This window comes from Colias croceus, chromosome 7 (genome assembly GCF_905220415.1).
Source record: "Colias croceus chromosome 7, ilColCroc2.1".
In the NCBI taxonomy this organism is placed as follows: domain Eukaryota; kingdom Metazoa; phylum Arthropoda; class Insecta; order Lepidoptera; family Pieridae; genus Colias; species Colias croceus.
In genome coordinates, this window is record NC_059543.1 from 910484 (window position 1) to 1028101 (window position 117618).

The 117618-nt window shown below is 33.5% G+C and overlaps 7 protein-coding genes across 10 annotated transcripts; 4 read left to right on the plus strand and 3 right to left on the minus strand.

Annotated features, from left to right (window-relative positions):
• Window positions 1–1652: 1652 nt before the first annotated feature.
• On the minus strand, window positions 1653–35504 carry LOC123693122 (phospholipase B1, membrane-associated-like). The gene is made up of 7 exons (XM_045638085.1): window positions 35113–35504; window positions 10890–11145; window positions 8910–9079; window positions 4513–4729; window positions 3430–3575; window positions 2465–2633; window positions 1653–1833 (listed from the first exon to the last, which is right to left on the minus strand). The coding sequence occupies exons 1-7, from the start codon at window positions 35191–35193 to the stop codon at window positions 1667–1669; spliced, it is 1206 nt and encodes a 401-aa protein (XP_045494041.1). The 5' UTR covers window positions 35194–35504; the 3' UTR covers window positions 1653–1666.
• Window positions 35505–49297: 13793 nt separating this feature from the next.
• On the plus strand, window positions 49298–54763 carry LOC123693436 (dynactin subunit 4). The gene is made up of 8 exons (XM_045638532.1): window positions 49298–49519; window positions 50087–50351; window positions 50797–50951; window positions 51306–51468; window positions 52129–52312; window positions 53023–53224; window positions 53991–54133; window positions 54540–54763. The coding sequence occupies exons 1-8, from the start codon at window positions 49391–49393 to the stop codon at window positions 54748–54750; spliced, it is 1452 nt and encodes a 483-aa protein (XP_045494488.1). The 5' UTR covers window positions 49298–49390; the 3' UTR covers window positions 54751–54763.
• A 177-nt stretch (window positions 54764–54940) lies between these two features.
• On the plus strand, window positions 54941–66217 carry LOC123693438. The gene is made up of 6 exons (XM_045638534.1): window positions 54941–55228; window positions 63337–63651; window positions 63919–64110; window positions 64459–64764; window positions 65532–65661; window positions 66027–66217. Exons 2-6 carry the CDS (start codon window positions 63403–63405, stop codon window positions 66110–66112), a joined length of 963 nt encoding a protein of 320 aa, XP_045494490.1. The 5' UTR covers window positions 54941–55228; window positions 63337–63402; the 3' UTR covers window positions 66113–66217.
• On the minus strand, window positions 56115–57906 carry LOC123693437 (protoporphyrinogen oxidase). Its single transcript, XM_045638533.1, has one exon. The coding sequence runs from the start codon at window positions 57820–57822 to the stop codon at window positions 56380–56382; it is 1443 nt and encodes a 480-aa protein (XP_045494489.1). The 5' UTR covers window positions 57823–57906; the 3' UTR covers window positions 56115–56379.
• Window positions 66218–66539: 322 nt separating the features above from the next.
• Window positions 66540–95415, minus strand: LOC123693435 (V-type proton ATPase 116 kDa subunit a1). 4 transcript variants are annotated; one of them, XM_045638528.1, is made up of 19 exons: window positions 95098–95415; window positions 92390–92569; window positions 91405–91533; window positions 89753–89841; window positions 89180–89218; window positions 80406–80532; window positions 79354–79530; window positions 77846–78058; window positions 76737–76887; window positions 76015–76154; window positions 74375–74611; window positions 73774–73886; window positions 73167–73315; window positions 71965–72101; window positions 71536–71622; window positions 70595–70705; window positions 70109–70234; window positions 67850–67983; window positions 66540–67398 (listed from the first exon to the last, which is right to left on the minus strand). In XM_045638528.1, exons 1-19 carry the CDS (start codon window positions 95212–95214, stop codon window positions 67299–67301), a joined length of 2556 nt encoding a protein of 851 aa, XP_045494484.1. In that variant the 5' UTR covers window positions 95215–95415; the 3' UTR covers window positions 66540–67298. The 4 variants fall into 4 exon arrangements, with proteins under 4 accessions (XP_045494484.1, XP_045494485.1, XP_045494486.1 ...); XM_045638529.1 differs by lacking the exon at window positions 89180–89218; XM_045638530.1 differs by lacking the exons at window positions 89180–89218; window positions 89753–89841 and adding an exon at window positions 90500–90585.
• A 599-nt stretch (window positions 95416–96014) lies between these two features.
• LOC123693318 (transmembrane protein 161B) lies at window positions 96015–101937 on the plus strand. The gene is made up of 9 exons (XM_045638359.1): window positions 96015–96115; window positions 96190–96552; window positions 96845–96924; window positions 97388–97603; window positions 98272–98388; window positions 98804–98944; window positions 99418–99592; window positions 100043–100276; window positions 101080–101937. Exons 1-9 carry the CDS (start codon window positions 96113–96115, stop codon window positions 101200–101202), a joined length of 1452 nt encoding a protein of 483 aa, XP_045494315.1. The 5' UTR covers window positions 96015–96112; the 3' UTR covers window positions 101203–101937.
• A 2903-nt stretch (window positions 101938–104840) lies between these two features.
• On the plus strand, window positions 104841–108631 carry LOC123692968 (heat shock 70 kDa protein cognate 4). Its single transcript, XM_045637820.1, has 3 exons — window positions 104841–104994; window positions 105471–105678; window positions 106788–108631. Exons 2-3 carry the CDS (start codon window positions 105471–105473, stop codon window positions 108551–108553), a joined length of 1974 nt encoding a protein of 657 aa, XP_045493776.1. The 5' UTR covers window positions 104841–104994; the 3' UTR covers window positions 108554–108631.
• Window positions 108632–117618: the final 8987 nt, after the last annotated feature.

Here is a 117618-nt window from a genome sequence, read left to right on the forward strand (position 1 = left end):
TTAGACTAGGCCTTCGAATTGAGCTAGAATTATTTAGTCTATCTATAGCTTAACTTTGGTAAATATTAAACGTACTGACAATAAATTATTTACATAGATTATAAATAACTTACATGGAAAGTCAGGGGAAGATATTCGAAGATTCATATTATGGAAAATTAAAGATATGATTTTACTATGTCAACTTCGAAATAGGTATTTAATACTTAAAAATATAAATTTATTATAAGGAATTAAAATACGGTAAAAAAAACTTCTATACCCAGCGGAATTCTATAACTCTACCATACATTTCCTTATTTCAAATATTATTATATGACCACAGAATTAGGTTTTTATACAAATATGGTATCGGTAGATAATTTTTTTTCAGATAAATCTATATACATATATAATAAATCTGTAGAAGGGTCAATTCTGTACATTGAAAATATTGAAAAAATAAATAGCAGGTGTTACTGGATCGATACCAAACCCAAATATGTGATTAAAAAATTTTTTGTCTGTCTGTATGTCTGTCTGCCTGTATGTGAAGGCATCACGTGAAAACTAACGGTTCGATTTCGATGAAACTTGGTATAATTATACCTTATTATCCTGGGCATAAAATAGGATACTTTTTATCCCGGAAAAATACGCAGAAAAAGAATAAATCTTAATTTTTCTTAATTTTTCCGCGCGGACGGAGTCGCGGGCGGAAGCTAGTTTAAAATATAATTACCATTTTTAAAAATTCGAATGGTTCTGTAACATATTTTTAATTAAAGTAAATATATAATAATATGTACATTATATGTTTTATTAAGTCCAATCTAATAGAAAGAAAGCTTAATAGTACCTAACAATGTTATACAATTAATTAGAAGTAATGCAAATGATAAAATTGATTTCTTAAGGAAGTAATGAGGTATTTGCACTTAATAGGTATATTATTAGAAAAATTTATTTACAAAATTCAATATTTTTTACTCATAAATAATTTTAAAATATATTTTTTTTCTATTTTTGTACTTTTTTTGTTGTAATAAATATGTATATAGAATATTATGTACCTATCATAAAAATATCAATATTTTTCAAGTACGTGGCCTTTATTTGTAACTGTATTTTGCATAAACCCATCTATATATATATACAATTTTAACGGTACTAACTAAACACATTTTATGTTTTTATTATAAAAACAATTGGCGGCCAATTAGGTACTGGCCATCAATAATCTATACAATATAATATTTGACACATTCTCCCGCCATAACATCATTGATAAAAAAATTAAGGCCATAGACAATGATTCTTTTTTCTTGGCGACCATCATCGAAAAAAAAAAACAAAATGTCATCGAATGTCAAGACAAATTTCTTAGCGGCCAGTTGTCATGTAAATTAAACACTTTTTTTATTCTTCTTAGCGGCCAGTATATATTTATTAAATAATGTTTTTGACGTGACAACGTCTTATAAATTGGTTTGCCGGGTGACACTTCAAGAAACTGCGTTACGCTCCGCTCACGTTATGCGCTCACAATGAGAGCGAGTGAGAGGCACGCGTCCCTTCCACTCGGGCATGGTTAGCCCGCCTAAGAGCGAGAGAGACAGACATAAAAAGTCGTTGTCACGTAAAACGTTCGCCCGTATACCGACTTTACAGGCAACCAATTTTTTTTTTATTCTTCTTGGCGGCCAGTTGCCATGTATATTTGCGAGTTCTTATGAGTAAAGATGTATGGAGCGTTCTTGGAGGGGCATTTGAAGGAATGCATGAGTACGGGAGGCACGTTGTCCGACTTGTTGCCGACTGGCTCTAGAAGGTTGTTCCAGAGGAGATTCGCAGCTGGAATCAAAATTGTATAGGTATAAATTTATACAGTTAAATATTAAAAATATGCTACATTACAAAGGATTTTATGGTGTTACAATTTTTACAACTACATAATATCTATACATAGATATAATAAATCTGTAGAAGGGTAAATTCTGTACATTGAAAATATTGAAAAAATAAATAGCCCCTGCTATTTTGTTACTGGATCGATACCAAACCCAAATATGTGATTAAAAAAATTTTTGTCTGTCTGTATGTGAAGACATCACGTGAAAACTAACGGTTCGATTTCGATGAAACTTGGTATAATTATTCCTTATTATCCTGGGCTTAAAATAGGATACTTTTTATTCTGGAAAAATACGTAGAAAAAAAATAAACTTAATTTTTCAGTTTTATCCATAGACGTTGTTCTGTAGAACCGCGAACACACGTTGCGTATTATTATAGGCCTAGCCGTATTTGATTTGGGTCCAATAGATATTTATAAGATGTCATTGTCAGAGTTACTCAAAATGGAGAAATAAACCATCCACGCGAAAGACCGACATCAGCGCGTAGTTTAACAATAACACGAGATAGATTATATTACCAGCAATAAAAATTTTCAACAACACACACAATATATGAAAACACATACCCAGCGCATGTCCCTTCTGCGAGAAATGGAAGCAATCATGTGTAATATATGACTGGTGTATCACCAATGGGAGCGGTTCCCGAGGTGGTAGTGGCGCGTTGAACAAACGCATGAACGGTTGGACCACTACGGTGAAGTCGTCACGCGTGTCGTAGCGACCGCTGTCCACCTGCAACACGGTTAGAAAAGAAATTTAAAATAAAATAAATAAATTGCGTTTGATATGCGTCCAAAGGTCTTTACTTTCTTATGTACAAACACAATACAATTTTCCATAAAATACGAAACATTATAAGTAGCACAATCTTTCGTATTTTATTGAACACCATTTATAAAACGTAGTGGACTGTTAGGTATGGCCCACGAGTTCGTTTGTGTGGTAAAAGGAATCTCCTCGAACGTAGAGCCTCGTGAAGCAATTTCCATGTGAAGCAGTTCGGTCAGTGTAGCTTGGCCGGAGAAGAAGCATTTCTGCTAATTCCTCCACCGAACAGTTTTGATTTTATGGACGTTCATCATAGACAAAGGCTAAACCAGCAGCAATTACGAGGCTTCTCGCTCTGTTTGAACCCTTCTATTGGTAAAAAAGACGTGTGGCACTCGGGGACTGCCGCGGTAAAGCTATTGCATAGCATGTCTTCAAGCAAGCCACACCTTCGTGCCCGTCGGAGTGGGGAGCGTGAGGTTTTTTCGTTACGGAATTTCTCGATTCGGTCCCCGCGCTCAAGGCCCGCGATAGAAGCTATGCAATAGCTTAAAAATCAAGGACAATGAAAATAGTTTTATAGTCGAATTAGACTTTTCGTTCAAAAATAATGATTAAAATTTAAATGTTTACTTCATAAAATGCGCACAAATTTGAAATAATTTGTATAACGACTTATATAATGGCCCGCGATAGAAGCTATGCAATAGCTTAATAATAATCGGTAAGTGTTGCGGTGTCGGAGCAGGCGGCTACTCACGAGCGCCATCTCTGCGGCCTGGTAGCGGCGCGCCTGGCGCACGAGCGCGGGCAGCTCGCCGCCGCCGCGGTGGAAGCACGCGCAGAACAGCGGGTGCATCAGCCGGCACATCAGCGGCCGCTGCACGCGCACCGACACCGACACGTCTGCAAGTATACGTAAAAGCAGTGTTATACTAGCTTTCCGCCAGCATTTTCAAAGAAAAACCCGCACAGTTCCCGTTCCCGTGTGTTAATCCAAGTTACTCTATATGTGTGCTAAATTTTTGGCGTATTACCCGTGGTCCCCCGGCTATGACCCACTGGTGGGTCTACGGGTAAAAATTTTTCCCCATGGACCCACTGCTATAGAATGGTATAATAGTAGGTCTACGGGCACTTGAATTAAAAATATTTTTTTCCCGAGGTCCCCCACTGCCATGCTTTGACCATTATAGAGACAGGATCGTTACACTATCTGCACTTCCCGGTTTATGTCCTGTGTAATATAGCAGTGGGTCGACGGGAAAAAATTTTTCCCGTAGACCCACCAGTGGGTTATAGCGGGGGGACCACGGGTAATATTTTTTTGTAATCGGTTCAGTAGTATTTGGGTGAAAGAGTAACAGACACACACATACACATCCTCACAAACTTTCACATTTATAATATTAGTAGGATATAGCAAGAACTAGCCAAGGATTAGAGGTAAAGTGTGATATGTGTAGTATAATTCTCATCAATTGCCCGGCCAAAAATTTTTTTTTTTGATGATGTGAGATGCGAATCGATGCGTAAATTATAGGTAGGCATCATTTAGTGAACACAAAATATGGATTAAACTATGCACTAGGTGATTTGTGTGTGAATGCTAACAAGCAGTGATTAGAGATATGGTGTACCGTAAAGTACTTGCTCCTCTCGCACATTTATATCTAAGACCAAGGACAAAATAGGAATGGTGTAATATGACTAAGGGCGGTACAAGTGGTTACAGGAAGCACAGGAACGTTTGAGAGCTGGCAAAATAAATTCAAGGAACAGAATTTCTTCCAAATAGTACAGAAAATCAATTAGGCTGTAATATTTCCGCTAGGAAACATACCCAAAACCGGAATCAAGTTCACAATCGTCCGTGGCAAGTGCTCGTGGAAGTAATCCAGTGCTCTGGCGAGTTTCCTGGCGTGTGCCGTGGGCGACCAGGACACGGGCGAGAGGCAGGACGCGGAGCACAGGTCGTTGGCGCCGATGAACACCGTGATCATCTTCCAGTCGCGCAACAGGTCGATGTCGGGCGAGGAGCGGATGCGGGCCACCAGGATCTGAAAAAAAGGGACTTTTTATGTTGGATATGGCACATAAAATATTTACATGGAAGGTTAAGGTTTTTTGTGTTGTATTAAGTATATAATATGAGTTCTTTATATCTAGTATATGAATAATCTTCTTCTTCTCTTTCTAAAATGGCAATTGCCGATCCCAGCGAGGATGGATTCTGGCGGTATATGAATAATGACCTTTTTATTTTTTACATGGACAGAAAAACAATAATCTACAAAACAACCTCTAAAGCCTGTAACACTACAGAAAAAACAAAGCTTAGCATGATTTGTGAAGATTTTCAAAAATAAAAGCATTCAAAAAATATTATCCAAACATTTTATTATTAACGAACTTTTAAATTAAATTAACAAAAATAGAAAAAATGTATACGTAGTTAAAACAATTAGTCATGCGTATATTCGCATAGAATTGGCGAATCTAGGCTTAACTTTTACCTACAAAATTAAATTCTCACGCCATTTAATTAATATTCCCACGTAAATTTTTAATTATTTCAATCATTAATATTTCCCACATTATCAACAGCTACTAATGAACCAAGCCATAAGCAAAAAAGTGTATTTCTACGCAAATTTTTAATTTAAGAATATTTTTATTTACACGATATAAATTATGAGATTGAAAAATTATTTACAACAAAAAATATAAAAATACATCATCGTAAAAAATTTACCTATTTCTTAACCACAAAATGCCTATAATCTCCTTATTATCAAGACTCATAATATATTTCCAAATCCGAATGATGAATAAATATTAACAAATACTAAAGCTCCATAATAAAATACATAATATGCAATAGTTAAAAACCCAAGATTCATACGACACAATGTCGTGTCGGTCCCGTCACGTACCCATATCTCCGGTTCAACAAGTTGCGCAAACCATTTGTAAACGACTGTGTAAGCTTGAACAATTCCCAAAACCATTGACTCAGAGCTTTAAAGCATTTAACTATTTTCCTGTTATAGCATTTTAGTTTGGTTTAACATTTTAAGTGGGTTTGTAGTTTGTACCATTCTTCCTTTAGTTTCTGTGATCTGTGATTTGTACCATATGGCAGTATAACTCTATAAATAATAAAAATTGTTATAGCTACTAAAAATGCAGTACGAATAATAATATGAAACAGACAGTTTATTGCCGAGATAAAATAATAATATATGTACATACATTCGTAAAAATGGATACAACAATAAACTATTTTTATCGATTTGTATCGATATCTACAATGTTGATGAGTTCTGATTTCGTAGTTGACCAACTAAGTTAAGTACTATTAAAGGCTGCTGCTCTTATTTTCCCCTTTAGCCAGATTCTTTAAATTTTAGCCGAATACTGCATCAGTATAGTTTTATATATCAGAAATTACGCTAATGAATTTGTGAATAATATAATGAAGAAATATGTGTGGTATAAAACTACTGGAATCTAGTTATATATCACCCCTCTAAAGATTTTATTATATTTATTATTAAGAGAAATTTAATATAGATATTATAATAAATGAATACATAAAATTGAAAAGTGTACAATAGGCGGCCTTATTCCTTCAAAGCAATCTCTTCCAGGCAACCATATATTATCTATGTATATAGACCACATATATTTTAAAAAGATCGACTAAAATTGATGGTCTTAATGCCGCATGTTATGAAAATAGATTGCTACCGATATTGATAATTACACTTGATGTTATAATGAGCGAATGATACTGATTTATATGCAACATAAAAGCTATAAGAAATGATGACTGAGTAATTACTATAATCGCTCATAATTGCATAGTGCACCGGCGAAAGTCGTTATACAAATTTATTTCAAATTTGTGCGCATTTTGTGAAGTAAACATTTAAATTTTACTCATTATTTTTGGTCAGGAAGTCTATTTAGGTAGGATTAGACTACAAAAATATTTTCATTGTCCTTGATTTTTTTTAACAATTGAGTGAATTTTCTTTAAATAAATTGAGTCGGATCTCTTTTCAATTTTCAACCGACGTCACTAAAACCATGCACCCTTCATGCACCTATGTTTAAAATTTGTAGTGTATCTTTTTAACACGCTTATATTGCTTCACCTGTTTGTATGTACCCGACTCCTTTAGACTCAATTTTGACCCATTTTTAAAATAGATTTAATCCAAGCTTTGTACACTTATCAAGGATCGGAGACAATACAATCATTTTATCTTATTAGAGCGTGTTTTTATCATAACCAGTATTATTTACCAATCCTCCTCAGAGGGTTAAATTGTAAAATCTAGGCCTATAGACCTACATTTACATAGTAACCACAGGTCATAGGTTCAAACCTGGCATGTTTATTCATTTAGTTATTTACGACATAACTATCATGCATATCAACACATGTAACTAAATTAGTAATTATGCAGGAATCCGCGAGAGAAAATGGATGTTTAAAATGTTGTGATTGTGACATCAACCGCCATGCGGGTACATTATAATATTGTCACAGATAATATAATAGTGTATTGTTCATATGTTCATCTAATATAGTTATTAAAACAGTTATATATTATGCTTTATTTATACCTGAGGGTTAAAAGGACCAATAATTTTAGCAATTTTTGTAATATAACTCTCGGATCAATTTAATTAAGTTTGATAAGTCCAGTAATAATATGAAACTATTAACTTAATTGCTCTACATACTGTGAACTATTCCAGTATTTCACGCACACGATTAAATCTCAAAATTTTTCACATAATCAAGAAAATCGTTTCGTATTACGTGTCGCATTTTTTCATATTTTTATGTTCATCTTGGGCTGTGCTTAATGTCAATGATACAAATCTACACACATTAAAATCACTTTTACGTATTGCATAACCGCTATTTTCTCGTTAATTCAAATAAAATGTACAAAACGGTTATATTATACGCATAACCTGTCATTATGTGGTTATTAGTTATTCAAGAATTTATTTCCTGCATTTTTAACATCAAAGAAGGTTTATGAGACTGTATTTTTATGATAATAAATAAATAATTCAAGAAGATGTCACACTTATCTATACTATAATATTACAAAGTTGAAGAGTTAGTTTGCTTGTTTGTTTGAACGCGCTAATCTTCAGGAACAACTGGTCCGATTTCTTTCGGTGTTAGAAAGCCCAATTATCGAGGAAGGCTATATTATGTTATCATCACGGTAAGACCAACAGGAGCGGAGCATTACGGCCCGTATTATACGGGTGAAACCGCGGGGAACAGCTAGTACTAAATAAGTAATTGCCTTTTACAGTATACAAAATAATATATTTTGAGTAATAACGCAAAATACATTATAAATCGCAAAATAAAAATTCCCTTGTCGGATAGGAAATGAAATAGACCGTACATCGAAAAAAAAATGTAGCGAAACGAAGATGTCGCTCACTTGAATATCAATTCATTACTATGTAGCCTCCTGTCATACCGTTAAAATTGTGAAAAATTAAATTGATTTATAGTTAGGAAATAACATTCTTATTAGGTAAAGTAAAGTACGAAACGAGTCAGGATATTTCTGACGCAAACCGAAATTTTTAATCTACATCTACAGAACAATATCTGCATAATATTATCTGCGTAATTACTGGAAAGTCGCTGGCCTTCAGTCGTTTCAGAATCAGAGCAAAATATTCGGCGGAAATGAGTTCACGTTCATTTTGCGAACATTAATTTTTAATTGATGTGATAATGCAATTCTAATTATTAACTTAATTATTATTAGTAAACAGTTGCAATACAATTTCAGTATGAATGTAGTTTGCTTCGTTGCGTTATTATGATCAAAATGCAATCTTAGATTGGCAGAAAAACTGCAAAAATCTTACAAAGAAAATAATATAATAATGTTAAGAGAACTTTCTTCGGTGCTCTAATTTTTTATCAAAAAGACCATCATAAATATTGTTATGCAAATCCCTTAAAAGTTGTAAAATAAGCTACCTGTCAAGATTTTCAAGCATGAAAAACGGGTGAAAATACGCGACCACAGAAATTTGCTATAGTTTTATACGATATAAATATTATACGAATATTTTCATAAAACCGCCGCGTCTGGCATTTTATACTTTTCTTTATAAATCCACAATAGCAAAAAAGCCACGACATAATAAATAATGAAACTTTAATATCTTAATTCTTACCTTAGCCTGTTTATACGCATCTTGATCAGACGCAACGGGAAAAGCGACATTTAGTTTAGAATTCTTGGCCAACCATTCCCCGGTGCCTGTCGAATAGCCGCGTAAATTCGGGTTGTACTCTTTGAGAATGTTCGGTAATGTTAGGTATTCCCGCCATGTGCTATCTCCACCTGGAATTGTAAATATCTGTTATTAACAAATATTTTTTGCCTATGAGGTTGTTTTTCTTTTTAAAACGCTTGCATGGCTTGGTGATTCCACTTATTTGTGTGTGGCATTGTCTATCTGAGAACAATTAAAAAACAGTGGTAGTTTTTGGCGCCAAATGACATCGCTAATTTTTATTATTACTTTTACTTTAAACGGCCAGATTTCGTTCAAACTTTGTAGATTTATTGAGGACCGATGACAATACACTAATTTGATTTTCTAGTTTTTAGTTCGGTTTTCTATAAAAAGCGTGTTTTTTAGATTTTTCCATAGACAAGTTACAGAGGGATTGATGAAAAATTGATTTCTCCGTAATATTTCAAATCGCCTTTTTAGTAGGACATTCATAATATTATCTCCTGAACATTGGGTTAAATCTGTAATATCTGGGTTCGGTCAGAAAAATTATTAATGATACCTACTCATTTTGTGGTACAAGCACACTTACAAGAGAATTGAACAAAAACATCAATTAATGATAAATGCCATGTTATTGGTTAACCAGTAAACGTTCAATGATCTTTGGATTTACTAACGGGTTTCAAATGTAGGTATGTGTGGTGAAATATTGATTGGCGATGAACATTATTATTGCAATATTACTGTTTTTTGCCGTGACTTTGCTGCTGCATTTTATTGAAACATCTTTAGTTTATTAAACAAACTTTCATACCAATTTTCAAGGCCTATTTTTCTAAATAAAAAACATCTCATTAAAAAATAAATATTCAGACAAAATATGTTGTCTAGGTAATTGATGAAATGATGTTTAAAGAATGCATGTAGACCACGGATTATGATGAATGAAAATAATCGCACAACGGATGATTATGACAAAAATATAAATTTGCCAAATAAATAACTCAACTACTAAAAATTTTATTAATAGATAATACTTTCCCTCAAGAATCAAAAATTAAAAATATAACAGATGGACAGACTTAATCAGTTAACAACGATAATTAGTACGGATATTAATTAAATCAAGACATTCATAATTTCTTACGATTGCACGCAAACACGCGGTCAAGCAATGATATTTGACTTTTATCGTCTCGTTACTACAAACATGGTGAAATATGGAATTGAGGTCAAAAAACCACTTGTAATTTTTTAAATCAGTTTTTTGATATGGATTGTAAAATATTTTGGAATTAAAGCTATTTATATTTCAGACGTACTTATCTACCTACTTATTAAATAATGTTGAGCCATGAACGTATCAATTTTATGTTTTATTTGTTTTTCTTTATTATTAGGTAAGAACTTATCATAGATACTATAGTAGTATAGTCTATACTATATGTAACATGTATAATTCATTAACATAGTATATAGAATACATTGTTTATTTTAATTAACCCTATGTGGGTTCAGTACTTTAAGTACTGAATCCGCAAAAAAACCTTAACAACAAAAAATAATAAATTTGAATGCCATTAAACCAAAAATATCAAATTCAACAAAAAAGGTCGTGTTCCATCGTTACAATATTATATTCACTGAAAAGTGTTTCATAATATTGCTTGAGATGGATGTTAATCATCTCAATAGATGGCGCGCGGTGTGTCCGACACTTAAAAAAAACTGAAAGAATAGAATAAATTCGATTGCTCTGGCGATGGCGGGTGGCTGAATTAGTCAGGCATCCGCCCCAGTTTGGCGCGAAAGGATGTGGGTTCGAGTCCCGCCTCGTGATCGATTTTTTTCTATTATAAATTTCGACTATCTTTCTTTATATATTTATAACAATAAATAAAATAAACTAACCAGCACACCAGGATACGCCTCTATACTCCACAATAGCTCCCAGCGCGAATTCCTCTAGCGCTCCACTCCCTGCCACGAGGGAATCTCCAATAGCCGCCACCACATCTATATCCCCTGGACGCAGCTTGTGCACGGATGTGGGGACCTGCTTACTCCTCCCCCAGGCAAGGGAGTCCTGGCAGGGAAAGGGAGTGGAGGAGGGGAACGCGCGCTGTCGGCGGACTTGTGACTTGCGGCCGGGGTAGTGCAGGGACCACTGAAAGAGAAACAATTGTTAATATTGATGTGCTGTGATAGTACGTAAATTATTATAAAACTTATAATTATAGCACCTATTCAATTTTTGAGATTATCATTATCTATTTATCTACCTTCTATCTTAAATATAACAATACAATCAATTCTTAATTATAAACTACTCGTGCTACACTCTGGTTAGCTTTTGCTACACAAGCTGTTTTTGGTTTTTATTATAAGATAAATATTTTTAACGAATTTAAAATAGGTACGGTAATAACTAATAATATCTATTTATTCCCGACTGCACAAAAAGTTTCATAAGTAAGATAAGAAGTCATCAGTATTATAAGAAGTGTCTGTAGGGGTCTGTAGTTTCGTCTTATTCATGACATTGAGAAAGAAGAAAAAATAACACAAGAAAATATATGAGTAAACATAATATTTAAGATAGACTAGTTACTCCAAACTACACATAAGTGTAGAGCAGAACTAAGCAAGATTCAGTTTTTTCGTACACGGAAACAAGACCAGTCGCAGCAAAGAATAAACATTTATTTAAATCTATTTGATATCTCGTTATGTACAAGTGTTTGAGCCGTTCATGTTATACAACACTCATTTATATTCAAGTGGTGTATGAGAGCAATGCAAACTGGCAGGAAGAGAAGATCTGTCGTTTGGCCCAGAACACTTGATATCATTTAGGCGCACATAAGAGGCAAAGATGAAATGGACAATGTCGTATAGCGGGCAGAGGAAATGGTTGTTTATGTCAAATCATTAAAGAATCATGAAGAATAGTGAAGAATAAAGAATAATGATGATGATGTTTATCAATAAAGGTTGCGACGTTAATATTGATTCATACATTCTGTTTTTATAACAGAATTTTATAACGAAACTAGCTTACCGATTATATACTAAAACCTTCCTCTTGAATCACTCTATCTATTAAAAAAACCGCATCAAAATCCGTTGCGTAGTTTGAAAGATTTAGCATACAAAGGGGCATAGGGACAGAGAAAATGACTTTGTTTTATACTATGTAGTGAAGAAACAAAAGTTATCAGAATTCATAACCCAATGCTTACGCGTTGCGGTCTGATAACACAAATACCTAGGAGAAGTGCATATAAATGTGTTTTAATTTTATAAATTAATTAGTACTAACTGTTATACAGGATTTACACTTGGCATGTTAAAAACCGTTGATAACAACTTTCTCTTTATTACCGTTTTAAAAGCGATCAGGCTTTATTTCGTTTAACCTTATAAGGGTACATTCGTTACTTAATAATTGGTCTTCATTGCAACTTTTACAACACATTTAACGTACTTGATGTTCTATGACTTTATTTTTCTTAGGAAGTTTTTTTTTAAATTCATTTTAACCATTTAACGAGCTTTCAAGATTAGCTTCAGAAAAGTTAATAATCAGGTAGGTTAGGCCCATATATGTATCTTCCTACTCAATTTCCGAATGACCGTATGGTCTAAGTATTTATATTAGGGGCAGAATTCTAGATTTTTAAACATTACGAACGAAAGCTAAGGAAACTTGTGCTCAAACTATTAATATAATTAGATGCGGAGATGTTATCTCAATGGGAGCACGATTAAAGCAAATAAAGATGTCTTCATTAATTAATTTACTCTCTTATGACTCGTATATCGAAGATATCTCATAGTTACATATTACGATAAAAACATTTTGTCGTTTCGTATGCCGGTTTTTCCCATTGAATCTGGGACAGTCGTGCTTTGTATATATTTATAATTGTAGTGTTTTGCAAAAAGTTGAATTATCGCCCAATTACCTAACTGATATGGGAATTATAAGTATGTATCTCATCAATTAAGTATTGTATGAGGTTTATCCACACTGTCTTGTGATTCTGGTTGTTTGCTTATAACTACTATGTTTTTGAACTTGATTCAGGAAAAGCCCCTTTTACTCGTCTGTTTGTTGCTCTTAATAAAAAGCTTTTCTGATTTTATATTTAATGGTTTCCCTATAATTATTTATTTCAATGTTTATGCTCAGAGAACAGACATACATAGGTATATCAGCTTCTATACTCGCGATAAATCTACAAAAACCAAAAAAAAAATTGACATTGAGTCTTAATTTAAAAAAGAGTATCCAAACACCAATTTACCCACATACACGCTAGAACACAGTCTGACAGGAACTATTGACTACAATAAATGACTATTACTATAACAAATACACCTCATTACTGACAAATACGAGCGTAACGTAATTGCGTGAATCATTAGTGCGTAGGCGGGACCGCGGCACAAAACAAAAGTTTAAGTAACCATCAAAGCGACAGTAACAAGTGAATACGCGAATCCATAGCGACTTTGACCCACTTGGGGGCTATTAGATCACGATGCGCAAGCACCGAACGCCTGTCGCATACAAACGTATCGAGAAAGCGCGTGCGCACCAGAATTGCGCGCAACCGCTGTTCGTAACCTCGTTCGCCTTTTAGGTTAAGTTAATTATAATTTTTAATTTCATCTTCACTCTTTACGTGGGTCCGGTTTTGTAATGTCCGCTGTATAATTTAGATAACGTGAGCAATGTATCGTGGATAATATTCGGGCGAACGCTTTTATGGCTTATCTACTCATAGATTGGTCTATACTCTGTAGTAATTTTCTGGTCACGCGCATTCCACAATCGAACATTTACAGCACGTTTATTTATTTAATGTCTTTTTTTATTTTTAAATATCGTTGGAACTTAAACTTTGATATATACATATTCACCTCTGAACTTTATGTGGTGTGGTGTATCCGGTTGGAAGCTCCATTAACATCACAGAATACGACTTGAAAGCTTTCTTTTTGGATTGTAAATCTCTACAATTATATGACACCAAATATATCTGAAAACAAGATCACCTATAGAGAAGTTACTCCACAAACTCATGACTTTTCCTTAAAAGGGCGAATCCAATCAAATTATATAGATATCAAAGATGATATATCTTTCATACCATCATCTACTTTTAATTATATCAAAATGGCTCCGCCCAAGCGTCTTGTTATAATATAACGACTTGTTAAAGCTATGAATGAGAGTCATCAATCAACTTGCGGTCAAATTCCACGACGGGTTCCGTAGAATAATAATAAAATAATTTAAAATGCTTCTGTGAATTGAAATTTTTATTTTTTGACCTATTTTCCTATGTGTTTACATACAGTCCTGTCTAGTGGGCTTCTTGGGAGGATTTGATGCAGTTATGTTTGGCATCCTTTTTACTCATTATATATTTATGGACAAGTAGGTCAGGTGGGTCAGTTTCTTATGAAGTTTTATAATCACACTACATCAATTATCTCATTGGTAGCTCATAACAGACTTTCCGTTTAGATCTAAGGAAGCAGAACATTCACATCCTTTGACACTCTTTTCCTGCTACATAATCTCAATTCTCAATCCTACCTGAGTTTGGAACATTATACAGACCTAAGAGCAATTAACCTATAGAGTTCTTATATTAAGACAGAACAAAATACATATTTTCTAATCTACTTACTCTTAGTCAATAACAGCATAAGCCAGATTGAGATAGCGATAGAGTATCTGCACTGTCTTCAAACGTAGCGCGCCGGCAGTCAGTTTGTTTTCCAACCAGCTGGTGGGCTCAGTGCGTCAAGTGTTTTTAACGAAATATTTAGAAAATATAAAGTGTACAGTGTTTCTTTTTATTTGTCAGTGTGCTAAAATAACTATTGTATGTTTAGCAACCGGCTATCACTAGTCGAATGGGAGTTTTGGATAAAAACAATGTAAAAATATCTTTCCATCGGTAAGTGATTTTCAGCAAATTGATAAATATTTATGTTTTAAACCTATTTGAAGGTTTTATCAAGCGCTTTTTTGTAATTTTATGTTGTAACTGTAACATTTACCCACTTTATGGGGTTGTGGAATATAAAATAATGAAATAATTTTTAAAAAACGTCACAATAATATCACGTTTGGCATTTTGTTTACCACCGTAGTGTTGTAACACATCTAGCGTATATTATCGATTTATGACAAAAAAATATCTATTTCATATTAACGTTGATTTATTTATTTTGTTTCATAAATCAGATTTATATGTAGTTGTTGTTGCAAATAATAGATGTAAATTTTTTACCGCAGGAAAATAAAACATACCACGTGGTTGTTTTATTTGCCCTATGTGTTTTAGTTTTCGTTTGTTGTTTATTAATTTCTCTTTCAGATTATTAATAAATTCATTTTGTTTTAGATTTCCAGAGCTAAATAAAAAATGGGTATAAAACGTGAGACATGAGTTGATTGGACGCCGCCACAATTTGCAATATTGTGTTCACTGCATTTCGAGCCTACGTGTTATCAAGATGGATACTCTAGAAGAATTGTGCAATCTTACGCTTACGTTTTTTTTTTGTTCCTGTAGATAATAAATACATTTGATTAAAGAGAGTGAATTTTTATTTTGAAATTTTTTACACATAAGTTACCTACTTTAAATGTGTAACTATGTGAAAATTAAACGGTTGATTAAATGATAGTTCTCATAGATGAGAAACTACTATTGAAATACATACTTAATATACATGCGTTTTCAAAGAAAAACCCGCATAGTTCCCATTCCTGTTGGATTTACGGGATCAAAAGTAATTTTTCCAAATTTCATTGTAATCGGTTTAGTAGTATTCGCGTGAAAGAGTAACAAACATCCATCCTCACAAACTTTCGATTTATTAGTAGGATGTTAGGAAAATGTTTTCATTAAGACTGTCCTTTTATTAACTTGTTAAAATGCTGCATGATTCCTTCATGCTGACTGTGCCTTTCTCCTCACTCCTTTAACTTTATCATTATTTCCTTCTTTATTTTAAATTACATTTCTAGTTTTAAAATTTCTTTTATAATGTACTAACTTTCCGCCCGCGTTTTTAAAGAAAATCCTGCACAGTTCCCGTTCACGTGGGATTTCCGGGATAAAACCTAACCTATGTGTGTATGTACAAAATTTCATTGTAATCGCTTCCGCAGTGAAAGAGTAACATCCCTTCTCACATAATTTCGCATTTATTATATACGTAGGATTAAACAAATAATGTATTCAACTGAAATTAATTATAAGTTTTGTTTTTTTATTATTTATTATTTCACGAAACCGTAAATGCAAAATACATTCACGATTTTATCGATTGAAGCACATCCCATCACTATCACCTTCTATCTATCTAAATACGTACCTATAGTAAAAATGGTGCCATGACTATGTTGAAACGTAGCTTGTTGTCTATAGCTGTCTCATTCTTTCATACGACGTTTTCTTTAGATAGAGAGAAACAAATATATGTAAATTGTATACGCTCGATACAAGTACTCTATAGGTTAATTGCTCTTAGATACAGACACTAAAAAATGGTTTCCCTGTCGTCCTGTATAACTTCTTCTTTTGTATCAATTACCAGAAGATTTTTACTTATAGATATATCTTACGAAGAGAACATTGATCTAAAGACTTCCAAAATATGTAGATATATCTGAAAATTACGGAAATTCTTATGAGTAATATTAATCCATGGATTGTTGAACGAAACAATCGATGTTACCTATATTTTGTAAATCTTCCGAAGAACCCAAAAAGCAAAGTTTGGTAAATGTAACCCGGTTCCCATCGGTAAAAACGGAAGTTTACCAGCACCTTCGTTAGATAAGCTTTCTAAATATTTATTTTTGGACACACCATTACGGATTAACGATATTGGTCAATATGTCGATATTTACGGTTAACCTATGGTTATATGTATCTTCTTAAGCATTGGAATTCGGAATGTCTACCTATGTCTTATGTTTTTTTCTTTTTAGTAATTATTTAGTATTGACTAAGCCATTTTTTTACTCTATAATATCCGTCGTTTCTTCCGATATTAGCACTTGGTCTGTTATTTTATATTCGTGAAGATTATTTGCCAACTTTCATATTTTTAGACGTAACTACAGCACTAATAAAGTTTATATAAACGCAATATAAATGATATAACATAAATTACAATGCTATCAATATTTCAATAATCAAGAGACTACTTAGGTAAGTACTATCCAATAATAAATCCGGTAATATACAATGAGTTATAACAAAAATACATAAATTCATGGAAAATATTGAAATCGTTTACCTACCCTTATTAGGTACTATTTCCAATAAAAAAAAATACAAGTCCTACTATTAGAGAAAAGAGGGGGGTAAACTGTTCATCCGGTTCCTGGTCAATTTTCAACAATACTTCTAGAAATTAATAAAGTGACAAAAGAGCATTTTTATTATGATCTTCAAAATAATATCGAAGAAATCAAATCCGAATAAATAAAATAGGTACTAAAGAAGTGAAACAGAGTAAAGTTTAACTAGCCCAAAAACAACTTTATCATAAAAAATTCTTTATAATTTCCATCAAAAATCTTTAAGATCACCTAGGTAAACTTTTTAAAAAATTTGGTTTTAAAACGAGTACGATAATAAATATCTATACTAAACCTTAATAAATTGATCAATAGACCCTTCAGCCCATATTTATTGCCAGTACCTACTCCATGTTTTGTAAGGTTAATTTCTTAAGGATCTCCATACAATCAAAAACGGGAATACTGCCAAATAAGAAGACCACCTGCTTGAACATCGCACAGCACAGAAGACATGTCAAACGGGACATAATTGACGGGGTCACACGACACTGGTTAAAAGTTAAAACAACATTACGAATCGAATTGCGTAATAACAACCGGTCGGAAAAATGTACAGCATAATTCGTACCCGGTTACCTACATACCTTGTGTTGTTTGTTGGATTTGAGGTAGAATGCTTATCTGTGACTCGAATACTTTAGATTCATACTTAGTAATTAAAGTAATATTGGGAGTCGTTTACAGAGGATTTCAAACGCTCAAATAAACGCCTTATGTTTGTACACTAATATCAGTTCCACAACTAAAATACTCAAAACTAGGAAGAAATAAGAATCTAGTTCATCTTTTAGATGATAATGAATGCAGGAACTATGCTAGTCTTACACAAAGACATTCCAAATATCCGAATTTACGCATATTTCCATAAAAAACAATACACACATAATAAATTATAGTTGCAGCATCCGAATTTAAAGTCTCCGGCGACGGAATGTCTGTTGAGACTGATGACATAGATAGAATAATGACCATACAATTTGCATAACGCGTTTTTTTATGGTTTAATATGATATGTTAATTGAATAATACGATGGCTTATGAAACTCGGATGTAGCGGTAATATTCATACGAGTTACAGAGAAAATCTTGGTGTATGTAATCTTTATCTAGGTGTTAGTTCGGTCGTTCGTATTTCATTAAAAATCATGATATAGGTATTATATTATATTAGTTTTAGATGTCTTACTGGAATTATTTTATTATTTCAGACGCAAACTGTGTTCCTTCATGTAATTTTTCTTCGAAAATGATAAGTAGGTACCAAAATTATAAGTACCAAACTAAGAGTTAGTTGCGAATCTATACTACTTAATATTATAAAGCTGAAGAGTTTGTTTGTTTGTTTGAACGCGTTAATCTCGGGAACTACAGATCCGATTTGAAAAATTATTTCGGTGTTAGAAAGTTCGTTTATCGAGGAAGGCTATAGGCTATAGGTATATGACCAACAGGAACTGTGTAGTAATAAATAAAGAACACAGGAAATGTACATTTGAATACCTACTTATTAATTTTAAGTAGATATATAAAATACACGTTGCAAATTACATAATATCTATTATTTGTGATAACCAACATAAATAAAAGAAACGATAGTTCAAATGGACAATCTAATTAAATAATATGATTGATTATAAAAATATTATGCTTTTACATGTAAAAGTATCAAAGTTACTCGGTCGTATTATTATTGCATGACTATTATTATTAGATATGATTAGCACACAACATGAAATATTGGTATATAAAGAAACCATCCAAGCAACAAATAATTTAATTTATCATAATATTATAAATTATTAAACATTTCATTAATTTTTTAGACGTAATTTCGCTCGAAATTAAATTATTCTAAAAATTCAAAAATTCAAAATTATTTATTTTTCCTTTTACAATACACAAAGGTTTTATGTCCCTCTATTTCTAATTTAGGATTGTTTAAATTAATGTGTTTGGTTATTTCTTATATCTTTACTCATAGAAGACTTTATTATGGGTATGTTTTATCCTATGAAATCAACACGGTGCGGTATAGTGACGGCTAGGGCTGCCCAAATTAAATTTTATACCTATGCATCACATTGTAATCAGATGGCCAGCATGATTTGCTGTCATATCATAATGAGCCCCTTGTCACGATGTTGCTAATGACAGCAAAAGACAGATTATATGGACATACCCATTTGATTGATTGACTTTTTAGTTATTAAGAATTGTCTTGAATCAAATTCGAGTTTCGTTCCGCGTTTTGCTTACCTATGAAGAGTCTGAGTCAAATATGTATTCTCAATCATTACTCTCTACTTCTAATCACTATATAAAGTGGGTTTTACGTAAAATTAATCAATAGCCTTAATAGAGAGAGGAAATTTACATATAACAGCAGTTATATTCGTCATAATGTGCAATACAACCTTCGAATCGTTAATATTAAATTTCATTGCTTCGCGTGCATCTTTTTCAACATTACTACTAATGTCTCGAATGTCGAAAAAATATTTCTCAGTCGCATGCTAGTTACCTCATCTTGACATTAACAGAAACTGCTAATACTTGGCTAATAGGTACTTAGTAACTTAACGTTTTTATGCAATTGTTTTTTTGCTCATTCTATATTATTAGAAAATAATTAATTATTAGAAAAAACAATTACACAAAAATTTTATACCTTTTATTTCCTGAGTGTATTTTTGAAATATTTATAAAATTCCCTGAAAAAATTTAATGTCGTAATATGGGGCAATATTGGGTTTCCTTTTAATATGTAGATATTCATTCTTTAAGAAGTCTCAACTTCTTGCTAGTGCCGCGCGATTTTTCCAATATTTTCCAGGTTTTTACTAAACTTTATTAGTTTTTTGAACCAAAGCCGAGTTACGCCATATTTTAAGAGCAATTTCGACACAGTTTCTGAATAAGAGGCAATAAAACTAAACTGTAAGAGATTTACGACGCCACACACTTCCCATTCAATACAAAGGCGGTGAAAACACATAAAACATGGCTTTAAGTTGACAATGAGTGAACCAGAATAACAATAATAATGCTCTCGGTAGTAGAATTGCTTGTATGAACGTAACCGGCGGATGCGTTTGTGCGTTTTATTTAAACTGTGTTTTGCGTATATTGTATTGTTTGTTACATTTTTCATAAACAATTAAATATAAATATAATATAAAATCAATAGATGGCGCGCGGTGTGTCCCTTAAGACACATAAAACTGAAAGGATAGAATAAATTCGATTGCTCAGGCGGGTCACGAGTGGCTGAGTTGGTTAGGCATCCGCCCCGGAATGGCGCGAAGGATGCGGGTTCAAGTCCCGCCTCGTGATCGAATTTTTTCTATTCTTTATAAATTTATATTTATAAAGCATTTGAATGCCATAAAAACCAAAAAAATATAAATTCAACAATTAAATAAATAAAAAGATTGGATTTGGAGTAATTTATACTACTTGTAGAGTCATCGCTTTGCTTTGCTGTTCTTGACCAAAATTTGTCACATTTTAAGTCATTCTTGGTACCTATGTAATCAAATCCAATAATCCGATTTTATTTTGTTTTGTAACAGATAAAGTTTTATATTTACATTCTCATTCATTCATAGCTATTCTTAAACACTTCATTTTATCTGCACAAGTACTTTATCATATATTATTTGCAAGTATCATAAAGCTTTATTTACACACGCGCTCAAAAGCTCAGGACAAACGCGTGGCTAGATCGAGGTAAAAGGTAAAAGATTTCATAACGGTGAAGTTATCGGTATAATAAATCATTATTCGACCATACTTGTGAAATGTACTGCAATCCTAAAAGTTAAGATCTCCATAAACTTGAGTGAATTAAGTTTACTTTAGTGTTTTGTATTTTATTCACTAACCTACTAAAGTTAAAAATTAAAAGTATAGTGGTTAAATCATTTTTAAAATCGATCGTCAAATTTTTGAGATCGTAACAAATATACAATAGTAGGTTGCCTGGAAGAGATCACTCTTAAGTGATAAGGCCGCCTTCTGTGCTGGACTAGTTATAAGTTTTAATTTTAAGGATTTATTTGTATATGAGCACAATAAAGTGTAAATAAATATATACAATAAAATATTTTCTTATTTTTATTAATATTTATGTATAGATAACTAATTTATTCCGAGCTATAAGGATGAAGTTATCTTATCTTAATTAATAATTATGATCTTTAAAATCCAATCTAATGTTGATTGATGGACACATAGACACAATTTTACGAAAAAAACTTTGAATTTAAATGTAAGTAGAATAGATTTTAAATATTGAAACCGAGGCCTTGGGGTTTTGTTAACATTTGCCTTATCGAATTTCAATCTTGGCATTTTACCTATATATTTAGTAACTTTAGTATTTATTTAATATTGCGTTCTTACTTACGTTGTAATTAATTAATCGTTTAAACTTAGGTGCCCATTAATTATTCACTAACTTAAGATAATTCTATAAGAGCCGGAGTAAATATCATAAAATATCTGTTTAATTTAAAAATACTGGACCGTGGAAGTTTTCGTTCGGTTCCGAAAAAAAGCATTTTTATTATTTTACTGATTGCTGTATGCCATACTAGCTTTCCGCCCGCGGCTTTGCCCGCCTTGTCTTAAACCTAATAAATTATATTCTTAAACCTTCCTCGAGCATAAAAAAACCGCATCAAAACCCTTTGCGTAGTTTTAAAGATTTAAGCATACATAGGATAAAGAGACAGAGTAAGAGACTTTGTTTCATAGTAGGTGGAGTGATGATGTTAACTGGGATAAATAACTACCTATTTATATTAAATTAAGACATAAAATGTAAATTTATTACATTTTTCCTAAGTATATAAAGGTATGTAGTTTGCATATTAGTTTGCCTTACGGTGTTAATGCAATGCCTTATGTGTATGCCTTCGAAGTGTCGAAAGGTTTAAGACAAAATTGTCCAAAATAAGAAGTTTTTAAACCGAATCACCATTTAGTACACTTCGAAGCCCTAGCCGGTTGGTAAACAGGTTTGAGCTGGTGGTAGGTCCGTGATGTAATTCTCGTAAGTGGAGCAGAAGCTTTTTGTATTCACTTGCTTTTTGAATTATTTATATAAACTTTATACAGCTTGACATTTTCTTTAATTTTATCGTTATGGCATTATTGTATTGAAATATCAATGTTCGTGCCAATGAATGGTTCATAAATCTCGATTGTTTATTCTGTATATTGTAATGCACTGTACTTTCTGAGTTAAAAAGTATGAAAATATTTGTATTGTGGGTACATAATATAGCACAGATAATAAATAGCTATAACTGCTACGTAACCTATAGCGTATTATTTAAAGGATATTCGCAAGAGTAATTGAATATCATGATACCCGAAAAACTGAAAGGACATGATGGCTGGTATAGCTTTGCTCTTCAAGGTAACGTTTATGAAACACTGAAATTCTTGATTTACTTTTAAATGTGGCAATTTTGTATTTTAAATAAAATAGGCTCGTTTGTCCCACTTTTGATATACCTATGAGATTTTATGTTAATTGATACATATGTAAATACCTCACGAGTAAGATTGCGAAAAACCTGCAATAAACGAACACTTAAAAATATAGTGAAATAATTTCGTAAACTTCAAACTGTTATAACAATATTCAGTTACTAAGTTACGAGTTTCGGCACGTTTTCATTCAAAAATAATTTCGTAAATTTCAAGGATCGACGATAGCTCTATATCTTTTTGTTTTTACACAACTCTATAATTCTGTTAACGGCTAAAATTATACAGATACAGCCTGAACCTTGAACGAATTGAATTAAATTATATCCTAATCTACATTGGTATTAAAAATTCGAAAGTGAATAGGCTCCTTGTTCTGAGTTACGATGTCATGGTTATATTAACAAACCTGTGTTGTACCTAATCAAGCTTAAAAACCAAATAAAAATAATCGTAAAATATCTCGTCAACATAGGTGTAGGTGTAACTTCCAAATATGAATAATATTTTGTTTCACTTTACTGCTGTGGAAGAAGATCGGAAGTCAAATGGGTAAACGAAAATCTAATTTGAAGGATTGTTTACAACCTAAACTCTAAAGAATAATGCCGCCTAAGGAAAATCCAGCCCTACAGAGCTTTAGCCTACAATTAGTGTTCTTTTCCTTTCCGAACTATTTACTTTATCAATTATTATTTAATAATAAGATGAACATATTAATAAAAAGAAATCGATAGTTTTTTTCTTCCACTAATGCATATAATGAGAGAAGCCATGTCTCTACATAGACTGAAACATCTTTCACATTGTACAGGGTGTCTCAAAAGAAAGTGAACGCAATGGACTGCATTTGGACGATATTATTTTTAAGAAATAAATTCCCATATTATGCACTTTAATAATTAATAAACATTTTTTCAATACACCGCTTACTTTTTGCACGCCTCATAAGCGAAGCGTTGAGGTGGGTACTACTGTCACTTCGCGCAAAACATCTGATTTTTCAAACTTAAAATGTCTTTATGTATCATACATTGCACTTGTAAGATAATACATACACACACATATTAAGAAAAAACACTATTTTTAACGTTCATGATATTTTTGATGTCATTTTTGTTATTTAAACTAGTTAAAAAACAGTTTAAAAAAGTTCTGTCTTGGACGTCCGTGTGTCTGTATGTGCGGATCCTTTTTCTTGTTAACACGATAGCGACCGAAATACTTTACTAATCGAGTCTTTTTTTTTCTCTTACGCTTGAGTATGCTCAGGAATAGAACCCTTTCATTTTTCAGGGTCTGATTCGATGTGGTTTAATTGTTATTAAATAAACAAAAAAAATATCGCCTTTTTTTTTTTTTATAGTGTACTCAAAATTCACCATTATAAACTCGATTCTTTATACTATAAGCCAAGGTTTAAAAAAATAAGTTGGTAGTCAGTCCCTTAAACCTGCGCAGTTTCACATCTAGGTGGGGCCACAAGAAAAATAGCTCAATTATTACGGTACCGCTTTCTTTACTTTTCCAAATGTTTTATTTTATTTCATTTTTATATTTATAGTCACGTACTCTTTATAAATAATCAATTTTATTGTAAAGGATGAGATTATGAGGCGTGCACTTTTGGATTTTCCAAACTATTTTTTTATTCATCCACAAAATATAAACTTTCTTTTGAGACACCCTGTATATAAAATGGAAGAATAAGCTGCATCTTACGTACATGTCTTTATACTATGATACGTGCATACAAATTACATGACACTTCTACATTACTTCTATGACGGTGCATTTACATCAAACGAGCTCATCAACCCCACTAAGTATAATTTTTGTAGTGTAAACAGGCGTAGAGCATTCTTTCGTTGATCTTAGTGCGTTAGAAAAGATTCTATGCAATGAACAAAACTGAATACGAGTTTTAGTTTACACTAAAAATCACGAAAGAATGCTCTTGCTCTAGCTCTGTCTTCGTTTGATTAAAATTCACCGCAAGATATTACTCATCTCTTTACAAAAATTACAAGTGTTGCGATAACGAATCTTATTTTAAGCAGCACATAGGTACATAATTACATAATATTTGTTATTTGTTAATTGTCCCCAACAAATCTATACGTATATTATCGACATACTTTCTAAATGCCGATTTTTGCGTTCATACTTCAATATTACAAAAGTTCACAGAGATTTTGAAGAAATAATTATACGCTTAACCTTATTGTTTTGTTATTGGTCAATAAAAGAAGTTAAGTCAATTACATTCAAATCCAAGCAGGAAGTAGAGAACTTCATATATACGATTTTTCCTTATAACATGTTGTAACAAAAAATAATTTACGTCAAATGTGAACATTTTTCAGTTACATATATTTTAGAAAAAAAAGTAAAAGAACAAAGACTTTTTAGTTCTATATCATAATTTTATAATCTGATTGAGGATAGTTTTTATAAATAGTAACACAAGAGACTTATGCGGATGAAATAAAAGATAGTATTTAACAAAATAAAATTAATAAAATGATAATTACATATAAGTACGCCATAAATGTAGAGTAGGTAACACAGCAGCGCATAAATTTGATTCAAACTAAGATAACGTAATTTTAACTGCATATAAATGGTTTAATTCGTTAAAATCACAAATAAAGCGTTGTTCTTGATTAAATTCAAATTTTATTTCACGTAATTTTTATGTAAGAGATGCAACAAGCAGTCGTCACTCAAATGTCATTATTAACAAAGTTTATTATCTGTTATGTTATATACTTATTATATTAATATGTATCTGTACATTTTAGATTTTTACAATTAAGTAATATTTACCAATAATTAAGCCAAGTAATTTTTCAGCAAGTTAGTTATTATATTAACTGCAACACTCATTTTTATGGAATGTAACCTATAAAGCTTGGGAAGCTTTGTTCAGTAAAAAGTGCATGCCTAATAAAGCTATATACTACTATATTATTATCTACTACATAATATGTATAAGTACGTACCGAACTATCGTAGAATAGTAAATGTTTTAATAAAGTATTATGAAGAATAGAAATTAAATTATTCTAAAAATTCAAAAATTCAAAATTATTTATTTTTCCTTTTACAATACACAAAGGTTTTATGTCCCTCTATTTCTAATTTAGGATTGTTTAAATTAATGTGTTTGGTTATTTCTTATATCTTTACTCATAGAAGACTTTATTATGGGTATGTTTTATCCTATGAAATCAACACGGTGCGGTATAGTGACGGCTAGGGCTGCCCAAATTAAATTTTATACCTATGCATCACATTGTAATCAGATGGCCAGCATGATTTGCTGTCATATCATAATGAGCCCCTTGTCACGATGTTGCTAATGACAGCAAAAGACAGATTATATGGACATACCCATTTGATTGATTGACTTTTTAGTTATTAAGAATTGTCTTGAATCAAATTCGAGTTTCGTTCCGCGTTTTGCTTACCTATGAAGAGTCTGAGTCAAATATGTATTCTCAATCATTACTCTCTACTTCTAATCACTATATAAAGTGGGTTTTACGTAAAATTAATCAATAGCCTTAATAGAGAGAGGAAATTTACATATAACAGCAGTTATATTCGTCATAATGTGCAATACAACCTTCGAATCGTTAATATTAAATTTCATTGCTTCGCGTGCATCTTTTTCAACATTACTACTAATGTCTCGAATGTCGAAAAAATATTTCTCAGTCGCATGCTAGTTACCTCATCTTGACATTAACAGAAACTGCTAATACTTGGCTAATAGGTACTTAGTAACTTAACGTTTTTATGCAATTGTTTTTTTGCTCATTCTATATTATTAGAAAATAATTAATTATTAGAAAAAACAATTACACAAAAATTTTATACCTTTTATTTCCTGAGTGTATTTTTGAAATATTTATAAAATTCCCTGAAAAAATTTAATGTCGTAATATGGGGCAATATTGGGTTTCCTTTTAATATGTAGATATTCATTCTTTAAGAAGTCTCAACTTCTTGCTAGTGCCGCGCGATTTTTCCAATATTTTCCAGGTTTTTACTAAACTTTATTAGTTTTTTGAACCAAAGCCGAGTTACGCCATATTTTAAGAGCAATTTCGACACAGTTTCTGAATAAGAGGCAATAAAACTAAACTGTAAGAGATTTACGACGCCACACACTTCCCATTCAATACAAAGGCGGTGAAAACACATAAAACATGGCTTTAAGTTGACAATGAGTGAACCAGAATAACAATAATAATGCTCTCGGTAGTAGAATTGCTTGTATGAACGTAACCGGCGGATGCGTTTGTGCGTTTTATTTAAACTGTGTTTTGCGTATATTGTATTGTTTGTTACATTTTTCATAAACAATTAAATATAAATATAATATAAAATCAATAGATGGCGCGCGGTGTGTCCCTTAAGACACATAAAACTGAAAGGATAGAATAAATTCGATTGCTCAGGCGGGTCACGAGTGGCTGAGTTGGTTAGGCATCCGCCCCGGAATGGCGCGAAGGATGCGGGTTCAAGTCCCGCCTCGTGATCGAATTTTTTCTATTCTTTATAAATTTATATTTATAAAGCATTTGAATGCCATAAAAACCAAAAAAATATAAATTCAACAATTAAATAAATAAAAAGATTGGATTTGGAGTAATTTATACTACTTGTAGAGTCATCGCTTTGCTTTGCTGTTCTTGACCAAAATTTGTCACATTTTAAGTCATTCTTGGTACCTATGTAATCAAATCCAATAATCCGATTTTATTTTGTTTTGTAACAGATAAAGTTTTATATTTACATTCTCATTCATTCATAGCTATTCTTAAACACTTCATTTTATCTGCACAAGTACTTTATCATATATTATTTGCAAGTATCATAAAGCTTTATTTACACACGCGCTCAAAAGCTCAGGACAAACGCGTGGCTAGATCGAGGTAAAAGGTAAAAGATTTCATAACGGTGAAGTTATCGGTATAATAAATCATTATTCGACCATACTTGTGAAATGTACTGCAATCCTAAAAGTTAAGATCTCCATAAACTTGAGTGAATTAAGTTTACTTTAGTGTTTTGTATTTTATTCACTAACCTACTAAAGTTAAAAATTAAAAGTATAGTGGTTAAATCATTTTTAAAATCGATCGTCAAATTTTTGAGATCGTAACAAATATACAATAGTAGGTTGCCTGGAAGAGATCACTCTTAAGTGATAAGGCCGCCTTCTGTGCTGGACTAGTTATAAGTTTTAATTTTAAGGATTTATTTGTATATGAGCACAATAAAGTGTAAATAAATATATACAATAAAATATTTTCTTATTTTTATTAATATTTATGTATAGATAACTAATTTATTCCGAGCTATAAGGATGAAGTTATCTTATCTTAATTAATAATTATGATCTTTAAAATCCAATCTAATGTTGATTGATGGACACATAGACACAATTTTACGAAAAAAACTTTGAATTTAAATGTAAGTAGAATAGATTTTAAATATTGAAACCGAGGCCTTGGGGTTTTGTTAACATTTGCCTTATCGAATTTCAATCTTGGCATTTTACCTATATATTTAGTAACTTTAGTATTTATTTAATATTGCGTTCTTACTTACGTTGTAATTAATTAATCGTTTAAACTTAGGTGCCCATTAATTATTCACTAACTTAAGATAATTCTATAAGAGCCGGAGTAAATATCATAAAATATCTGTTTAATTTAAAAATACTGGACCGTGGAAGTTTTCGTTCGGTTCCGAAAAAAAGCATTTTTATTATTTTACTGATTGCTGTATGCCATACTAGCTTTCCGCCCGCGGCTTTGCCCGCCTTGTCTTAAACCTAATAAATTATATTCTTAAACCTTCCTCGAGCATAAAAAAACCGCATCAAAACCCTTTGCGTAGTTTTAAAGATTTAAGCATACATAGGATAAAGAGACAGAGTAAGAGACTTTGTTTCATAGTAGGTGGAGTGATGATGTTAACTGGGATAAATAACTACCTATTTATATTAAATTAAGACATAAAATGTAAATTTATTACATTTTTCCTAAGTATATAAAGGTATGTAGTTTGCATATTAGTTTGCCTTACGGTGTTAATGCAATGCCTTATGTGTATGCCTTCGAAGTGTCGAAAGGTTTAAGACAAAATTGTCCAAAATAAGAAGTTTTTAAACCGAATCACCATTTAGTACACTTCGAAGCCCTAGCCGGTTGGTAAACAGGTTTGAGCTGGTGGTAGGTCCGTGATGTAATTCTCGTAAGTGGAGCAGAAGCTTTTTGTATTCACTTGCTTTTTGAATTATTTATATAAACTTTATACAGCTTGACATTTTCTTTAATTTTATCGTTATGGCATTATTGTATTGAAATATCAATGTTCGTGCCAATGAATGGTTCATAAATCTCGATTGTTTATTCTGTATATTGTAATGCACTGTACTTTCTGAGTTAAAAAGTATGAAAATATTTGTATTGTGGGTACATAATATAGCACAGATAATAAATAGCTATAACTGCTACGTAACCTATAGCGTATTATTTAAAGGATATTCGCAAGAGTAATTGAATATCATGATACCCGAAAAACTGAAAGGACATGATGGCTGGTATAGCTTTGCTCTTCAAGGTAACGTTTATGAAACACTGAAATTCTTGATTTACTTTTAAATGTGGCAATTTTGTATTTTAAATAAAATAGGCTCGTTTGTCCCACTTTTGATATACCTATGAGATTTTATGTTAATTGATACATATGTAAATACCTCACGAGTAAGATTGCGAAAAACCTGCAATAAACGAACACTTAAAAATATAGTGAAATAATTTCGTAAACTTCAAACTGTTATAACAATATTCAGTTACTAAGTTACGAGTTTCGGCACGTTTTCATTCAAAAATAATTTCGTAAATTTCAAGGATCGACGATAGCTCTATATCTTTTTGTTTTTACACAACTCTATAATTCTGTTAACGGCTAAAATTATACAGATACAGCCTGAACCTTGAACGAATTGAATTAAATTATATCCTAATCTACATTGGTATTAAAAATTCGAAAGTGAATAGGCTCCTTGTTCTGAGTTACGATGTCATGGTTATATTAACAAACCTGTGTTGTACCTAATCAAGCTTAAAAACCAAATAAAAATAATCGTAAAATATCTCGTCAACATAGGTGTAGGTGTAACTTCCAAATATGAATAATATTTTGTTTCACTTTACTGCTGTGGAAGAAGATCGGAAGTCAAATGGGTAAACGAAAATCTAATTTGAAGGATTGTTTACAACCTAAACTCTAAAGAATAATGCCGCCTAAGGAAAATCCAGCCCTACAGAGCTTTAGCCTACAATTAGTGTTCTTTTCCTTTCCGAACTATTTACTTTATCAATTATTATTTAATAATAAGATGAACATATTAATAAAAAGAAATCGATAGTTTTTTTCTTCCACTAATGCATATAATGAGAGAAGCCATGTCTCTACATAGACTGAAACATCTTTCACATTGTACAGGGTGTCTCAAAAGAAAGTGAACGCAATGGACTGCATTTGGACGATATTATTTTTAAGAAATAAATTCCCATATTATGCACTTTAATAATTAATAAACATTTTTTCAATACACCGCTTACTTTTTGCACGCCTCATAAGCGAAGCGTTGAGGTGGGTACTACTGTCACTTCGCGCAAAACATCTGATTTTTCAAACTTAAAATGTCTTTATGTATCATACATTGCACTTGTAAGATAATACATACACACACATATTAAGAAAAAACACTATTTTTAACGTTCATGATATTTTTGATGTCATTTTTGTTATTTAAACTAGTTAAAAAACAGTTTAAAAAAGTTCTGTCTTGGACGTCCGTGTGTCTGTATGTGCGGATCCTTTTTCTTGTTAACACGATAGCGACCGAAATACTTTACTAATCGAGTCTTTTTTTTTCTCTTACGCTTGAGTATGCTCAGGAATAGAACCCTTTCATTTTTCAGGGTCTGATTCGATGTGGTTTAATTGTTATTAAATAAACAAAAAAAATATCGCCTTTTTTTTTTTTTATAGTGTACTCAAAATTCACCATTATAAACTCGATTCTTTATACTATAAGCCAAGGTTTAAAAAAATAAGTTGGTAGTCAGTCCCTTAAACCTGCGCAGTTTCACATCTAGGTGGGGCCACAAGAAAAATAGCTCAATTATTACGGTACCGCTTTCTTTACTTTTCCAAATGTTTTATTTTATTTCATTTTTATATTTATAGTCACGTACTCTTTATAAATAATCAATTTTATTGTAAAGGATGAGATTATGAGGCGTGCACTTTTGGATTTTCCAAACTATTTTTTTATTCATCCACAAAATATAAACTTTCTTTTGAGACACCCTGTATATAAAATGGAAGAATAAGCTGCATCTTACGTACATGTCTTTATACTATGATACGTGCATACAAATTACATGACACTTCTACATTACTTCTATGACGGTGCATTTACATCAAACGAGCTCATCAACCCCACTAAGTATAATTTTTGTAGTGTAAACAGGCGTAGAGCATTCTTTCGTTGATCTTAGTGCGTTAGAAAAGATTCTATGCAATGAACAAAACTGAATACGAGTTTTAGTTTACACTAAAAATCACGAAAGAATGCTCTTGCTCTAGCTCTGTCTTCGTTTGATTAAAATTCACCGCAAGATATTACTCATCTCTTTACAAAAATTACAAGTGTTGCGATAACGAATCTTATTTTAAGCAGCACATAGGTACATAATTACATAATATTTGTTATTTGTTAATTGTCCCCAACAAATCTATACGTATATTATCGACATACTTTCTAAATGCCGATTTTTGCGTTCATACTTCAATATTACAAAAGTTCACAGAGATTTTGAAGAAATAATTATACGCTTAACCTTATTGTTTTGTTATTGGTCAATAAAAGAAGTTAAGTCAATTACATTCAAATCCAAGCAGGAAGTAGAGAACTTCATATATACGATTTTTCCTTATAACATGTTGTAACAAAAAATAATTTACGTCAAATGTGAACATTTTTCAGTTACATATATTTTAGAAAAAAAAGTAAAAGAACAAAGACTTTTTAGTTCTATATCATAATTTTATAATCTGATTGAGGATAGTTTTTATAAATAGTAACACAAGAGACTTATGCGGATGAAATAAAAGATAGTATTTAACAAAATAAAATTAATAAAATGATAATTACATATAAGTACGCCATAAATGTAGAGTAGGTAACACAGCAGCGCATAAATTTGATTCAAACTAAGATAACGTAATTTTAACTGCATATAAATGGTTTAATTCGTTAAAATCACAAATAAAGCGTTGTTCTTGATTAAATTCAAATTTTATTTCACGTAATTTTTATGTAAGAGATGCAACAAGCAGTCGTCACTCAAATGTCATTATTAACAAAGTTTATTATCTGTTATGTTATATACTTATTATATTAATATGTATCTGTACATTTTAGATTTTTACAATTAAGTAATATTTACCAATAATTAAGCCAAGTAATTTTTCAGCAAGTTAGTTATTATATTAACTGCAACACTCATTTTTATGGAATGTAACCTATAAAGCTTGGGAAGCTTTGTTCAGTAAAAAGTGCATGCCTAATAAAGCTATATACTACTATATTATTATCTACTACATAATATGTATAAGTACGTACCGAACTATCGTAGAATAGTAAATGTTTTAATAAAGTATTTTCCCGAGTTATAATATCACTACATAGTATAAAACAAAGTCGCTTTCTCTGTCTCTATGTCCCTTTGTATGCTTAAATCTTTAAAACTACGCAACGGATTTTGATGCGTTTTTTTTTAAAGATAGAGTGATTCAAGAGGAAGGTTTTAGTATATAATTTATTAGGTTTTAGACAAAGCGGGCGAAGCCGCGGGCGGTAAGCTAGTTTAAAATAAAGTACAGCCTCCGAATACTTTAAGTTGTTTCAATGAAAACTTTTCCTTCATATAAGCACCAAGTATTTGGAACGACGCGACGGCCCTACCCCGCGATGGCACGATGACGAATCTTCTAAAAATGATGTTTCTGGGTTCCTAATAGTAGTTTTTTCTTAAATTAAACGAAAATAATAACAAATGTAAAAATTGCAATATCATACATGCTAAATTATAATAAAAAATATATATTATTTATACATTTAGCAATGCCACTTTTGTAAAATTTAACACCATGTTTTAATCACAAAATAAATGTAAATTCAAAACGTGTCTAGAAACAAAACAAGTGTCCAAATTAAGCAATTATTTGTACCCACAATTAGCCTTTTATAATCACGAATATGTTTCAACATTTTTCGTAAAAGGCTAAAGACTACACATGATATATTATCTCCATTTGCATCACACGTATAAAACTTTCTGTAACCTTGAGCAGGTGATTTCAAAATCGTTTCGCAGTCAGGACCATAAGCGGCCAAAAAGCTTTTAAAGATTGCCAATTCCCTATAATCGAACCATGGAAAATTTCCGAATTGTGAAGGTTAATAAAGCAATGCATAACCAGAAACATAAGAGGCAAAAAATAACAGTACTCAAATAATATGCCATAGGAGGTGGCTGCAGTGGGAGCATATAATATTTGAAATTATGATGATGATGCTGATGATGATCTTACACAAACAATATATCGCATTCATTCCCGGTAAAAAATGTTTATCATAATATTTATATGTATAGATACTGTATGTGTGTTTGTCACTGAAATCCTCGTAATCGGCTGGACCGATTTTAATTAGTATGCAGAAGCTAAAGTTAGTACATAATATGTAAAATTATAAACAAAGATACATATCTTAAACTTCGTCCTTTTTTTAAATAACGTACTTACTAAAAGCCTCCTCGAGAACCGATTATAGCTATTAAAAATAAACGCATCAAAATTCGTTACGTTATTTCAAAGATCAAAGCACAGACAGCGGGAAGCAACTTTATTACTTTTAAATAATGTTAAAACTTAAAGTTTATATGTAAGCTGTCGTTCATCGTCGATTGTTTTTTGTAGCACACAGCTATAAACAGAAACTAGGCATTAGCGAAATAAGAATCGCTATTATTGATTGTTTTTATTCTGCATGATTTGTAATAAATACCAGTTAGATAATCCATTTTCTAAGAACCTTTCGATTGATTTATTTCTAATGACTCAGTTTACAAAACTTATCCGGAAAGCGTTCTTCTGAAAAGTCTCATCGAAAACTCGACATAATTTTAAAATTTCCGTATTCACTAAAATCGGGTTTCAATACCTACAGATAGTTGATTTACCAAAAATTATATGATTAATAGTCATATTATGTGTGTTTGTATGTGTGTATAAATACGTTTATTATGTGAAATAAAATTATTACAATTTCTTACCGGCATTTTATGTAAGTTCATAGATTTATTTCTCCGCCAACTGTCGACTGATTTTCAAATTTTCTTGGCTCGTATTCTAAACAATAAAACATCGCGAATCTACGATCACACCCCGGACACTCCATACAAAATCATTGTTTTGACAGTCACACTGTAGAGACTGCAAATGTGTGTGTTAACGCTTTATGGTTGGCACATTTGTGACTAGCGTAAAAAAAAATTCGCGTTTTTCTGATGAAATACATCCGTAAACAGCACAATATTTAACCATTTTCTACGAAAAACGATAATCACAAATCCAAAATAATAAAATTACTTTAAGTCAATTTGATTAATGTTGTCAATCTTCGTTGCGTTTCGTCTAAGACGTCGTTGGTATCGTCCTTGCGGGGAAATGGGTACCATAACATGTCTGATCGTGCGGGGTGAGGTAAGTGTTTAATTTTGGCGGGAGGCGGAGAGTGTCCGTTCTGTAGCGTTTAGCTACTATTATGTATTCTGTGCTACGATCTACCCTTTTCAGGTTCCGTAAATACATATGTTTATTTTATTGTTATTTGACCCTCAATTTCGGAGATAAATCAAAAAACTTTTATAAATGATGTCGACATAAATATTTGGTGACCGAACAAAAACTTTAAAAATGGAAAACCCATTTTTTTTCTTTTTTTTCTCTCTTCGTGTGAAGTGTCAAGCACATGCCTATGTATATTTGGTGTACTTTATAAATAATATGGTATGCCTTATTTTTTTTGTTAAAAATAATTTTAACCTATTTATTTAAAAAATATCTTACCGCATCTTCAAGCCTAGTGGTAAGGGTGGAGTTGTATGCAACAGCCTCGTTCATCAACAACAACAGCCCGATGAGCCACATTTTAAGAACATCACGTAAAGCACACACCACAATTAACACTCGATAAATTTCGTCATAACATACAATTAGTTAAGTGGCAATTAAAAAATCCCTGCACATATTATTAAATCGTCTGTAAATCAATCTATTTTTTTTTTTTAATTCATAAAACATAGACATGCATGTTATTTAATCTGTGCGTTTATCCTGGACGCGCGTGTATCTGTGCCGTTTGGCGGGAAATGGCAGCGCATGCGCGCGACTGCGCCGCACGCGGCTCGTTGCTCAACAGTATCGGTTTATCGCGACCTTAGCGTATGTGCGATGCGTATCCCCGCCGTTTAATTAGTGACGGTTAATCAATCAGCAAATCAAACAGTCGAGTCGACCCTTCAACAGCCGGATTTAATAGTTGATTTAGAAAGTGTCAACTTAGCAAACCAGCTCGAAGCTCTAGAATATGCATTAGTTTTGTTTCAGGGTTACACGCGGCGTATAATTTTGAAGACATCATTTCAGGTACCTAGAAGTTCTTTCTTTTATGTTCAGGAAAACCTGAAATTTTATGACGCAGCCCGATAAAGTTTTTCGAAATCATATGGTTCAGCTTCAGCCTCTATGTTCTAAGCGCATTTTTATTAGCAAACCTCCGTCAGTCTTTCACGATATTTTACAAAAAATCTATACATATAATAAATCTGTAGAAGGGTCAATTCTGTACATTGAAAATATTGAAAAAATAAATACCAGGGGGTGTTACTGGATCGATACCAAACCCAAATATGTGATTAAAAAAATTTTTGTCTGTCTGTCTGTCTGTCTGTATGTGAAGGCATCACGTGAAAACTAGCGGTTCGATTTCGATGAAACTTGGTATAATTATACCTTATTATCCTGGGCGTAAAATAGGATACTTTTTATCCTGGAAAAATACGTAGAAAAAAATTAATCCTAATTTTTCATTTTTATCCATAGACGTTGTTCCGTAGAACCGCGAACACACGTTGCGTATTATTATAGGCCTAGCCGTATTTGGGAATTGGGTCCAATAGATATTTATAAGATGTTATTGTCAGAGGTAGGTACCTACTCTAAATGGAGACATAAACCATCCACGCGAAGACCGACATCCGCGCGGACGGAGTCGCGGGCGGAAGCTAGTAACTAATAAGTACCTATTTTCTGAACAGAGCACTTCTCAAACCTAGCTATATTCGATATAAAAAAATTATACATATAATAATACCGGAATATAGGTAGGTAGTTACACACTTTTTTTTTTTAAATATTCGTAACGTAATTCATTTATCTTTACCGCTTAATGCGTAATGCCGTTAAATAAATAATAGGCAATAAACTTGACTTTTGTCCACACTTTCATTTTTTCGGACGAACCTATTGCATGATTAAATGACACCTTTCCCCATTCAACAAGTTTAAAATTAAAATAATTATCAAATTATGTAAAAAATTGTGCTAATGACATGTAGGCAGTAGGCACCTAGGTATTTCAGAAGATTTTTGCACGAAAATACTCATAAACCAAGGATATACTCTAGTATCTGTGTAGGCGGTAGGCATTTTTCAGACCAGCATTTGAAAAGTTTAATGACATCTCATGCTTTTTTTTATAACTCCACCAGATATCAATTGATTACGAACATCGTTTGTTTGTTATTGTTTAGGTAGTTCAACTTCAGACTGATTAAAAAAATAATGAAATATCAGATAATCACGAGCTTTTAGAAATAAAAACGTGTGTCGTTTTTTTTGGATAACATATAAGAATATGCTAAAATATGTACCTAGGTATAATCTTGATCAGAACTTGTTATTTTCTAAGAAAACAACATTATAAAATTATGCCTACTTTATGTACAATACATCGTCGACCTCATATAATTTTATAAACATTACATCATCTTGAGATACTTTCACAGACACTGAAACTGATGTAATGTGAAAGAAAAATGTCTAGTTAAGGTTGTACAATGTTTGGACACTAACATTATATAAAATAATAAGATTTAAACAAAAATAACTGCTAGGTACCTACTTCCTGTCGTCGATGTGTCCGTCATGTAATCTATTCTTTTCACTGGTCATCAACCTGATGGCTGACTACTACACTAACTAGTTTTAATTCTCGTATTTTCTTGGTATTAGTGGTATTAATATTTAATGTGCTTATCTAGCCTTGATATTATTTAGCTGTATTTTGCCGAAATGAGTAAAAAAACAAAGGTAGTTTGTATTGAGATAATCTTTGTCTGTTTATAGTCCTTGGTAGGTATCTTATGATGCCACAATCTTCGTTGTTGGCCTTTACGCCTTTTACAGACAATTTATGGTGTGCCGTCTGAGTAATGTTTTGAGGTCAAAACAATACAAGAAGGGAGTGGCAAATTCATCCGCAGGTTGGAGAAAGAAAGCATGTTCAGAGTCACCTAGATTAAATTTTATCCTGTCTAAAAGTATTCTAAACCAGGAATCGTCGAAAGATCTGCAAATATCGGATTTGGGAATCTTGACATTCCGTGTCCGCTACTACGGACTACCTGTGAGTTCAATTAAATTCAATATTTAATAAATACCTAGTTTATAATTTATTTGGTAGGTAATTTATTCGTCAGTGAATCAGCTTTTAATAAAAACAATAATCTCTACTATGAATAATTTCTAAATACAATGGCACATGACCGCTAACCGCTATAGTCTTAATTATTGTACCACTTATTATCACAGTATAAAAAGCGAAATTATAATAAAAATAATAAATTTATTTTCGTTCTAAAAATGTCTACATTATGATAATATAATTCGTGTGTCTCTTGTGCGCATCCGACACAGATTATTTCCTAATTTATGTAATAAGTAATGTAATCGTTGAATAATTATGAAAAGCCTCAAAATACATAACATTACCTATATAATATTAACAAGTAGGCTTTCATTAATAGCGACAATTTTGCAACACCATTAGTTTTAATTTTTACATAGGGCTGCCACTTGTAAGTTTATACAATGTTATTGTTTATTACCCATGTGCATTGGGCAATTTTTGTAATTGTTATAAATTTTATGAAACATAATAATTTTTGTTGCACATTTATTGCCCACAATAAATTATATCCAAAACAAAGTATACTCCTACGATGCAAAACGCATGGTTAATTATAATGCTCTTAAAAAGAGAATAAGTTCGTTTGTCGATAGCGCAGTTTAGTATAAACAGTAACTACGTACCTACTATGATTATGATCATAGTCGGAATCGCATCATAATATGATAAGAATGTAAAGTGAACCATGTCCTGGGGGGCTCGACATATGGGAAAGGGAAATCAGGAAGTAGTCTGTAGTTGCGGTTATTAATTATTATTATTAGTTAATCAACAGTTTATTGTAGAACATAATATGTATTATAATGCTACAGTAAATAACATATTTTAATCAATAAGTATATAATTGACTAAATATTTAAAGTGGTAACCCTTGCAAAAAATAATGATAAATCAGATTATTTTGCACTTTGGCAAAATTCGCTCCTTAATTTATGGTACCTGAAGCAATTAAATTGACCCCAAGCATTTCCGATCATTTTAAGTGAACATCACTAATCACTTTTTTATGGAAATTATTTTTATGTCATCATTTATTTGCGACTATTTAGCTAGAGCGCGCAGCATCGCTTGTGGGTTTGGTTGTACACGGAAAAAAAGATCATAATTATTTAGGTACTAATCGAGGCTAGATTATTAATAATTAATATATCTATCTATACTCTATAGGTAACAATTTCATACAGATCTGACCTTTTTTGCGTGAAAGAGAAACATTCATAAATCCAACTTAAACAAAAAATAGTACGATATTGTAAAGTTTATTTATAGGTATTACCTATTTAGGTATTATAAAGGTTTTTAAAAGTTATAGAATTTAATAGAAGATCTGTATGAAAGTAGTGTTAATCCATAAAGCTCTACCATACGAGCGATGCGGCACTCATCAGATAGTTTATATTATGAGCAACATCCAGGTGATAATCCACTTCAAAACCGGGTCAATGTTAAATGTCAGATATTTTAGCAAATATATATGCAAAGGTTGTATTTTTATTACTAGCACGTGACGTCATTAAATACTTAATAGTTTAATAGAAGAAAGATATTTTTTATTTCTTTGTGGTGTGACCTATTGCTGGCTTAGATATTATGCCATAACTTTCATCTCTCTTGAAAAAAACCATCCCCATATCAATCCCATGTTTTATTTTCATTAGTCATCCATCTAAACAGCAAAATTCATCCTTATTCATTCAGCTGTTTATATGTGACCTGAATTAACATTCTATTATTATTTTAAATAACGACATATTCTACGTTTAGTATACTTTTGGAGATCTGTTTTGATAGTCAGTTGATATGTAAATAGCATAGGTATTTACCTATACCAGACTCTTATGCGCATAGACAATAACTATCGTTAGTATTATATAATCTGTGGCTATTCGTTACTTTTTAAACGAATACTGCAAGAGAAGTAAGCTGAAAATATAGTTACGACTGAAAGCCTATAATATGACCTAATAGATTTTTTACAACATTCCTTTGGATATAATGTAGATTTACAAAACTATAGACACGCTGGCTAAAGAATTTATTTAATAAATACTAGATTTCCGTCCGCGGCTTTACCTTGCCCGCTTTGTCTAAAACCTAATAAATTTTATACAAAAAAAACCTCCCTCTTGGATCACTCTATCTGTTTAGAAAAACCGCATCAATCCGTTGCGTAGTTTTAAAACACGAATAGGGATATAGGGATAGAGAAAGCTACTGTTTTATACTATGTATTGACTCTTCAATAATCTCATAACAATTAATTGTCAATTCTTAATACCTAACTCAGCCCCCGGAATCACAGACACAATAGAAAATCTATTGTGTCGTGGTCCGATTGGGCCGCTCGGTGCTCAATGGGTTAATAGATGGGAACATTGCAACACTGCAACACATTACAATACTAAGAAGTGAAAGCGTATACTTAATATAAATTAATTTAAATATTTAATACAAGGTTACGCGACTTCAAGCGTGTTTAATTTTTTCCCATCAGATTTTTTTAAATAATTGTAGACATAGCCAGTGAAAGTGTAAAACAATAATTTAGGCTTTAAATAAACTAGCCGAAAAACGAAGACACACATACCTAGTCGTTGTGTTTTGTTTTCAGCGTCTTGTTTAATTATTTTAGTGGGTGACTGTGACTGGACTGAATTTTTTAAAGAAATTAACATACGAAATCGAGTACCCTTAAATTTTCTTTTTTTATTGCAATGTATAGGTAACAAAAATGTTGTACTGAAAAAGTGAGTTTGCAACCAGCTAGCGCCATTTAGTTTTTTCCTATTTTAGTTTAAGTGCATTATTTTAATTCATTTCGTAAATTATTATGTTTTAACCTTGATAAGATGAGGTATAAATGAATGAATAATTATTTATTGCGTACTAAACACACAATTACAAAATTGGAAAATCCAAAAGTGCACGCCTCATAATCTCATCCTTTACAATAAAATTGATTATTTATAAAGAGTACGTGACTATAAATATAAAAATGAAATAAAATAAAACATTTGGAAAAGTAAAGAAAGCGGTACCGTAATAATTGAGCTATTTTTCTTGTGGCCCCACCTAGATGTGAAACTGCGCAGGTTTAAGGGACTGACTACCAACTTATTTTTTTAAACCTTGGCTTATAGTATAAAGAATCGAGTTTATAATGGTGAATTTTGAGTACACTATAAAAAAAAAAAAAAGTCGATATTTTTTTTTGTTTATTTAATAACAATTAAACCACATCGAATCAGACCCTGAAAAATGAAAGGGTTCTATTCCTGAGCATACTCAAGCGTAAGAGAAAAAAAAAGACTCGATTAGTAAAGTATTTCGGTCGCTATCGTGTTAACAAGAAAAAGGATCCGCACATACAGACACACGGACGTCCAAGACAGAACTTTTTTAAACTGTTTTTTAACTAGTTTAAATAACAAAAATGACATCAAAAATATCATGAACGTTAAAAATAGTGTTTTTTCTTAATATGTGTGTGTATGTATTATCTTACAAGTGCAATGTATGATACATAAAGACATTTTAAGTTTGAAAAATCAGATGTTTTGCGCGAAGTGACAGTAGTACCCACCTCAACGCTTCGCTTATGAGGCGTGCAATAAGAGATTTATAAAATTCTAGCTGTGCCGCGCGGTTTCACCCGCATTGCTATTGGTCTTAGGGTGATGATATAATATAATCCATAACCTTCCTCGATAAATGGGCTATCTAACACTGAAATAATTTTTCAAATCAGACCAGTAGTTCCTGAGATTGGCGCGTACAAACAAACAAACTCTTCATCTTTATAATATTAGTATAGATTGATTCCAGGTATATACGGTATGTTGGCCTGGAGACAGGCAGCTGCTGATGGGGTTTCTAATTTTACCTATACCCGTGGCCCCGTCGTTGATGCGACTTGACGGAACACAGTGGGGTTTTGGTCGGTAGGAATCCGACATAACCCACGGCCCTTTCCCCGGAGGCCGTGGGTATCTATGCAAGATTTCCCCACTATAAAAAAAGGCATATACGGTATACCACACGATCTGTGGTATCGTGTTTCAAAGGTTATAGAATGAAGCATGGAATGAAATGTAGTTACTGTTTTAACAGACGGTAGTTAGACATCAAGGCCTCAGGCTATAACCAAATAATTAACAAAACTTTTTATTATGCAGCAAATTTAACTGAACTTTAAATAGGTAGAATTGAGCTATGCAGATATTTTTGCGAGTAAACCATTTTCGGATGCTCTACCGCAGTGTTCCTAAAAATGATTGGTGTATTTCCAGGCATCAATCAGTCAATCAAATAAATAATACAAATACAAATACAAAAAGATTTATTTCAACCAAAACAGAACATACACAATATTAAATCAAATAATACAATAAAGAAAATAACAATAATAGAACATGATATACAACAAGTTTTTTAAACGACAAGAACAACAAGTGTGTGTATGCGTATTGGCTGCAAAAAGGCCCTGGCTCAGCATATTGTTGTAGCAGCATGCTGCACAACGCTGATAATTCTGCCAGATACCTAGAAGACTAGTTTGCGCCTCCAATCAAGTATAAACAAATATAATAAAATAGATAGAATAATTAATTATGAATAGATACATTAGTAGGGATAAATTACTGTATAATAATAATAAGAAACAAACAAAAAAATATCAATAATATGTATTTGGTCAACTGTAAGTCTGTATGAATATTGAATATGTATGTAAGTATGTGTTATATATAATAATTGGTGTAAGATTAATGATTTAGGATACGTATATTGAATAAAATTAAATTATTTGTAATTTAAGTAGGAACGATTTGTAAGTGCGACGAAAGTTGGATTTACACTTGAGATTTTTTATTGGCGGTGGTATATTATTCCAACATTTCGTCGCGTTATATTTAAATGACCCACGAAAGGCGGTGGTTTTATGCGGGGGAATGGATAGCTCATGAGTTCCACTTCTTATCTCGCCCCTATTAGCATCCTTACGCCACGACAATTTAGTGTAAAGATACCCAGGTTGCTTTATATGTATAGTATCAAATAAAAGGCAGGCCAATAATAGTTCTTGCCGACCTTTCATCTTCAACAAGTTAATACTATTTAGGAAGGGGGTGACATGTGACCTGGGTGGGATTGTCACGCAAAATCTAGCGCAGGAGTTTTGGACTCTCTGGATAAGGCGTTGTACTTTTGCCGTTAAGCATGGTCCATAAACTGGGAGAGCGTAGTTTAATTTTGAAAGCACAATGCTTTCACACAGCCTTATTCTTAGATCGACACTCAGAAAAGGTCGGATGTTGTAAAGGACTTTGAGTCTGTAGAAGCAGTTACTAACTAAATTAGTCACATAGTCTTCGAACCTTAACTGGCTGTCGAAGTCGACGCCCAAGTTTCGAGCAACAGGAACCCGTTCTATAGGAGTTGAGTTTACATAAATACTGGGATCTGCTTTGACTAAATCAGAGATTTGCTTCTTAGATCCAAGTACAAGATATTTCGACTTGGATGGGTTTAAAACAAGCGAGTTCCTACGAGACCAGTCAAAAATGCGTTCCAGATCCTCATTCATTTTCTTAGTGTCCTCATCTATTTGTTTTCTATCAACAGATATGTAAATTTGCAAATCATCGGCATATAAATGATATTGGGAGTTTTTTATGCAAGAGGTGATATCTGCCGAGTATATAATAAATAACAGGGGACCGAGAATGGAGCCCTGTGGAACACCTCTGTTGACAGCTACAAGCGTAGAGAAGTCTCTGTTTCCGTCGCTCTTTACCAGCATTACTCTTTGGTGACGTTGACGAAGATAGCTGTTAAACCAAGATGAAGTAATACGATTGAATCCATAGAAATTTAATTTTGAAATAAGAAGAGAGATGTTTATACAGTCAAAGGCCCTGGAGAAATCGAGCAGGGTTAGAATCGATGGCTGTCCATTGTCACGTGCAGAGAGCAAGTTGTCCACAACATCGATCAAGGCAGTACAGGTACTTCGAAGTTTTCTAAAACCTGACTGGTACTCCGGCAAGATATTGTTTAATTCACAATACTTGATAACTTGGTTGTAGACAACTCGTTCTAGGATCTTGGAGAGGTAAGGAAGAATACTGATGGGCCTAAGATCTTTGAAGTCAGAAGGATTGCCATTTTTTGGTATGGGCCGCACCAGGGCTGTCTTCCACTGCGATGGGAAAAGTGAAGAAGAAAGAGATTTATTAACGATAGCAGTGATAGCATGAAGAGTATGTGGAAGAGTTAAAAGAAACATGTCCCTGGTTATTCCATCGACTCCTTCTGCATTACTCTTGATGTCTAGAATAATTTTACCGACGTAGCATTCAGTAACGGGCTCGAATGTTAAAGTACTGTCACAATAACGATTTTCTTCAAAGTAAGCGAGATCAGCAGGGTCAGCAATGTTTTGACCAGGGACATTCAGGAAATGTTTATTTATTTCGTCGGCGTCACACAAATGTTGCGGAATCTCACCAGTGCGTTTAAAATCAGGAATAATATTTTTTTTCAAATTTTTCCATAGAAGTTTTGTATTATTTTGATTTTGGTTAATGTTATGATCAAAGAAAGCTTTCTTTTCATAGAATAAGCTAGTGTTCACTAATCTTTTCAAATCTTTATATTCCCATTATCAAAGCGTTTAATTTACTAAACGAGGTTCTTTTCTATTTCATGTGATCCACAAAAAGTATTTTTTTGTTTTAACCTAGTTATACTTTTCTACTACGTTCGTTACACTACGTTCCTAATTAATGCAAAACCTTATGATTATCAGAAATAAACTTAAAATTTTTTATTCTTGAATTGTATAATTGACTGCCATTACTGATAAAATAACAAATCAATTTTATTAACCGACTTTTTACTTTTTATACCTCTAGATACAAATGAAAAAATAAAATAAAATAAATAACATTAAATTTCAAATGATCACTAGATATTTTTTCAGTTCCTTGTTACATAAACATCACACTTTTTGCTGCACATATTGCTCTATTTACTTAAAAATATTTTGAAATTTGGTTTCGTTGCGTATATTCATCTTTATTTTATCTTAGATAACTAGCTTACCGCCCACGGCTTCGCCCGCTTTGTCTACATTCTACAACCTAATAAAATATATACTAAAACCTTCCTCTTGAATCGCTCTATCTATTAAAAAAAAGACGGGTTGCACTCTGGGAGTGCCGGCAGAAGTGAAAACTTGATTATTATTAACGTTCAGCATGTTTGATATTTTGGAATGGTATCCGTCTTACGCATGGAATTTAAGGGCTAAAAAAAAATCCGTCTTACGCTTTTTCGATCAGGCCACGTGTCCTGACGCGAGTTTAAGATTTTATACCCAACGCCGCTAAATTAGTTTTCACTTCAAAAACCGCATCAAAATCCGTTGCGTAGTTTTAAAGATTTAAGCATACAAAGGGACATAGGGACAGAAAAGGCGACTTTGTTTTATACTATCTAATGATTATTGTTAATACTGATAACGTGTTCGTTAACTCAATTAAATACGATTTTTAATTTAGAAATTATAAAATACGTAACTTCAAACAATAGCTGTTTAAAAAGTTTGTGAAAACACTAATACTTACTTAATTTAAATTAATTAGGTGTAAAAATTATAATTATTTTAACATGTTCATGCACATGAAAGCATTCTAATGTTCTTTTTTATAATTAAATTTTAATATAATATGTGAATCTTGGTTCGTATGATGGAAGAATAGTGCCAACTACCTACCATTGACACAAGTGCACAATAAGAATTTAAAACAAAATGGTTATGTAATTTCAGACACGTCTGAAGCTTGGGCTAATATATATAATTAATTATAGTGTGTGCATATATTTTCTTAATAATGCACAAAACATAGATAATATAATATGTATAATACTATACTAATACCTCGACCGCCTCCTTGGTACAGTGGTTGACGCGTGAGCGTAGAACCGAGGGGTCCTGGGTTCGATTCCCGGTGGAGACTAAGAAAAAAAAATGTCTCGGTCTGGTAGGACACAGAAGGCTGATCACCTACTTGTCCCTTAAGAAAATCGATCAGTGAAACAGATGTATGCATAATGCATCTGCCCCTTACCCCACTACGGGGACACGGGACTTCACTTTTTTATACTAATACCTATATACTTTATGCTAGTTACAAAATGCTCTTTTTTATTTGTTTATAAATTTTCATGTTTGTTTCAGCCAAAGATCGAATCGAGGACCTCTTTTCTCTACATTCATGCAGTGATCACTTTACAATGGCGGTCAAATGGCCTGCACCCTTTAGTTTCTGTGATCTGTGGCCTGCACCGACTTAAATATACAGCTCCTATTGATTAAATCGTCTCTTCTTCAAACAGTAAAATAAATTACTGACACGCAATAAAATTAACATATTTTTTATCTTTCAGGCTCAAGATCTCATTTAAATGGATGACGTATCAAACAAAACCAATTAATTAAATCATTGAGTAACACAGGATTACGTGACATCTATAAAAACTTGATAAAAACGCATTTGACTCGTCAATGTATCCACATATCTTAATCTATAGCGAATAGCGGGTAATTAATACAGGTGACATAAGTATATCCCTTTCGCAACACATTACGGCATTAGAAAGCAGTGACCATGGTTCCTGTTAACATGCCATAAAAGAAATAAAGCTGGAGTGTTGCCAGATCCGTTGAGAAAATTCCAATTTAGTATGAAAACAAATGTCAGTTTCGACTGCAGAAGAGAGCTAGAGCGACAGACGAACACGTTATATTGGCTAAACAACCAAAATATTCTGTAATTATAAATGATCTAGTAGGCACTATTCATAATATTTAGCGTGAAAGAGTTCATGTACCTTTGACTTAAATAGAGATGTAGGTACCAATTCTTATTGGTATTTGAAACAATACTTATCATGAGAACAAACCTTATCAAATTAAATGCACTATTCGGGAAAAATATAAGCCTGGCAACCCCAAATTAAGACTTTTTAATATTCCTACCAGAATCTAACGTGCGAAGAATAAAGGTGTTAATTTTGCGCAGAAATCACTTGACAGGATTGGGTCAAGCGTGGTTTGCATGGAATATTTAGTTCAACGCTACTCGGTTTGATTTATGATGTATACCTACTTATTTATTAAAAGCCTCACCGTTTTGCATCCTATTTGCACAACAAAGATAACCTACAGACGATGACCGATGTATATTTCAAACTTATCATCATTATGGTAATCCCTGGTCAGCGATCATAACCGCTCATTACCATTTGCAGATATAGGAATTAGGAACTCTGCAAAAGCGTTCCTTTTTCAATGAATAGATACCTATAGGATAAAAGATTGTTACGAGAATAAAGTAGGTAAGTTATATATGTATTGTTAAATTGGTTTTGTTACCAGTTACTGTGTTTTTGCTTAAAATAAATAAATTTTCATTTTTCAAGGGACTTTGATTGGAGAAGAAATAGATACAGGTCTCCGACTCTCCCATTCGAGTTATATAACTCAGTAGTAGGTACATAATATGCTACTACTCCATGCTCATCTTCTGTGGGAATGTAGTACCTTCCCCGGTGCGAGCTAGCTCAATTGACAACATTTCATTTTTCATAAGGCCATGAAAGAAAAATACCGTTTCTTTATTTTGTTCTTGCGATTACAGAAAAAAATTTATTTCATTTTTTAATCGCATATTTTAAGAGAAATAAAATAAAAACGATAAATGTGATGATGACGTCATACATACGGAGGAATAAAAATGCGCCTTAGCCTAATTTAAAAAAAAAAAAACTATCACTGACATTTACAGGGTATGGCATGTGTCAAATTTCATAATATTGTCATTTTTGTGAATTATTCATGTCAACAAACTTTTAAATCGTGTTATTGTGTTTTGGCTTTCTAATTTAATCTCATTAGCGTGATGTTTGTTTGATTGGAGTTGGACCAATTCATTTATATTATACAAATAGTGCCTATAGTGTTCATAATTTTCTTGAAATAAAAGACTTACAATAATTACAATACATATTTACAAAACTTGACGAATCAAAATGACAAATGTGCCAAAATGTCAACTGTCAAGATTTTTTTTTTTTAATTTAAACTAGGTAATGTGGCAAAGGAAAAAATGTATTCCTCCGTATGTATGACGTCATTTGGCGCTTACGACATTTTAGAATGAGATGATTTTAAAACTCAAAAAGATGAATGAAAACTTCGATATTTAGAAAAAGCAAAAAATACATGTATCATAATTTTTGATCTAGTTTTCATTAAAATAAAAAAATAAGTAGCTTAAAATTTTGAAATGTTGTCAATTCCTGCCGAAGCGTGCTCGACTCTTGTACTATAGATAAGGAGGGAAGGGGTACCTATATACTTTGTGTAAAATTTTAGATCCTGAGCTTTACCTAACTTAACCTTTTCATTGGACCATAATTAAAAAATCTCATTAGCAACAAAAATAAGAATCAAAATCGATGCATTATAACGAAAAACTTATTCGCAAGATCATCGTATACCGTGATCGTATTGAGAAATCTTATTATTAGAAGACGGTTAAGAATATATTCACCATAAACGGCATTAGGTATGTGCATAATTCATTATTCAAATTGGTGGAATACCTTCTACTAAATTATATTACTGGTATTATAAACTAGCTGTGCCGTGCAGTTTCACCTACGGACGAACCCGCGTTAAAAATCAAGTACCTATTAATCCTATGGCTATAAATTATCCTGTAACCTTTTATCCAAATCGGTCCAGTAGTTTTTACGTGAAAGATTAACAAAGTCCAAGTTAAATTTGTAGGTTACAAAGTGGCTACAAACTTTCGCGTCTATACAAATAGTATTATGATTATGAACGACTTATTATGTTATGTAATTTTAAGGATAGGGTACCTACATGCGTAGGTACATAATAATATATCAATTTTAAGATACCTAATTTTTTTCTCATCGAATTCGAATCATATCAGAAAAGATTCTAAGTGCATCCCTCATACTCAATTAAAATATGTGGAATGTGGATCCATATTATACCCGTAATAAATAAAACACCGCCTTGTTAAATATTAATTACGCAAATTTGTATATATTTGAGAATTGAGATAGTAAAATGCAAGAAATACAATTAAGTCAAGTACTGTTAACAAGCAGCGTGGCCGTGGGTAAAAATCTTCCTCGAGAACCACGTTATCCACGCAAGAGCCAATAATGCATGCAATGCAATACAATCATAATAATATTATCTATATTATATCCATTAACCATATTATAACGTTTCAAACTGTTGACTTTGGAATTTACACATATATCTCAATATAAATCATACCTTCAAAAAATCTATACTTTTAATATAATTATTGGGAACTTATTTTATGTTTTTATGCTGGTATTTGGGAAATTGGAACGCAGCCATTCTTATTGACATTTCTGATTTCTATCACAGAACGTCATTATTGTTGTGTTGAGTCAGCTGTCAAATCCTAATTTGTATTCAAATTGCTAATTTTTTTCAATTAAATTCTCTAAATCTCTTTAAATATGGCTTATTTAACTCAACCCGATTATGTAAAATATGTCTGTACGTGTGGTCAGCTAAAGCCTATAACGAATTTATATTTTTGTCGACATTGCTTGAAAATAAGATGCGGTTTTTGCATCTGTCATGAGGTAAGTTCTATTTTTTCGAAATATTATTAGGTTTATAAGAATAAATAAATAAACGTTTTATTAAGGCACATAACTATCTATTCGTAACAGTTCTTTCCAATTGTATCGATGGTCTGTTTCTATGACCCACTCTTGCCCCTCCTACTGCCTACTTAAATTGTATTCTTTACCCATTGTTATTCAACTCAATACTCTGAATAATATGAGAGGTATCATCATTGTAGAGTAGCACTTCTTTGTCCAAGGTTTTCAAATAAAAAGCCTTATTTAATTATACTTTTAATGCTTTTCCCAAACATATGACTTAGGCTAACGGTTAAGTGCTACTGAATAAAATATGATTTATTATAAAGTATACTTTGGACATACATTTACAAATAGGTCTGATCAGCATATTGCATATGCGTGTCCCTGCACTACAATCCTCTTACAATTTGTATACTTAATGTAATTAAATATATGTTTGCATCTATACAATATAACTTTTAGACTTTTGCATTGAAATCATAAAATTGTGACAAATAGTTATTACAGCTTTGTACATTAATATAATTTCTTTCATTTAAGGTGGATTCACACTATTGTGCGAACTGCCTGGAAAATATGCCATCATCAGAAGCTCGGTTGAAGAAGAACCGATGTAGTAGTTGTTTCGACTGTCCCAGCTGCTTCCATACCCTGTCCACTCGGGCGACAATCGCCCAGCCTCGCCAAGATCCAGCTGGTGGTGATGCTAAGGTTGAGAATAAACAACCAAAGAAGATGTACTATTTGTCGTGTTTTAATTGCCGTTGGACATCTCGTGATGTAGGCATTCCAGATCAACCTGTTGGTAAGGGAAAAGTATATTCTAACTTAATTAACATAATTCTGTACTACAAAAATCAACTTCTGTACAATTACTAATTATGCATTTTTGTAATTTATACTTGTTTGTATGTCAGTAAGTATATTCATTCATTTTTTTATAATTTAATATTGATTTACCATATGGCTGTAAAAATTAAAGTAAATATTAAAAAAAAACGATGTGTGGCACTCGGGGACTGCCGCGGTAAAGCTATTGCATGCTATGCCTTCAAGCCACACCTCCACCCGTCGGAGTGGGGAGCGTGAGGTTTTTTCGTTACGCAATTTCTCGATTTGGTCCCCGCGCTCAAGGCCCGCAATAAAAGCTATGCAATAGCTTAAAAACTAAGTAATGTTTCTAGATAAAAAGCTTATGGTGAGAGAAGTTTGTAATGTTTGTAATGGCATTTAAATTGTTTATGTTTTAGCTTCAGGCGGATGGCCAGAAAGGACAAATCCTTTTGCGCACCGCTTCAGCCAATTACTTGAGTATTACAAAGCAATCGCCCAGCAAGAGAAGCAGGAGAAACTTGATAGGGAACGCAAGAAGTTTGCTATTCGTGGCAAATATATTACTCTTACGGTATGTCCTTTTACGCTTATCAAATGTTATTACCATATACATTAATATTCTAAGGTGACCTTTATTTAATAAAATTATGTCTTTACATTTTTACTGTATAGAATAAAACCTCAGTCAATTTTTAAAATTAATATACCATAAGGCAGGTATATAATTTTTACACAACTGGTAAGTGAAATACTAAACCAATTTGTAAGAAGTAGTTAACCATTTTTATAAATCATAAATTCCTTATAAATAAGGTGAAACATGTTTGTAAACAGTTCTCAGTGTTTAAATTTTTCCCTATCTGACTAACACTTAACAAATCAGACTCTATTATTAATATCAGTAATATAATATTGTATATTTCAGGATAAAACCGGTCTAACGGGTGCCATGGCGCGCAACATCGCCGGTCTCCCGTCCAGTGAGAGTTCATCGTCAGCGATAGCCAACTTCGTTCCGAGTGAAGCTACGGAGGATGTGGAGGAGCTTCCGGAAGATTACCACACTAGGGAGGTGAATTTGAAGCAGAGTAAGTGTTTTTTGCTAATGTTATATTTGTTAATACATAATTTAATAAAATAATAACTAAAAACATATTTTGCAATTTATCCCATATAGAATTATATTAATTTATAGAATTAAAGTAATAAAGAATTAAAATATGTATTCGAATTATTGTGAACGGCTTATACATCTGAATCAATGCAGATAATTTATTATTATTTTCTATATGGCAAAAGTATGCTTTATCACCTATTATAATTTCTATCACTTAAAAAGTATCTGATGAAATGCCAAAAATATCTAACTTCTGCCTCCAGATTAATCAAACATTCATTTTACACTAAAAATATAAAACATTATGCCGCAGCCACACACTCGACGAGTGGTATGGGATGTAACGAGGAAAGTAGGCAGAGGCACACTACCACGTTACTCGTCATGCCACTCGTCGTGCTCATCGTCCTGCTCACTGCTCCCTATTTTGTCGGCTTTTGCGCGCGAGTCACAGGACCTGCAATACGAGTGCGAAATGAAGAGCGTTGCGATCAATCGCGCGAGTAGAGCAGTGTGTGGCCAGAGTGCAATGTCGCGGCGAATAACGGCAGCGCGATGAGCAGGACGAGGAGCATAGTGTGGCTGCGGTATTATAGCCAAACTGCAGTATATTTATATAAACTCTTTGCAGTAACAACAATGCCGCAACGTCTGGCCGCACCGGAATGGCAAGCGCAACTGGTCTCCCGCTTGCAGCCGCTGGCCCGCCCGCTGAGCGTGAAGCGCAGTCAGCGCTGCCGCCGCTGCGACCACAACCTCACCAAGCCCGAGTACAACCCCGGATCCATCAAGTTCAAGATCGAGCTGCTGGCCTAGTGAGTGTGAAACGCTGTTAGTGCTGTGTGAGAAGAAAGAAAGAAAAAAATACTTATTGCCACAAGTTACACACACACACAACTACTTACATTACTGAAAAAAAATAGAGCATTTACATGGCAATCGGGTCAGACTCAGCCATGCTGTCGGGCTTTAAAACCTGAACAGCGCTGATTTTCCGTCTGCCCGTAAGTTTTTATTTCCGAGGCTCACTAAGTCTACATTAAAATACAAATACCAACCAAAAAACATTCTTTACAGTTCTAAAATAATTTGCATGGTTATTATTAATAACAATTACATTTAATAGAAGCGTTAAAGTGATATACGTGTGACACAGTTTGCGGACGCTGAGCGTGCAGAGCAATCAGCGTTTTAAACGCTTTATGTGTATTCAGGTTGCAGCCGCTGAATTTGAAAAATTCTGCTGAATGTCGATAGCAGTCGGTATTCCGGCTCCACCTTATCTGACCCAGGATTAAAACTAAATAAAATATGTTACTTTCTAATAATGCAGCTAGCTAGTGAAAAATTCATTAAAATTGGTCTCAACTGCTCAAACCACATCAATGTGGCCAATAGACATTCAACCATTTCATGAAATGTGACCATTTCGTGAAGTGATCAATCATTTCATGAAATAAGCAAATCTACGATATGGCCACGACATATATACGCAAAATAAAACTCAACAAACCTATATTTCCAGTTACCACGTTCCGGAAGTGAAAATCATATCCTACGAGACAATAAAACCCGGCGGTACATCCGCATTGCTGCTAAAGCTGACGAACCCCACGGCCCACGAGATGCAACTGCGGCTGATCCGAGCTGATGATGTACCGGAGACGCAGGAGGAGGAGCCCAAGAGCATCGAGAAGAGTCTGGAGAAGTCGCTCAGTATGGAGAAGGTAAAATGAATGGTGGAACATAGGAGCCCCGCGAAGTGGGGCTCCGTCGACGCGCAAAAAAAAAATTCACTTTGGATCAAAAATTTTCTAAGTCCTTACTTTGCGCCCCCTTTGCTTAAGGCGGACCGAAAAAAAGTGTACACACGTAAGAAGTGAAACTTCTAGACCTTATTTTTTCAAAAAATAATTTACTATATGCAACTTTACAGAAATACGTCGAATCACGCCTGTTAGGGATAAGAAAAAGATGGCGCGTAACGGAAAAATGTCACGCGTAAAGAAAAAATGTTACACGAAATTTTTATCCATCCCCGATAAAGAAGTTTCACTTCAAAAATATTTTACTTGTGAAAATTGTTATTTACGTATAGGTATGTGAGGAAATTAAAGTTTCTATGTCGCTTTGAAGCCTCATAATAGACTACTATTATGATAAATAAAAACAACAACAAGATATTCTAAGTAATTATCGTCATAGCTGTATAAATTTATCATATAATCTATACATACTAAATACGTAAAACATGTTTGAACGCGCTAATCTCAGGAACTACTGGTCCGATTTGAAAAATTATTTCGGTGTTAGATAGCCCATTTATAGAGGAAGGTTTATAGGCTATATATCATCACGCTAAGACCAACAGGAGCGGAGCAATGCGGGTGAAACCGCGCGGCACAGCTAGTAATCAATAATGGTAACAAATCAGTTTCAATCATTCATGCTGCACTGTGTAAAAAAAAAACAAAATTAAATTTTTTTTCACAGGACACATCATGGCGCCAAGTGGTAGAACGCAAGCCGGTGTTGCCAGCGCTGATAAAGGTGAACAATCCAGAGCAGACGCTTACTTTGGCTCAGAGGGATGACGCGGCGGAGTACGATGATGACTCCCATCATGATACTAATGAGTGAGTTTGATAATTTATATGAATAGATAAGGTTTTTTTTATGTGAAATGTGTAGAAGGAAGGTAGGCAAGTATTTTTTGAGTTTGTGTGCCTTGTAGGTTTTATTTAGCTGGTTTATCGAATTTGATAAGATATTTAAGTATAAAAGAAAAAATAATCGTTTTGTTTTGTTTGTCATAAAAATAACATCATTTGGAAAGCAATGCGCTTTTTATTTCCAAAGATATTATTAATTAATGATGGCAACATTGTTGTTGGTAACATTTGCAAATATGGAGTTATTACTCATAAAATTATTGGAGCATGCATCATAATTCAATATTCCGCATTGTACGAAATATAGCTGAATTTCTTACAGTTCATTAGAACACACATACATAGATTACTTCAAAACAAAACCTTTCAGCGTAATCCTCTGGCGGAAATCGAACAAACTCGCGCTCCGCTTACAACTGGAAACAGATGAAAACGCAAAAGTCGGGGAACCGGCGCAAGCCGTGATCGCGATCGAATACTCGTACCGAAACACCGTGCCGCCCTCTGCTACGTCCACACAACATCGCGACCATACGCTATATACAACTGTGTTAATCGATCTTGGCCTTGTTTCTGAATAAATGATCTCGAATATTCGTTTTTAATTTACACTTAAGAAGCATAAAGCCTTTTCAGCTTTTTATAGTTTTATTTCCATTGGAATTCTGCTCATTCATCATCTGTGGATGCGTGTTTAGGAATTTATTTATTTTGTATAGCAGCATGGTTTAGTCTGTGGTTGTATTTATAAACGCGGTAAATTTTAAATTTTTAACCTAAGTGAAATTAAGACTGTAAAGTGTGCTTTTCGCTTGATATATTTTTAGTTTTATATAATTCTTAGAAAATAAATTTTTAATTTAGAGAAACATGGTAAAAATGTACTTATCCAGATTTAATCCGAAGTTATGTGTCTTAAATGAAATAATATAAATATAACACACTAATCAAATAAAGTTGTGTATCAAGGTTCATGATTGTTTATATTATCAGAAAAATGAAACGTAACATGAATTTTTCAACACTGTTAGCGGATAAGAAATGTATTAAAACACTCAGATGAGAATTTATTCTAGGTGTAATTTTATTTTTTGTAGAAAACGTCTTATTTATTATAAACATAATACCTATGCTTTTTATGTGCTTTTTATCATAGCAACAAATACCATAAAAAGCGGTTTTACTGGACCTAATTTGCAAATTTTTATCGAGCTAGAACCAGTTTCAATTGTAACCTTGGCATAAAAATATATACATTTTATAAGTATTGGAATTCTATCATACAATCCATTCACATGATGAATTATTTATAATATGTAGTCGAAGAATTCTTATATAAACCATACATGTTATGTATTATCGTTAATTAAGAATGTATGAATACTCCATACTTATGTTTATATTAAACTTTTTTTTAAAATAGCTTCTAAGTTAAAACATTATAGGTAAAATGTATTAAAAACACTTAGGTCAATTATTTGACCCAAGATATCGTTATCACTCTTATTACTGTTCAGTTATTACCTAAGTATTATTTATTAGGGAAATTTAAAGAGATTTATTTATTACTGCATTGTACTGCTTATGTAACACATAACACTTGAAAATTAAACAATATGATAAAAATTTTGTTGTTTTATTCAACACTAGGTTTCCGCTCGCGGCTTCGCCCGCGCAGTTAAAGAAAAACCCGCATAGTTCCCGTTCCGGTGGGATTTACGGGATTGCGTCATTTTCCCGGGATAAATACTTTCGCATTTATAATATTAAAAAAATAATAGTATAGATTATATCCACACATTTAAATTAGGATGTACCTTCGTAGGGAATTGTTACATAACATTGGTGAAATAAATAAGAAATAATAATTTGTTGTTCTTTCTGATAAGAATCACATGTATTTTTTGTAAAATTCACCTGTTGTTTTAAATAAATAATGCAGAGATATTTTTTATGTTTTATTAAAAATTCAATATAACATTTACATACTGATATGTAATAGAATCTATTTAAACATTACAAAAAGACAGTCAGTTGATATACTATTTATTATACATTGCACAAGGTATCACAGTATGCATTTGAATATGTCAAACATAAAAACTCAATGGCACCAAAATAAACAGCATTGTTTCCGTATAAAATCATTATAAATAACTTATATTATTTGTACCATTTCCCATTCGCGATAATAAAACTATACTATTTTGTTAAGGCAAATTATATAACTTAGAATTAACACAGTCTTCTTCAACTTGAGTTTTAGCAGAAAATATAACATCATTGACCCCTACACCATCGTAACTGCTGCCTACTAATGATATTGGTAAATTATTTTTCTGAATGTATTGCCTAATTTTATCTACCCTTTCATAGTGACCGATCACATATTGCGGTATACATTTATCTAATATGCTAACATGAGATGCAGCTGGGACATCATCTATCTTAAGAATTGTCTTAATTTCTTTCAATGCAATATTTAAAAGCCTTTCATTTTTAACTCCTTCTCCAAATTTTTCTTTGAACCATCTTCCTCCAAGCATGACAGTTAAAACGGTTCCTTTTTGATCAGGTATGCAACAGGAGTCAAACACTACTCCTAAAATTGGAGAATTCTCTATTGGTGGTATGAGGAAACCAAAAGCTGGGGTAATAAGAGGTTTGTCAGTAGCAAAATATAGATTTACAATTCCAACAGTCACAAATGGTATCTGTTTTAGATTCTGGGACAACTCAGGATGTTGTTTGTCGATAAGTTTTGCCAACACATGAGCTGGGATTGTTGAATATACATGGTTTGCTGTAAGCACTTCTCCATCAGTCTTCCTTAACTTTACTAGACTGGAATCAACAAACTCTATTTCTTCTACTTTAGTATTTAATTGCATATTTACATCATTGTCTTTAAGGTAGGTTTTAAGTATTGTGGGGAATGTTTCCAAGCCACCTTTTATAGTGTACACACTCCATTTTTCATCTTTAGCTGCTTTTGCTAAGTCAGTCAATTCAATATCATTCGAGGCTTTGGCACTAAACATTGACTTCATCCAACCTTTCATGACTCCTCCATGGTTCTGTTCATACTCAAATAATGTTTTCATCAGGAATTTAACAGATATTTCTTTAGCATCTCCAGCACAAATACCACATATCATAGGTGATATTGCATAGTCTGCTATTTCCTTACCAAATCTACGCTCTACGAAATTGTAAATAGAATCGTCTTTTAGTTCCTTATGTGGCTGTTTCAAATCATTAAATAATGCATAAATAAGTGGTTTTGAAAATGGCCCATTGGTTTGAAAGACACCTTTTAAACTAGATGGAAGAAGATGTAATGAATTATTTACATAAATCATTCTATTTCTCGCGGCAGGGTGGTCGGGTTTTATTGGCGATATGTGCTCACTGAGACCCAAATCCTGCATCATGTTTAGTGTATTCAAACCAATTACACCCTTGGGCCTGATAGTTCTCGGACCTTGTTCAAATATATAGTCATTCGTTCGAATGGTCTTTATCCATCCTCCACACTGATTTGTAGCTTCTAGCAGAAATATCTTCAAATTATTATTATGAATTACGTTATTCTTTAGTAAATAATATCCTGTTGATAATCCTCCTAGACCGCCTCCTAATATTGCCGCCATGACGTGTCACTTATTATAAATACTAATACTGAATTTAATAAATTGTTTTTTTACTTTCACCGCCGTGCCGTCTCAGGTGTTTGAGATTGAGTCTGTGATTGAGTTTTGTAATTTTGTTTTGAAAATTTGAAATGTGACAGGCTGACAGCAAATGTCATACACCATTCCTCTCTCCTCTTCATTTTAACTTTTTAACTATAATCATGGGAACACCTACATTGATATTCGCCACATAAGTACGGTCTATTAAATGAAAAGTAAAATATTTGATTTGATTATAATATTAAATAATTTCGAATTTTACAATTATTATAAACAATACATGACATGAATATAATTTCGTATGTAGTTCTTACAAATGCTTGACGAATGGTTCTGTGTTATCACTTTTAAATTGGTAAAATGTTACCGCCAACTTCCATCTACAACACAGACTACAAGCTTTGCAAGCTACAACTTTGTACCCTACATATACTAGTTTTGTCATTGAACAAGATGCATTTCATTAGAACTTTCGTCTCTACCTAGAACATAGAATTGTTAGTACTGGACCAAATTACGTTAGTCTACAGTTCCAAAACATTACAACGTCGAACATCCACAGAATATTCTCTATAAGCACTTAGCTTAAATGGAGCCAGTTTTTTTGTTTGTTAATGTTATTAATAGGTACCTACTCAACTACCTAAATAAAAACAAATATGTATTTAAATTTAAAAAAAAAACATAATTCCGTCGTGGTCTCCAGATACACAATATGTATTAGGTATGGCTGTTACTTCGAAATTGTGTTTATTGTAAATGTTGTAAAAAAATGTAACAATAAGTAGCTACATACATAATACATATATTCTGTAACTAGCTGTGCCCGCGACTTCGTCCGCGTGGAATAGTGACTGCATAGTAGTTACTACTTATCTTAAATTATTGAGTAAACACAGACTACCATAAATAATTAAAAGAACTGTAAGTAAAATTTATTACTAAACTGAGCTAAACAATACAAAAAAAATGCCTTATTAATTTTCTACGTAAAATTTCTTTTAAATTATGTCATACTATTTTTAGGCACCAGGGGGGAGGGGAGCAATTTTCTTTTCCTTCCTTCCTTGTATGGATGTTTTTAACTATGTATCGTGCAGCAACTGATCAGCTTAATCGATACTCAGTTTTTATCAAATCCAGCACAAAATCCAAATCAGATCTTTCCTGAATCCTGTCTCACGCCTGTAGGTAGTAACTAAACCGTTTAGACCGTGCAATAAAAATTAAATAAAAAAAAAACAGCGCTACGAAGAAAAGTGCATACATAGAAAAAGGAATAAATAATTTCACAAACTTCCCGAAGATTTTTAAAAATAAATACCATTTTAAATATTTATAAAAAAAAAACAAAGTCATCGGGGCTGCCATGCCAACATCATCATAATATCCTATCTATAACATACCTCATTATCAAAATACATATATGGTACTTAATATTAAAGATCGTTGGGAAGTTTGTAAAATAATTATTTATTCCTTTCGGTTTCTTATTTTCATGTAATATTTTCAAGTGAGCGAGACCTACCTCTACCTCCATATTACATTCCTACATCATATTGATATCTATAAGTTTATTGCTCCTTGACATCTTTTAAGTTGGGCCGTAACCGTGCACAAATTGTAATGGACCACAGTGGCAAAAGAAGTGGTATACTTAGGAAAAATTATTATAATAATTATAAATAATTATTATATGTAGCTTTGAGTAGAGTTCAAAATTTCCAGGGTGTGGCTATCCTCTCGCTCCCATATCCCCTCTTCTTTCACAGACTTTCAACCCTTCCCTTTCCATCCCTAGTAAATGGCAGAACCGATTTTGATGTAAACCATATCTAATTGTACCTATATGTACACGTAGTTTGATGCTCCATTTGGTTTATTTATCCCCACTGTCACCCCTAAAAAGCCCTAAATGTAATAAACGGATGAACCGATTTCGATAAAATATGACTAATTGTAATTCACACGTTGCCCTTTCATATTTTGATATGCCGCTTGAGTATATTATTTGACCACATTATTCATTCCCACTTTTACCGCTGTAATCTAATAAATGGATAAACCAAATTGGATAAAAATATAACTAAGTGTACTTCACCCGTTATGCACTTTTATTTGATATGTCACTAGGGTATATTTGACAACATTCGTTTTTTTTCATTCCCACTTTTACCCATAAAAAGGTATAATAAATGGATGAACCGATTTTGATAAAACATGTCTAATTAAACTTTACACGTCATGCCCTTTCATATATTATTATTCACTTATATACCTATAATATATATAATATATAATATATATAATATTATTCACTTTTATACCTATATTAAATAAATAGATGAGCCGATTTGTTACTGATAGGTCGTTCACTTTCATTTAATATATCACTTAGGTACTTATATTTGACAACTTTCGTTTTTTTCATTCCCACATTTACCCCTATAATAATATACCTAGGTATAATAAATGGATGAACCGATTTTGATACACTTTATCTAAGAACCAGCGTCGGAAAATATGCTGCCTAACTAAAAAAACCGCATCTAATTCGGATTACCTGTTAGCGAGCTACGGTGGCACAAACAGACACACACACACAGACACACATAGCGGTCAAACACTTATCACCCATCTTTTTGCGTCGGGGGTTAAAAATATAATACGACATAATTTAAAGGACATTTTTATGTATAAAATTTACCTAGAAGTAAGAATAATTCTAATTTGACCACCCCCCCCCCCCCCACCCTTGGGCACTTTCGATATGCTCACTTGGACATTTACAGGAATAATAATTGTAACAGATAACTTACGTTTTATCGTACAGTGTATAGAACGCCTTAGCAAATGTTCGCCGTGAATACTTAAATGATCATAATTTTTTTATTTACGAACCGATTGACATGAAATAAACACTAAATGTTAAATGAAGATTACCACAATATATTAGTGAAAACCGCATCTTAATCGGATAAGCCGTTTCTGAGATTAGCGTGCACGAACATACAGACAAACAGACAAAAAATTTTTTAACTACAGTTTTGGGTTTGGGATCGATTTAATAATAGCACCTGCTAATTTTTTTTTTATATATTTTGATTGTACAGACACGACTTTTCTAGAATTTTATTATATGTATTGATGAGTTGGTAATGGTAAGTACTATCTAATAACATGCGAAGAATAAACTATTCATTGTTGATATTCATTACTTATGAACTGATAAAAATATATTTTATATTACAATAAGTCTTTCATCTTAACACCAATCACATGTGGAACGGAGCGTGAGATGGGGCCGGGTAGCAGTTGCGGTGTCGCGGGCTGATAATGAATTTCAATTTCATACCTATTGAACTCTTGTTGAGTTTACACCATGGTAGTTGAGCAATGAAACTGTGGAGCTGTTCTTGTTCTGCATGAAAATATTTTGATTTTATTTAATTATAGTATAAGTACCTACAAAAAATTCACCGATCTATAAAGAGCGATTTGAACCTGCGTCTTTCGCGAGTCGCGACTCTGGCGTCCATCTCATTTTAACATAGTTATGTTTGTAATAAGAAAGCAAAGAGTTTTAATTAAAATGTATACTTAGATATTTAATTTTAAATACTACCTATTTGTTGAAAGCTTGTATAATATTACAAACGCCGATCATGATAACAATTATTAATAATTATAGATAGTTAATTATTTACCTACAGGCATAACAAGGTTACGCATAGGGGAGAGCGGGGATGAAAGTCACATTTTTTTCTTTTTTTATGTAACTTCCAAAATACTTTGTTTAGGAATGATATTTGTATACCAAAGGATAGGGTAATTATTCTGGTACAAAATAAATAAACGTATTTTTGTATAATATTATCAGTTGTAGAAATATTTTGTATTTTCACTCCAAAGAAAAATGTGACTTATAACCCCGGGTCAGGGATGGTTGTCAAAATGCCTAGGGTAGGTAGTCACATACTAAATAACAGGCAATTTATAAATAGAAAGTCACTTTTTGGTCTTATAATTTTACGGAATAGTTTTTAATTAAGAACTCTTAACCTAATGAAACCGTAGACAGTATTTATTTCAGTCTGAACATTAAGAATCACAATTTTAGCAAATGTAATTTATTTATTTTATTTATTTTTTTATAACTCTTTATTGCACAAACTAAAATATGACAAAAATAACATTAATACATAAGAAAGGCATAGTTTGTACAAGAGGCGGCCTTATTGCTAAGCAGCAATCTCTACCAGGCAACCTGATGGAAAGGAAATGTATGAAGTTAATGGGATAGTGCAAAAAGAAGAAAAAATTTAGTAGACCAGATGTGCATGTTCTAGAGCCCAAAATATACAATCCTGGCATTGTACCCAAACCTCTAGATTTGCTTGCTGGGTATGGCGACAAACAGACTAAGCAGAAATCTTCATTCTCTTTCACTTCTTCACTGTTGTCAGATTTCTTCTTGTTTTTATTAGATTCAGAAACCTTCTTCTCTTTTTACTTCTCACTCAATACAAGTTTTGGTACTTTCTTTTTCTTAGCATCTTGCTCCTTCTTTTTCTCTTCTAAATAGGTCTTTTCCGGTATATCTGTCAGAACGGCCGATTTACATTTTCTTTTATCACCTTGCTGTGACTTGCGTTGAGGTGCTTTTGGTAGTGGTTTCAAAATAAGCAGGGATACGTTCAGAGTAGATTTTACACCACTAAGACCTGGTATCGCTAGGGGCTCCCGGGTTCTTACTCCACTTGGACCTGGTATCGCCAGGAGCTCATTGGGAACTTGATTCTACAAAGATTCCCCTAGCATCGGACTTTCTATAAAATTTTCTGGCGTTAGGATAGATGAACTTCCAGCAGGTTCGTTAGGGCGATTTTCCGGTGTTGATTGAAAATTAACGGCTGAAACAAACAACCTCAAAACGCAAATAAAGTCAGCTCGCATACAGGGGGCTGGTTGTCACATGTGACAATTAGCCCCCGAAAATTTGTGACAACGAGCCCCATAACACGTTTTAGAAAAATAACATTGAAAATAAATTCCGATCAATGAATATCTAAAAAACTATACTACGATATTATAAAACACATTTCATCATCATCAAATGAACTGAAAGATTATTACTGTAAAACAAGAACGTATACTTACGAGGTTCGACACAGCAGCACAAAAATTTACTTTTGCTATGCGAAAACAATAAACACTTGTGAAGCCCTCACGGCAGATCGTAGCGGTCTGACGCGAAGTGGGGACAGCGTTGTCACTATATCGCTTTTGCCACGCTGTTCAACAGACTTATTCGATAGTTCAGTTTTGTGTTAAGACCGCTGTGACAACCAACCCGTGAGACAACCAAACCCGGTCTCCCCTAGGTATTAAAATTCAAAAGAGTTAAAAATAATTTATGTAACAACGACAGATGCCTGAAAATATAGGCAACTCCTATGCTTTTTGTTTCAGAAGGATGCGGTCATATAAATACGGTGACAATGTTTTAAGTCCTCTCACATCCTTTACAACGGCGAAATGTCCGCAGTTGGCGCCAAAACTTGTGAAAAAAAACTAAAAGTCGCTGAATTAAAAATACAGAAGATACTGAACAAAATTGAACAATTTAAACTTGATAATACTTATACATCGACTCTTCAGCTACCAGATAAATCAAAACTTTTCAGTGATAAATTCAAAACCTATTGTAAATATTCCGTTGTACTTTTTGTTATTACGTTCTTAGCCTACATGGTCTCTTGGATTATTAATCAAGTGTATACAGAGGTATGTACTTAGTATTATAATATGAAAAACAAAAATTTAACAAAAACTGGAGTAAGAAAGTGCGAAAAATAAATATCTACGATAAAATAGTTAACTACATAATATATTAATAAAAATTAAAAATATTAACCATATAACTAATTACTACCTAACTATATATTATAGTCGATGCTAATATACCTTAAAAATTAACGCCGTTTTGTTGTATTAATAACTACAAATAATACAGCTCTATTATCACGAATCAAATCCGAACTAAAATTGCAGACATGCATGCTACAACTTCCATCGTCATCAAAATCTTTATTCCGACCCCCCGAAGACTGTAGCATGTGTATGGGAGTCACCAATGTGACCAGACTGAGTGATATTGCACCAGAAGATTTCGAAGATCACTACGCGTACTCCACCAGGCCTGTGATTGTTACTGATGCTACTGAAGATTGGCGGGCTATGAAGGTTTGTATGAAATAGCCTTAAATTAGGCTAATTATAAACCTAAGTTTAGTTTGTATTAAAAATAATTTAATTTTTATAAATTAACTAGCGGTCCGCCGCGGCTTCGCTCGTGGTACATATTTACGTTTTCTCTACATAAGAACCATCCTCGTACTTCAAATAATCGTGACCAAGGAAAACGGGTTTCATTTTTATGTATATAGATTTCATGGTTTTGTGAGAGTTTATAGTGTTTCGGACAATTTTCTTTATTGATCAAAGTTAAATTTAAATGCCCGCAATAGTTTGTTCAAAGAAGAAGAACAAAAGCTTTAATTTTATCATGAACTATTATATTTTATACAACAGGAATTCAGTTTCGACTTCTTCGCGGACTTCTACCTCAACGAGAAAAAAGGCAAAAAAACCAACGATTGTTTTTTCTTCGCTTACAAATCTGGTTTGAATTCATTGCACGAAGTATTTACTATGGACGAAAAGCGCGCCAATTTATCTGGCGATCCGTGGTACGTTGGTTGGAGCACGTGTTACGATGAAGAGACGAGAAAGTTACGGGCTTATTACAGTAGACCGTACTTCTTGCCAAGGACAGCTGAAAGTGACATGGTGGATTGGATTTTTATGGGCGGGCCTGGACAGGGCGCGCATATGCATGTGAGTATATAATATGTCGATCATTCAGTAGGTACCTACGTATGAGAAAGTTTGAAATTATTATTAGACATATGAATCTTAAGAACTATGTCATCGATTTTAGTGAGAAAAAAAGTACTTGTAAGTTTAAAAAGGGGTAATTCAGGAATCGCGTATCGCATTCTCTTCTCAAAAAATAAATTAAATTTTTCTTTTGATCAGCATTAAGTTTTACTTTATGGCACGATTCATTTAAATTTATCTTATGCATAGTATTTCATATCCTCATACATAATATGCTCTTTTCATCTACTAGCTTTCCACCCGCGGCTTTGCCCGCTTCGTCTAAAACCTAATAAATTATATACAAAAGACTTCTTCTTGAATAGCTCTATCTATTAAAAAAATCGCGTCAAAATCCGTCGCGTAGTCTTAACGCTCAATTGCTTTTGGTAAGGATAATTACCAAAACTGAATTCCCTTGATTGCTTCTGGTTATGATCGTTACCAACGACCAGTTTTTATAAAACGACTTTAAACCTTATTTTGTAGTTCATACAGTCCTCGTGAAACGTTTTTAAACCATAGACTAATAGATTATCCGACCTTTAAATACAAGTTGGCAACATAATAAAACTAATTCTTATAGATATAAGCATAGATAGGGACATAGGGATAAAGAAAGCGACTTTGCTATATACTATGTAGTGATCCGTCATTGTAAGTTTTTTCAGCGGCAAACATAAAACTATAATCATCGGTAGACTAATTAACTTTAATGTTCTAAGGTGGACTCAGTACGTCACATGTCGTGGCAGGCGCAGATCCGCGGGCGCAAGGAGTGGCAGCTCGCGCCTCCACCCGAGTGCATCTATTGGTGTGATTGGATCACCTTTACTGTGCAACCCGGGGAGATTTGTGAGTTTGTTATAATTTTGATTTCTTAATAAATTGGAATTTGATTTTTTAGATTTTAATCCATATATGGCAACAATTACGCGAGAGGTGCTCGATTCTCGCCCCTGCAAATATTAGAATATAAGTTACGGTGCTTATTGATTGTAGCTTTAACCACAACAAATTATATTCATAAATTTTTGGAAGATTTCCCCACTTTAAAAAAAATACCTACCATAAAATTTGCTTTCAGCCGAAGTCGGAGGCAAGAAACTTAAATATATCCTATACGATCTATTATTAAAGTTATATAAAAATTATCTAACGGTTCTGATTCCATAGAGAATTCCTATAGCGTAATTAATTAATTTTTTTTCATATTTCAGTGGTGGTGGACACGAATCGCTGGTACCACAAGACCAACGTGCTTCCCGGCGATATTAGCATCACCATTGGAGCTGAATTCGACTAAAACGATTTACATTATGTTGTATTTCTTGCTTTTAATATTGCTTTTGACTACAGAAGTTTTATTTTTTTAATAAGCACCAATAAAATATTATATTTTGCCTTCCAACCTTGTTATTAAGTTATTCCTCTATATACAAGCGCTTTAAGCGTGAAAATCTATCATTAGTTCGCCAATAGACCGCACACACCGTCATAGTTCGATTCTTACTATTGAAAAAATATTCGCATTTTTTATAAATGGGCGAAGTTTTGTTATAATGTTTGAGTTTCAAAACACTTGTCTAAATATGTAATATTAAATGCCTTTCAATGCGGATATAAGCTCGCTATCTTGTGTAAACTCGTAACTTGCTATTAAATAATATATATGAAATTCGTTATAATACATTCAAATTATATGTGTTTAATGACGAAATAAAACCACATTGTAGCTACAAATAATATTTATTTCTGATTCAACATTTCCCTAATAAAAGCTGATTAACATCGATTATATATTCACTGAATTCTACTGGAATGATATAACTATGTAAGAGAGCCTCGGGTTCAAAAATCAGATTTAAGTACACTTATAAAAATGTTATAAAAATTGATTAAAAATAAAGAAACATTGGGTAAAATCTCACGATAGATACAAAAAAATACTTTTTACTAAGAACAATAGAAACATGAGTGCATTTTAATTTTTAAACTACATTTATCTCTTTCTAACACATGCAATACTATATAGAGAAAGAGAGGTACATATATTTTAAATACATTGAATATTTATTAAATTTGAAAAGTTTCAAATCTAGTTGAAATAGGGAAGGACATACAATTCAGATAAAACTTCACTTTAAGAACATGTAACATTTATTATATAGGAATAAATAACTTCCTAATGCCATAAAGCAGTAATTCCTACGCTTGAATCAACTTTACTTTAATATTTTATTTTAAATTAAAGGACATTAGTACATTTTAACAGAAAGTATTAGAAAAAAAGTACAGAAGAGAAAGAATACAACAGTAGAAAATAAAGTTTATTATTAAGCAAACAGTTATAACTGCTTTATAAGTGAGAATTTTTTTTTTAATTTCCCTAATTTTTTTGCTCATATTCACATTTTAACGAAAGAAAAAACCAAAGTAAAATTACTAAAGTAAAGTTGATCTAACTCCGCTAAATGCCGCAACTATAACATTTACTCCTCGGTCTGTCCGGCCGAGTCGAGTATCACTTCGAACGAGAACGGTTGGAACAAGTAACCTTCACCGGAATAGAACTTGCTCTGGAACTCCACCCTGGGGGAAAAGACGAAAAATACCATTTTATTATTTTTCCAGGTGGTAATAAACATTTTACACTAAAACGTGAATTAGATAGAAATATATGGGGGGTTGAAAATAATATAAAATGAGTTAGAGTGATTTGATAATAATGGATGTTATTATCGTGTGTGTGTGCGTACGTGAGTGTGTGTGTGGTCGTATACGCGCATGTCTACGTGAGTGCTTGTGTATGTATGTGTGTATAGGGTGGTTGAAAAATTATATTACTGTCCGTGCACGTGCGTGCGCTTGCGTATGTACATGCGTACTTGTGCGTGCGTGCATCTGTAGGAGGGGATGTCAGTTTGTGTGCGTGCCCGTGTAAATGTGCGTATTTGCTTGGATATATGCGCATGTATGATCATGTACTTGCGTATGAACATTTGTGTATGTTTCTGTATAACTACGATATGAATGCGCTGACCAGTGCAAGCGCAGCGTGTGCAGGAAGGCGGAGAGCCCCTCCATGAGCACGAGGATGGACACGGAGATGGCGGCCCAGCCCGCGAACACCACGTACAGGAACACGCCGCCCTCGTACCCCAGAGACATCAGGCCCTGCGGCAATTACAGAAAAAATAATGTGTGCGTGTCCGGGGTTCGACACCAGGCGAGCGCGCAGGAAATAAATTGATTTTTCAATTTATCTGCGCATGTTGTAACATCACCACTGCTCGAACGGTGAAGGAAAACGTCGTGAGGAAACCGACATGTCGAAGAATTAAAAAGTTCGACGACATGTGTCATCCGCCAACACGCACTTGGCCAGCGTGGTGGATTATAGCCTGTGCCCTGTACCCTCACAGGAGGCCCGTGTCCCAGCAGTGGGAACGTATATTGGGCTGCTGCTGATGATGATGATGATGTACTAGTGTACACACGTAAGAAGTGAAACTTCTTTATGACCTTATTTTTCAAAAAAATGTTGCAAAAATAATATATGCAACTTTACAGAAATACATCGAATCACGCGTGGTAGGGATAAGAAAAAAGATGGCGCGTAACGGAAAAATGTTACACTAAATTTTTTTCCAACCCCGATAAAGTAGTTTCACTTCAATAACGTGCCAAGATTTCTTTTGAAATATTCAAAGATACCAAAGTCACCATACTCCATGACGAGACGGTATTGCCATGACGCGACCTAGTCATTTTTAATTAATTTAATTTTCATTTAAAAAAAAATTAGGGCATTAATAACGTGTACATTTTTTGGTAATTTGAAGCAATATAGTTCAGGATACATCGCCCATTTTTGCAAGTGACTACTATCAAGCTAATTTTCCGTTTGTAGCTTTATTTTGATGAGACGCCCAATAATTTCGTGTACAAAAGTCTCGATTGTGGTAGCTAACAGAGATAACAAGGATAAAAATTTTTGATTTGATGGTTCTCAAATATTTATTACTAACTGAATGAATTTTTTTTGTTCAATCTCAAGATAATTACCTAAATTATTAGAAAAAATATTTGTCCTACAAAATCTATGGTTTGTTCAAAGAGTCCCCCTTTCCAAAGTGTATCGATAACGAGGTCATCATAAATGATTACTAACAAGCTGATTTTTTTGTTTTCACTTATTTAATGTTTATATAATTCAACAGACATATTGTCCTACAAATTGCGTAATAAATATTTGAGAACCATCAAATCAAAAAATTTTATCCTTGTTATCTCTGTTAGCTACCACAATCGAGACTTTTGTACACGAAATTATTGGGTGTCTCATCAAAATAAAGCTACAAACGGAAAATCAGCTTGATAGTAGTCACTTGCAAAAATGGGCGATGTATCCTGAACTAATAGAACTGGAAATATTTGAATTTTTGTACTATTGGAACAGCTTGCAGCAGTTAAATATTTTTTGGAAAAGTATTTGAGAACATGATATACTCTATGGTTTCTATCGATATAAACACTAATATTACTTGGCTCATACCACTTCCTCCTTTTAAACGTCATAATATGAATAATATATTCTTGAATTTATATTTTTTTGGTTTTTATGGCATTCAAATGCTTTATAAATATAAATTTATAAAGAATAGAAAAAATAGAATAAATTCGATCACGAGGCGGGACTTGAACCCGCATCCTTCGCGCCATTCCGGGGCGGATGCCTAACCAACTCAGCCACTCGTGACCCGCCTGAGCAATCGAACTTATTCTATCCTTTCAGTTTTATGTGTCTTAAGGGACACACCGCGCGCCATCTATTGAGATGATTTAACAACCATTTCAACCAATATGAAGCACTTTTCAGTGAATACAATATTGTAACGATGGAACACGACCTTTTCTTGAATTTATATTTTTTTGGTTTTTATGGCATTCAAATGCTTTATAAATATAAATTTATAAAGAATAGAAAAAACTGAAAGGATAGAATAAGTTCGATTGCTCAGGCGGGTCACGAGTGGCTGAGTTGGTTAGGCATCCGCCCCGGAATGGCGCGAAGGATGCGGGTTCAAGTCCCGCCTCGTGATCGAATTTATTCTATTTTTTCTATTCTTTATAAATTTATATAATATATTCTTGTATGTGAATAACTGTAAGTATATTTCTTTATTAGTGTTTGTATTTGCATATAAATGTACTTACACGCATATAAACGTATGCGTGTGCGTTCATTTTCTTTTTATACACACCATATATCAGTGTGTGTGTGTCTGTATGTGCATACCTTCCTCAGCAGCATGTTCCAGGCGACCTCAGCGAGTTGTGCGTGCGCAAGCGACAGCGCCCAAAGCCGCAGGTACGAAGCTGTATGTGACACGCTTCCTAGCACGAACTCGATCGTGTGGATCGCCTAAAAACAAATATTATTTTTTTAAGAAAAAAAAATTCGGCATAGAAACGTATTTGCTACAAGAAAAAGTTTAATGAAAACTTTATTTTTTATAATTGAACTTTACAACCAATTACAAAGGGATTTAAAAATGTGTGCACTACTACATAAGTTTAAACTCTAATATGTATTATTATTAGTTTCGGTTTTAAGCTATTGCATAGCTTCTACCGCGGGCCTTGAGCGCAGGGACCGAATCGAGAAATTCCGTAACGAAAAAACCTCACGCTGCCCACGCAAACGAGCACGGATGTGTGGCTTGAAGGCATAGCATGCAATAGCTTTACAATATAAAAACAATAAGTAAATAATAGCACATACCTGGTGAATGAAGACCTCAGTGATGTCCTCATCGTGATGTGGAGCCGGTACGGGAGCCCCGCCGGCGCTGCCATTTTCAGCGGCTGCTTCAAGTGGTTGGGCGCCTTGCGTCTGTTGGAAAAAATTATATAAATAAATTTACTTATATATGAAATAGAAAAACGGAATAATGTTTACGAATATTATAAAGCTGAAGAGTTTGTTTGTTTATTTGAACGCGCTTATCTCAAGAACTACTGGTCCGATTAGAAAAATTCTTTCGGTGTTGGATAGCCCATTTCGAGGAAGTTATAGGCTATTATTATAAAATTACACTAAGATCAACAGGAGCGGGGCCAATCTCAGTTTTAAGACTAGCTAACTGGGCAGAAAATAAATTATAAGTAAGGAAGAGTATGCATGCAAAATACATTCTCTTTTCAGCTCTTTCACCAGCAGAAATAATTATGCCTGATTGACAGTCTAGTTTTTTTTGTTTTTAACATATTTTAATATTTAAAATTAATAGTCAATTATTATTAACTAGCTGTGCCGCGCGGTTTCACCCGCGTGGCTCCGCACCTGTTGGTCTTAGCGTTATAATATATAGCCTATATTACTCATGGATAATGTAGCTTTCGAATGGTGAAAGAATTTTTTAAATCGGTCCAGTAGTTTATGAGCCTATTCATTACAATCAAACAAACAAACAAAGTTTTCTTCTTTATAATTGTAGATAAGCTAGTATCCCATTGACCCCCAGCGGCCCGATCGGACCACGACACAATAGATTTTCTATTGTGTCTGTGATTCCGGGGGCTGAGTTATAAAAAAATAGTTTAAAAAAATGTTTATACTTTTTCTCCACTGTGAATACACCCTCATCCTGTAGTTGCACTGATGACTCACTATTTTCTTAACGCGAACGGACTATAGTATTAAATAATATATGTAATACTCACGGCTCTCTCCTTCTGCTCCTTCATGATGAAGTAGGGTTTGCCGAACAACATGACGGGCACGCACATAAGGGCCACGATCACGAATAACTGGAATAAATATATTATTTTAATGAAGTTGCATATAGACTACTACTAACGACTCGTGAGTTTTTCGTTTTCCTCGATTTGAAAAATGAAATAAATTTAAATTTTTTTAGTTAGTTCGATTCCCGGACGAAGTAAGTGAAATTTCAAAAAAATTTAATGCAGTTTTATTTCATTTAAAACGAAAGGAATGTTTTCTTTCGGCAAAATTTCTAGTATTTCATGTCAAGTTCCACTTCCGTCCAGAACCCATCGAAAATTAAATAACATAATATTGGTTTTGCTATTATAAACCCCAAAACTACCCCAAACACACTAAAATATACATAAAATAAAAAATGGAACCTTCTGGAACACGAGTTGTCCCGCGAACATGGTCTCGTCGCACTGCGGCCGCGGGTTCGAATCCGTTTTGAACAGCATCATGTTGATAAATGTGATCAGGATCGACGGGGCACAGTATGCGCTGGACTTCACGATCTCTGTGAAAATCATGATTGTAATTAGCAAAAAAATATCAAACTCAAATTCAAACATTTATTTATTCAATTAGACTTCTTCGAGAAGCACTTTTGAATCGTCATTATCAAATATTCTAACATTTATCACCGATTCGGAAAGCAGTATCTACGGAGAAGAACCGGCAAGAAACTCCACTCCATAGTTGCTCTTCTATTTTTATAGCTATTATTTCTTGCTATTCTATCTGTATGATATTTTTTACGTAATTATATCCAGAATTTTCAAAAATAATATTATGTTTAAAGAAAAAAATACAATTGTCTCTGATCTATCTTTGTGTAACTTTGACACACAAGATGTTTGGCACCTACAATAAAAAAGAGTTTCCAAAAAATCCTAGTTTAGAGCGGCTGTAGAGGGGCAGCTCGAGCAGTCTATAGTTGACCGCGCGGTCGCGGCTTCAAGCCGTCGGGCTCAACTGCTTGAAGCAGTACTAACCGCCCTACTATTCCATATTGTATTAAATTATTTATAGCGGGTAGAAAGCTATATAAAAAAACTATAGAAAGGTGTGTGTATATATATATATATACTAGCTTTCTACCCGCGGCTTCGCCCGCGCAGTCAAAGAAAGACCCGCATAGTTTCCGTTCCCGTGGGATTCCCGGGATAAAACCTATCCTATGTCCTTTCTCAAGTATCAAAATATCTCTATATCGAATTTCATGCAAATTGGTTCAGTAGTTAACCCATTGAGCCCCAAGCGGCCCGATCGGTCCCAGACACAATAGATTTTCTATTGTCTGTGGTTCCGGGGCCTGAGTTACTACGGCGTGATTGAGTAACAGACAGACAGACAGAGTTACTTTCGCATTTATAATATCTTAATTAATATATAATATATATCTCGTGTCACAATGTTTGTCCTCAATGGACTCCTAAACCACTTAACCGATTATAATAAAATTCGCACACCATGTGCAGTTCGATCCAACTTGAAAGATGGATAGTTTAAATCTCATATCGTTTTAGAGAAAGCGGGCGAAGCCGCGGGCGGTAAGCTAGTACAAATGTATATATTATACCCGGATCGTCGCTCCCGAAGTGGCCCGGGCTGGGCCCGTAGCTGGTCCACTTGATGAACATGAGCAGCACCATGTAGAAGAACAGCAGCGTCAGGAACATTATCTGCGGCACGAACTCCACGTATATGCTGATGCGACGCTTGAAGTACCTGATTATGGGAAAAAGTAATTAAAAACCGGCCAAGTGCGAGTCGGACTCGCGCACGAAGCGTTCCATACTATGGGGATTTATATTTTACTTTTTTTTTTAATTTTTAGTATTTGTTGTCATAGTGGCAACGGAAATATATCATTTGTGAAAGTTTCAGCTTTCTAGCTATCACGGTTTATGAGATACAGACAGACAACGAAATCTCAGTAATAGGGTCCCGTTTTACCCTTTGGGTACGGAACCCTAAAAACTAGCGGTCCGCCCCGGCTTCGTCCGTGATTTGCGTTTTCTCTCCATAAGAATCATCAAGGGATATTATAAAAAAAAGAATTAACGAAATCGGTACAGCAATTCTGAAGTTTTGCACTTATCAACTCATTTGGCGATTCATTTTTATTATAAGAAAGAGCATGTGTGACCTATAGATACTTTATGTAAATACTACAAAATACTCACACATGGTTCCAGAGGGACAGACAGACACCAAACAACATGTGGAACACGCCGATGATGATCGAAATTTTCATTTTGTACGCGTTCATGAAGATAATTTTGTTCGCTTCAGCCAACTGCAGACATAAACACCACACACACATTGAAAAAATACATATAAATAAATCTAAGTAAACGATAACTATTTACAAAAAGAGCGTGTGTGCCGAGCACACGTGTCAGAAGTGAAACTTGTTAAACAAGATTCAAGAGAGTTAAATTTCAAGGTCGCATCATGGCAAAACCGTCACGTCGTGGAGTAAGGCGACGATTTTGGTAACTTTGAATCTTGCTAGAGAAGTTTCACTTCTGACACGTGTGCTCGGCACACATGCTCTATTTTATTTTATTTTTGGTTTTATATAATTATAACTAGCTGTGCTCTGCGGTTTCACTCGCATTGCTCCGCTCTTGTTGGTCTTAGCGTGATGATATAATATAGCCTTCCTCGATATCTATCTAATACCGAAAGAATTTTTCAAATCGGACCAGTAGTTCCTTAGATTAGCGCGTTCAAACAAACAAACTAACAAACTCTTAAATAAAAACATAATATTATTCCCACCTGCCAAACAGGATCGATGCCAAACGGATACGGCGTCTGTGTATAGTCCTCCGAGTCGGGATTCAGCTGTAGCATTTTATTGTCTCTCAGCGTGCTAACGTTGTAGTTGTTCCGCCATGATGAGCCGAAAATGTTGAGACTCTTGCTGAATATGTCGTTGTATATCAGCCCCGTGTACATCGAGAACAAACCCATGAGGAGGATGATGTAGCGACCGCCGAAGAATATGTTCCAAATCTGGGGGAAATATATATGATAATAGCATAGATCTATGATATATAAAAAAGCTAGATACGTTACCCGCTCTCAATTTTGGCAAGAAAAAACTCAGCTAAGTGCCCGAGTTTCACTTAGTCACGCACCATTCAGCGTCGTGGCTGGACGTTCTTTTTGTATTTTAATCGGCAGTTGTTATTACGAAGTACATGAGTGAGACATGTATTATGTCTCGTGCGTGAGAGTGAAAGAGAGAACAACTGTATTGGTGATAATGCGTTATAGTCCTTTCCACCTAAGATGATTTCTGTGACACATCGATTTTTGACACGTGTAGAGATGTCTGTACTGAAATCGTATCAATTGTTTCCGATAATCGATAATATTTTATATGGAAACGAAATCGATTTGAATAAAGTACCAAAATTAGTTTTTTCGGCATTTCGCCAACAATTAACTAAGGAAACTTAGCAAACAACAGCAACAAAAAGTCAACAATAACAATTAGTAACAATAACAGAATACCACGTAAAGTATCAATATAAAAATGCAACTTGTATACAAGGCTGACGCACTCGTACAGACGATTGACTCGATTGACAAACGATCACAAGATGGGCGCCGATTATATGATTTTCCAACTCTATGATTTTTCAACGATCCATTTCATGTACAAGAATTGCGTAGGTATTATATTTTTGTGTTATTTTATTTTATTTTTCATTATATTTAACTAAACAATACTGTTTTTGATTTATAAGCTTAGGATGTTTCATTTTTATATTTTTGGCAATAATGCCGCCATAAAAGAATAATATTATGCACTAAAATTATTTTGGCGTTTTAAACATAAAATACGTAATTCGGAACACGATGAAGTGTCACAGGAATCATCATATCTGAAAAGGACTATAGTAAGTAGGTATGTATTAATTACGCTGTTTTTTAGTGCAATGCTGTTGGCGTATGCCGCGTCTACTAGTAAAATAGGTCATTGGCATAGATTCCATTTTTTTTATGGATACAGAGAATAGCATTACCAATTTTGATTGTTTCATAAATTATTTAGCTATAATAATAACTAATAAATATTAAGTACAGCTTGTAGAATTTAAATATGTTTAAGAGTTGAAACTGAGATTTTTAACATTCATCTAAATATCTAAATATGTATTAAATAACTTTCAAATAGATTTGATCTGTAGCTGTGCTATTAACAAGTTTTAAACACTTTCATATATGTACAATTAAAATGAAAATATTATAAATGCAATGTTTATCTTTTCATAAGTGTATCTAGTTTGTTATGTGTACACACGGCAGAGCAAAAATGTCTGCGCGTATAATATATGCGAGTGTATGTGTCCCTTTATTTTTGTGTGTATGTACACGTATCTCTATATGTCTGTCTGTGTAGATCTCACCTCGCTGTCAATCTTCTTGGCCTGCAGCGGTTTCTCCTTGTAGCACATCCAGAAGCCGAAGGCGGCCATCAGCGCGCCGTGCCCGAGGTCGCCGAACATCACCGCGAACAGGAACGGGAACGTTATTATTGTGTATGGCGCTGTTGAACAAAATTTTGTATTTAGTAAGTTATATGTGGATAGATTTAAATAATCTTAAATATATCGTTAAACAAAAATCACGCTTAACACATGAAATTATTGTCACCGTTCTTTGCGAAGTGTACATTAGTTTGAAGTAAAATATTATCGAGTATAAAGAACTGTTTTTTCTTAATTGAATTAAAAAAAAAACATTATCTGTGGGATATATGACGCCAAATTTAAAATTTTCTGTGGCAATTATTTTTCTACTTTCAATGATCATAATCTGTCTAAATTCAATACTTAATCAATAACAACTAATTTTAGACCCATACAGAATCATACAAAATTTAATATTTATATATAACTAGTGGTCCGCCCCGGCTTCGCCCGTGGTACATATTTCGCAACAAAAGGTAGCCTATGTCCTTTCTCGGGTATCAAAATATCTCCATACCAAATTTCATGCAAATTGGTTCAGTAGTTCAGGCGTGATTGAGTAACAGACAGACAGACAGAGTTACTTTCGCATTTATAATATTAGTATGGATTTTCCCCTATTAAAAAAATGATATGAGAACATAATACAGTATACACACCAGGATTAACCTCTCGATAAGTGGCCACACCGTACGCGTATATCAAATGCTGGAACGCACTTGTGAACTTGTTGGTGCGGTTGTACGTCGGCGGGTCTTCTAGCGTTTCCATACGATTTAGTATAGGCGGTACTGAGCTGCCGCTGCGTTCCTGTATTGAAAAATAAATAAATCGTCATTATTTAAGGGTGGTTGTAGAACGAACATAATATAAACGATACTAGTAAATCTTTGTTAATTTAAGCCGGTGAAAGAATAACGTGCTATGGTAATTTCTTCCAATCTGAGTTGCGTAGAGAGAAGAACAAATGATATTTCATTAATAAGTCACAAGATTAACTTTTATCTGTTACGTATCTATACATATAATAAATCTGTAGAAGGGTCAATTCTGTACATTGAAAATATTGAAAAAATAAATAGATAGGGGGTGTTACTGGGTCGATACCAAACCCAAATATGTGATTAAAAAAATTTTTGTCTGTCTGTCTGTCTGTCTGTCTGTTCAGGCATCACGTGAAAACTAACGGTCCGATTTCGATGAAACTTGGTATAATTATACTTTATTATCCTGGGCATAAAATAGGATACTTTTTTCCCGGAAAAATACGTAGAAAAAAATAAATCTTAACTTTTCTTAATATTTCCACGCGGACGGAGTCGCGGGCGGAAGCTAGTTGCTAATAAAATTCACTAGTAAATTAATTTATTTATTTAATAAATAAATTAATTTATTAAATAAATAAATTAATTTATTTATTTAATAAATAAATTAATTTATTAGGGAATTAATTGTTACTTTTTATGTGAGTTTTCCATATTTCTACAAATAAAATTATGAAATTTTTAAAGAATAGAAATTTTTTTTTTATTTTTTACCGAATATTTATTTTTTTCTATTCTTAAAAGATTTATCATTTATAAAGTATTTCAATTTGAATGCTATAAACCTAAATTTAGAAATAAAGTTGATGTTATACAAAATAAAGACAATTATACATTTATTTTCCCCATCAAAAAATTATACAACATCAACAAACACACATATTACCTCATACCACTATACCTTCACACAAACCTCCCTTCACCCAACTCAAACTCAAACTCACCGTGCCCCTCCTCAGCGCCAGCTGTATCGTCTCCATATCCAACGCTGGCACCCAGCACTCTGCGATCAAACACTTCTGGGTCACATCCAAGTTGAACAGGTTCAATGTGTGGTAGATCGCCTTAATCTTGCGCACTTTGACGAACCAATTCTTTATGTTCTTCGCGGCCGCTACTAGAACGCGGTGCCTGTGGTCTTGCGTTTGTCCGAGCACCTGGGGGTAAATAATAAAGTAAAAAAACGCTTAAAACTCTTGAAATTACTATAATGTCACTGGTACTCCTTTAAAGTGGATCAAAATCGAGTCTAAGTCAGTTAGATACAAATATATACCTAAGTAATTAATATTTATCTTCGTTTACCGTATTATGTGCGATTTGTAAATAAAGAAATTTTAAATGTTGCGTTATAAAATGTAAATGTATTGACGCTACTGCGTCCTCTAAAATATTAAAAGCGACATAAATGTAAGAGCCAAAATATACAGAATATTTTAAATTACATATTTCAATAACGTTTCAACAATTTATTAACAATAGGAAGATCTTTGAATTTTAGAAATTGCTTATACTAAAATTGCTCAGTAATAAAAATAATTATATCTTTGGAAATTTTACAAATCCCTTTGTTGACAATTTATCATAAATACAACATAAATCTTATCCTAATTAAGCCATTTTTTATTGCACAGACTATATACGACCCTTTTTCATTAGAAGTTGCCTAATCGTTAGGAAAACATCATAAACTCATACCGTAGATAATCTTGTTCTAAACTCATACTTTTTGTGTCAAAGTCATGAACTATAGGGTTGATAACTACGAGAAAAATATACAGATGAACATCCTTAACATAGAATCTTTTTTCAGTTGGTATAAAATATTAAATAACAAGTATTTCTCTCTTAATTCGTTCAGAATATTTTCAATAAAAATGAAAAACCAAATGAAATTTTCAAAACAACATAAGCAGAATTTTAATGATTAAACACACAAAAATATTTCTTTACATATTGTATAAAGATTGGTAATGTATTCTTTAATTGTTTTTTTGGCAACCCTAAAAGCCTCCATTTAGCTTCTGCAGATAAGCTGCAAGGTCGAATTTGATTGGTGTATGGTGGTCCAATGACTTTTGGATCTCACCATGACTTTCAATTGATTTTCCTCAAGTTTTTTGGCATAATCAATTCCATGTTTCGAGTCTTCCTTATACAAAAAGTGTTTTTAATTATTATTTAACCACCCGTTAGATTAGAATAACATTATCAAATCACGCAACAAACATGTTAAGAGAATAAACACGTCTTGATAATTAAATAATGAACCACTAATCTTGATATTTAACCATTTCAAGTCTTATTTATCCATACATGAAAAAAATGTCTAAGATCCTAGTTATCCTGGATCAAGATGTATTTGTCCAAACCTTATTTGTATATATGTAATTAGACAGAGTCTACAGAGAATCGTGCAAACAAAAAAAAAAAACAAAATAAGCCAACTTACGGTGTTCAAATCCTCGATCCTCGTCATCACACCCATAGCCATTTCACGTCTATCTGCTGGTGCTTCAGGACAAGGGTATAGTGTAGCACGAAAACCCTCGCATATCTTCTTTACGCGCGTCTTGAGCTGGTCCCCTTGGAAGAATATGATGAACACCGACTTGTACACTTGGTCCGACTGGAAGATTAGCGAAGGTAAGAGACAATTTAGCGAAGGTAGACAATTTGGGGAAGTTGAACACAATTTTGCGAGGTTAGGAGATAATTATGCGACGTTAGGAAACATTTTGGCTAAAGAGACCATTTAGTAAATTTTTAGATATTTTTTTTGTAAATTCTTGTTGATTTAGTCTTTTAAAAAAGTTATAAAAGAATGATAATATCGTATTGGTGTAGCATTCAAAAATTCTTGCAAGATGAGCGTGATGTGCTTCAAATTTATCGAGACAAAAAATGAACAGAATGTTCTTTTTAATAATTCAACTAGCTAATAAAACCAACAAGAATATGGGTCTTGTCATCGTGCCCTTAACAAATCATTGAGCATATTTCACAAAAAATTCAAACAACAATGCAAATATGTAGTAAATTAATGAAGACATATCGTTCGTCACGTAAAGGTAAACAATTATTTATCTACATTAATAGTTTACTTGGAGACAATCGACTATGACGCGTGTTTGACGCAAGCAGTTATTGCCTCTCCGGAATGGGCTCAAAGATTTATCGCTTTTAAAGCATAGAACATTTATATATTTTCTAAAAGAGGAAGAAACAAAAGGTAGGTGGCAATTGAATACAAGAATTAAATCACTATAGTCTCTGCTATTGTAAAAGTTTTCTCTATTTAAAATAACTGTATTGTTTGCGATCAGGAGTAAATTAAACTTTATTGAAATGATAACGAATTCCAAACACACGCATTGGAAGCCTTAGCTTTGATCACATAATTTGCACAGTCTAGTCATTCTTTTTAAACAAGCACTCACTTAAAAGACAAGCTCTCCAAAACCAAAAATGGTCCTTCGAGTCCACACGCAAAAATATACGTACCGACGAAGGATCCTCCAACGGGGTGTCGATCTCAGCCTGCCGCAAGAACACATTTCCCCTGCAGGCCCTCCATAGCATCCTCTCGAATGCCGGGATTCGCTCCCTGAGGATAACGCCGGCGACGAAACTGCGCAGACAAAGGTCTTAGCACATCACACTGGTGATTGGCCAGTGTTTGCCCATTTCCACACGTCCATATAATGCTTTGCCAAGAAAACGAAGACAAAATTCCTTGTTCAAATTCCCTGAACAAAAAAATTTGGTGAGAAAGGAATACCATGATAATTGTGTCACCGAGTGTGCCGATTGTAATTGTTCCTTCTTTACCTATTCAAAACATTTTAGCAACAATGTTGAGTAAATAGATAACATATTAAACGTTATATAGGATTTACGGTACATGAACATGCGAAATAATATAACTAATCGTATCTATATAACATTTCATGGTATTCCCATTTCTATATAAAATCGATTTCTTGGAAATGTGAACGGGTGAATATGGGCGTAATAATGAATATTTACATGAATACCCACTGAAAGTCAAACATGAATCATCACTACAAGTCACGGGCAATTATTATGCCTCTCTAAATTTCATAATAAATTGTAACATAGTTTTCAAACTAACACTAGTTAATTTTTTATTAACAATATCAATTACATAATAAGGAAATTATTAAAAGGAAAACAATTTGAAACAGGTATTTTCATACGGATCTAAAACGACCTTAACAAAGATAAACCAATTATATAAATTGATAAAAAAATAACCCATATAAAAGGTCTTATTCTGCCAACAATGACAATGTTACGTAACTGAACACGGTTTGAATTCGCATGTTTGACTTTCACCTAACGATGCATGTTGAATACTAAAGAAACACCCTTGACAAAACGTTTAACTTATTAACATTTAATGGAGATATTGATCATTAACTTACAACTACCCACATTTACATTAAAAAATTCAATAGAAATGGAAAATTATATTAAACGACGGAAGTACTTGAATTTAAATATCTTATCAAGACAATATAAGTGCAAAATCGTGGACGATTTTTTCCATTACAAATCGAGCTGATAACGGTAACATTCGTAATGAGAATACTATCGCTGATAAGGTATAAATAATTACATTTTGTTATATAATTGATGACGAAACTGCATCATATTGTAGGTAATCTATATTTTTTTATATTGTACTCAAATTCCATTTTTCTTCGAAGCATATGGAATCTCGAAGAAGCTTAAATTTCGTACCTTTGGCCAAGGACATATTATTTTAAATATGGTTAAAACTGAGACCAGAGTACCACCGTTTATACAAAAGGGACACGTGATGTTATTATTGAACATACACATACATATTAGGCACACTAACTAATATAAATGTTCTTCAATCACCAAAGTTGGTGGTGTGAAATCTTGGACCTTGTAAACCATGTTTGATAAAGACTTTTATATTTAAATAATGTAACGTAATGGGAAGTATTAAATAATGATTTCCTAACAAATTCTTATTATAAATTGTAACGTTTTTCAACAAAAAAAAAAAAAACAAATCTAAACTCTGATTGATTACTGACCAGACATCTGAATGAAATTTTGAGCCTTGATAAAATACAGATAGATAGTGCATAGGCTTTTTATTCGCATACTAGTTGTTGCTTGCAGCTTCGCCAGTGTGGTCAAAATAAATTTTCATGATAAAAACTTTCATCCCCTATCCCTTTGGGGGTAGTTAGAATTTAATAAAATTATTTCTTAGCGGATGGCTACATCATATTGCATCTTCATGGCAAATTACCGTTTGGGCTGTGCCTAGATAGATCAGTCAGTCAGTCAGTCCCTTTGCGTTTTGATGATTATATAAGCTGCAGAGGTTCTTCGTGGAAGTTTATGAATTCCGAGATAAACCCAATACGCATAATAAAAAAGTCAATTCAGTGTCATCGACCATCATATAGGTACATTTTATAAGTAGGAATCACATGATTCAATACAACTATGACTAATAAAGATATTATGTTGCTCTCGATCCAGCTATCTGGCTGACACATTGCTACTACAGCATTATAGCTTATAGCATTAAACTAGCTGTGCCGCGCGGTTTCACCCGCGTGGCTCCGCTCCTGTTGGTCTTAGCGTGATAATATAATATAGCCTATATTACTCGTGGAAAATGTAGCTTTCGAATGGTGAAAGAATTTTTAAAATCGGTCCAGTAGTTTATGAGCCTATTCATTACAATCAAACAAACAAAGTTTTCCTCTTTTTAATATTAGTGTAGATAAGAATTATTGTATTCATGGTACGACACTATTTTGATACAATAATATTTGAACTGGCGTTAAATATACAGGTTTTTAGTGATGATGTATAGGCATCAATTTTACCTTTGGAAGATTTCCCCACTATAAAAAAGGCATCCATTTTACCGTCGCGGAATTATGGAAGAATTTAACTTAGCCATGCGCATCCAAGGCCTAATCTATTGTTATAAATATTAAGTTTAACAGAGACATTTACGAAAACACTAAACACATTTATTAGGTAGATTTTATTACAATAATTATGGCCGTATCAGAGGACATGGCAACAAATATAATTTTCGTATGAAATCACAAATCACCTCCACGAACAGACATAGATACGACATTTCCTTATAAACGCAGTATAAGCATAAATCTCTGGAATGAGATTAGATATCGCGACCTTCCAATGTTGATATTAGAAGTATGCGCTATGGTATTGCGGAAAATGTTTCTCGAATAAAATGTGTGCGATTTCTTTTAATTAAAATATCATCATATTTAATTACACAAACACCGTTTGCTAACAATTATAAGGTAGTGTTCAAATTGTCATTCGAATTCCATCTCTATAACTTATGATATACTTTAGAAACTGTCACTTTCTGAAGACCACCTTTTATGTTTTATAACCTATTCACTGAGGTACCGGGCCTTTTATTTTTTATTAATAACCAAATAAAATTTGTGTAGTGTTTGAGTAAACTGTGCTTGTAGTCAATAACCAATAAAAATCCAATATTTTGGTAAGAAACATCGGAGTATGAGTATTGTGTAATCATGAAAATGGCTGCATACAAGGTAGTCAGGAAAATAGACATAACACACCGCACAAGTACTGACTGGCCAAGTGGTCACGGTGGATTCGCCTTCTACTTGAACAGATTCAAGCTGAAGGAGAATCCGTCGTGCCTATGTCATCCCGGAGTAGAGGAGACGGTTCCTCACCTGTTACTCGAATGTCCAATTTTTGCAAGCAATAGATATGCTATTAGGCAAAAATTGGGCATGGCGATGACGGGTGAGAATCTGCCTTCCACCCTGGGGGACATATTGTAGTCGTAGTAAACCAAGGAATAGTGTGTGATATTAGTTTAAGCTCTTTTTACTGTAATGTACGATTAAATTGAATGTTTTTGTGCCGTGTTTTATTGGATTTTACATAATATTTTCATTTTAATATTGTAATTTATATTAAGTATTTACCAATTGTATTATAATTTTATTCGCAATTTATTTGTATTTTAATAAACCAGTATTTTAATATTATAATTTTAAGACTGTAATTTACTATTGTATTTAAGGTTTATTATATTATACTATTGTATTATAAAAAAAAAAACGTGAATAATGAATAATCTTTAAAAATACGAAGATATGCAAGTAATATTGAACAGAGTAAACTAAGACGTTTATAAAATTGTTCAATCCCTCGTAAAACTGTTCTATAATACCAATAAACGCTCAGTCTGGTGATCCTGCGTGTAATCACATATTTTTATTTTAATATCAACTTTAGTTCAATGCCATAAAGTCTCATTACGAGTTAGCATGCAATGGGGATTCACTTTGTAATTAATGTAATCGTCCGGTCTCAAGGTTTTTAAAAAAGAAACTTATGTTCTCTGACAAACCGTCCATAACTGCATAGCACGTGGGTTAAATGAATTTGATACTTGAACAGTTAGATTTAAGTGTCATTTTAATTTTTTATCATTGTGTATGATGTAATGGCTCGTCATTTTGGCGTCTTGCCAAGTCCGTCTGAGAAGGCAGACGAAACTTTTTAAATTTTTGTTTTATGTCTAATATTCAAGATTTATGTATTTTCTAGTGACAATGCCAAGAATTTTTTAAACATAAATTTCACAGTGAAAATGATATATTTGTACCTATTATCTTGCACAAATCTCACACGATTAATAAAAACGAAATGATATATATGCTCCTAAAACAAATTTCAAAGTCGTTCATGATCAATATCTCCCATATTATTATTATATTAAACTAATAGAAGTGGACATCAGATAACAATTCCAATCAACCAACACCATTAGTTACAAAAACGTAAATAATGTGCACTCCGATTTGCCAGCGTCTTTTTAACAAAAAATAAAAAAAAAAATCTCTGTGGTCCAGTTCTTTCATCATATACCAAACAATATACATTTCGCTATGAAGAAAAAATTACAAAAAATTATGATTTTTTTTCTCTTTTTTTTTTAAACAACAAAGCTTTACAGAAATCAATTATAAAAACCTAAATATCCATTCTTGTACGTTGACAAGCGACCTCGAGGCAAGCCTTCAATCACCGATTGTATGGATGTCGATTCAGAAATATATTCATTCTCTGGCTGAAACGTTCCCACGGACATTAGCTGCCACGATCTTTAGATAATTGAGTTAAATTTATACATAATATTCATTTGGGTACAAGATGGTACAAATTGTCATTACGAGCTATGCTACCAGTATATTTTGTAAACCTTTCCATAAACAGATTATGGTCAATGGTCATTTCTTATTACATTTTAGTATTACCAATTTAAAGTGGCGATAATAAAGTGCTTGTCGCTACAACCACTTTATTATCGACACTTTATTTTTTGTTGATTATTTTCATGTTTGATATGGAATTTACGTTGGTCACAAACAATGGGACATTTCTAGAATTTGGGACTCTTATTAAGAACGAATACAGGCATATGTTTTTAAATATATTCTATTAATAAAATATTTATTTAGTTAACATAGAAATATTAGCATATTTATTGACAAACAAAATAATTTTATTCAAAAAACCTGCCAACAACAAGCATGTTATACCGTAAATAATAATAATAGTTAAAAAAAACTAAAAAACACGCTTTTTATAGAAAATCGAACTAAAAAATAGAAAAATTTATCAAATTAGTGTATTGTGAATTGTCATCGGTCCTCAATAAATCTACAAAGTTTGAACGAAATCTGGCCGTTTAAAGTGGGTCAAAATCGCGCCCAAAGAAGTCGGTTACAAACAAACATACAGGTGAAGCTAATATAAAGCGTGTAAAAATATACCCATTTTAGACAAAAAATACAAAACTAACTTAGCTACATTTCTGGAAATACCAAATCGTCATAATAATTAAAGCAACTCGTACGATTATTAATCAATTTTTCCTTTACGTGCATAATGAGGCTCCCATTCATTTCGAATTTCAAGGTAAATTAAATACGCTATACGTTGAATAAATAGGGTATATGGACGTTTAAAAGGTTTGAAGAGTCGTAAATATTAAAAACAAAAACTGCTAAAATGGAAGAAGCCTAGTTGGATATAAATTACGACATATTTTAGTTTACAATGTATTATGTCTGTATTAAGGCGTCTCTTATCTTATTGTACATCACTTGGTCAGCGTGGTGGGTTATGGTCTGTTCCTTTACGGGAGACCTGTGTCCCAGCAGTGGGAACATAATGGGCTACAGATGATGATGAATTCTACATAAAAATTGAAGTATATTAAGCATTCAGCATACCATAGACCCTTCTACGACAGTAAAAGACGAAATAGTCAAGTATTGAATATGCTCATCATCCAATCCTACAGCCTCTAGACACTACCAATTTGAAGTGTGATCCACCAGCAAAAAAATATAACAAGGCGACAAACTGATCCATTCTGGCAATTAATACTATTCCCAAAGATACACACTGAATGCTCATAAAATACACACTCCATTCATCCAACAGACACTAATCAGATAAAATATTTCGCAAGATCGTAATGTTGCGTCAGAACAAATTTGGGTTACCGCAGTCATTTATCGCTTTATCTAAAATACACAATTTCAGGAATTGAAGAAACGTTCTCTAGAAACGTTACTGACTGTAAATTGGAGGATGGAAAAACCAAAACTGCATTAGCTAGTCTTCGCTTCGCTCCATTTACAAATTCTTCGCCGTATTTTTTTTACATAAAAGTAAAGAAGTAGGTATGTATTCTGCAGTCAGAACAAAATAGGCTGATGACGATGTATAAATTTATATTTTCATATTGTTTGTCAATTTATGAGTTTAGTGTAAACAACTAAACAGATAGCAAAACTAACTGACTCTATATTTAAAGGTACTTAAAAGGTCTTGATCCCAAAAATTGAACACAATTTGAATGATAAAACCTTCATATGATACTCTGTTACAGGTTTTATAACAACACCAAGAATTCAAGAACAATTAGCTTCAAAAGATAAGTCACCTCAACGCATAACCAAAACAAACAGATCCTTGACTTTCAATCTTGGCCAGAAAAAAGAAAGTTATTGACTCATAGCAGCTGCTGAGGTGAACAAAATCGGGCGTTTTTAACAAATTATCGTCTGAATATTGACAAATCACGATTGTCGAGGTAAACGTCCGCTACCTAACGGTTCCAGTTTATAAACAAGTGATCGAGTTCCTCAAATTGCAAAACATTGCATTCGTGTTGGAATTCCCCAATACCGCGAATGGATGAAAGGGGCAAGAATTTCAGAAATGGCAATGTTATTGCTGATGCCTGATTGCCATAAGGTGGCTAAATTATTATGTATAGAGTATCAATATCGATATTCGCTATGCTACATTGAAAAGTAAGTTTTGTAACAGCTGCAGCATTCTCTTGATGAGAAATATTATTTCCATGTTGTTAGGAAGGATATGAAATGGTCTTAATCTCCCTAATGCAGTCATTTGGAGATGGTATTGTGTACAATTTACGATTATATTATGTTGCAAACAAAATATTAATAACACCTATAAAATTACGGCGTCTTCCAAATCCAGATCGAATCTAGTTTTATTGGATTAACAAACACGAGTTAAATTTAGCTTTTATACCCTTTCAGAAATTTGTTTATAGCTGGTTTATCTTAATACCTAAGTGTAATCAAAGGCTAAATTAAGGTTATAAACGATGTTTAATTAATCGCCCGTTAATAATGATTCATCTCCGGCATGATTTGTTTTGTCGTGTAGCAATAAAATCATTGCTTTTGCCATGTAATTGAAAACTGAAAGTTACTAAATCTACTTTTATGGGACATCTCATCTAATCCTTATGCAGTATTATTAACTGGCGGATTAAAATGCAAACATAATCTGTCGCCAAGGTACCTATATAAACCTTTGCAGTAAATATGTAATAAGTTATATCAACTAATGGAAAATGACAAAGAAGTGCCCATTTACCACAAATCGTGTTCTTGCCAAGTTTTATAGCTCTATTAAACTTGAGGAAAATATATAAAAGACATATAATAAAAATAATAGTTACACAACAACGATACAAACAAATATAATACGAGAATATTTGTATAAGGCATATCAGTAGCTAGGCTATTTTTTACATAATCTATTGTACCCACTAAAATTAATTCGTTTGGGTTATTTTCATTCGATTAATATGGATGATTTCTACTGGTAGATAGCCTTATTAATTTTCATATTGAGACACTGAAGGCATAAAATGTTTTTAACAAACGTTACCAAAAATGACGGAGTTTACCAATTCGTAGGTTTTTCAAATCATCGACCGCGCCGTTAAATTATATATCGTCATCGATATAATTACGTTTTAGTCCTAAAATGTTAATTTTAACGACAACTTTGTTATATCTATACCTATTATGAGTACTATATGTTCCATAACATATTGTTAAATAATTTATATGGACACACGCCTCTTATACAGATATCGCGGAGAATACAATTCAAACAATACAAGAAATATTATCAACCATACTTGATCGACTCAAGGTTAGTACCGTTTCAGCCAGTAACTATTTGAAATTTAAATGCCTTCAGCATTCGTTACGGTTCACTAAAACGTATAATATTTGGTATATGACGCTTATAATATATCAAGGCACTCGTACCAAGACGCTGTTTAGTACGTATTCGAAAAAAGTGAACGCAATCTAAACGCTTCATATAAAGCATATTATGAAATTAACTATGCTAATGTGTGCGTCAATGTATAGCTAAAAATACAAACGTACACCAGTAGTGACAGTTAAATTGTACGCTCCCATAGGTCACGCCGTCACACCGACGCATCGCGACGGCACACATGCAAACGTTCGACACACACACCGGCGCTCGTCCCTGTATTTATAGCTCACACCGAAACGCGTTTATACAAAACGTTAGATCACGTAAAATCCAGCATTTACAGTATTCGCACCTAGTCCATCATCTATTCTTGAAGTCCAAGTTACATGACGCATTGGATACATATTGTGAATAAGTGTGTTAGAAAGCCAAATGCCCTTGCAGGTTTAGTGTGACAGAAGTTGAAGCGACGCGGAATACGAGAAGCGGAAAGATTTATAACTAGGGACAGACACGATACAAACACCAGTATATTCTTACGACTATATCGTTTATACGCTACCATAACCCAACTACATTAAAATATTATGTACACTACTAACCAAGGCAGGAATTCCAAGGACTCTTGCTTGTCCCGAAAACTAGGGAATAAACCAAGCACATTTAGATATTTATGCATTATTTCAAGTAAATATGATAAGTAAATTAGTTCTTCATTAACAATTTCATTGGGACATGCAATTAATTGTATTTATTTTTATTTAAGTTTAATTTCGAAAGAGACAAGAATTTCTCAGTCGCCTCATCGATTCGTCTTAATGCACGATTTGTGATAATGAGCGCATGAGCTACATCACTGCGCTCCGCTATCGCTCTAAATATTGACATTACGGTAGTTTGACAAATAATAAAAACGTCACCATGTGTGAACGGCGTGATGGATTATCGCTTGACGTCGTGCATGAAAACAAATCGTCGTCGGCCGGCTTTAAAAGTCATTTACTTCCTTAATCCAGAACTGTCAAATATAATACATCTTAATCACCACTGAAACGACTATAGATCTGCAACATACGTCACGATCTTGCGTTAATGTGAATAGCATCAGTTTCAGCGGCGATCAGAGTCATCGGTGTCACACTAGTGCTGTATGTGCGAGGCGCGAGCATACATACCCTAGTTGGACCTGGCCCATATGTTTGTTCGGATCGTCGGATATGAGAGCGCGTGTCATGGACTCAGTCGTACTGGCCCCGCCCTCGTGCTAGCGGACAAACAAACATGTACAGACATCGCCCAAGGACGCACACGACGGAAGCGAACAGCATCGACATATAACGCCCGACCTTTAACGCTTGTTGTAGTAAAAAATAGCACCAACACGCTTCGATTTTGTGCTCTCTAGCGATTCCAAGCTTTTCCAATTGTTAGTTCTACGGTGTCGGTTGGGGTGTATCTAAACTAAAGTATAATCTCCTCGTGACTACTCACATATGAAAAGAAATCATAAAGCATGCAAAAACAAATACAGAAAGCATGACGGATGAACGCAGACCCTACTGCGGACGCATCCCGGCCCGTTCACGGTGGACTTCAAAAATAAATTATGTTTCAATGTTAGTGAAAACTCACTCAGGCAGCAGTCGATTAGGTTCACGTTTCGTCTAAATCTCTAAGCCACGTATTAGAAGTGTATCGGAACCGTCTCTAAGTTAAGCTATCAATCATCACACAGAACGTTAAAAAAGTGTTACGCTATCGGTATACTATAAACCGGCCGTCTCCAATGCTTGCCTGAGTGGTGAGCGGTAGACTCCCGAATCAGCGTCACAGTACAAGCGCTGCAAAAATAACATCACTCCAGGACTTGCTTTGACTCTCACGAGTCAGAGCACGTCGGAGGTCATAATTAATCAGCATACCCCAGCTTGAGCGCTTGCCCTCCCGCCATGAGGCCCTCCTCCCCGAGCAGGGTCACTTGCTCCTCCTCGCGCGAAGGGTCCGCCATCTTGTGCAAAAGCGCCGAAACGGCGCGAAAGTCAGCATTGCAATGTCAATGTCACATTTTTCGATACAATAAATTATAATGCTGCACGCCAGGGTTAATGCACTTTATTATTTTATTACTGACCCTGTGCCACACTTTCGATTCGATCGAGTTAACGAAGGTCCGAAAAATGTAACAATGACGTCGCACAAAAAATCACTTCATAGAACCAAATGTGATTTCTGTTTAGATTTATTACTGAAATCGTAATGAGACAGAATTTGCATAGACCCACGACCTTTATTAAGTTTATAGGGGTGTTATCGATCGCTGGAATTGTGCAATTTAGTAATACAAAGACAGATCCATCTGCTTATTGCAATCACACAAATCCCTAATAAGCATGACACATCGATCGAAACTTAAAGAAAACATAAGAAAATAAAAGGATGATAGAGACAAGGACATTATTAGCTTCTCGTTTTGGAGCTACTTTTTTCTACAACAGCCATTCTTCGCCAATAATGATTGGTTCCAAACGAAACTAATGAGAGTCAAAATCATCTCGCACAGGTGAGCAGTCGTCACAAATGCTACAAAATATAAATTAGATTACGCTAAAGTTGTCTTGTGACGTATGAGATTTCAGATTAGTATACGTTTATAATTAATTAAGCTAGAACAGCCGCGATCACATGGGAGTCGCGAACGTAACTCGTTATCTTGTTAACTATCCATATAGTGTCTAGCTGTGAACAATTATTAAAGCTATCGACGTCAAAACAATTACTGAGACATGTCTTGATGAATGGTTTGGGTGATTAAGGTTTGTCGACTTACCTCGTCGAAGAAAACTTGCGTCTTTCTGAGTATGTGCTTGAGTTCAGTGAGCTCGAGGTAGTTTCTCTTCAATGCTTCGGCGTTCTGGTTCACTTCGCGGAGTTCGTTTTCCAATTTCTCGAAGGTGGCCTAGGGAAAAATGTACGTGTAACCCTCAAAGTTGAGAATGATATTTTCGACTTAATTATTATTAATTTTGTCTCCGGAAAACGAATAAGCAAAAAATATTTGAATCAAACACATTTTCTTTGCAAGAACGAAATATTGTTCGTAAAGTTCAGCATTAATTTCTATATAGTTGATACAATACTCATAAATATTAGGCAATAATTCTGATAAATTTCCTATAAGTACTAAAAAAAATCGTAAATATGTAACACATGATAATAATATGTGAAAAGTTTTTTGAAGTGAAAACTTCTTTAGCGGCGTTGAGCACTTTTTCTGTAATGGGTATAAAATCTTAAACTCGCGTCAGGACACGTGACCCTGATCGAAAAAGCGTAAGACGGATACCATTCCAAAATATCAAACATGCTCAACGTTAATAATCAAGTTTTCACTTCTGCCGGCACTCCCGGAGTGCAACCCGTCTTTTTTTTTCATTTAATTCATGCATGTCTCCTCAAGTATGCAACAATGTGTGTCAGGAATAAGGTCGCAGGATAAGAAGCATGCCAAAATTTGAGAACAACATAATAATTTAATTTTCATTGCATGATTATCCTTATATTTGATTTGGAAGAGTTTTGGTCCTTTGAGAACTCGGAGTATTATTATTTTAACCCTTTTTACTGCATTAATTTACAACCTACAAACAAATATCATTCTGGTATTGATACCTTTCCTTCTACTTTTAACCGGCTTCAAAAAAATCTGTAATTTTTATTTACAATTTTGCCAAACTTATGAATTAACTGAGAAGTCTCAATTAGTTACTTATTATTTTTAAACTTGCTAAAATATTCTTGGCAAGACCAGTTACCTCAAGATCAATCATCTCCCTGGGCTGCGGTGCCTCCGGACATTCACCAGGTATCTCCAACATGGGGATGCCATCACGGCGAATCTCCTTCTCGAGGTACCGAAGCTTGCGTTCCATCTCATCGCACCTCCGCACCTCATTGACGAATTTACGTTGGAACGCATTGACGTCTGGGTTCAACTGTGGAGAGAGGTATTTTTTATTGTTGATACTATTATATTCATACTAGCTAGAAGAAGAATATAATACAAGTATTTTTCTTGGTATGAACAGGAGAACACTTCATTTGGCATTTACAGGAAATATGGCATAAAATTATTTTGAAAACAAGTCTACAATTCCATCCATCATCAGCCCATATACGTTCCCACTGCTGGGACACGGGCCTCCTATGAGGGTACAGGCCATAATCCACCACGCTGGCCAAGTGCGGGTTGGCGGATGACACATGTCGTCGAACTTTTTTTTTTTTTTTTTTAATTCTTCGACATGTCGGTTTCCTCACGATGTTTTCCTTCACCGTTCGAGCAGTGGTGATGTTACAACATGCGCAGATAAATTGAAAAATCAATTTATTTCCTGCGCGCTCGCCTGGTCTCGAACCACGGACTTATCGATTCGAAGTCCGAGGTCTCACCACTGAGCCACCACTGCTCTACTACTACTACACTAGTCTACACTAGTCTACAATGTGTGTACTCAAATAGTACTTTGACCATTGAAATGAATCTAATTTTTAAGCTAGTGACTTAAGATTGATCTTCTTAATATTTTTTTTTTTTTATATATATATGATAGGGAATCGCTTGACCACAATCTCGCCTGATGGTAAGCTGAGATGTGGCCGGACCGCCGATGGACCGCGCTTCCCTAGAAGGTACTCCTTGACTCTTCGCTTGAAGACCCCCATTCACTTTTATATGTAACTAATTTCCTCCTACCTATTTTCTGTTTCCATGAAAACGCTCATTCTAAAATCTAAATATGTACATATAAGTTTTATTTGACTCCAGATGTAAAGATTAGTCATACAATGACAACATAATATGATAAAATTATATAATTAGCATGTCATTGTAAAGTGATTTCAAGTAGTCATGTAAATGCAAATTAAATGGTCAATTGCCTAAAATCCGAATTGTAAAATTTTAATAACTAGCTTTCCACCTGCAGCCTCACCCGCGCTTTCAAAGAAAAACCCGCATAGTTGCCGTTCCCGTGGGATTTCCGGGATAAAATCTAGCATATGTTGCTCAGTGAAGATGCAGCTTTCTAATGGTGAAAGAATTTTTTAAATTGGTCCAGTAGTTTATGTGTGAAAACCATACATACATGCATACATAATTACAAACCTTTCCTCTTTATAATATTAGTATAGAATTATAGATAACTAGTATAGATATGACTATGGGTTTAAATGGAATACAAAAGAGTGAAGCATAATTGCATTACTTAGTTTTTCAAATATCAGACTACTTAATATGTAGTAACCCGTAATTTGTATATTTTTAACCCTTGTTGCAAAAACAATGAGTGTAATAAGTTTGAGGTGTCTGTGTGTGTCAGTCTATAGCATCATAGCTCCTGAATGGATTTTGAATATTTTTTGTTTGAAAGTTGCAGTTTGGAGTTTTCATTATAATTTTCATCATGTTTGTGAATCTGACCATAGATAAATGCCACAACAAAATATTGTGTGTGTTGAGTGTTTTGTTAATACCTAATTTTAATTTACTTGTTTCTTTTATTTTCACAGCAAGTTTGCATAGGTAGTTAATCTTTATGAAATAATTTAAAAGGACAAATTCATAATAAATTAATAACTTAGAATATATAAAAAACATTTTTAACTGTTAATAGTTTGTTACCTAATGTTTAATGTATGAAAACATTTAAAAATAGTATTTTTTCTGGTTTCTCTTTAATTAATTAAAAAAAAGAATTCGTTTTTAATTTATCAATAAAAAAACCCATCAATCAATGAGTTATCAATGATTATAAAAACCTTAAAGATTTATGAGTATGATAACAGCTGGTATTGAAAATTAGTAGATTATTGATTAAAGAATTAAATCACATGACATGATTTTGATATTTTACTACAATGTAATAGTCATAACTTAATTATTTTTAACACAATTTTATAAATGAATGACTTTATTAAGATAGGTATTAAGATGTTATTTTTGTGTGCTATTTATGTTTTATTACTATTTTTTTTACCCATTGACCACCGAGCGGCCCAATGAGACCACGACACAATAGATTTTCTATTGTGTCTGTGATTCTGGGGGCTGAGGGATTAATATACCTAATAATTAATTAGTGATGTCTATAGATGTAACAGAATATATTCAATTATTGTAAAGTGAGGTACCTACCAAACTTTTCATCAAAATACAGTTTACATTTTTTTGTTTTGTGGTTATGAAATAATAATTTATGATTGTACTGTAACTAGCACAAATAATAATTTATAATTGTACTAGTTACATTCAATTCATTAAATGTGTTATATAGATATAGATAGTTAGGTAGAGACGAACAACCGTAATAAAGATATCCAATAAATCAATATTATCAGACCATATCGAATCGAGGGCATTTTTATGAAATCTAATCGGAAAGGAATCAGGTCACCTTTACCTTTCTTTAAATCTTATGTCGAACTATAGACTATACCCGAAGGGGCGTTGTTCAATACTCACATCGCGAAATTGGACAAGTCCTAATTCTCCAAGCTCAGACACGCATGCATATGCCGCTTCACTTTGCAGGAAAAGCTGACATAAAGTCATTTCCTCGCTGCGGAACAACGAACCCATCTTGGTGGATTTCGTTCAACACTGCACTACAAAAAAATAAAATTCCACGACGGATCTCCGCCGCATCCGTGTACGAACGGACTTCGACAGCGACGAAACCGGAGTAACGAGGGTCGAGGAAATCAATACTAGGAATGAAAATAAAGATTACAATATCTCGTCAGACATGCGCACGCAAAAGCGCAGTCGCGGCAAGTGTTGCTATCGCCTTATAGTAAATTTGAACTAACTTATCTTATGAAATTTACAACAGTCGACAGCTGACAGTATCATCAACTAGTGCACTTTTTTAATTTTTACCTTTTCGTTATTAAAATATTAAACATGATGAAAAAAGATTGGGTTAAGATCAATCAAGTAATATTTGAATAACTCTATTTAAAACTTTATATGGAAGATAATTAAATAAAAATAGTCTTTTATTAATCATACAATATTTATTTTTGATAATTCTATGGTTTTAGATGATTAAAGTATCGTTTTGATTTATAATAAACTCGATTGATTTCATGTTTTATGAAAAAACCTCCCTAAAATTGGGTAATTGTTTGTATGCTGATATTAACGTCAAAGTTATCCTTTTTACGCAAATATGTTATCCTGTGTAACTTATAAATATATTATTTCTTAAAATATAAAAATAAACACACAATAAAGCCTTATTATAATTGAGATATCATAAATATTTAACATTTAGTTTTCCCTTGCAATCGAATATTTCTTCATAAAATTTCAATTATTTATTTCCAACATTTATAATATATGGTCACACCATGTACTAAACATCAAATTAAATATATGAAATTGAGGTTATAGAACTTAGAGATCCCGGATGAAAATAAAAATAATTTATTAAAAGATCATGAATGAAATAAACGGCAAATGATAATTGGTTACCATGGTGTGTTTCTTCAAGATTCTATACATTTATATTACATATTTATTTGTTAAATATTAAAACCCATTTGATTTCAGGCGCTTTTAGGAGCTCAACTAGTTATTACCCTTATAATGGTATCAGTGATACAAAAATTGGGTAATTATTCATTTGCAAGATGGTTACTATGTTCTCAAGGGTTGTACAGATATTTATATCCAGATAATAGCGAGTTAAAGACATTGGCGGGAGTGCCGAAAGACAAGCCGAAAGGAAAAAAAGGTAGCAAAAATGAACAGAATGGGAAACCAGAGACTTTTCATATTCCTAGAAATTTGGATATACATTTAGAAAAAGCTCCCGTATCCCCGTTAGATGTAATTCACTTAAGATTTTATACTGAGTATATATGGATAATTGATTTCACACTATATTCTAGTATTGTTTATATTATGTCTGAGGTAAGTTAAACAATATTAAATCTATACTTATTTTATAATATAAAGCTGAAGAGTTTGTTTGTTTGAACGTGCTAGTCTCAGGAACAACTGGTCCAATTTGAAAAATTATTTCGTTGTTAGATAGCCCATTTAACGAGGAAGGCTATAGGCATAATATCTTCACGCTAAGACCAAAGGGAGCAGAGTAATGCGGGTGAAACCGCAGAGCACAGCTAGTCAGTGTATATAATGAAGTATTTTTCTTTAAATATTATTGATAAAATATGTCTAATTAATCCTGTTTCTTTTCCAGATCTATACATCATATTTTCCACTGATAGATGAATTTAATTTAAGTATGGTATGGTGCTTACTGGTGGTGTTATTCTCATTGTATCCTTTGAAAATATAATACCTTATTAGAAGACTTTGCACAATTCAAGTATAAAACTTATTTAGCAACATGAACATAAAAAAGATTAAATTGTTTAAACGCTACCAAAACTAAATTCAAGAATTTAATTTCTATGACAATAAATAAATATTTCAGGACAATTTTTCACACATGGCACAATCTGATCCCATACCAAGCTTTCGCTTGTGTTATGGAAACGAGATGGCTGATAAACATACATATATAATTTTAAATAAATACTTATATAGGTAATTAACACCCAGACACAGAGCAAACATTCACAATGGTCAACAAGTCTTTATTTTTATGTTTTTTCATTACAATGTATTTAAGTTTCAAACTAGTTATATAGAAACTTAACCTCTTCTAATTATAAAATAAGTAATTTGTTAACAGTTGCAGTGTACAAACATCAATAATTTCTCTCTAACTCACGCACAGTAAAATATTACTCTCCCTCACGAAGCAGTATTTCACAAGTGATGAGTCAATCGGCGAGAGATCAACATGCATTGTATCGTTCTGTGTGTTCCTACTCATCGCTATGATGGTACTTATCGTTGACGACAGTAACCTGGAGGTTGGAGTTGACCCTGCATATGATAGTTTTTATGAGAACGCCTCTAAGTTCCTAGAGAATCAAGGTTTGAGTTCTGTGTAAGTATTTTGTGAAAAATATTGTGTATTTTCGGATAAATATTGTATATGTACTTGTAGGGTAAAGTGTTTTGAAGATGTATCTTTAAAAAGGCAAGTTTATGCATGTTTGCTTAAAACTTTATAAGGAGTTGTCTTAAGGCGACTACACCACCGAAACTAGCGCCCCCCCAACATTTTATTTTTTTACTCCTAAACCAGATCAAATTTAAAAAATCTAGCTCGGTACTTTGCTAGTATATTACTTGTAGTATTTTTGGTATTACTTTTCATTATTTTGCATTCGGTAAATTAGGAGAACTTTTGATTACCGCCAACACTTTTGGCGGTAATCAAAAGTTCTCTAGATTAATGAACAGTTAGAATAGTGAAAAGTAATACCAAAAATACTACAAGTAATATACTAGCAAAGTACCGAGCTAGATTTTTTAAATTTGATCTGGTTTAGGAGTAAAAAAATAAAATGTTCGGTGGCGCTAGTTTCGGTGGTGCAGGCCTCTTAAATATAAATAAATTATTATACCTACTAATATTATAAATGCGAAAGTTTGTGAGGGTGTGTATGTGTGTGTTTGTTACTCTTTCACGCAAATAGTACTGAACCGATTACAATGAAATTAAGCACATTTATAGGGGGTAACTTGAATTAACACTTCCTTTAATTACAGGGGACCAGCTTCCAAGTTAATCCTGAAATTGTCTCTAGCTGTGTGGGCAGCTATTATTGGTACCCTGTTTACTTTCCCTGGCTTGAGAGTAGCGAGAATGCATTGGGATTCACTTAGGTAAGTGTTATATTTTAATTCCATATCAATAAATGTTTTTTTTTTAGTTTTCAGTATACAAAAATTTGCACAAAATATGTCTTTAACCTAACCTAATTTTATCATTATTTCCTCTTTGTGTGAAATTTCCTCTTGTCAGCGCTGGTTTGTTGTACACAAAGGAAGCAGGTTGAAGCAGATCAAGCAAAATGTCGGACTTTTCTATTACAATGCCTTGTATCCCTTTTTTCCCACACAGGTGGCTTACTGAAGACTAAGGATATCAACACGTCACTATCCATTTTAATATTTATAAAAATAAATATGCCTATCGTAATTGCCTATGCTCATAGAATCTATTTCATCAAAATTAAACTTAAAATAAATTTATTTTAATTTATCTGCCCACACAGGTTTAATTTTGTTATATTTACAGGTACTATGGAGACAATAAGCTAAGAGCGCTTCTGTTGAATTTAAACTTTGCAATGCCGTTTATCCTAGCTCTGATGTGGGTGCGACCGGTGACAAGGAACTATCTTACTGTCAGAGTGTTCAGTGGAATGGAAGCACCTATGTGAGTTTAAATCTACTAATATTGTAAAACTGAAGAGTTTGTTTGTTTGAAAGCTCTCAAGAACTACTGGTCCGATTTGAAAAATTCTTTCTGTGTTCGATATATCAAGGAAGGTTTATCATCATGCTAAGACCAACAGAAGCCGAGCCACGCGGGTGAAACCGCGGAGCGCAGCTAGTTATTAAATATTTATTAATTGTAAAGTTATGAAAAGTTATTATACTTTCTGTGTTTGCATAAAATATACCCCATATTATGTATTACCCAGATTCTACATTAATAAAAATCTGGCCTAAAATGTAATAGATTTAAAATATCAATTAATTTTGTTTTGGAATGGATTCAATAAATATTTTCTCTTCATAATATTAGTTAAGACTTTAGAATATAGTTTACCAAAAGGGAAAATGTGATAAAATAAAACAACATGTCTCTTTTTCATATACATTTATTTCTTCACCAAAAAATTGCAGCATGACATCAGACCAATATGACTCGCTGCGTCTCATCCTCATAGTGATGTCCGTGGTGCTCCGCTTGGTGCTGATGCCGCAGCAGATGCAGGTCTACCTGGACATGGCTTACCGGAGACTGGAGGAGCAGAAGAAAGAGGCTGGTAGGATCACCAATGTGGAGCTGCAGAAGAAGGTAGGTGGAATAAAAATTGACAGGGCTCAAAGTTGTCAAAATTGCATCTAAGTACACAAATATAAAGAAAATCTGTTTATTTTTCTTTCAACATAATCTTTCCTTTTTTTTGTATGCTTTGGTAGCTGAACGATCTATGGAATTTTTTAAATTTGGTTTTAAGCATAAAAAATGAATAACATTATTATTTTTTGTAATACATGAGTGATATGAATATTTACAACAATATGTTGTAAATATTTATTTTTTTACAAAACATCGACGTTTTTACTGTTCCTTACCTCAGAAAGAAAAAAAACGGACCCCTTAAAGTGCTTATCACTTTGTTGTTTAATTATTTTTTTAAATTTCCAGCATTTCTTATAATAGGGCAACATCCTTATCACGAATTTTTACGAAAGAAAAAGTCCAGCCAAGCGCTCGCTAGTAAATTCTAAATTTAAATTTCAGATAGCGTCCGTATTCTACTATCTATGCGTGGTCGCGCTACAGTACATCTGTCCCATGCTCATGTGTCTGCACCTCGCACTGATGTACAAGACGCTCGGCGCGTATAGCTGGATGGGGCTCGCGGGCGGGCCGACCGCCGACGGGTCGACCGCTGGCGGGCCGATCGCTGACGGGCCGACCCCCGACGGGCCGCCCGCTGAGCACTTCCAGCTGGCGTGGGAGAACCTGAAGACGGTGAGCTAACAATAGTATCGATTCGCCGCCATTTTGTAACGTCATCGATCTAGTAAAAATTCGATTCGGCCCCCTTTGTGACGTCATACGTGTTAATTCAAACAAATTAGCAACCTAAATTAAGACGTTTGTATTTATCGATATCTATCGGATCGATTCAGCGCCATTTTGTGGTGTCATATGTTTTTAAATAATTTAATAACTCAAGTAAAGAAATTACATATTTGATGTATGAGTCAGGCATAAATCGTTATTGAAATGAAAAAACGATGAAGTAAATTATAAATTTTCTAATGAATAGAAATTATTGTTAGTCTGACGTCTGTTATTATTAAACTAGCTGCGCTCCGCGGTTTCAGCCGCTTGGCTCCGCTTCTGTTGGTCTTAGTGTGATGATACATAGCCTTCCTCGATAAATGGGCTATCAAACACCGAAAGAATTTTTCAAATCGGACCAGTAGTTCTTGAGCTTAGCGCGTTCAAACAAACAAACTCTTCAGCTTTATAATATTAGTATAGATGAATCGCATTGCACATCGCCTCTTACTGATGTATGAGAAGAAACTTACAACTTTACTTGCAAAATAAATTTAGCAACATTTTTAATTTTTATTCTTGCTTCCCATCCCAACAGCCTACTGCTCGGTAGATGATGAACTAACCTAACCTAACACACTTTATTTTAAATTCCGTTACCGAGATCAGCGCGTTCAACCAAACAAACTACAGCTTTGTATTATTAGTACAATACAAATTGATAAAAAATAAATAATAAATGATAATTTTTTTTATTAATTTTTCAGATTTTAACAACAACCGTTTATAGAGGAGTGCTTGGCTTCGGCTGCTGGTGGACCCTCTTTTCTTTCTTCCTAACAACATCATTGGGAGCTCTATATCAAACATACTTCCGTACTTCAGTCTAAATATATGAATTAAAGAAAACATTTAGTTACACCCTGTATAACTCAAGAACGGCTGGACTGATTGTTTTGAATTAAACGATTTGATGGATTCGCCGTACTGATTAGTAAAAAAAAAATTAAAATATAACACGGAAAAAATAAATTGAAATCTTAATATTATGACAAATGAAGTGATGTTTTAAAGTATTTATTTTCACATTAATAATTTAGATGAGTATGATATTGGCGATATTTCAATATAGATAGTTCATCATTTTGAAGAAATAAAGAATTGAGCTTTGAGTTATGAAAACGGAAACTCTTAAAATATGTAAGTAATTTCCTATTTCATATTTTAAGAGTTTCCTAAAATATAATTATTAATTATTATTTTATTAAAATATAATTTCATGTTTTTTCCAACCCCTACATTATATTATTAAAAACTATAAACGCACAAAGATAAATAGAGTACAATATTGAAAATTGTTTGTTATGTTTGTTACTAATACAATATGCTAGTCTAGTGAATGTCCCAAAATTATTATTACCTTTGTTATTATGTGTTTATTGTGTGAGAATTTTATGTATATCGTTTGAAGCGTTATGAATAGGGTTACCAGTTAATTAGGTCAAATTATAAAACACTAGGTTTCCGCCCGCGCAGTCAGAGAAAAACCCGCATAGTTCCCGTTCCCAGGGGATTTCCGGGATTGCGTCATTTTTCCGGGATAAAAAGTAGCCTATGTCCTTTCTCGGGTATCAAAATATCTCCATACCAAATTTCATGAAAATTGGTTCAGTAGTTTAGGCGTGATTGAGTAACAGACAGACAGACAGAGTTACTTTCGCATTTATAATATTAAGTATGGATTAATGAAAAATAACATCTTTTATCATTTTTAATTTTTTTTTTTATATTACAGTACACTAGTCATAATTAGTTAAATGCATTTTACAAATATCTTACTCAATGTGTAAAAAAAATGACTGAGCGATAAAAATATCTGAAATTGAAATTGCATTTTATATACTGGTAATCCTTTGCTTTATTTCACTGTTTCCCTCCAAATTAGGACATGACTAAAAAGTTTATCTCATAGATGATAAGCCTCTTAGATATAAGAGTATTTATTTGTACTGTGTTGTTTTCAATAAAGCTTTTTTAAGATGTGTAATTTATTTATTAAAATTCCCTTTATCATATTTTTAATTTTTAATATATTTATATTAGCACAAACGAAATATGAATTATCTGCTATTTTTAATAACTTACTGGAAACTACACTTTCGCAAAAACCAAAATGGGAACACTTTGCGACGACTGAAGAAAAAACGACATGACCGTCTCTCGTCAACTATCATATTTTTTTAAATAAATTTTCCTGATTTGGATTATGGATAATTCAAACTTGAATAGCTGATGAAAATAGTTATGTACCATTTTAGGGACATCGAAAAATGTGCCAGATAGGGTATAATTACTTAAAAAACAGTTGGTAAGATTTAAGATACCTATGAATAGAATGTTTCAGGGTTAAATCTGTGGTTAAATCAGTTAGAAATCCTTTATGTAGGTTCCTAGGTAGGCTATAACTTAATAACTTCTTAATAATATATTTATACAAACCAAAGATATGGTACCAAATAGTAAATAATTAACCATATCTTATTGAAAGAAGTCTGGTTTGAACATTCTACGTAGTAATAATAGGTACCTCAATGGGTTTGAAAAAAAAAATATTTCAAAAGCATTTACACACTGTGCAGTGTGCATGCTAAGTGTACACTGCACCTACGGGTACTTATTATAACCAGCCTAAAATCATTGGTAGATCGTATCGACCTCATCACATTTTGGATTTATTGATTTGTCGTTGCGACTTTTTGATCTTTTATTACTAGTACCTCAGACCAATAAAAAAGTATTTTTATTGGTCTAAGACTAGTACCTAAAACTTTGAAATTTTGTAATACAAACTCCTATTGTACCAGTAGGTAATTGTTTTTTCAATTTTTTTTAATACCTATCTAACTACACTAATATTATAAAGAGGAAAACTTTGTTTGTTTGTTTGTTTGATTGATTGTAATGAATAGGCTCATAAACTACTGGACCGATTTTAAAAATTCTTTCACCATTCGATAGCTACATTATCCACGAGTAACATAGGCAAGGTCCCGGAAATCCCACGGGAACGGGAACTATGCGGGTTTTTCTTTGAAAACGCGGGCGAAGCCGCAGGCGGAAAGCTATAGTATTAAATAAACTAAAATAAGTATATTTAGGGTGATGCAGTTAAAAGCAGTAATTAATTGGTATACAAAACAAATATTGTGCATGTAGAAATTCATGAAATTATTGTGTAAAATCTTGTAAAATGAGTCCAAAAAATTATTTACACGCAGGAAAAACAAGATGACACATCGGTATTGATTAGATGTACAAAGACTGCAGCACAGCTGCAGCAGTGAGCACAAGTGAGCATCATCATCCTATATTACTTGCTCTGTGGTGAGCATGTGCAATCAATATTCTCGAATCCACCAATCATTTTTTTAGTCTACATATCTACAGAAATTTATTATCTGTTCTCGTAGTGATGTAAAATTTATATCGATACGTGAGTATCGATTAGAGTATTTTGTAGTAGTAATGAATGAATTCATTACTACTACAAAATAATTTATTAGCAGGTGATAGACTATATTTTCTAGTTAGGAGGACATTAGTTGGATGTGGTGGTACTAATGTATAAATAAATTTTCTTAATAGAATTACTGTAGTATGTTCAGATAAGAATATAATGTTACATTGATATTTCTAGTAGGATTGGTGAAATAAGCAATAATTCTAAGCAGAAAAAAAAATGCTAACAAAACGATAAAAAGTTACCTATATTTTGATCACTTTTTTTATATAATCTCGGTTTCAACGATAATGTATTATATGTATTTTATATTAATATTATTTTTTGTTTATAATAAGTATTTATAGTACCTAAAAAACAGAATTCACTAGTTCCACTTTATTGCAAAAATACGACCGGTTTCGAAACATCATCGTGATCGTCAGGTATATTCGAAAACGGTCGTAATTTTTGTAATAAATATCTTAATAAAGTGAAACTAGTGAATTGTGTGTTTCTTTACTATAGTATGCACTATGCAGTTCCATCAAGAAGTAACAATAAAAAGTATACAATATTAAACTAGTTTTTAATTATGATTGTGTTTCTTGAAATATCTACTGTCTACACTGACGATAGTCTAGTTAAGTGTTAATTCGAAAATTAACAATACTTAAACCTGAACAAGAGTTAATTTTAAATTGGTCCCCAGTCTAAATATTTACGGATAAACCTGTGTATTTCAGACTATGTGAAATTTACATAAGTTTGATATATATAATATACGTATATATAGTTTACGTTTATTCAAAAACTTTGATAAACCTAAGGTATTAGAAAAGAAGACATTTTGTAAATAAAAATACAATGTCGATATTTTTTAGTTACGTACATCCCTACAAAGTGACGCAGCCATTTTATCTGCAGGTTGGCTGCATTGCTAGCGCCAAATTTTAGCCAATAGCAAACCGAGGGGGTGACTAACGCGAAAGCTCATTGGTGGATCCGGGGAATATTCCAGAAAATCCTAGTGACGTCGAGTGATTACGCGCGTCCATATAAAATAGTTGGTCGATCGTGTGCGCCATCTTATTTCGTGAAAAGAGGCCGACAATCGCGCACCTTTGCTAAGTGTTCTACTATTTAAGTCTATTGAAGTGATAATAATTATAAAGCATACACAGTAAGTTGATTTTCTATATCTATTGGTTAATGTGAATTTTGTGTATAAACTAAATAATTTTTCCTTAACTGATGTAATTTCAAAGAAATTCCAAAGGGAAAAATTTCCAGCGGAAGATCCTTGAACTCCTCCATAAATGATTAGTGACTCACATTAACTATCGTTAACTTTTACTGAAAATCTCGTTAATTTCTCGTATTTTACATAAATGTGGTTATTGAAATGATTAAAAATCGATATGGTCCTCCATTTGGCGTGGGTTGTCATTTAATTCCCACGTGTTTGGACTTAACCCATAAAAGGCTTAAATAGTAATCGCGTGTAATTGCATTTGCGTTACGGTAGTGAATAGTTTCAGTTTATTTCACTATACACATAAACTGGTAGTTTTCTCGAACGTTCGTATCGATTTTACGTTATGGCCGCTCGGTCGGCAATGCGTATGTCCCACGCTATAACAATCTGATTATTTGCAGATGGCAGCAAAAGCACCAGCCGTAGGTATCGACTTGGGTACCACCTACTCCTGCGTGGGTGTGTTCCAGCATGGAAAGGTGGAAATCATCGCCAACGACCAGGGCAACAGGACAACGCCCTCGTACGTTGCCTTCACAGACACCGAGCGTCTCATCGGCGACTCCGCCAAGCACCAGGTGGCTATGAACCCCAACAACACCATTTTCGGTACGTATTTTACGACGCGGTTAGGTAACAAAGGATTTAAGTCTATGCAAGTTATTTGTTGCACGCCAATGTACTTATGTAAGATGTACAGAATTATGCATTTTGCACGTGTATGACCTTAAAAATTTAATGAGGTTAAAAATCATTCATTGATAAAGTGTAAATGAATGATGATTGATTATAAAAACAAAGACGGCCTTGAATATTTGTATAAATATGAAACTTGAATCATTTAATTTTAATATTTTGTACTTAAATCACAATTCATTTTTTATATGAATATTGTTGAATAAAGGTACAAGTCCGAGACGGGCCGCAGACCGCAGACTTTTATGCTATCATTATAAAATTCAGAATTTGTATATCATCCTAAAATAATGATGATGAAAGAATAAAGACTAAATAAGAATTTATCTCAAGCTTTTATCTTGCTTATATTCGTTGATAGCCGCCTCCTTGGTACAGTGGTTGACGCGTGAGCATAGAACCGAGGGGCTGGGTTCGATTCCCGGTGGAGACAGAAAAAACCTTTCCTGGTAGGACACAGAAGGCTGACCTACTTGTCCTTAAAGAATATCAATCAGTGAAACAGATATAATATGCATAATGCATCAGCCCCTTACCCCATTACGGGGACACGGAACTTCACTCTATATCCATTGATAAAAATTTTGATTGATGAGTATCATACACATTTTTGATGGGATTGATAAATAAAACTTGTTGGTAACAATAAATTTGATAGATTCTAAAAAATATATTTCCATTAGAATGCATTTTACATTGAGAATATTACTGCTATTTTTTATACTAATCTAACTTGGTCAATCATATTATTAATTTAATTTGTTAGTCATATATAAATCAGTCTTTGTTTATTACTCATGCCGAGCCAGGGCAAGAAACTTAATAGTTAGTTAATAGTTAGAAAACGAAATTTATGAAATGTTAACCAAGCCTGCAACAATTTTTTTATGATGATAACCAATATACTAGACTAGAGTCTCTGAAAATATTGAATGATAAAATTAATCTGAGAATTTATAAAATTTAGTCAAAATTGCTTGAAATGAGCTTTGTTCTACAACAGTTGTTTTCTATTGTTACAGATGCCAAACGTCTTATTGGTCGCAAATTCGAGGATGCTACAGTGCAAGCAGACATGAAGCACTGGCCATTTGATGTCATCAGCGATGGTGGCAAACCAAAGATCAAGGTACAATACAAGGGCGAGGACAAAACATTCTTCCCAGAAGAAGTCAGTTCAATGGTACTTACAAAAATGAAGGAAACAGCTGAGGCATACCTTGGCAAAACAGTGCAGAATGCAGTAATCACGGTTCCAGCGTACTTCAACGACTCACAAAGACAGGCCACGAAAGATGCGGGTACCATCTCTGGCCTGAACGTTCTCCGAATCATCAATGAGCCAACTGCTGCTGCGATTGCGTACGGTCTAGACAAGAAGGGAGGTGGAGAACGTAACGTTTTAATTTTCGACCTCGGCGGTGGTACTTTCGACGTGTCCATCCTGACCATCGAGGATGGTATCTTCGAAGTCAAGTCTACCGCCGGAGACACTCACTTGGGAGGCGAGGACTTCGACAACCGCATGGTTAACCACTTTGTCCAAGAGTTCAAGAGGAAATACAAGAAAGACCTCACCACCAACAAGAGGGCCCTCCGTAGGCTGAGAACCGCCTGTGAAAGGGCGAAGAGAACTCTCTCTTCATCCACACAGGCCAGCATTGAAATCGACTCTCTGTTCGAGGGTATCGATTTCTACACCTCCATCACGAGGGCGCGTTTCGAAGAACTGAACGCTGACCTCTTCAGATCCACCATGGAGCCCGTCGAGAAGTCGCTGCGCGACGCCAAGATGGACAAATCCCAAGTACATGATATCGTACTTGTCGGAGGTTCAACCCGTATCCCAAGAGTGCAGAAGCTCCTTCAAGACTTCTTCAACGGCAAGGAGCTCAACAAATCCATCAACCCTGACGAGGCCGTCGCATACGGAGCTGCCGTTCAGGCTGCCATCCTGCACGGCGACAAGTCCGAGGAAGTTCAGGACCTTCTTCTGTTGGACGTGACTCCCCTCTCGCTCGGTATCGAAACCGCGGGAGGCGTCATGACCACCCTCATCAAACGTAATACGACCATTCCCACCAAGCAAACTCAAACCTTCACCACATACTCCGACAACCAACCCGGAGTGCTCATCCAGGTGTTTGAGGGTGAGCGTGCGATGACCAGGGACAACAACATCCTGGGCAAGTTCGAGCTCACCGGCATTCCCCCCGCGCCACGAGGCGTTCCTCAGATCGAGGTCACCTTCGACATCGACGCCAACGGCATCTTGAACGTATCCGCCGTCGAGAAGTCGACGAACAAGGAGAACAAGATCACGATCACCAACGACAAGGGTCGCCTGTCGAAGGAGGAGATCGAGCGCATGGTCAACGAGGCCGAGAAGTACAGGAACGAGGACGAGAAGCAGAAGGAGACCATCCAGGCGAAGAACGCTCTCGAGTCGTACTGTTTCAACATGAAGTCGACCATGGAGGACGAGAAGCTCAAGGACAAGATCACGGACTCTGACAAGCAGATCATCCTCGACAAGTGCAACGACACCATCAAATGGCTCGACTCAAACCAGCTCGCCGACAAGGAGGAATACGAGCACAAGCAGAAGGAGTTGGAGGGCGTGTGCAACCCGATAATCACGAAGCTGTACCAGGGCGCGGGCGGAGCACCGGGCGGCATGCCCGGCGGTATGCCCGGCGGCATGCCCGGCTTCCCCGGCGGAGCCCCCGGAGCTGCTGGCGCGGCGCCCGGTGGCGGAGCAGGCCCCACCATCGAAGAGGTTGACTAAACATTCCACTTTTCACAATATAAGATCCTTTCCGATAAGGTGTTACTCCTCCTGATTCAAAATAAATGATGTAACTTATTTTGTTGTTTTCTTTCATACTCTCACAAGATACACAATATGATGAATTATTCAAAATAAATGGCTATGTATGTGTTCTGAAACTTTATACAGTACAAGACAATACATAATATTCTCAATACAATTAATAGTTCAGGATACATCGCCCATTTTTGCAAGTGACTACTATCAAGCTAATTTTCCGTTTGTAGCTTTATTTTGATGAGACGCCCAATAATTTCGTGTACGAAAGTCTCGATTGTGGTAGCTAACAGAGATAACAAGGATAAAAATTTTTGATTTGATGGTTCTCAAATATTTATTACTAACTCATTTTTTTTTGTTCAATCTCAAGATAATTACCTAAATTATTATTCGAAAAAATATTTGTCCTACAAAATCTATGGTTTGTTCAAAGAGTCCCCCTTTCCAAAGTGTATCGATAACGAGGTAATCATAAATGATTACTAACAAGCTGATTTTTTTGTTTTCACTTAGTTAATGTTTATATAATTCAACAGACATATTGTCCTACAAATTGCGTAGGTAATAAATATTTGAGAACCATCAAATCAAAAATTTTTATCCTTGTTATCTCTGTTAGGGTGTATTCAGAAAGAAAGCTTGAAACTTATAAGCGCTTATCGGTGCTTGTCAATGCTGGTTTTGACAAGCTTGTCAATGCTGGTTTTGACAAGCTGGTTTGAGCATTGACAAGCGCCGATAAGCGCTTATAAGTTTCAAGCTTTCTTTCTGAATACGCCCTTAGCTACCACAATCGAGAGTTTCGTACACGAAATTATTCGGTGTCTCATCAAAATAAAGCTACAAACGGAAAATCAGCTTGGTAGTCTGTAGTCACTTGCAAAAATGGGCGATGTATCCTGATATATGAAAAATCGAAGTACAAAATTTCATCAAATTCTAGAACAACTATTTTAACATGATTAGTAATTATGAAACCATTTATAAGAACTTCTGCACTGATTTGACTAAAATAAAATCTGTACATAACTACTATAATAAATGGTGTACCATAGTGAAGCAAGATCAAGGAAGCTTGCTGCAGATGTAGGATAGATTGAGTAGGACAATGAACCTGTGAATTGTTTCACAATTTTTAAACTACCTAGGTAGATTTTTATTACCAACCCACTTACTAGGTAGTAGGTACCTACTAAAAATCTACCTACTTCCTACGTTAAAAATTACTAATAGATCGAACGATTTTAATGTCTAGATATATCTAGAAATTAGGTAGGTAGGTAGGTAATCAATACCGTCAATATTGTATCTTCAATCTAGGTTTTACTATTTCAAATGTAGGGAAATGAAATTAATCAGTACAACTGTGTCTTCAATCTATTACTTAGGGTAGGGTAGGTAAGTTTTAGGATTGCATCAATATATTTTGGAAGTAGGTAGGTAGGTGTATTTCATTCATAAAAATACAATAGGTACTGTAATGTAATGTATCTTCAATCTAGGTTTTACTATTTCAAATGTTCCCTACATTTGAAATAGTAAAAATGGCTAGTACAAATTGAGAATTGTCGTTTTTCGAAACGACGGTTAATAGAGTTCAATAGGTACTATAAGACAAAATTAAAAATATTGTAATGACGTCAAGCTTAGTACTATTTTTAGTGTCGTCAATGATTGCGATTATTTTTATCGATCTACTTTAGTTCATGCGTTGTAATTTTGTCAAAATATGCTTGTAGTCGGGGCTTGAGTCGGGGCAAGAAACTAGTCGACCTATAGAGGTAGGGCCTACATTCGCTGTTATGTTGACATTTAAAAATAAAGGTCCAGCAAAGAAGTCAGTCGTACATTACGCAGAGCAAGTAATGTAGGTACATTATGTAAGGCCTACATCAGCTGTTATGCTCACATTAAATAAAAGGTCCAGCAATTTTATTTGTTTGTTTTTAGCATTAGGTAGTTAGAAAATTATGAGGTAGTAGGGGGGGAGGGGTCAAATTAAAATTATGATTATTTTTAGGTAAATTTTATACATAAAATGTTAATTTAAATTATGGCGTATTATAATATTTTTAACCCCCGACGCAAAAAGATGGGTGATAAGTGTTTGACCGCTATGTGTGTCTGTTTGTGCCACCGTAGCTCGCTAGCAGGTAATTAGATGCAGTTTTTTTGTTAGGCAGCATATTTTCCGACGCTGGTTCTTAGATAAACTATATCAAAATAGGTTAATCCATTTATTATACCTAGGTATGCATATTAGGGTGGAGTGAAAAATATTTTTTTTCATTTTCGTTTCGGCATACCTGTAAAAAGATGTAATTATTGCTTATAAATACACATGCAAAATTATACTTTGCAGATGATACATTTAGAGGTGCCCCCAACATCATGAACTTTCAGAAAATCAAAAAATTTCGTCGAAAATCATTTAAGTTTAATTTTGACAAATTAACGCTAAATCAGATTCTGTGTTATCTCGTTGGTTGCCAACGGGAAGACACAGAATACACAATATTTCAATATATAAAAAGTGGCTATCACTGGCTACCAGTGGCTCTGGTCGGTGGCCCGTTTGCGCCGACTCTTAGTGTAGGAAACATTGATTTTAAACAGTGCCGTTAAGGAAATAACACTAATGTTAGTAATATTTCTAAATTAAATTTTACACGTAAATACAATTAAGATCATAATTTAATATTTTTGATGTGAGCTCGATCTATAATTTCGCTTTGTTACAGTAAAATGTTGCAAGTCAAAATACGACAAACGATATGTTGTCCTGTATTTTGTTTGCCAGAGAAGTACCCAGTGTCTCAATTACCAACTTATACTGATGCTAAAGAAACTATTACTTATTTATTAGATATGAATTTAAACCTGATAAAATAACAAAATTCATGATTTATCCGAAAGATTAGCTTCGGAAATGTTTGATGCGTGGCGGTGGCGGTGGTTAGCTTTAACAGAGTACTACAACTTATTCGACACATCATATTCGATAAATATAGACGCTTAATTAAAACCTTATCAAGATCGACAAACGAACAAAAAAGAACAAGAAAAGATAATTAAGTATTTTGTCATTCAGTACCAAAGGTTAATTGATATTTGAAGTTGCAAATGCATTTTTTTAACTCTCTTCTCTCTAATTTCTCTTGTACTTGCTCAAAAGATTATACCGACTTAACTATGTGGCAAGAATGTAAGAAAACTGAGCCTCTGACTTCTAATTTATCTGAAGAAACCTTAAAAGACATCGTGAAAAGCGGTTTAACTATGTTTCAGAATATCAAAGATTTTCTATGCCTTACCCAGGCCGTAAAGCATATTATCAAATTGGTGACAGAAGCTTCAAGTGCAGTTTGTTGAGAAAGTAAACAAAATGATTTTATAATGGCAAGAGTATCAGTATCACGACTGCCAAGGGCTAATTTTGAAAAAAAAAACAGCCTTATCTATACTAATATTATAATCTATACTAATATTATAAAGCTGAAGATATTGTTTGTTTGAACGCGCTAATCTTAAGAACTACTGGTCCGATTTGAAAAGTTCTTTCGGTGTTACATAGCCCATTTATCGAGGAAGACTATAGGCTATAATATATCATTACGCTTAGATTAACAGGAGCGGAGCCACGCGGGTGAAACCGCAGCTAGTACTAAATAATTACTTATTTCTGATATTTTCATTCCTCTATAATATTATTTACATTAATGAAAACAACGTTAAAACAACTAATCAGGCTATTATTTAATGTATCACAAAGAAGTTTGTTATAATATATGTAATAGACTTGAAGGCCATAAAAATACTGTGATTAAAAAATAAATCAAAGTTTGCTAAAAAATCATATTTTTATAATTTTCAATTGCGTTGGGGCACCTCAAAACATCAAGACACGTAAACAATATTTTGAATGCTGAATTCACTCATTAAAAGGCACCTTTCTGTCGCTATGCCATTTGAAAAAAACAAAAAAAAAATTCTTTCATACATTATCACTCCACCCTAATGCATATAGAGGTAAAAGTAGGAATGAAAATAACTAAAGTTATCGAATATACTTTAGTGATATATTAAATGAAAGCGAACGACCTATCAGTAACAATAAATCAAATTTTATCAAAATCGGTTCATCCATTTATTTGATATACGATATAAAAGTTTTAGGTAATAAAAAAATGAATTTTGACTCAAGTGACATATGAAATGAAAGTGCATGACGTATTGACGTGTAAAGTATAATTGGACATATTTAATCAAAATCGGTTCATCCATTTACTATACCTATATATTGGTAAAAGTTGGAATGAAAGAAACGATTGTTGTCAAGTATACCTAAGTGACATATCAAATGAAAGTGCATAACGGGTGAAGTACAGTTATAGTTCTATTTTTATCCAAATCGGTTTTTCCATTTATTAGATTACAGCACAGATTACAGCGGTAAAAGTGGGAATGAACAATAATCGAATGTGGTCAAATAATATCTCAAGCGGCATATCAAAATATGAAAGAGCAACGTGTGAATTACAATTAGTAATGTTTTATCGAAATCGGTTCATCCGTTTATTACACTTTAGGGGTGACAGTGGTTAGGTAAATAAACCAAATGGAGCATCAAACGACAGGATATGTCGTGTACATATAGGTACAATTAGATAATATGGTTTACATCAAAATCGGTTCTGCCATTTACTAGGGATGGAAAGGTTGAAAGTCTGTGAAAGAAGAGGGGTATATGGAAGCGAGAGGATAGCCACACCCTGGAAATTTTGAATTCTACTCAAAGCCACATGGGCTTGGCGCGGCGCTTGGCAATTTTTTTCTTAAATATACCACTTCTTTTGCCACTGTGGTCCATTACAATTTGTGCACGGTTACGGCACAACTTAAAAGGTGTCAAGGAGCAACAAACTTATAGATAATCAATATGATGTAGGAATGTATTATGGAGGTAAAGGTAGGTCTCGCTCACTTGAAAATATTACATGAAAATAAGAAACCGAAGTTTAAAAATTAAAAAAAAAACCCAACGCAATGAAGGAAAAGGAATAAATAATTTTACAAACTTCCCGACGATCTTTAAAATTATGATAATATGATAATAATAATTATGGTATGGCAGCCCCGACGACTTTGTTTTTTTTATTTTTATAAATATTTAAAATGGTATTTATTTTTAAAGATCTTCGGGAAGTTTGTGAAATTATTTATTCCTTTTTCTATGCACTTTTCTTCGTTGCGTTGGGTTTTTTTTAATTTAATTTTTATTGCACAGTCTAAACGGTTTAGTTACTTCAGGCGCGAGACAGGAAAGATGAGCGCTGAGACAAACGTCAAAACGCAAAGGAATAGAAGGAATCCGCTACGATAATAATTGTCATAAGCGTATGATGTGTTTTGCACAATTTTATTAAATTGCGACTGGATGAAAATTTTGTTCGTGATCGTCGTCGTCGTTGGTTGGGTGAACAAATCTTTAGTAAAACATCATCAGTACGCTAATATGTCAATTAGTATCGATAGCGGATTCTATTCCTTTGCGTTTTGACGTTTGTCTCGGCACTCATTTGCTGCACAATATAAGTATCTAAGATAAGTATTATCAAAAACATCCATACAAGGAAGGAAGGAAAATAAATTTGCTCCTTTCCCTCCTGGTGCCTAAAAATAATATCGCACCTTCGGTAGAACAAGGGCATAATTGTCATAAATTGCCAAAATGACTTAAATATGCAGAAATGCTTTAAAAAGGCCCTTTCAACTGGAGGGACAAAGACATTCGTTTAATTCCTACAAAAAACAGCCAGATTGAAATAGTGGCGTTGTCATTTTGGCGCTATTTTGTTTCTCTCTTGGTGAGACAAAGTCTCTTTGGTTAGTTGTGCCATCGGCGGGGACTGAGCTAGCTGTCACTTGGAGCGCTAACGTCGTTTATGTAAATATGCCCTATAATGTTTTTGATTTCTGGAACGACAAGGCCATATCTGTCACACTTATGCCTAGTTTACGATTTAAAAATTGGGAGGACAAAGTCGTTCAGACAATTGTGCCCTTGTCTGTCCAAGATTTGTTATACTCCATGGTCTTAAAAGTAACATTTTATTCCGATAATTGCTGTAGAGAGCAAAAAAACAAGTTAGTTTTTTAGAAATTTAAACGATAGGACTGCCAATCAAAATACAACAAACATACCCTCACACCCACAAATCTATCCTCAAAAACTTTCGAGTTTACATAATAAATAATAATATTAGTAAGATATTTATTCGTAAATAATTATTTTTCTTTTTCAAATTTGTTTTTGGAATGTATTATTTTGCTGTGAACACATTGCCTATAAAATCGATCATACATAAATTAGGGGACCCAGCATAAAGCCGATGCCGTCCATTCTGGAATGTAAAACGTGCAAAAAAAGCTGGCCCAATATCAATATGCACTCCGGCAGAATACATAAGCCTTATAAAAAATGCCTCGAAAAAGGAGGAATTATTTAATGTCAAGGAATTGAATTATGATTCTTTCTTGTTCTGTTATCTTAATATAATATTATTCCAATTTTTAAAGCGATTCCAAAGAATTTTGCTAGGAAACATAATAGTTTCAGATTGTTGAAGATGTGTAATGGCTGATTAGTAAGTTTTGATCTCTATTTTTGTGATAAAGTACTGCGGCTTTCTAAAGTGTTTAAGAAAATAAAACATTTATACAAAAAAACACGTTATTATCATTCCAAAATTATTAACTTAAAGCTTTAGATATGGCCATATTTACAAATTAATTTTCTTGTTGGTGGAACAAGGGCACAAATGTACACCTACTTAAGAAAAAAATATTATTAAAAAAAAAACTAGCAGTTTTTAATATTTGTAAACGATACACCTAAAAGAATATAGTATATAGTTTATGTCATACAAAGCAGAACAACCACAAAAAAATTATTATCATTGCTAGACCACATTAAGTACTACAAATATCTTAAAATGGCTCTCCTGTAAAATTGCAAAAACTGTAATTGTGCCCTTGTTCTACCGAAGGTGCGATATGACATAATTTAAAATAAATTTTACGTAGAAAATTAATTAGTTAGGCATTTATCTTTTTAGCTCAGTTTAGTAATCATCATCAGCCCATATACGTTCCCACTGCTGGGACACGGGCCTCCTATGAGGGTACAGGCCATAATCCACCACGCTGGCCAAGTGCGGGTTGGCGGATGACACATGTCGTCGAACTTTTTAATTCTTCGACATGTCGGTTTCCTCACGATGTTTTCCTTCACCGTTCGAGCAGTGGTGATGTTACAACATGCGCAGATAAATTGAAAAATCAATTTATTTCCTGCGCGCTCGCCTGGTCTCGAACCACGGACTTATCGATTCGAAGTCCGAGGTCTCACCACTGAGCCACCACCACTCTTAGTTTAGTAATAAATTTTACTAAAAGTTTTTTTAATTAGGTATTTATGGTAGTACGTGTTTATTCAATAAAAGTTAAGTAGTAACTACTATGCAGTCACTATTCCACGCGGACGAAGTCGCGGGCACAGCTAGTAATTCAAATAAAATTTACCTAACTAGCTATATTTTCTTTATCCGTAGATAGGTACCTACATTAAAGTAGATTTATTTTTACACCTACACGCACTGCAGTAATGATAATCGGAAGCGACGGAATATGTGCTAAGTCAATATAATGTATAGATAAACATTGTACCTACCATTCAATATGTAGGTACCTAAACATATAAACACATGAACACACAGAACGATCATATAAACACATGAACGCACTTATGTACCTATCTATACGGTTATCTATAACTATAATGTTCATATCTATATTTTTATGACCGAGGAAGTGTTCCAGTACCTACCTAGGGATCAAATACCAAAGATATTGTGTGTCACTTGCTTAGTGTATGTTAAGGGGAAGTCACTTTGTTCGTACGCTATGGAATTCAAGGAATTGAAGTGTCAATAAATAATTGTGATTGTTTACACAATTAACGTTACACTTATTCATTTGTTTAATCTGTGGTTATGACCTAAGTATATAGTCTATGGTTATGACTGTCGTATGTTATTCCTGTCTTAAACAATTATTACTATGTACATATTTATAAACTAGCTGCGCTTTACGGTTTCAAACGCGTACGTGAATGAGTTTATCCGTTTAGTCCTAATGTTCCTGTAGGAATATCGGTATTATAAATGAATACAGATATGTCAGTGAAGGTCCCGAAAAATTGGTCCTGCCGTTCCTGAAATTAGCCGGAACAAACAGACAGACAGATAAAAATTTTAAATATTACTATTTTGGTATATATGTACTCTCGTCTCTATACGTCTATAACTATGTAGGTATTTATTAAATATGTTATTTCAATAGGTATTAAAAAGAGACACTCTGATTTATTTATTTTTATAGATTACCTAATGAGAAACACACACAAGTACGGTACTTGATCTGTGATGAGAAATATGTGTTTGGGTTTTAGTATGTCATGTGTATCATCAGTAAGCCACAGAATCTGTACCACATCTGTACTGCAAAGAAAGCGGTTTTTACACATTGAGATATACTTACATATGGAGACGACACCGCCTACATCACTTATGTTCCGCTCACCATACGCTGCACGCTCATTTTTTATTTGTTTTAAAGTGAAACGCATCAAATATGCCTTCGTGTGTGTTACGATATTGCACAAATAATACAAATAATATGGAAAAGTGCAAAGGAATTACTTTCATCGGTAAGCACCTAACTAGATAATAATTTTAAAACTTAGAGCAAAAAAATGGCGCACAGATTTTGTTCGTAGTGTCTCCTCCATACGAAGTAATATTATCTCAATGTTTTTACGTTATATGTATTTAGTCTGTGGTTATATGTAGTAGGTAATGTAAATTTGTACCTACTAGAGTTTGTTTCATTGTTTGAACACACTTATCTCAAGAACTACTGGTTCGATTAAAAATAGTTTTATGTTCGACAGTTAATTTATC

Bases quoted from the DNA above. Each gene is read 5' to 3' on its own strand.
- LOC123693438 (XM_045638534.1), top strand. From the start codon at position 63,403: ATGTCCGCAGTTGGCGCCAAAACTTGTGAAAAAAAACTAAAAGTCGCT. The intron at 64,765-65,531 runs GTGAGTATATAA...TAATGTTCTAAG, and splicing joins GACAGGGCGCGCATATGCAT to GTGGACTCAGTACGTCACAT. The intron at 65,662-66,026 runs GTGAGTTTGTTA...TTCATATTTCAG, and splicing joins TGTGCAACCCGGGGAGATTT to TGGTGGTGGACACGAATCGC.
- LOC123693318 (XM_045638359.1), top strand. The intron at 96,925-97,387 runs GTATCCTTTGAA...ACTCACGCACAG, and splicing joins CTGGTGGTGTTATTCTCATT to TAAAATATTACTCTCCCTCA. The intron at 100,277-101,079 runs GTGAGCTAACAA...TTAATTTTTCAG, and splicing joins CGTGGGAGAACCTGAAGACG to ATTTTAACAACAACCGTTTA.
- LOC123693435 (XM_045638528.1), bottom strand. From the start codon at position 95,214: ATGGGTTCGTTGTTCCGCAGCGAGGAAATGACTTTATGTCAGCTTTTC. The intron at 71,623-71,964 runs GTTCCATTTTTT...TATTTATTCCAG, and splicing joins GACAACTCGTGTTCCAGAAG to TTATTCGTGATCGTGGCCCT. The intron at 70,706-71,535 runs GTGAGTATTACA...TTTTTCCAACAG, and splicing joins AGGAGCAGAAGGAGAGAGCC to ACGCAAGGCGCCCAACCACT.
- LOC123692968 (XM_045637820.1), top strand. From the start codon at position 105,471: ATGGCAGCAAAAGCACCAGCCGTAGGTATCGACTTGGGTACCACCTAC. The intron at 105,679-106,787 runs GTACGTATTTTA...CTATTGTTACAG, and splicing joins CCCCAACAACACCATTTTCG to ATGCCAAACGTCTTATTGGT.
- LOC123693436 (XM_045638532.1), top strand. From the start codon at position 49,391: ATGGCTTATTTAACTCAACCCGATTATGTAAAATATGTCTGTACGTGT. The intron at 50,952-51,305 runs GTATGTCCTTTT...TGTATATTTCAG, and splicing joins GCAAATATATTACTCTTACG to GATAAAACCGGTCTAACGGG. The intron at 54,134-54,539 runs GTGAGTTTGATA...AAAACCTTTCAG, and splicing joins TCCCATCATGATACTAATGA to CGTAATCCTCTGGCGGAAAT.
- LOC123693122 (XM_045638085.1), bottom strand. From the start codon at position 35,193: ATGTGGCTCATCGGGCTGTTGTTGTTGATGAACGAGGCTGTTGCATAC. The intron at 9,080-10,889 runs GTTAGTTTATTT...TTACAATTCCAG, and splicing joins AGGCGTATCCTGGTGTGCTG to GTGGAGATAGCACATGGCGG. The intron at 1,834-2,464 runs GTATGTGTTTTC...TTTTGATTCCAG, and splicing joins GCAGAAGGGACATGCGCTGG to CTGCGAATCTCCTCTGGAAC.
- LOC123693437 (XM_045638533.1), bottom strand. From the start codon at position 57,822: ATGGCGGCAATATTAGGAGGCGGTCTAGGAGGATTATCAACAGGATAT.